Consider the following 143218-nt stretch of genomic DNA (forward strand, 5'->3'; position numbering starts at 1 on the left):
CACCAGCTTTCAGTATCAACATCCTGTATACCTTGTATTAAAATTGATCGTTGCCAACACTTTATGGATATAGAAAAGGAAAGGAGGCTTAAAGTCCAGATAGTCTCATTTAGAGACTTTTGTGAGTTGGGTTTTGTGAGTTTTAATGAGCAAGAGTAAATAAACTTGAGCTTGCATTGAAAATATTCTGCCAAACAAAACAATGGGGCTTCAGCTCTGGCAAAAGCCTGACATTGTGTGTGTTAAACAGCGCAGCTGAAAATTAGACCCATGTGATGACTGAGTGGCCCGATTGCTACAATGTGAGTGTGTATGAGCTGTTAGGCCCATCTTTTCTCTTTATTTTTCAGAGTTCAGGAGTCTATGGCACATGTGCAGATAGATGGTGAAGAACATGCCTCTGTAGGTGAGTTATGAGCACATGGGTCTGTTGAATTAGAGTATGTAAACTTGTTTTCCTCTTGGGAATAACTAGATTTTTTTTTCTAATTTCCTTTGTCCCTCTTCTCAGGAAGGAAAAACCTAGAGGTTCAGTTTGCTTGCACACCACTTGCTCAAGCCAGTTCTCTTTGGACCACTGATGCTAAAGGCGCGGTGAGACTGAGAATAGAAGAAGGATGCCCAGAGGAACCGGTTACCGTTCACCAAATGTTTAAAGCCTCTGTTGAGAAATATGGAAACATGTATGCACTGGCCAGCAAGATGGACAACAAATGGGAAAAGATAACTTTCTCAGAGTATTATCAATTCTGCCGGAGAGCAGCCAAGAGCTTTATGAAGGTATGTTTTTTAAATAAAAACAACACATCGTGTGTAATACATACTAAATTATTTCAACTATTGAGTACAATCAATGGGCAGATTTTTTTTTAAAAGACAAAAATGTGTGCAGCTTGGTCTAGAACGATTCCATGGAGTGGCGATACTAGGATTCAATTCAGCAGAGTGGTTCTTCTCTTCAGTCGGTACCATCATGGCGGGGTGAGAAAGACACAGCATCAACAGCTGACATGAATCAGCATAAACTGTACCCAAATATACAGTGTCTTTGTTATTAATGCTGTTTTTATTATTTCAACTGCTCATTTTGCAATGTTACATCCGTTAACCTTTTTTTCTCCTGTGACTGATGAATATTTTTTATTTAGGGGGATAATGACAGGAATTTATGCAACTAACTCACCAGAAGCTTGCCAGTATGTTGCAAGTGACTCCAAAGCCAACATTATTGTGGTGGAAAACCAGAAGCAATTGGATAAAATCCTGCAGGTACTGTCGCGTATATAATATATAAATGTTTTTCTCCATATCCAGAACATACTGTAAATGTCTCCCTCTTTATACCTTAGATACGAGACAGGCTGCCCCATTTGAAAGCCATAGTGCAGTTCAGTGGAAACCCCCAGCAGAGGATCCCAAACCTTTACTCCGTAAGTCCTCTTGATTAAATTATCAAAGTGTCTTTTGAGCCCAGGCTGTGACGCTCTATGTTGCTGTTTTGGGGTAGTGGGAGGACTTCATGGATCTGGGTCTAGATGTTTCTGAGGATGAGCTGGATGACATCATTGACAGCCAGAGAGCCAACCAATGCTGCATCCTGATCTACACATCCGGCACCACGGGCAAGCCCAAGGGAGTTATGCTCAGTCATGACAATGTAAGTTTACTATTCTTAGTCCGCACTTACTCAGAGTTACAGGAGACTAAACGTCTATCTTTATCTGTGATGTGTATTTAGATCACATGGACGGCCAATCATGCCAGCAGGGTGGGGGAGATGCAGCCAGCTGACACCCAACAGGAGTCACTGGTGAGCTACCTGCCTCTCAGCCACATCGCTGCTCAGATCTATGATATGTGGACGGGCATCCAGTGGGCTGAGCTGGTATACTTTGCACAGCCAGATGCCCTAAAGGTAAATACAATTGCTTAGATCACAGATATAATGGTTGTAGACATAACAAACAAAGAACAGTGCACAATAACCCCTACCACAGACAGCTATACAGCACATCAGACAAAAAGGGGAAATAATTTAATAAGATTAAATAATTATAATACAATAAAGAGACATAATAAAACCTAAATAGACATTGAATGTAAATGTTAATGAATATTCTAGTAAATAAATAGGGAAAATATTAATTAAAGTACCTAGTTACATATAAGATTAGGACTACAGCTATCAAATGAGAGTCTTTCATCTGTAAGACTTTTAGTAAATTAAAGTTAATAGCTCCACTGTGGGTGCAACTACTAGTTTTCCCATATGCATTATTCTCCTTAATCAATCATGCAAACTACATTGTAGCTGTGCAAGAGACAAGCGGAATAATGTGGTCAATATTAAATGTCACTTGATTTTTTTTTAGCTCGGTTTGTCCCTTATTTGTTATAGGGAAGCCTGATAACAACTCTGCGAGAAGTTTGTCCTACATCTCACATGGGTGTCCCACGAGTATGGGAGAAAATGATGGAGAAAATTAAACAGGCAATAAGTGAGTGTGGATATGTGAAAAAGAAACTGGTGACATGGGCAATGTCAGTCAGTCTGGAAGCTAATCAAAAGTGTTCACAAACGTAAGTGCTGATGAAACTTGAATATTTTTGAAGAATTAAACTGAGCCATCAAATGCAGAGATTATTCAATAATATTGACATTTTCTTATGTTTTGTTTTAGGGATGATGACAAACCTTTCCTGTTCACACTGGCCGACAGCCTTGTGCTTCAGAGGCTTAGGACCGAGCTGGGTCTGTCTTGCTGTCAGAAGTTCTTCTCAGGAGCAGCACCGATCAGTAGTGAAACGGTGCAGTTTTTCCTGGGCCTGAACATCAGGTTGTATGAGGCATATGGCATGAGTGAGAGCACAGGACCTCACTTTATGTCAGGTCCCAGAGCTTACAAACTACCAAGGTAATACAAAATCAAGGATCGGAAAAACTGTATGTATGGTTATGTATTTTTAAAATCATATTAACATGTTTTTTTCTCTGACTAAGCTGCGGGAAGGTGGTGCCTGGCTGTAGATACAAAATGGTCGACATAGACTCTGAGGGGACAGGGGAAATTTGCTTTTGGGGACGTAACATTTTCATGGGTTTCCTCAACATGGAAGACCAAACAAGAGAAGCATTGGACGAAGATGGATGGTTGCATTCTGGAGACTTGGGCAAGATCGACGAAGAGGGTTTCTTGTACATCACAGGGAGAATAAAAGGTAGAAAAATCTCAGCAAATAAAGCTATATTAGGAGACTTGCTTGTGATAGGTCACCAGTTCACGTTCTGTACATTTCCCACATCTAAGTGCAAGTTGTTCTGCACAGAACATACGGCTCCATTATCCCTGTTATCCATGTAATGTCAGGGTGCCCTCTCTCTCCATTCAGAGCTGATCATCACAGCTGGAGGGGAGAACATTCCCCCTCTTTCCATAGAGGAAAAAGTGAAAAAGGAGCTACCTATCATCAGCAACGCCATGCTCATTGGGGACAAGAGGAAGTTCTTGACAATGCTTTTAACACTCAAGGTATCTTATTAGATTAGCCATTAGTTATTATCCCGATGATGGTACGCTGTACTGTATTATTGACATTACCACGGTCAGGGTTATTGCAAATACACCAATTACAGACACAAACTAACACTAACTAGCAATTTCCATCTAATGTTCTTCTGGTCAATCTCCTTAGAGAGAGATGTGTAACCCCAGCAATGTATTTCCATGTTCCAGTGTTGTAGCGATACAGAAACCATGGAGCCAATGGAGGAGCTGAGTGGTGAGGCTGTGCAGTTTTGCCGACAGCTGGGTAGCCAAGCAACCACGGTGTCTGACATCATCGAGGGGAAAGACAAAGAAGTGTACCGGACCATTCAAGAAGCGATCAACAGAGTAAACTATACAGCCACCTCTAACGCTCAATGCATACAGAAGTGGGCTATCCTGAGAAAGGACTTCTCTGTTTCTGGAGGAGAGCTGGGTAAATTAAGCAGTACATGGATAGGTTAATAAATAGATTACACTTTCATATTTAAAGCAATTAAATTGTGAGAAGAACTATTGCTCATTATAATTATTTCCTCGTTTCAGGTCCCACAATGAAGCTCCGTCGCCCTGTTGTGTTGAAGATGTACCAGAAGGTCATAGAGAGCCTCTATCAAGAGTAGTGTCACGTTCTAAGAGAAATGACTGTGTAACTGTTAGTATAAAAATCACTTGCATATCTCATTATCCTTTTGGACATGCATGGCATTTAATTATATCTGTCTTGTGTTCAGAATGCATAAATAATACAGGAACAATTGACGTTTCTCTTTTACATTAAAGAAGTTACCAGATAAATAAATAGTGAATAATACTGAGAATTTTAAAAAGTCACACAATTTTTATTCATTTTCTCATAGGCAGAAATATTTCTTTTTGATTTATGTTCGACTCTGGTCTGCAATTAAATCTTTTGATGCCTTTAAATCATAAGTTACTTTCATGACAGGATCTTGTATTTTGTGTAAATACCATTTGGTTTTCAATATTAGATATTTGGTCCATAAAGACTGGTTTGAGTCTGTGTGTGCCTGTGTGTATTTCAACTGTAACTGTATAACAACAGAGTGAAAACTGAATATCTTTATAATATATTAATAAAGTATATTTTTCTTCTTCCACCAGGAATCTTATTACTAGAGTCATCATCATAGCAGTTGAGATAGTCAAGTAATTGCATAACAATAAATAAAAGGTCTGCCAGTTCAGTTGTCATAGTGATATTTATATTTCTTTAAACATTCATGATATTTGCAGCAGTATGACAGAAAATAAAAACTTAGTGCAAAACATCTGTTTCACGTAACAGAAGCCTGATTATATGTAAATTAATAAAAGCTTTAATCCATTTTTTTCACATTAGGAATGCAAAACACATATAGTTGATTGTTTGACAAACATCTTCAGTGTTACTTAAGCGACCATGGACGTTACAAATTGCATCTTTTACGTCAAATAAAAGTGTCAATTACATTTGACAAGTGGCCAAATTAAGCCATTAAATAAACAATATCCACATATACACACAATTACAGTAACTGTTGTTCTTAAGACATTACTTTAGAGCTTGCAAAGTTAACAATAACACAATCAGGATCTTTAACTCCTGAGTGTTTTAAAAATACATAATATGGTTTAAATGTGCACATACACCGTAACATGGTGACATAAAGCGACCCTAATAATCAACCGGTGGTATTTTAAGGATCCTTTTAGTCCAGATCCAGCACTCGTTGACATATTGCTTCTGTGAATTCTGAGCACTTTGAGTTCCCTCCCAAGTCTTTTGTTAGAACCTTGAAGATGGATGAAAAATTCGTAATTAACAATCAAATAAAACCAGAACGGCATGTCTCAATTTCTTTAAAAGTAGATTACCTTTTTGTCTCGAATGATGTCAAAGCAGGCAGCTTCTATCTTTTTGGCGTGGCCATGCAGGCCCATGTGCCGCAGCATCATGACTGCACTGAGCAGCAGGGCGGTGGGGTTGGCCATGTCTTTTCCTGCTATGTCTGGGGCCGTTCCATGAACCTGACGGGAGAAATAAATCAGAAACATTCATTATGTTTGACATTTGTATAAACACCAGTGTGATATGCGTTGATGTGCTTGAATGAACTAATATCGCACTATGAATTTCTACTGTGCAACATGTACTTTTGTGATGGAAGTGAAACTGAAGAAAACAATAAATGAAGAGTCTGACAAATGGAAATTTAAAAAAACCGTACCGACTCAAATATGGCAACACCATTGGCCCCAATGTTCCCGCTAGGAGTCACTCCAAGACCTCCAATCAGTCCAGCACAAAGATCACTGTAATGGTAAACACATACACTTGCCTTTAGATGTATTATTGTACATACTTGGCTCTATGGTTTACTATGTAGAATATTTATTTACCTCAAGATGTCTCCATACAAATTTGGCATTACTAATACATCAAACTGTGTGGGATCCTGTACCATCTATAAGAACAAGTATTACAATGCCACTATTAATTAACGTATAACAAAACATGCTTTATATCCATCTAAAACAGTGTACATATTCAACGTTTGTGACAAAATATATTGGGACTTACATTAAGACACACAGTATCCAAGTACATCTCTGTGAATTTCACATCTTTGTGCTTTTCAGCAGCCTCTCTGCATTTCCGCAGAAACAGCCCATCTGACATGCGCCTATAAAAATGACAAAAAAGGACAATAATTCAATTTAAGGAAATAGATTTTAAAATTACAAATGAGTTGAAGTACTTTGTACTAAATGTAACTTACATAATATTAGCCTTATGAACAGCTGTAACACTGGCCCTCTGATTATTTCTGGCATATTCAAAAGCATACTCTGCGATGCGTTGGCTGGCTTGCTCTGTAATGAGCTTAATGCTCTGTACAACTCCATCAACAATCTGAAAATACACAAATCCAAGAGATTTATGGTAATAATATGTGACAACATAAATAACATTGATTTAATTGCTTAATATCATATGTGGTCTGTGCAAGGGAAAATAAACAAAACGTCAATAGAGAAAAACTGTGAACAATTTAACAGCTGGAAAAGTAATGTTTTGTTCAGGGTCTTACCACATGTTCAATCCCACTGTATTCCCCCTCAGTGTTCTCTCTGATGGTGACCAGGTTCACATCAGTGTAGGGGGTCTTGTAGCCCTCGATGGACACACAGGGGCGGACATTGGCATAAAGGTCAAAGGTTTTCCTGAGCAGCAAGTTCATAGAGGGATGGCCTGCCGCTATTGGTGTCTTCAAAGGACCTGAAGAATAAAAGTAATTCAAAAAAATGTACTGATTCAACTGCTAACACATCTAAAACTCATTTGAATTAAAAACCTTTTACTAACACAAGGTATATATTTATTAAAGTGGTCTTGTAGTAAATAAATATTGATAATTAACAATAATTAACTGACATTTACTTTTTATTTTAGTAATCTAAAGTTTGTTAAGCAGGTTACCTTTTAGGCCAATTTTGTTTCTGTCCATGGATTCTTTGGCATCAGGAGGGATCATCCATTTACCACCAGGTCCTTTAATGGCTGTAACATTTCTCTCCTCCCACTGAATAGGTGCCTAGATTTAAAAAAGGGGTGTACAGCAAAATCACTTAGTATACATTAAGCAGACTTGAATTGCTTTACTGATTGGATCAGATTGGTCTCTTAAGTATCGAGGCTGGAGTAATACAAAAGTTATCTGTTGCAACCTAAACGATAATTTAGCTGGATTATGTTGTTAGTGAAAAATACTGTTTGTGCTGCTCCTCCAGTACTAACTTTAGCTGCTTCAAATATCTTCATGACAGCAGAGGAGATCTCTGGACCAATTCCATCCCCGGGGATTAAAGTGACAGTGTGAATCTGTAGGGCAGAACAAAAAATATCAGAAAATAATAATTATGCACAGTGTAAGACAAGCAATAAGTAACATCACATTTTGTGTGTAGTTCTTCAGAAAAAACACATACCCCACGCACATACGTCCTGGGTTGTGGAGATTCTGTCCTCAAAGCTCCAACCACCCGCGACACCTGACAGGCACAAATAAAACAATTCCCCCCCACGTTTTTTCAATGTTGACAACTTGACAGCATATATAAAGTGTATACACAAAGTGTTTTATTGTGTATTTTCAAAAATAGTAAGAAAAAGCAACATTAAATAAAGTAAATTAGTAGAAACTAGTAAATTGAGCAAATCTTATTGAGAAAACAGAATATACCAGAATGGTGATGACCTGAGAATTAAGAACTTGTGTTTCATAGAATACTTGATAACTGTAAACATGTAATGCACTTTATGACCAAAAGTAAAAATACATCTGTTGTGCCAATCCTTGGTCACTTTAGGATACCGCTTTCAAAAGCACATGAAAGCAGTACAATGAGATTAAACGTACTATTATTTATAGATAGATAAAGCATGATATGGGAGCAATATGCAAAGGCCATTCTGGAAGACGAGACTCAATCCAGTTCACAGCAGTGGACGTCATTAATTGTTAACATGTAAGCTGTGTTGAAAGGGTCATTTTATCATATATCTATTCAGTGTAAATGACTATAAACACAGTTACTTGCCTTTGCCGATGATACACAGCAACACCACAAGAGAGGGAGATGTAGATCACCAGTAGGAAAAGTGAATCAAGAGGTCACCTTTAGCACAACTGACATCTAACAGGCGCTCCGACTAGCAAAACAGTATGCCCATTCCAGATTTGAATAACAGTTTTACTGAGGGAAATTGCTAGCTAGCATTAGCTCTTTTCGAAATACGTTTGCTTAACTTACTTCCTGAGCCTCGATTTGATCCTTGCCATTGATAGACAAACCCCACTGTCTTAGTAGGTTAAAGATCTGTAGATAAGGGACATTACATTGACATTTCGTTTAAATTGAACAATGACCTATAAAATGAATCTTAAAACAATGTATGATAGAATAAAACATGTAGGTTGCTGCTAGCTAAGCTTTCCTTTTCGTTCAATACTACCTAACTAGCCACCTAGCACGACAGAGTCAGGTTGCTATAGTAACTCCAAACAAGTAGCTTTAGCACCTAGCTAGGTGAACTGTCACTGGAATGCCGGAAGTCTTTCACTTTGTGGACGACAGTCCAATAAGCTAACATTAGGTATTTTATAATAATACAATGGCATGCGTTTGCTGCAACGATTAACATATTTCCCCGTACATACCGTTGACCTCCACGCCTTTCCTGCCATCCTTTACTAGCCAAGGTCGACGCAGCAGCCCCAGCAGCAGCTGTGAAGCTAACAACAGAACAAAGCGGATATCCACTCTGAACCAATGTGTTTTTCAAAAATAAACCCTTTAATACATTTAAATTATTTTACATAATTTGTCATTTTAAAAAAAAGTTTTATTATTTCTGGAATAACGTTCAGTTATAGACTATTTTTAATATATAATTTTATGTTTGCAAATTTCAAAAAGAAAAGGTTGCCGTTGCTCTTATTTTGGACATCTTCCGGGGATTGCACTGAGATGTCGATGCATTTGTGTGTAGTGTATGAGTAATACAGCTCAATTAATAAACTAAACTAAATTCAACCCGCTCAAACAATAAATGATATCCCTATCATTAACAGGCTAACGACATATTTTGGTGTGAACCATGGTCGTATAGTGACTTAAATTGCAGCAGACAGTTCAGTAGAAGGCCAGCAGGTGGCGCCAGTGGACTGCAACTGCGAGTCGACCTCACAAATATGCATGTTCTTTGGCTGTGGATGTGCAAGGTAGTGCAGTGGTTCCCAACCTTTTTTCCCAAGATCAAGAGGGGGGGGCGCAACAGCGGTAATTAAAGTTTCAAAGTCGAATCATGCTCCAACTACTGTCACAAACTGGATGAATGTGAAGTATTTTGTTAAAGGAGGATGAAAGCGTAATTAAGGAGCACTATTGGAGTGACTTTGATGGTTATTGGACTCAGGATTAATTCATTTGGATTCCCGCTGTATGCAGGGCCGCCTTAATGCACGGGCTGACCTGGGCTGAAGCCCAGGGGCCTACGGAGATCAGGTGCCTATAGAGAACCGCAGTGACGTGTCCTAAAACCCGGAAGTAAGTTAGCATTTTTAGCACTTCCGGTTCCTTCGTCAAAAAAGCAATGTATTTTCTCCATAGGGTTTTGGAAAATAGCTCGAAATAAGGTCTGTGGTTGACACAAATTTAAGAGATAAATCACGTTTTGTTCTACGACAGTAGATACATCAGCAGTGACCCCACTGGTGATTTGTGAAGAGTTTACGTGTCTGAAAAACGATGGTTGTTACCGAGTGGCTGAATAGGACTACAGAAATGGTCGAGTCCGTTGTACGTCATTACGCCTACACACGTAAACACTCCCGCTAAGTTTGTTTTCCCCTGTGTTCTGCTTGAAAGCAAGTACCTGCCTATCTTTAGTAGCCTATCTGTAGTCTCTTTAGTATCTGTATATCTATATCTTACCATTAGAATCTCTATTTTTGAAATGGTCATTTTTAACACCGTAGTTTTATAAATTATAGAACAATTAATTACCAGTGTTTTCCAATTTTACTCGGCAGTTCGTTTCGTTGGCTAACGTTAGCTAAAGCTAGCGCTACTAGTTAGCTACGCAATGGTTTGTTGCTTTGCTCCGGGTTGCAGCCACAGGTCTTCGCATGAAACGTGCTCGTTCTATCGTTTCCCGGCCAATGTTTTCCAAAGGAGAGTCTGGATTCGTGCCATGAGGTAAGCTGACGTTACATTGTTGTCCATGTCACGGTGAAATGTAAATGATGGGTAGTGTATCGCCGTTTTAGAGATGGCACTGCTGAAAAGACCGCAAAATAAGTAAAGATAATGAATACATCCTATTAAAACCTGTGTGGCTTATATGATAAGTCTAATTAGTACAAGTAGCATAACGTTTCACCGTGTAACTAAAGATTGTAGTCAGGGAAATCAGTTTGACATATTGAACTAATAACAAATCACCTCTGGCTGGCAGAGAACTCTCTGCTCCATAGCTTCTCTTGGACGTAACATCACATGTACATTTTACATTTATATTCAATTTAATATTCCATCCCTAACATACTTTTGTATATATAATAACTTATATTTTGTTTTTCTTGTTATGCTGCTGCAACACAAACATTTCCCCAATTGGGATCAATACAGTAATATCTTAATTAATTAAGAAATATAACTATTATAATTAGTGTAGCAGCTGACACCTATTTTCAATATGGATTAATCTACCTTTATTTCTTTAGTTCAATTTTGATCTATAAAAATGTCAAAATAGTGAAAATGTTCACGAGACAAAGTGCAAGGTTATATCTTTAGATGTTTTGTTTTAGCCTATGTACTGTATGTCTTAATGCTCTTATTTGTGACGATGTGACTTCCATGAAACTAATATTTTATATCTTCCCAACAGACGAGCTGACAGGAAGCCTAACCCCCTAAACGCACCAGGAGCGTCTGCGCCACGTTACGGCTGCGCCGCGGCGGTCGTAAGAATCGCGGCCACTCTAGTCAATGGGTGCTATTCCACCACACGCGCCGCGTTACGGCTCAGACGCGTCCCAGAAGCGGCTCGGCGCAGCGCTTCTCTAAAATTAGGATGAATCCTATTTTTGCCGCGGCGCAGCCGTAAGGTAAGGTCGGACAGGCAGCCCCCCCCCTCGCAGGAAGTGGAAAGGTGAGCATCCGGGCCAGGCCCATCCTGCGTATATACTAATTTAGCAGACCCCCCTCCTTCATCACAACACCTCCACTACGATACGCACAATGGACGACGAGGTGTTCATAATGGAAGTGGAGAAACACACCATTGTATACGATGTAACCAATGCTTTTTACAAGGACAACATCAGAAAGGACAAGGCCTGGTTTTTAGTCGCTGCAGTTTGTGGAGTGGAAGGTAACAACTACATATTAATGTTTTAAAGTTAATTAAGAACTGTGAGGCTGCACACACGACGCTCCGCTTCCGCAACGTTTTGAAACGCGCCTGGTGTGTTAGGTCGCAGGAGGAGGTCGCAGGAAGAGGTCGCAGCGTGGCGCAGCCGCAACGTAACGCGGCGCAGACGCTCCTGGTGCGTTTAGGGGGTAACACTCTAACAACCACAACATTGCAAAGGCGAGTAAATGTAAATTAAAAACGATTCACAATTTCTTAATTTCTTCTTCTTTCTTGCAGTGAGGTGAAGCTGACCTTGCACTTGGTGCCAGTAAGGATGCTCCTCACGCAGGCTGAATGTTTCTCCTTCCTTACTGACACAGAAGCCCTTGACTTGCAATGCTTCACTAATTGTCATTTCCCTGGCTCCGTAGGGACACTTTACCTCCAGCACAGCGGGAGACCCTTCCAGACCATCTGGAGATGCCCCCAACACTCCTGATTGGGAGAGCCACAAACCTGACTCATGGACCTGCATCTGGGTTGCAGTGGTGAATGCCCTGACGCCCTCACATTCATTCATAGTCCCCCACTGTACAGACAAAACACCACCAAGGGTCTGTTGTTGCCCTAGCACCCTGGCACTAAGGGAAGCAGTCACACGCTTTGACCTCAGGACAGCTCCAAAGTTGCTGGCAGTCAACCTTCCTTTCCTGAACAAATGCCAGTTTGGGTTGGTTCGCTGACCAGTGTAGCCAACTGAATTGCCCTCTGTTGCTCCTCAGACAATGCCATGCTTGCCACAATTGCCTCAGGCCCCTGATGCCCAACAGATTTGAGAATTTCAGGAACAGTAAGTGTTTCCAAGCTGTAGTGTTCCTCTTCTGGCTCGGGGGAGAGAAGCCAAGACATTCCTGAGAACCTGCCCCCGAGTCTGTCTCTCAGCCAGTCACAATCTTCGGAGGTGGGCTCTCTTGTCAGCGGGTTGAATGAGTTATTGGTTGGAGGAAATAGCTCCTCCACTGAATGCGTACGTTTAGCTGCCTTTGGCTTCTTCCACTGACAGGGGGTGTCAGTGCAGCTGAAAGTGTGGATGGCAAAGATGGCTAATGCAGCCGCATGACTGCATTTCCATTCTCCACCTGGGCATTCACATTTTGTGGAGAGAATTCCCTCTTCTCCTGTAGATACCTGTGGTGGTGGGATTGTTTTATTATTTAAAATATATTTACATTTGTAATGCCTTCCCAATTATAGCCTACTGTATGTTTATTTCATGGATATTTCTGTGTTTTCTGGTGTGTAAAATGTGTAATCTTGGGGCCTCTTCTCTTTAACATCTACATGCTACCACTGGCTCAGATAATGAAGAACAACAAAATAAGTTACCATAGCTATGCAGATGACACACACATTTACCTAACCATTTCACCAGGAGACTATGCTCCATTTCAAACACTGAGTAAGTGCATTGAACAAATCAATGACTGGATGTGTCAGAACTTTCTCCAATTAAACAAAGATAAAACTGAGGTAATGGTTTTTGGAGCCAAGGTGGAACGTATAAAAGTTAGCGCTGAGCTTCAGTCTGCAATGTTCAAACCAACAGATAAAGCCAGAAATCTAGGTGTAGTCATGGACTCTGACCTGAGTTTCAACAGTCACATTAAAACAGTTACTAAATCAGCCTACTATCACCTAAAGAATATATCTAGGATTAAAAGACTAATGTCACAGCAGGATTTGGAAAAACTTGTCACGTTATCTTCAGTAGACTGGACTACTGCAATGGTGTCTTCACAGGTCTCACTAAAACATCTATTAGGAAGCTGCAGTCCTCACTAACACTAAGAAAGTGGATCACATCACTCCTGTTCTGAAGTCTTTACACTGGCTTCCTGTGTGTCAAAGAATAGATTTCAAAATACTGCTGCTGGTTTATAAAGCCCTGAATGGTTTAGGCCCAAAATACATTTCTGACCTCCTGCTAAATGATGAACCATCCCGATCTCTCAGGTCTTCAGGGACGGGTCAGCTTTCTGTCCCCAGAGTCAGAACTAAACATGGAGAAACAGCGTTCAGTTATTATGCTCCAAACATCTGGAACAAACTCCCAGAAACCTGCAGGTCCGCTGCAACTCTGACTACTTTTAAATCCAGCAAGAAGACTTTTCTTTTTGCCGCTGCTTTTAATTGAACTATTCACATCTTAGACTGCACTGTAACTGCACTGTATTTTTTCTTTTAATGTTTATTTTATTAGCTTTGCTTTTTAATGACTGATTTTAAATGCCATTTCTTAATGTCTTTCATTTTTTGTAAAGCACTTTGAATTGCCATGTGTTGAAAAGTGCTATATAAATAAACTTGCCTTGCCTAATAAAGATTTCATGTGACACATAAAATGGATTTGTTGATGGGAATTAATGTGAATAAATTAACTCTAGGTTAACGGTACTCTTGCTATAACTACTCACCGACACTCTATAAACCTTGTCCCTCATGCTAGCCCTGACAACACCGGTAAGCACACCTTCATCTAGGCTGCACTGTTGTACGTGTCCTGACTTGTAGTGGTTCTCTCCTCTATCTCCATTCTTCTTGTCATCTTTGTAAAACGATATCAGACTGGTAATTGACACAGCCATGACTTCTAGTTAAATTCAGTGTGGCTAAAATGAAAAGCTTTGTTAAAATATGCAAGCACGCGGAAGTCAAAGTCAGCTTTATTGTAAACAAATTCTACATGTGTTATACATCCAGAAATATCGTTTCCCACATTGTGACATGTATACATAAAACAAAACAAAAAGGGCCTAGATAAACGTGGTATACATAAAACAAAACAAAAAGGGCCTAGATAAACGGGGTATACAGTTTAAAATGTTAATATATTTAAAGTGTTCAAAGTGCAGTTTCAGTGCAAGTCAGTTGAAACGATCTTAAGTTGGAGTGACGTTGAAGTCGTGCGACCCTGCTGCTGTACTGGCTTGTAGTTCGTTTATAGCATAACGTTAGCATTTCGCTTTTGGCGACTAGATTTATGATTCAAAAATTATAAAAGTAGGAGAGACATGTGGAGATTATCCGGCTGAACAAAACGTGATCCTTCTCTTAAATGTGTGTCAACCACAGACCTTATTTCGAGCTATTTTCCAAAATCCTATGGAGAAATTGCATTGCGTTTTTAACGAAGGAACCGGAAGAAGTTTACATCCGGGTTTTAGGACGCGTCACTGCGGTTCTCTATAATGAGCCAATAAAAAAGTTTGAAAAAAAAATGTAATTAAAAAAAAAAGTTTTTTATTTCGGATGTTTTTAAAAAACATTTAAATAAACAAAGTCTTGGCTTTCAGAATATGAAACTTTTATTTCCAAAATCACACGATAAATACATTTTTGAAGCTTGTAAAGGGAAGATGACAGCTCTCACTCGCCACTCACTCCTCTTCCCTCCGGCTGACATTATGAATGTAAGGCGTATAGTAATCATAGATAACACGGCAGGGTCCGTTACAGTTTGTTTTCAAATAAACAAAGTCTTGGCTTTCAGAATATTACAATTGTTTTGGCAAATTCAGATGATAAATACAACGTTGAAGCTTGTAACGGCATAATTACAAGCGGAGAACGGAGTAACTTGACGTCACAGCAGGCATAACAACAGCCTGTGTTTCTCGTGAGTGTTTTCCCCGGGAAACAAACACAATACACACATACGCAAAAATACACAAACACACACACTCGCGAGCTTCCCCCAGACCAGTAATCCAAACGAAAATATCTTCCCTCTGTAGTATTTTGATAATTTGCTCCGCTAATCAATCAGATCGATGGATTCCAGAGATTTTTCTCAAACATGATGACTCCGAAACAGTCAGTGGGCACCACTTAACAGCCAATCAGAATGAGAATATGTTTCACATGTGACTTGTTCAAATTGCGAGTGATTGAGTGACAGATGAAGGTTGTTTAGGAGAAACATTTTGAGAAGAAAACGTTTGAGAGTGGCGCTCGGGAAAGGAAATTGTTGAGGGAAAAGGAGTTTCGAGACAAGCAGCTATTACAAAAAATGCCGAAGCTTACAGGTTATTTTAAACCTGTAGGCCAGGATGAGGAGGAAGGACAGATGAGTTCTGTACCGAGCAGTAGCGGTGCCGGCCGTGGGGCCTCGGAGCCAAATAGGCCGTCTGGTTCTGATAGCGATGGAGTAGCGGGAGAAGAAAAACAGACAGGAGGGACATTATCTGTTGGAGGAGATGGAGAGGATGACGAGGACTTGCTACGTGGAGGGGAGCCAACGGCAACCGGACAAATACATGAGGGAGGCCCGATACGTCACTCATCTGGAGGAGAGGACCAGACGCGCGTAAAGCAGAGTGGAGAAGTGCGATCACAGAGCCTGCCGAGGCTATACATGACTTTCATTTGTTGTTTAAATAGGGGGCCTACATCAGCCCCAGGGCCTGATGGCAGGTTAAGGTGGGCCTGGCTGTATGAAGAAATGAAAGGACGGCGCAAGTGGAAACAATTCACAAAGGGATTAAACTGTTTAAAACACATGGTCAAAGTAAACCGGATTTTGCCGATGTGTTTATGTGGATTCAAAAGTCGTAAATAATCTACAAAATTCAAATTAATTAATCAATTATTTTTTAGATTTTATTGTAATGTAGAGACAAGACTTTTAGTGACAATCATGTATTGCGTTACAATTATATGTAAAAAATAAAAAAATGTAAAAAAAAAAAAAAAACTAAATATGATATTTGGCCTCAAATCATCTGAGGCCTGGCGCCCCCCCCCCCCCCCCCCCCAGGTTGGGAACCACTGGTGTATAGTATAGTTTCAGTGGTGCAAAGTAAACAAGTACAAATCAAAGCTCTGAAGAACACGTTTGAAAACATTGTATTTTTCCAGAACTTGTGTGTACACATAATAAACAACAATGTTATAAAACAAATAGAAACAGCTGAAACATCATTCAATCACTTATTGCAAAAGTTCAACTTACAAGGAAAGCAAACAGCATGGGACACATTAACTCCCAACATTATCCAGCAATGCAATATGGATGAAGTTTATAGAAATTGTTAAGCAGCATAGCTCCAGCATAAATGCAGGATACAACATGGTACAAAATGCACACTGTGCAAGTAAAGACATCTTTGAACCAAACTGAGAGTTGTCAGTATAGATAAAGGTTTTCAAACCACTTATGCGTATCGTTGATACTCAATGCATAGGATGAGATAGAATTTCAACAAATGCCTCACAATGCAAATACAAAGCATGTGTCTGATACTGATCAAGCATTTGGATAAAGCTTAGTAATTTGCAAAGCCTACAGTACAGCCATGGTACATCATACAACAAAGACAATGTTCATATAGTCCAACTCAAATAGCATACTGCTTTGGCTGCTTCTTCAGGCTCATAGATCTTTCAGTTTGGGAAATAACGTGAGAGGCTCTGTTGTTCAGGAGTCTGCATTCATGAAGTACATCTGTAGAAAAATAAATGAAGGTCAATTATGATATGGGATAACACACTGTCATTCTTGCACACTTAATGTAAATAATATCCCACTTTTATATTCTGTTAGCTGTAATTTAGCCCTTCAGTATTGTTACATTTGTCAGATAGCTTACATATTTTTTCTTCACAGTCAACATTTATATTTCAGTCTATAGTTCGGTTTATCATCTATTTTGAGATTTTCTTTTCTATTTTCTAGTCTTTTTTTATTTCTAATTATGTACAATACTTGTTTTACATGCTGCTGCAATGAAAACATTTCCCAATGTGGGATTAATAAAGTATATCTTATTAAATGGTGGACTGTAGATCAAAGGAAATGAAAACATTTCTTAAAATTACAAAAAGGCCCAGCACAGAAACTCTTACCGTTGAACTGTTTGTAGGCTTCTTCAATAATGGCATTGTTTGATCTTTTTAACTCCCAGTAATTATCCTCCACCCATGGTTTGCAATCAGTGTGTTCCACAAGCTGTCCATTCTTGTATGAACCAGCTTGAATAGAAAAAAAGAAAAACAGTTCAGTCATATTTTACATGAACAAGAAAACTTAGTCAAGCAAGGAAGAAGACATGACTGCATCCTGAACATGTCATGGATGCCATTCATACATTGTGTACAACTAAACATAGTCTCAGATACAACTCACGATAAAAACACACACTAAATAGCTAATGTACCTTTGATGGTTTCATCAATGTCTTTACATAATTGGTACAGTTCACTGCCACGCCCAACCACTCTTTCCCCTACAATTTAAAAACAGGATAAAAAATGTAACATTAGTCTAAGAGTTAATGTTATGCAGGAGACTAAATGAAAACATGATATATACACATGTACCTTACCATCAAGCACCTTGATGTGGGGGAACATCTCAAGAACTATGTTTCTATATGCTGCGTTCCTGCACACTGTGCAGAGAGAAAGATATTGTGAGTTCACTTCACAAGATGTTCCATTAACCAGATTGTATAAAAGCAAATTCACACAAAATTACCTGGGTTAGTGTAATTGTAAGTGTTGTCTTTAAGACGTATACTTTCTAGCTTTCTCAACAGCTGAAGGCATTGTAGGTTCTCAATGCTGGTAAACAACAAAGAAACAGATGAGAGATGATTTTACAGGACTTATCCAGAATATTGCTCTTAAAAATATTATTGCCGCAAAAATATTTAACATCAATGACATTAAATAGTTCTTATACTATGATATTAACATTGTAATCAATAACATATTGGCATTCTTATTCATTTAGAGTAAACATTTGGTCAATGGTCGTATAGTGATACCTGGATATGATATTACCAGCCAAGTTTAAGTTCTGTAAACCTTCACAATTGCGCAGGGGTTCTGAAAGTACCAAAGCAATAACATGCATTAAGAAATCTATTTATATTCATGGCAGAGACTTCCATGATAAGTGAACAAACATACAGTATGCAAATAAACAATAAATTGCTCCTGACATCTTACCTAAATTGGAAATCCTGTTTGAAGACAAACAGAGTACAGAAAGAAGCCGGAGAGATGCTAGAGGAGCTACATTTGTTATGTTATTTCCAGAGAGGTCCAGTTTCTCTAAATGTAAACATTCTCCAATGCATCCAAGATCAATTATTCCTGTAAGACACACAGTTAGCATTATAAACTATGATGCATTTATGAAGGGGTTAAATAGTAGATGTTAATTACAACTTACCAAGACCTCTCAGTTTGAGAAACAGTATTGACTCCAAATCAAATTCTCCTGTACGCGACTTGAGCAGCCCAGGCGTTATCTTCTCACAGTCTGCATCTGGAAGAATCAGATAAATATGAGTGCAGAAAAACAAACCACGTCTTCTATTTTTACATATGCAACACAATCACAGAGCAAGGATGTGTGAGTCAGGGATGCAAGAGCAGAATGCCGGAAGCACTGTGTCTGCTCTGTACGGTGGACCAATCAAACAACCCATGCAACCCTTCTAAAAAATACTAATTCAGGCAGACCTTGCATTTCATATCTCGCCGCACAATGAGCTTTTCGTCTGGCAGCTCTAGAGGGAAGGGGTCACACACAGACAGATGAGCTGTCCTCTGTGCTGTCTCTTATGGTATTAGCTCGCCCCAGTTGTCTGCATGAATAACAACTGAGGACGTTATATTTGGTTTAATTTCCTTAGGCAGATTTGGTCCCTCCATAAACATGAATACTCTTTCATGAGACTGCATACACGAATGACTTATTCACCTGACAAGAAAGATCAGACTAACCAAAAATAATGATGTTGGGGTCTTTTTTTTCACATTACATCCTTTTAAATTGTCATCACCCCAAGTTGTATTTATACACATTGTAAAAGGAATGCCAGACAGGTTAGTATGACAAGACAACATGATGGGGGAAACAGTCATGGGTGGAATGAGTAGGGCCACCAAACACACATCTTGCATATGTCAACAGCTGCAATAATAAATAGGCTGATGATTTTTAGCGTAGCTTGACACCAGTAAATGTTGTTAGCTTGTGTTAGTAGCCATCTGTTTCTTAGCTGTGAGTCAGCGGATGCGTACTCTCATGAAGATGATTCAGCCGGATGAAAGTGGGTGGGTTATTAAATGAAATTCTAATTGTTTGTTTTTTTCGCCTGATGATGACACACGTAAAATGTTGTGTAATGAACGATACGTTGTTAGCTGGCTCTTAGCTGAAGCCGCAGCCAGCTAGCACAAGCTGCTAGTGGCTAGCGTAGCAACAAGCTATCCATGGCAACTTACCTTGGTCTTTATCTCGCTTAGAGTCCATCATGAGCAACTTTGCAAGATAACTTAACTATCGCAATAAGCGATGATTTTAACCAATGTGGTGGAAAGACAAAGCAGTGGTTGTTTTATGGAAATGTAAAACTGGCATCTGTCCTGGGGTGCAGTCAGGACACGCTCACTGTACTGTCTGCTTTGCTGCAATAATAGGAGGCAGGTGGATTAAAGCCTGCAGTCCAGCATAATGCTGCAGAGCTAGTCTAATGCACTGTGAGAGAGGGGAGATAAGGACGGGGCTGGAATATGTGTTACAGTATTTTTTATGTTGTTTTCCGGGCAACAGGTCTCAGGACTCAATTAAAAGTGTTGTTCTTGTTATAGTATTGCCGAAAAGTATGATCCATAGAGGTTTGTTGCGGTAAGGCTGAGTCAATTCTGAATGAAAAGCCAATTAAGTGGTGATTACATCAATATGATAAATAATAAATGAGCATGCAAAGTATTATCCAATCAGGGATTAAATAACCTACGAAAAGATGCATGTTTGGAAAGTGGGTTAATGGTAAGTATCTAGGGGTCAGAATCAAACTTTCTTGGTGCGGGAGTTTGCACCTGTAGGCACAATTATCCAGAGATGGGAATTACTACGTTTATTTAGGCTGATTAAGTAGCCTACTCATCAGTACAACATAGGCTACAATAAGGCGACTTGCATTCTGAGTAGTTACTTCATGTAACAACTTGATATTACGTAATGTTTCTATTCCATTTCATATCATGTGGAGATGTTATATTTTTACATTATTTATGTGACATCCGAAGTAACCATACTTGGAAGAGTGAAAATCCGAATTGTATTGACAATTAGGTATTTACTTGTTCTGTGGTGCATACACATATAAGAGGGGAAAAAAATACAGAGAAAGAAACACATTAAAGAACATTAATACAAAAATATAAGTAGAAAAATACAATAAAAAAGGATAAAAAAATATAGGCAACATTAGCAAATGTTTAATATGATAACTTTTGATGAGGGACTTGTAAGAAAACAGTTGAACATATTATATATTTGTAAAAATGTAATTAGCCTACATTACAGTTTACTATCGTATTTTGGATATCCTTTTCACCAACATTAAGAAACTCCTGAATCAAGAGAACACAGCCTCTTCGTTACCAGAAGGTTCTAGTTCACGATGAGGTATTTTTTTATTTTTTTTACCTGAGGCTGGGGTCCTATTGGTTTGCCTCCTGTGGACAGCCGGTGTAAGAGAAGCAGATCAGTTTGCAGCTCAACCTCCCATGGCTACGACAAGACTGGACACGGCTTTTGTTCTCTTCATTTTTCACGTTTTTCCTGTTTTTGCTTCATTCTCTATGTACCAGTCATGGCGGACATCTCCAATAAGGACAACAACACCTACAACCTGCTTTAAGAGTTTGCACCGTGGCGGCATCCTGAGCGGAGACTCGGTCTTTGCCGCGGACCCCCTAAATGCCTTTCATTGAGAAAAGGCTTCGGACGTTCAGTGTTGTGAATGTGTACAAGCAACAGATTACCTGATTAAGATGGGTAATAAACAAACGATATTTACTGACGAGCAACTTGATGCCTACCAGGTGAGCTTGCATGTGTGTGTACCTGAAGCATGTTGGAATAGATCATTCATGCCAATATTCAGAATCAGAAAGTCATGTTAAAGCCTAAAATAAGTAATTATAAAGCACTGTGCATACATCATTGTCATGCTTGTAAGTATTAATTGTGAGTGTTTAAAGGCCTAAGTGCATGCATTTTTCCATGATTATTTATTAAAAAATATTGTTATATTTCACTGTTTCTCTTTATTTCCAATAAGTCAAACCTCGCAGTTTAACCCCATGTGTTTTGGATATAATGGGTTTAACAAAAAAAGCCTGAACATTTACATTTGTTATAAATATCAGTTGGTCATAGTCTTCATAGATAATTGATTTGCAATAATCAATTTCCTACTGGTCAGCTTGGACTACTGTTTAAATATTTACAGTTTCGAGGGGACGATAGCAGAAGGTTTTGATTTCATTGAGGATCTTGTGTTTGCTCTGCAACTATCTGAGAAGATCTGGCTCTCTGTTTCCTGTAACAATGATCCAAGTTTTCCTGGGAAGGAGAAACACATCTTTTTGTGCACAGGTTTATCATGTGATTAGGTGTGGACTCAATAATTGATGCCAAGCCGGTGTGACTGTGAAACTCTACTCTAGGAGACAGGTCACTTCTCAAGAGCCTCTCTGGTTACTCCTGCTGCTCCTTAAAAACCTTATTATTATACTGTTACATTATGTTTGACTTAGCTTCTGTCTTGGGCATACATTTTTTCATCCTTTGTTTCTAGGATCGAATGTACGATTATACACCTAATTCAACCTCAATACCTCATTGTGCTCTAATTACATTTTCTATAGGCTTTACTTATAATGTGGTCTATCGTGTTGGAGACTAGTTGGTTTTGATAATTACCTCACATAATGCTTTAAATACATAATTATCATAACCCAAACATCCTAAGTAGTCCTGTTTGCCTTGAGTGGGTAGATTTGTCTCTAGAGATCAGCTGGCTCCGCTCTGCTTCTCCCACTCTGAGCACAGCTCAGACAGAGTGGATACAAGCAGAGATGTAAAGTGAGGTGGCTCCTGCAGGCCTGTTGGATAATGTGTGTGCCAACACGTGCATGTCAGACAACAGCAGATCATGTTGCCCTCGCCACATCGTTCCTATTGCAAGTGGCCGGTGACAACACTCACACATGTCATCAAAAGAGACACTAGACACCTTGACTAGCGTTTACAGTAAAGGTAGTTCACGTGACTCACAGAAGTGTCATTGAGAGGATTTCATAAAATATGTAAATGGTTTTGTCCCATAAACACTTGTCATACAGTCATACATGACGTCATGCTTTTCTTTTGTCATTGCAGGACTGTACGTTCTTTACCCGCAAAGAAATTCTTCGGTAAGACTATTATCAATTCTTCCTCTTGCTTCTGATGGATTGCTCACAGATGTTGTTGTTGGTTGTAAACCACCTGCTGTAGCCACAATATAGCTGACACACAATAATGTTACCACACGAATGTCTTTTATATCACTATGTTCCCTACTTGTTATGTTGTAAACATGAGCAGTGCATGTAATACTCTATATTAAATCACCATACATACTGTCATAACAAGGGAGTGTTTACAAAATATCACGGCTTCAGAGTACATTTGGCTCCTATTGGAGGAATTCAAAGTGTCTCACACGTTATGCCCTGCCAAGTCATCAGAGCAGACTGCTGGCCTCCTGGGGACCGAATGCTGAGACTGGTTTATAGGCAGCTGTGTTGTGTTTGGGAAATGTTCAAACAGGGGAAGATAAATAATAGTAGGTAAACATTTTAGCTCTAACAAGCTGAACTAAAGCCTTAACACATGCACTCCTTCCAATATATACAGTTCATTATGTATAGTTACTGTCGTATTTAGAGTATAACACAATTACATGTGTGCTGTTCGAGTAAGGGCTCATTTGAATGATAAAATTACAATTCAAATGGGAATCAATCAATCGTGTCATTTTATGTGGTGTATGTTACTATTGCTATTGTGAAGTAGAAATATTGCATTTTGGCTTAGAGTTGAAATATAATTGAATGATCATCTTATACAGCCAATGTATTGTCTTTTTACATCTTCCCATCAACAGCCTGCAGCATAACAGATAATGCAGACAAATGTAATTACATGAATTGCACAGAATGTGCACTTATGTCCATGAAGATTGCTTTTATGTGAGATAAGTAAAAATCTTTACATGTTCAGCATCACCTACACCTTTGAAAGCCATGTTGACCTTTTGACTGGTGTTGTTTTCAGTGTCACATTTCTACCTCTTTTGACATGTGCAAACTCAACACTTACAAAAATATCAATCTACTCTTCATGATTACATGAGGTATCATGATTCATTGGGCAGCATCATTTCTCTCTTCCCATCACTCAGCCTGTTGATGACAGGCATAAATTAAACAAATGTCTTGCTTTTATTATTAATGGAATTGGATAATAATGCTCATGTTTCAGTATCTTTTATCAGTGGTTCTAGATGTTGAAAGATAAATAGCTGCTTAAAGAAATTAAATGCTGTTACTCAAGAATGTCTCATTGTAACATTAGAAAAGGATGAAAGTTGCATGGAGGACTGTTGGCTCTGAATTGCCAAATCAGTATATGGGCAGTAAAGTTGTTGTTGTTTTTAAATGACAGTAAGACAATGCAGTCATTTGTGTCCTGTTGTCTCACCTGTTATTGTCTTATAGAATTACACAAACTATCAAGAATTCATAATGGAAACAAATTAACTGGGTTGCTTGATTCTACGTTTTTTCATTTGTAAAGCAGAGGTGATCAAATGAGTATCGTACATCAATAGCCACATTTCTTCAGCAGGGCTCTGTTAAATTATACTTTCTTTTTTTCCCATTCAATTTCACTGCATTTATGCTGCTTTTTCTCCTTTGTTTTCTTATCAATAAGCAGTGTGCATGTACATGTTCCTTTTCAGTGATATTGGCTTGACTTTGACTCTAATTTAGTTTCAGTGGACTGGAAATATAATTGACAATCAGCAGAGGGCGTAATTGGGTCCTCCACTTTATGACCTTCATAAAACACTTCTTGTTTCTGTCTCCAGCTGCAGCGTTACAGAACAGTTACGTAACATAAAAGAAACATCTCTAAAGGTCATAAGGTCCAACAGATTTTACATTTCAGCCTTATGTCATATTTTAGCATTAAAACCAGATTATAAACATTCCAGGTTTTCTTAATCTTGTGTTTTTGGAAATAAAACATAATGTTAATAAGGCAAATTTACAGACCCTTTACCTCTAAAGCACTTTCCATCGTCATGGTACATTAGCACTGCAGGTTTATTCGTTCATTTCTTGTGGAGTACCAATAAAATGTCATCAATTTGACAGGTTTACGCCAGTTTCCCTGCTGATTAATGTCTCTGCTCTGGCATCGCAGGTACACCATGACAAGATTAGTTAAAGGACAGAGTGAAAATGGGGTTGTAGGATAAGCCACTTTCCCAAGATAATTATTTGATCATTCACACCGAACAGGAGAGACAGTGAGAGGTTGGTTATGTCATCTTACTACATGAGTTGTGCTACAAATGTGTGTAAGCCCAAATCATTTCCTGTTGGATAAATAAAGTGTTATCCTATGTTTGGTTTCAGGTGTTTGAAAATGCAAATGCTTGTTTTTTGGTAGTCAATTCTCTTTCGTAAATAACAGCACACCTGAAGCATCAAAAATAAATACAATTATGTTGAAAGTGTTTTTGTTTTCTTTATTCTAGATTGCACAGCAGATATCATGAATTGGCTCCACATCTCGTCCCCATGGACTACACCAACGATCCTGACTGTAAACTGCCTTTAGCCTTAATAGTCAACATGCCAGAATTAAACGTAAATCCTTCTTTACAGTACCTTATTATTGTGTATGTTGAAACGCTTTCCTAAAGGATCTGCCATAATTTGTTTTCCACCAGCAGTGTACATGTGTTTTGTTTAGTTATTTTGGATTGTGCAGTAAGGACAATAAAACAAAAATGGCACCCACAACTTATGTGGGCCAACACCTAATCAATAAACACTCTCCGCCAGAGGACAGAATTGATTTTTAACCATCGGCATCATGGATATGATTGCATTAAACCACATTCTGTGATATCATGAAAGTTAATGTGCCATGAAACGCTCAGCCTCTCCATACTGACGGGCAAATCTTCTCCTATTTGAGGCCCCTGCCATTTGAAAAGAACATTCAGACAGTTTAAGAATGGCATGTTGCATTACCTTGCACCCACCTTTACCTTCACCTTTATCCTGCCCTCAAGTAACACACAATTTTTTATGGAGTTCTTATCCACTGAGATTTTAGCACAGAGACTCATAATGTGTTCTTCCTCTGGGCATAATTGGCTTTTGCCTGTAACTGTCACATGAGTGCACGGCCTGTAAGGATGGAGAAGAGGAGGAGGGAGACCACTCAAGGCAGGATTAATTTATAAGACCAAGACAATACCCAAAGTAAGATGCATATAGGTAATAAATTACTGAGATTCCAAGTCTCTGCTGATGGTCGCCCCTTCAGTTTGAATTTATTACAAGTTGTGTCAGCTAATTGCCTGTGATATCAATTCTTTAATTGCAGCTTGTGGTTGAGCAACCATGAAAACAAATATTGGCTTCACCATAACAGTCAGCTTTTTTCAGTTGAAACCTGTGATCAGCAGAAAACACTTAACCAGTTTATACCTGATCATGTATGAAACCGACAACAGATTGTTAACATGTGAAACATAGTTCTCTTATTATTCTTTAAGATATTGATTTTCCATATACTTCCATGTGTATCAACAGCAGTGGCGGTTCTATACCAATTTGACTGGGGGGCCACTGGGGGGCCAGTTATTTTGTGAGGGGGGCACAATAAATGCAGGACGAAAAAGAGAACTAGACAGTATGAAGTAATTGCGCATAAGAAAACAATGCAATACAGTTATTGGTATTTGTTTCAGTACACTTATTTATTTCAGATAGATCTTATAGTTATTACTGTTAGCTTCAGCTTAAGTTATAGTGCAATGTTTGCACTAACACCATATTTATATAAAAATAAAGGCAATGAACAGTTACATCTCTACTTTACATACGGGTGTCTTGCACAATCTCACATTACAGCAACAAAATCCTGCGGTTTTTGGCAAACCGAGTACCAGAAAATATACATTTAAAACAAACAAAAAAAAACTTTTCATTGTTAGGGGGGGCCACAGGGGAGGTCAGAGGTCAGTGTTAGGGGGCACTGGTCCCCCCTAGAACCGCCCCTGATCAACAGTCCCACTGATGTATGTAAAGGTTGTCATCTCTTCTATCTGTAGGAAAATCCTTTCCGCAACAGGATCGTAGAGTCGTTCTCAGAGGACGGGATGGGGAACCTTAGTTTCAATGAATTTGTGGACATGTTCTCAGTCCTCAGTGAAATGGCTCCTAGGGAACTAAAGGCCATATATGCCTTCAAAATATACGGTAATGACACATTCCAAAAACATTCAATTTAAATTGTTTGTTTACATCCAGAAATCAATGCCATTAATCTCTTTTTCTCACAGATTTCAATGTGGATAATTACCTGTGCAAAGAGGACCTGGTAAAGACTTTGAATAGGCTGACGAAGGAGGAGTTGACTCCTGAAGAGGTGGTGCTGGTGTGCGAGAAAGCCATCGAGGAGGCGGATTTAGACGGAGACAACAAACTCTCCTATGCTGACTTTGAAAACATGATTACCAGGGCTCCAGACTTTTTAAGGTGATTAAATGTACCACACTAAAGAAAAAGCATGTCTTATTTTGAGGATTTTTTCAATATAATGTTTACACCTCATTCTACATTACAAGCTGTAAGCCTTTAAAATCAGGCATTATCCCTCATGCTGCAGTGCTCTGAACTGTTTGTCTTGTCTCTGGTTACTCTGTCTTCAAACCCCAGATGGCTGTTAATCGTGTTCATCGTTTAACTGCCAGTTTATCACTTTAATCCCGAGCCACCACTATGTACATTCATTTATATGCAAATGGACTCACCACTCACTGTCCCCACTGAAATGCTGAACACATCTCTCCCTGATTCCTGTGAGTCAGTTTGTGTGCATGCACTATGAGTAATCCTGTCTCATATTGTCTTCTTTTTTTGTCCAGTACCTTCCATATACGAATCTGAGAGGGCACCGTGGAAGGTCAAAGGTCGGCAGCGTTGTGAACCTCAGGATTTTAGCTGCACCTGTCCTGGCCACAGCACAGTGCCTGTCTCCCACTCCAATGGTCAAAAAAATGTTTGCAATCAGACTTTTCTGGCCTCGGTAAAGTCTGTTTAGCAGGAAAGGATATTACTGGATACATTTGCAAGGACACAGCATTTTTTTTATTGCAAATGAAAATGTATTTTCCTTTTACCAGCTATAAAAGGGCTCGGCAAGGACTGGTCTCTTGTTGGAAGAAACAGACTATTCTTTCCACATTTTAAAGTTAAAATATTATAAATGAAACAAGTCTGTAATGAGCTAGACTTTGTATTAATGCATATTAAGCTCAGTCAAGAATGCATAAAATGCTCATCTACCTATCTTGTACATGAGATACAGAATATATATATAAATTCTTCCCACAATGACACACAACATATTTAGTGTTTATAAGGTTAAGGGCAAAGCTTGAAGTGAATAAAAGCACAGCATTGGCATTAAGGGCATCCAGATATTTTATATGCAATATTTGTACATGCAGTGTGTTGCTTTTAATCATTTGGGGTTGTGTTGTGGAGCTGATCACGACAATCATATCTTACTGTTTTTCAGATACATGAAGGGCTCTGTCGTCTGAACAAATGTTGGTAGCTTTTTCTGCTTCAGCCATTATCACAAGATAACAAATACAGCCATCTTTTGGATATACATGTTACAGTATTTTATGTGACTTCAGGTATTTGTCTTACTTTTAATAAATGTTTTTGTTTCTGTCTTGATTTTCTTGTATGTGAATGCATTTATGAGGTTTAGTCTTGTTACCGAGAAAAGCATGAAATAATACTTAAACACAGGAGCTCTTACTGTTTGTAAACCAAAAACAAACCATTTCAAGTAAAAGGCCTGACCTGCAACTTTGATGAGTTCATTAATATCCCGTCCATATATCCATTTATCTTAACCCACCCACCCATGATGATCAAAGAGCGTGCACGGTAAAGATGAGGAAATGACTGCGCCTCTGCATCGCCCATCATATAAGCCTTAAGAACTTGTTAAGCAGGAAGTGGTCATTAGGAGTGAGCTGTGTCAGCAAGCATGATAACATCCTGCACACATAGTTACATTAAACCAGAAAGCTGCAGGGAATGGTCATGTTGACTGATGATTCCTGTGTCTGTATCATGGGTCTGTATGTGACAATTTTGTAACATGTGGAGTGCCATGTTGTTTCAGTATAGCATGTTTTCAGCTCAGCTTGTAGCAGTGAGTCATACTGTGCAAGTGGATGTTGGGCAGCCATGCAGAACATTGTGTTTTTCCTGCTAAGAATCACGTCTGGGTCGTCTTTACACCTTTGTGCAAAAGCTGCAAAACGTTTTTGTTTTTTTAAACCTAGCATAGACCATCCAAACTCAAGTGTGTTTTGAGGCAATATAATTTCCTGTTAGCAAATGGTAATAACAAATGCAACAAGTCGATTGTTCAGACTTGATCTCATGTATTATATTTATATATACAGTCTATGGTTATAGCAGACAAAAAAATAACATGCATACAGATCAACACCAAAATATGATTGTACTGAATATAGCTACATGGTGGATGGTGTTCTCATGCACACTGACAGCTATGAAACATAGGAAAAAGTTAATATTAAGTGTCTTCATTCGCCTAAAAAGGGGAATACATTGAAGTCAGTTAAACAGTGTGCAGTCATCAGAGCAGCCGGTTAATTCCCCCATTATCTCCAGTTGCTTTTATGAGGGCATTGAATATTCAGGGCAATACAGTGCTGATTGTGTGGCTCCATTAATTACTGGTCTCACAGAGAACATCTGTTTAATTATGATTCCAGCTGAGAAGCTTCTGGTGCAATGTGATACTGGAGCTGTAAAGCAACCGTAACTGTACGCAACTGTTCCTGTAAATAGACAGTGTGTGAAACTCATACATTTCACTCAATGGGATCTTGTCTGTTTTAATTTGATGTGATTTAAGGTTATTCCTTAGGCTGGAGGTCTGACTGCTCAATGCTACTGTGTCATGCACCAATATTTCCTACATTGCTACTGTTTCTTAAGATTGTGGTGTTTTAACCCTACCAATTATTTTATTATATAAGCAGTATAAGAAATGAATTGATTATATATTTTTCCTTTTTTTAAACCCGAGAGAGATTTGTTAACAGATACAAGTCATGTTCATATCAAATGTGTTTATACGGTGTTATCAATCATCACTGTATTGAAAATCTCTCCACCACAGCATCGCAACATTGTACTGTCTGTATGATAGAAATGAGGGTAGCCTATAGGTTTTCCCTTTTTTCATATCTCTTACTGAACCTAGTGCATGTGTCATGTCAGAGTTATTCCCAGGTGCAGAAACCCAATTATTCAAAAATATGGCACTGATCACATCTAGCTTTTGTATTTTTAAGAATATGTCAATGTATAATCGTTATCTTATGGCGCGTTTCCACTGCAGGCCTCGCTCGGTTTGGTTAGGCCTTATTAGGCCCGGCTCACTTTAATGCTGCGCTTCCATTACAGTTTAGGAACTGGGTAGTTACTATAGTAACGCAGTGTAGGCGGAGCCGTGACGTCATCTTCAATGAGAGACCCAGAAAAACAACACAGCCGTTACAAGTACAAACCACAGACTGTCTGTGTCATGGCGAATACAGTCACTGGTTTATTTATGTCTGTATAGGCCGTTGTTGTGAGTGTGGACGGTCAGAGCATATATAACGTTAGCTTAGCCAAGCTCCATTTAGAAAACACGCATTTTAAAAGGGTTTTTCGACTGCCGTCTGTCTGCAGACTTGTCAAAGCATTAATTCATGGTTTTTACTAACCGGTATCAGTATGTTGTTACTTCGGCATCATATTGAAACGTGTATTACAATTAAATCACTGTCAAATATGTTCATCTTGTTGTAGTTGTAGCCCCCTTGCCAGCGATTCTCTCTCTAGTTTAGCATGCTCAGCCCGACTCAGCCTGGTTGTTCCTGGCCCTAGAACCACGATTTTATGGGGCCAGAAAAACTGTGAATTAGGACCCGCTAGCCGTTACTAGGCCAAGTGGAAACGCAACCAAAAACGGGCCCCGCACGTCTCGGCACGCTTAAAGCGAGCTACCCGCTGCAGTGGAAACGCGCCATAAGAGTTTGAAGGAATATGTCCAAATATTGTTTGCCTTCGGAATTGTTTAATATTTTATATTGGGTTAAAATATCCTGGTGCGTTTCCTCACTGGCATTGGAAACTGATCATGAAACACATTCAAGTTGCTGCCGTACACATGTGTTTGTAATCTGCATGCAAATAAAGTTTCCTGTCAGTGAAGTGCAACATTGATGGGAGCAGCCTATAGTCAAAATATGTTTGAAGATCAGTAGGAAACACAGTACACCCTTTTTTCTCTAGGAAAATAATGAGTTTTTCTTTTTGCATGTGTCATTTATTCAAATGTGGTGTAGACAAAAATAAATAGACTACAGTGTTTCTTTAAATAAATAGATTTGAAATACAAATGACAGAAGATGTCATTGATTAAACTATGCACATGAGGGCCTAGGTTGAACTCATTACACATATTCTTTCACAGAGTGAATGTAAGGCAGGACCACTGTAGTGTAGAGAAAGTGGGTGAACATTTCATCAGTAGTTGGCAAGGTAAGCTCTTCACCATTTCTTCTTGACTTCAGGGAACAGCCATTTCCATTTATCATTCTACAGGAGGTAAAACAAAAGTGAATCAATAAATAAATATGAAGAGTAATAATACATTGTCTTTATAGAGTGCTGTTCCCGGTACTGAAAGACACTTTACATGCTAAAATTCATAAAAACAACATTAAAACACCACACTTAAAATATTTAAAATAAAACAATAATTAAAGGTTAAAAGCAGTTCTGAAGAGGTGAGTTTTGATTTGAGATTTCAAAGAAGACAGATTGATGAAATTGGATGAAGTGTTAAAATGGAAGCATTTGGCCCACATTACTAACCTTAAACCCCCGGGTGAGGTGACCATGTTTGGGTCTGACGTCCTCCAGGGGTTCGTAGGTGTTGCTGTTGGGTTCAGGTGCGTCTGTGTCCTTGTGGCCTGGAATTGGCTCATATGTATGAGGGAAGTGGTCTTTATTTGAGACCTCAGCGTACACTGCCCCCCTGTGCTGCTCTGAAGATCCAGTCCCAGAGGAAGCATGGTGTGGGCTGCTAGCTCTGCCAGCCAGGTGATAAACAGCAGCGTCACTCATGTGATCCTGACCGCTGCACGAGTCTGTCCCCTCAGGCAGAGGACTAAAGGAAGTGGCTTGTCTGACGGGCTTAGGGGAAAGTCTGGGTGGCGTGAGGGGGGGTGCACTCAGCCTGTAAGACTGCTCTCCCTCACAGCTGTGGTTCAGGAGCGGTAGAGACCTGCACTTGGTATCCAGCAGGCTGAGCTCAGAGTAAACAGACTCTGGTCCAGAAGGAGAATTGCTCCTGCTCATGTTCTGATCCTGAGTTGTTGATCTCCCAGCTCTCACTTGATTATCTCCAGGGAAATTGCCCTGACAGATGAGTTCGGATCTCGGTATCTCCCTGGGTTTTTGCTTCTTACACTGAGCATACAAAACCTTCTCAGGGTCATTCGACGGACCAATGTCGAGATGTCTGCTCCTCCGAGGCAAAGGAGGGACTTCCTGTTTTACAAAACAAGCCAGGTTCTTAAAGTCAGCTTGGGGGTGTTAATACAAAAACATTTGGTATGGAACGTATACATTATAATAAAACTGTACTCACCTCTTGTGTCCTGGGTGGAAGTGCAGGAAGCTGCTCTGAGTTAATCTTTGGTGTTCGCATGTTCTTTATAGCTCCAACTGGCCTCTCTTTAGGGCTAACCTGGATGGTGTCATACAGCTCTTTGTCAAGTTCCTGCAAGAACAAAACACCAGTTAGATCCTCATTCTCCATCAAATGTGACTTAAAGAAAGTGACTGAGGAGTTTTGTCTTACCTCAAAACATGAAGATGCCAGGGACTCTTCAAAAGGCTGAATGGCGTTCGTCTGGTAGTAATCTATGAGCTCATAGAGCGAGTCGTGCCCTTTAGTGTCGCCAAACACGACAAACTGCCCTGATTCATTTTGGTTTATCACAAAATGTCGACACCGATCCCTGCCTCTGCAACAGGAAATACAAAATAATTAGATAAAAAAACACCAAACAACAACCTTTAGTTTAAAAGGGGACAACAATGTGTTAATGAACACATGTGACCTTTTAAACCCGCATGTCAACTAAATAAGCTTGCTTCAAAACACAATCATTGTACGACTCAGGTTACAGGTTTTCAGAGCAAACCAATACTCACGTATAAGACAGAATGTATCCGATGGCCTTTTTACTGAGACGGATCAGAAAAGAGCCCAGCTCCTTTTCTCTGAGTATTTCCTCTGCCTCCCTGTAGATAGACACAAATAACCTTAAAACACTCCAAAAGTATTTCCCAAAAGCCTAATTTGAGTTTACAGGAACAGTGAGCTAGATTTTGAGTGGGGAAAGGCAGGTCAGGTAATTTCCCGAGGAAATTACATTCCATCAAAGGAAGATCCATTTTGTTTCAGGTATTTTCCGTAAAACTGTCATTTACCAATGCACAGGCTCTGGCAAATGTGTCCCCTTTGATTATGTATGTGTCTATATATGTCTGCTTTGTATCAATTGTCACTGCATCTGATGTAAACTCTGACTCATAGACTGATAGTGCTCATCGTAAAAGATAAAGCTTAAATAAAATAGTTTTTAATAAATATAAACAATAGTTGATATTAAAAGTGCAGCAGGTCATGTTTTACTACACTGTATTGAGTTGTATCGAGTTATATATAGTTACAAAAAACAAATTATTCTAATAATGAGCATTCAAGTTTATTTTCAACCCCGCAAAATCCAAATTACTGAATGAATACTCACTTCCTTGTGATGAAGCCCCGGAACCAGCTGGGGAAGAAGCCGTTTTGGACGATGTTTGGTAACTGAGTGTCTATAAACCACTTTGAGGCCAGTTCCCTGAGTCCTCCTTCAGTCCCTTCAACATCCAGTGCTGGTTCCCTTTGCTCCATCCTCGCCCGCTCCTAAACAAAGCCACACAGAGAGCCGCTGAAGACAACCTGCATTCATTTCCCAAACAGTCAGGGTGTATTTCAACCGTCTAATTTGCTTATTTTCCAGGAGGCGTCAACCAGAGAATAAAGGCAGCTTAATATTCTATTTGTTGCAGGAAATACCACATCATTCATTTGTGTACATTTTTTTAAAAACATACACTATACAACATTTCTTAAATGTTAAATTACAACCTTTTTGGGGGTAGATTAAACCTGCAAATCCATAATGTCAAAAGTCCATTCTCACTAAATAAATGAGGCAATGAGCTCCTCTGCTGTAATGTGATGTTAGGCAAACTTACTTTGCATGTAGATCAATGGAAATAAGTTAGTCATTAAAGCAGTTACGGACCATTCATGGTGATCTGGTAGCAGTACTTACCTTGAAGCGAAAAGTCAGACAGTTCCTGAAGCAGGGAGATTTGATGTGTCTCTGATCCTTTGTCCTTGACTCTGTAAAGTGGCAGATCTTCTCACACCTGGCTTTGGGTTTTCTGTAGAGGATGCAGCAATTTGTTTCAATCCCTAGAAAAAGATGGATGAAGGCTTAATTATGAGTTCAATGTGAAGCAAAGAAACTGTACGGTGATAAATGTGTACATACCTTTCCTGGAGAGTGTGTGGTTTGAACCGGGTGTCATTTCAGCAAACGTTAAAAAGCTCCTCTCAATGTCTGTCAACCGTTTATCTCAAACAGAAGGTCTTCTGAGGGAGTATAACTGTACATGCGAGATATAGACTGATGACATTTACAATTACACACATTTTTCCACCGACTTGGAAAGCGTTTCCGCTTTGCACGGCACAACACAGCTCATACAGCTCATCTGCATGTCACAGACGTCTAAGGCCCCTCTGAACAAAGCAGAAGCTTCATGAAGAGAAATTGAAAGTAAGCTGTGCAGAAACTGCGGTTTCTGTGCACACAAGTGTGTTGGTTTGCAAGAGGATATGTTTTACCCACAGACTGTCTGATTGTGGGAAATAAGGTGCGTCAATAGTTTTCTGACATGGGCTTGCAATGAACTCAGATCAAAGCTCACAAAGCAGGAGCAAATTCAAAAGAGTGGACATGTTTGGGAAAATTCAGAGATGTAAGAGGGCATGGAGAAAACTCTTTTTTTTAACTCATTACTCCCAGGGATGAGACAGTCTTCATGAATCATGTTTCTGTTGGTTTCTGCTCAGTGATGAGCTGTAAGAAGTCCCTGTGGGGGAGAGACAATAACCGAAAATAGTATGTGTCATCGTGAGCGGGATGAGCCGGAGATCTCAGCACTTATTAACAATAACATTTCTCCTGTGCTCTGATCTCAGGAAATATACCGCCATCTTTTCCAGATAATTGAACTTGTCTCTGAAAGTCTGATCAATGTGGTTCTGAATGTCTACTGAGTTTCCTGGTATTTTAATATAATGGAAATGTTTGCCAACATCTGCCCTACATGTGAACTGTTATGTTCCATGTATGATTAAGTATTGCTACAGTACAACGGTGTAGAATTTCAACATCATCACAACAGCGCTGTCTTTGTGAGTCACTATGTGCTCCTTTGGGGGTGTTAAGAGGATTGAGGTCAAATGCTATCACTGTTTCCGTGCTTGTAAAGATTCAATATAACATGCATATCATACCTTAACAGTGATCAGCTTATCTTATCTACATCAGGTTTGAGGTAATATATACAAGGAAGAGCTATCACACCAGACAAAATATATTTATCAGTGTTCTGGGGACATACCTATGAGAGGGATGTGGGCTTTCTAAAGGTCACGAGACAGTTGTTGTTGTTGGTTAAATGTCAATACATCAACACTTTCACCTTTAAATCTGAGTGGAAAACACGCATCCCACAAACAACAACTTCTCAGTGAGCCAAAGTTCAATCTGACAAATATAATAATGTCACTTGCAACAAAACAAAAGTTGCACACTTGTCAAAAGGAACAATTATATACATATATCTAATCACAAGACCAGTCATAGCACGTTCATGTCTAACCATCAATCAACCTGTTTAACCTGGGTGTTCATTTCTGCAGCTCCAAAATGTAACTTGGAGCCCCCAACCAGACACACTCTGTTCTGTTATAGCCCTCTGTTTTATATATGGGTCTCTCTGTGAATAACATATAGTTAAGTGCATGTTAGCATAACAGATTATACATTAAAGGTGATAAAATATATGTAGACAGGAGTGATTTATGGATCAATGTTGCTCCTCCAAAGAACAGGTGTTTAGTTATTTTTGTAAATTGTAATATAGATTAAACTCCCCAAAAGTATATAAATCAAACACATTTTCTTCACATAAAGTTAATGTTATTGTATATTGCATCAGTAAAACGAATAGAATATTATAATAACATTATAAAGACATGACCCATTCTGCTTAACACGTATTTTCTACTTAAGGTATGTTTTACTGATATTTTAATTGCAAAACCTTTATTTGCTATTAAGATTTGCAGTATTTCTGATGTGCAATGCATGCTGTATATAAAAGGCTCTTTGGGGAATACCATAGATTTTTAAAATACAAAGAGTAGAACCCGTTTTCAACAAGTATTTGTATGTCATTAAATAGCTCTAATTTTGAGGAATTTTCAGTACTGTATCTGCAGTTATGGGAATTTTAGTTTGTCAATTTTATAAATGTAATACATCTTTATTTTAACACCAGAAATGTATTGTGTTTTCGTTTACTTCTACTATACAGTAGATTGTTGTAATCTGTAACAGTGAAAGCATCTCAGGTTGCACATCTGGTCCAACAGCACCACCCTGCGTAACTGCTGCCTCATGCACAATCACAACCACGTACCCATTGACACAAAACTACATCTCCCAGGCTCCTCTCTTTAAGGGGCAGGCAGTCATGCGGATAGAAACAGGAGTGGGCATCCGCTTTGCTGCACGAAGAAGAAACTTTGAGGAAAGATGCACGAAGAGGAGGATGGCAACCAAGCAAACTCCTGCAGAGCTTCTCGGATTGTTGTCTCCAGATCTGTGGAAGTGGCCGACAGCGACGCAGCGAAGGAGCAGGCCTCCAAACTATGCGGATACCTGAACAAACTGTCCGGCAAGGGGCCTCTGAGGGGGTACAAGCCGAGATGGTTCGTGTACGATCCGAGGAAATGTTACTTGTATTACTTCAAGACTCCCCAAGATGCCTTGCCGCTCGGGCACATCGAGATTGGCGATGCGAGCTTCAGCTATGATGTGGAGGGAGAAGAGGGCCAGTTTGAGATCCGCACCGCCGGGAAGGAGTTCCTGCTGAAGGTAGAAACTTTTCAGCATGTGTCGCTCTGCTTTGCTGTCATTTGTCACTTCCTTTCTTATTGTGGAAAAAGGCAGAGACACAACCATTCTTACTTAGTGTTATTCCCAGTTTTGATTTAAGTTGGATATTCAAAATACTTCTGCTGACAGTTCTGTGATTTGACAACTTTTAAAGAAAAGCTCGATTCAAAAGAGCCTCTTTTAATATCTACAAGGCTTTCTAACTTTCATACCAAAACTGCAAATATGTTTTGGTATATCTATGTTTCATGTAAATATGTATACTATATATTAATGTTATAAGGTTTATTTTAATTGTATTATTTATTGGTCCTTTTCCTACAATCTACTTTGACTGTGTTTATACACCAAGACAAACTCCTTGTAGGCTATGTGTAAACCTAGTGCAATAAACCTGTTTCTGATTCTCATTCTGAAATAAAATCCAATATGCGTGTATCATGTTTGCCAAACAAGAGCTTAATCAGCACATTACTCAGCTGATTGCACTGTTTGCATGGATAAACTATTTTAGGGTATACATAAGCTCATCTTCCCCCATGACCCCACAGCTTTTGAAAGGGTTCTCTCATGTGATGATGGTGTCTTCTCTGCCATCATGTGACTGTGACAGGTAGCTCTGGGCTCACTCAACCAGCTGCTCGCTAGAGTCTGGAACATGTTCAGCATATGGTGTGAATGGTTAATAATACCAAACAGCTTGCAGTGCCTGAGGCTGGAACTGAGACTGAAACCAGCGCCTGCTCTCATTCACATGACGGATCCAAAGAATAACCTTGTGGTTATTTAACATCTTGCCAACAGTTGAAAATTAGCCTAATACTGGCTCATTTACAGCAATGTGGATTAATGTGCACTGTCCTTTTTAAATAAATAAACAAACAAACCTGCTATTTAAAGTGAACTTAGGCTGTTTCATATGCTTTGTTTAATTCCACAGATGCTCTCCTTTTCCTTGCCATGCTGTATTGATATCAATGTTAAAGATTGTATTGCCTTAGTAGCTTTTATGGCTAACATTTATTTCCCATGTTAGTAAATTGTGTGTATTTGTGTTTTTTTTTTTTTTAAAGGCCCCCAGCAGGCAGGTGATGCATTTCTGGCTCCAGCAGTTACAGCAGAAGCGTTGGGAGTACAGCAACACACGAGTCTCCGGTCAGAGAGACAGCTGGAGCTCCCCGACTATGGCCTACCCCCCCACCGGCCTCGTAGGCAAAGAAGGTAGACACATACATGCACACAAACATACATGTATGTGTATGGAAACTCATTTTCACAGCTTGGTTACCTTGTGATAAGGCTGAAAGTAAACACCTGTATCTGAGAGATTAATATTTACACAAGTCGAGTTATTTTGTCGCCAGGGTAACTACTGAAGGAGCAAGTACAGTTGGAGTGGATATGATAGGAGTGGTTAGTCAAGCATCGATTAAATGAGAAATCAAAGATACAGCTAAAGAAAGGAGTTCACATCTACTTTATCTGGGGTGTGTTTCATTTAAATGCAATGAAAAAAAAATCTCACTGTATGAACTTCAAGGGTTTTCACAAGTAGCTGCCACTGTTATATGATAGAATAAAGACAGCCTAAAAGCATTTACATTATAAACAACAAAGAAGATGTACATAACATATAAATACTCAGTGTAATATAATTTTAACACCATCAATACCAGTATAAGGTGTTGTGGCTATCCAAACAATGTGTGTGCACCACAGTTTTGTTATTCTACTTCCTGGGAAAACACGCTGTAAGCATGACGCTTCTGTGGACTTTTCACATTCTCGACCCTTATGAAGTCAGACATGTTAGTCACATGGTTTGACTGAAAGATAGGTTGAGCATAATATCTTTAAATCAGTGTTTGTTGCTGCACTTTATGGATTTGGCTTATTTTTATTGTTTGGGGTTATACAGCTGTTCTGATCCCATCATTTCTGTCAAAGATTTGACATCATGTTCAAGCAGTCCAGGATATTCTGTAAAAAGAGACTAAAATATGAAATGTTGAAGGAAATAAAAAATCCAGTTCTGAACTGGGACCAAAGTAGTTAATATTATAACATCAGAAAATATATTGTATTTAGGAAATAAGTTATCATAATATCAAAGAATAGCTTCTTACTCTCAGGTCAGTAAAGGCACACTTACAGTTTAATTTGTTTAAACTGCTGTAGCTGAGGGGAAATGAGCTGTAAAAAGCCTCTTCCTTTTCCTGTCATTACATATGCATGACTAATGTTTTTCTTTTTAAATAATAAAAAACAGAACACTAATGTTAACTTTGTGTTTACAACATTTTAAAGGTATTTAGTTAAACATATGTTTATACTTGATTTTGTTTATTTGTATAAAATACATAACATTTAAACATTGTACAGCCCCAAACAAGACAGATTACCTCAAATACCTCAAACAAAACAGAAATAAAATTATAAAGGGCTTATTGGTAGGTCATTTTGGAGAAACCAGCTTGAGTGTGCTAGAATTTGAAAATACACAGCTGGAAAAAATCTGCCACTTCCTTACAGAGCCCCTCCTCCAACACACACGAACGTGCACATGACCAATGAGGGCACAAGATAAGTTTGTGCACAGATGGAAGGCTGAAGGTCATCCAGTTATTTTAGCTGGGCCGACTAAAATGATTGGTCGTGCTTTTTACAGTACTACGGCTTCCACAGATGACATTTTTTTATGTATTTTTTGCCAAAGCACTCAAGATATTTATTGCTATCGGAATGTTAAGAGCATTCCATGGAATATAACAAAAAGTGTATCTCGAGACGGTTTCTCAAACTTACCTACCCCACCTTTAAGAGGACTTCAAATGTTTTATATTTTATACATAAAATTGACACCCTGGGTTCTTTTTTGTCTTAGAAGTTCTTGACCTTTTGGCAGGGAGCTGTGATGAAATGTTTCCTGTGCAAGAGAAATTTGGGAAATTAGTAATCTCCTTAACTGGAATTTTCTCTCACAGAGGATATTAAATATTTTATGTTGCTCTTTTTGCACGGCTACTAGTGAAAGATCAAAATGCCTAAACTTCTCTTCACACTATAAACAAGATGCAGGAATATCTGGTAAAATAGTAAAAGGATAAGGCGCATCAAAACAACCGATGCTTTAAATGCGGGACTAATTTGACCATATTAATAAAGCAGGCACAGCTTTAGAGAGGCTGGCAGGATTCGTTTTTCTTTTTTTGAAGATGTCAGCTGAAATGTTTAATCAGTACACAATGAGTTTGAACAAAGTCCTACTTAATTGCAGTGTCACAACAGCTACAGTATGTAGTTCCCACTTTGAACAACATTTCTGTGGAGTTGGTTCGCCTTTATAAAATGTTCCCTTACTTAACCAACTCATTTCATACAAAGAGGAAACTTTACTTTTAGGCTTCTTGGCTCAGAAATGCTACATACTGTATTTCCTCATGGTTAGAGAAACCACATACAGCCACCCTGTTGTAAATGGCATTCTGGGTAACTCTAAATGTTGCCTCACCTCGTTACCATTCAGTGTCATGATAATATAATTTCCTCAACGAATGGATGATAAAGCAGCGGTCCTGATAAACAGTTCTCGTGATATGAGTAATGCGTTATTATAATCATGTTCTTAAAATGAATTTTAATGTAATTTCAGATGCGCTCGTCTTTGAGAAGCTAAGTGAAAGCATGGAGAAGGTCCGCCACGACTTTTCAATGGAGACAGAAACAGATGGTGGAGGGATGGTGGGCATCCAGTCAGCTCGGGGGGGGGCTTCTGCCGGGTCGACAAACCCCCTCAACTTCTCCATCAGAAACTTCGGTACAGAACTCAGGTACGGCCGAACAATGATTATGATATCGTACCCATAAGTTTTTGTTTTGAGTTCCTGTCAAACTGGCACAACCAGTTTTATCTGCTATGTGCCCTGCCGTACAACACGTCCATTCAAATGAAGCAAAACACTGAAATGCTCAAAATGTGACATGGTTTGGAATTTGCTTTGTATCTCTGATAAGAAGAGAGTTGCACATGATTCATTGAGCATTCATTCTTATAGCATCTATTTTTATGATGATATCTCTTGTTTTGAAATACATTGACTTTTATCAACTTATGATCAGGGCAGAAATGTCTTACAACAAGACACTTTGCTGTAACACCTCTTATATGTATGAGGTGAGAGAAAGGCTTGAAGTTCATGCTGCTGCACACAAATAATCGTGTGGTTGCAGTGGTCTCACATTTAAAAGTGTGAAAACCTCAGTCTCTACAGCTTATAGGCCCTTTTTATATTTGTGATAAAGAATGCCTTCCATTTATGTTTGTTTTTAAGAAAGCCCTATGTGTAAATTATACTTTCCTTTCAAGTGAAAGCTGGACATCTCTACCTGTATTGTGTTGCATTGTGTACAGCTACAGTTCTGTTGCCAATGCCTGTGGGAAAAGTGTAAAGACCTCAACAAAGGCCTTTTGTGCTAATGTTACCATTTACAAACTAGCAGCACAAGTTTGCCCTTGATCCCTGTGGATTTGAAAATCTTCTACATAGTAGCAGACTCTTAATGTCCAGCAGCACGACGGCCCCACAGTCATGGTCTTACTCATCCTTACTTCTGGTTTCTGTTCTCTCAGGAACTCCATGTCTTATCTGCGGCCGGGCAGAGGAGGTGAGAGCAGACGCAGTATGTTTTACACCAACAGCAACAACAGTGCGGAGGAGTGGGAGCTCGTGGACACTCCAGCCAAGGACTTCGCCGAACAGAAACATCCTCCAGACACTCACAGAAGTACGTCCACTCCCTGCTTCCTCTGGACATACTCAGTTACATCCCCCAGAGAAAAAAAACTGTCTTTTATTGCTCCACTCATTTGCTCAATACTCTGACAAAGAGACAAACAATGCCTTATTCCCAAGAGATTCTGTCTGCTCAACACAAGTCACTAATTTAATTACGTATTTATCTCTCCTCTCTCAGATTCCTTTGGATCAGCGTTTACATTCGACTTTGTGCGCAACTCAGCGCGACCCAGGAAGCCTTTGCTCAGAGACAAGATGGGCTCTGGGAGGTTCGGGCGCTCCGCAGAGACGCGCAGTGCAGAGAACGCAGAGGTGGAGTGTAACGGCAGCAAACCTTTGGAGATGCAGCTTCGCCTCCAGAGCCAGCAGGAAGAGCTGAGCCGCATGCAGCAGGATCACGCCAAACTCAGAGAGGAGCTGGCCAGTCAGAAGGTACAACTATCCTGTTATTTCACATATGTTGATCACATGAAAACATTCTGGGGTAGAGTCTACAGAAAGAGTATGGGGAAATGGTTACAAATATTTAGATTGTGATTCACTAAAAGACATGTTTCTGGTTAGTAGTATTCACTTTAATGTTTAGAGCTTCATTCAGAGGGTCTTGTTAGGTTTCTGAACCGTTGATTCAGGATGTTAGTCATCATACCAATGGTTTTGTTTACTGTAATACATACACATTAATGTAGAAAAACTGTTAAGGCTGAATTGACTTAATGTGTGTATTATCTTAGGATGTATACCAGGTTGACCCAAGTGGTTTTGCTTACACTTTAGTTTATTCAGCACACGCATGGTGTCTGACGGAGCAGTTTGGTGTAATCCTGATGCTCTCACTAATACAGGAAGACAGCAAATGATTAGTCATGCTTTAGAGCAGGGGTGGGGAACCTTTTTCCTCTCAAGGGCCATTTCAATTTTTTCAACATCCTCCGAGGGCCGTACAAATGATTGACCTCATGCACGTGCACGGTGTGGCATGACCACCAAAACAGAAAGATATAGACACAAGATGTGTGCAAATGTATTTAGTTTCCTATCCATGTGAACATGATTTAAGTGGGGGGGGGACCTAACCTCCTCTAGGGGGGTTCGGGGGGTATGCTCCCCCGGGAAGATTTTTTTTTAAATGTTAAAGTTAAAAGCATCAATCTGGTGCACTTTGAGAGCAACATTAGGAGCTCTATGGATACATCTCTCAACACCCATATGAAACAGAACTCAACAGATTTACTTTTTCTTTATGGACATTTTACAAATCACTCCCCTTTCAAACTGTATTCTTGTTTATTAATAACAACTTTTTTTTACTGTTATATAGTATTTTATACCCGTTTACTTTATTATCTTATTTTTTTATAATAATGATCATATAAAGATGTGCCTTTACCTCACTGGTTGGAGAAAAAGCTTCTTATATTCGTTAGCATAGCTAGCTAACCAGATGCTAATAACAACAAAGTTATTGACTGTATGATCAGTATGACAGTCATGAACAGATCGCCACTGGGCTTTCAACCAAAGACACAGCCACGCAAAAACTGCGGCATGTGTACAGCTCCTTATGGGTAGGCTACTGCAATTTTTGGAAGTGCCGGAGCAGTGTCCTGGTGCTGCTCTCCGTCAGCACTACACGTTAGGCTCGTGTTGTGTTCAAGGACCCTGATCTTGGCCAGGAAAAACAGGCACTCGCTTGTTTAATCTTTTTGCGGTCTAGATTTCTTTCATTTTTTTATTTTTTGCGTGTGTTTATAAATTACCTCGAGGGCCGTACTAAATGGTCTCGCGGGCCGTATACGGCCCGGGGGCCGGAGGTTCCCCACCCCTGCTTTAGAGAGAACTGAGGAAACTGCAGTTCTTTCAACAACAATCACATTTGGGACGTTCCTTCCCATTGCTCTTTGTTCTTGTTTCAGTGTTTTAAATTAGCAAACTGGTCTCAATTGCTACAACATTAACCAGATACATATGTAATGTGTGAGTATATGCTTCCCTGTGATATGGCTCACTGGCATCAAACGTTTGAGAAAAGTTCATGGAGGAAGTGATTCAGTTGGTTGAATCTGCGTTAGTGTTATTGGATATGTTCAGTCATTCCTGGTTCTGCTTAGCTCGTATGGACTAAAGCAGACAGTAATAATATTGATTTATGGCCTTCAGGTAATGTTGTAACATTGCAAAGAAAGAAATGTTTCCACCTATTCTTCTTTGTATGTGGTGCTCACAGGGTTGGGTTGTAACGGGATACATGTAACGGCGTTACGTAATCAGAATACAAAAATCAAGTAGCTGTATTCAGCTCGCGTTACATTTGAAAAACGAGTAATCTGATTACAGTTACTTTCGTAAACCTGAAGTGAATACATTTTGGATTACTTATTGGAATTATTGGTGGAAAGATTTACTCTCAACTATTCAAGTAACTTTACAGCCGAATCATCACAGCCCACAAAACCACCGCAGATGGACCAAAAAAGCGTTTGAAAAAAAATCGCGGGTCCGCTCGCTCAGTGAAACAATAACAACGAAACATGGAGGAACAAAAGTCTGCGTTTAAATCGCGTGTTTGTATATATAGGTGTGTGTGGTTAAAACACATCAGCCTGCGGTCGCTCTTTAGTCTTTAGCCTTACTAATGATTATTTCTGAAGGTATACACAGTGAAGGCGGTGCGCGAAAGGCACTGTGCGGCTCACTCGTCTTCTCAGAGGCGGAGTTAACCCTCCCGCTGCCTCCTGGCGCTGCAGAGATGTCATGAAGTGAAGGAGGTTTTCCTTCTAAAAAACAGCTGTGGGCAGCAAATACTGTGAGTGTCACGGACATGAATTCATAGATCAAGGCAGATTGGTGCACACACTCTCCTGTTTTGCCAATCCGGTGCTTAAACTATAGCTCTACACCCCTGGCCGAAATGTCCTTAAAATGAAGTCCGAGTTCGACATTTTAATTAATGTCCTGCCAACACTGGCAGGACAGAAGGCGACACGCCCGTTCTAAGCCGTGTCCCTCACTCCTCACATCCCAAGCTGCATCCCCAAAAAGTGTATTATGTTGTTACATCGTTTCAGATGTGATGTTTCAGTTGTGCTCTTGATAAGCCATTAAAACAGTAAAAACACTTTCAGTTTCCTTTTGCTTTTTGTGTCTCCTGTTCACCAAAACATACCGTCTGTGAAGGAAAAAGAAAGTAATCCAAAAGTAATCTAAAAGTAATCTGATTACGTTACTTTTTTAAGACGCGTAACTGTAACTGTATTCGGATTACTTTCAGAGCCATGTAATCAGTAATCAGTAACTGGTTACATTTACAAAGTAACCCTCCCAACCCTGGGTGCTCATGAGAACAATGGCATTCTTCTTGACAGAAATTATGTTGGGCTTTTCTCATTTCATTAATTGTCATTGCTCTGTCTGGACAGTTTTTTTTACCTTGCCATCCACAATGTTAGGAAACGCTTGGCAATGAAAACTGTTTGTGTTTGTCACAGTTACTTTATCTACTAATGTGTAACCATGACATGCAAGTGGGTGTGTATGCTTGAGTGTACTGTAGGTCACACACACTTGTGCAATTATGTGAGCCAAGTATCTGCACTTTCGCCACAGTATACCCCTAATAATATACACACTAAACTTCTGTTATTTAGTCTCATGCTCTGTCATTACATGCAGCTGGTTATCTGTGCATTGTTTGGCTGTTGTGCTGCTTAGATGGCCTGTGTCAAACAGTGTGAACTAGCAGGGCTTCTTTCAGCAAATTATTTGGTAGAGAGGGGAAAACACACTCCCTGAAGCATTCAAATTACTTTGCAAAAACAGCAACAATAAAATGAAAATTGGGACTATGTTTTTACCATGAAGTATAAGATAATTGTGATTGTTATATAATAGATAATTATAAAAAGGTTCTTTCTTTTTTAATGACGTTGTGTGGTCTTCATTTTAGCTGAGATAGCCAAACTCTCCCTGAACATATATGTAGTTAAATAGTTTATTGTTAATAATAAAAAATGGGCTATTGTTACTTCTACGATATATGTTATGACAGAAAACAATAAATTCATTTTGGAAGCGACACTCGTTTGGTTATATAGTTATGCTTCTGGACCAAGCAGTGTAAAGTGTAAGAAATTATGAGAAGGAATAAAAATGATGTCCAAAGTAATTATGCGCTGCAGTTATTCAAGTAAAATTCCAGCTAAGAGAATATGCAACTGTCCCACATGTAAGGCATAATATTGACCCTTTAAATGTTGTGTTGACAAATAAAATCCCCTTTCGCCGACAGGAGCTGGTGAGGCTCCTGCAGCAGACCCTGAGGACCTTGCAGTGCGACAGGCAGCCGGTTCACCGTCCAGCCCCGGCTCCAGATCCATCCGCAGCTTCAGACCAGATGCAGGGTCCGGCCGTAAACCAGGAAGGGGTCGCCCAGGCGGAGGCCCTGCTTCAGGAGAAAGACGGACAGATCCAGGCCCTGTGTGGCCACATGGAGCGCCTCGCCTTAGAGAAGGAGAGTCTGCAACAAGAGCTGAAGGGCCTGAAGATAAAGGTGGGGGAGATAAACGACCAGCTGGGGATGCTGATGGAGACCATCCAGGCCAAAGATGAAGTCATCATCAAACTGTCGCAGGAGGGCTCCGAGCAGAGCGGCAACCCAGACAACGGTTCACCCCCTCCCTACAAAGATCAGCAGGAGGTAGACATCCTCAAGGTACAGAAAGAAACACAAGGAACGAGATTTAAAGCAAATAGAATGTAGACAGATCATGTGAACTGAAAGAGTATAGGACTATATCAATTATATTAGGTTATAGAATGAACTTCTTAAACTGTAGACATTTTAAAGCTGTTTTCTCATGGTTTGATTATGCTCTAGTTAATGTTTTACTCTGCGTAACCCAATACATGTTTCTCCAATTTCAGGACAGTCTTCAAGGCTACAAAACCCAGAACAAGTTCCTGAACAAAGAGATCCTGGAGCTGACCGTGTTACGCAGGAGTGCAGAGAGCAGAGAAAATACCTTAGAAGCAAAGGTATATCTTGTGTTTGTTCGTAATGGTGTAACTCTGTTAATAGAAACGGGAAGTCTGAGTAGCTAGCAGGGGAAGTCCTGCATTGGCCCCCTTAACCTCAACATTCCAAGTAGAAGCAATGAATAATGCATCATGATCTTGCCTGCCGTCAGTTATGATAACAAAGATGCTGATTATATTTCTCTGTTATCTCTGCTGCAGTATACGTCCCTGGAGGCCAAGCTGTGTCAGGTGGAGAGTAAGTATCTGGTGCTGCTTCAAGAAGTGAAGAACCCGGTGTGTTCGTCTTCGGAGCAGAGCCCAGCCCGAGAGGTCATCTCCAGATTACTGGAGGACGCGCTGCAGGTAGAGAGCTCCGACCAGCAGGACCACCTCATCTTCAAACCAAATACTGTCAGGTATGGCCAAAAAGCCTTTATGAATGGATGTTACGATAGATGTTTTTTTTCCCCACACTTAAAAGTATGTTTCATTTCTCTATAATGTTCTGATTTTAACTGATTTATATAAGTGTCTAAGTTGTAAGAGCAAGTTAAAACTATTTTACAGAATTTAAAATACACATTTCAGTTAATTTATACATGTTTTGCAAACAACTACTATCCCATTGTAGTTAAAATGTATCCAGAGTATCACTAAAATATACAACATATAAAAGACAAACCCATTGCAGGAGAGTAGACCTAATAATATAATGTCTTCATCAGATCTGTTTTCATTTTCCCTTTACTGGAAAAACTAGCTCTGCTAATTAGTATTGTGTTTGCTATTGCTGTTGCTCTGCAAGCTCAGGCATGTTCTCGCCAAAATGTATAATTAGAAATTCAGGCAATCTCTACAGTAACTGATGTAGCATTGAAGGCAGGTTAAGCAAATGTGGGTCCCTTTAAAAGTGTAAATACATTTTATAGTGAATTTAGCATCACTGATTGATGATGATCTCCCCCATGTTCTCTCTTCCCTGATCTAATATCAGTGAGTATGACACGTTCGGCTTCAAAACCGTCCCTGAGGAGGAGGAAGAGGAGGAGCAGCTGGATGCGAAGGTGAGAGCTCTGGAGCTGAAGTCTCTCTCCATGACGGATCAGGAGGTGTCCGTCGGGGTGAAGTGGGAGAACTATCTGTCCAGCATCATGAACAGAGATATGGTGCGCTCCCCTGAGCTCAAGGCCCTGTTTCGGAGCGGCGTTCCCCATGAGCACCGCTCCAAGGTGTGGCGCTGGTGCGTTGCCTTCCATGTCAAGAAGTTTAGGGACCACCTGCCGGCAGACTACTATGAGACCCTACTGAACGTGGCCCGGGACAAGCCCAACCCGGCCTCCAAGCAGATCGAGCTGGACTTACTGCGCACTTTGCCCAACAACAAGCACTATTCCTCCCCGAGTGCCGGCGGGATCCAGAAACTCAGGAACGTCCTGATGGCTTTCTCCTGGAGGAATCCGGATATCGGCTACTGCCAGGGACTCAACAGGTACAAGACGGACTCTACCATCTCTCCTTCTCTTCTTTTATGCCCTTTAACCACTTATATTCATTGTATGTCATTTCTTCAGGCTGGCAGCTATTGCCCTGCTCTATCTGGACCAAGAGGACGCCTTCTGGTGCCTTATAGCCATTGTGGAGGTCTTCATGCCAAGAGACTATTACACAAAGACTCTGCTTGGCTCACAGGTAAACAAGCTCAAAGGTGCAAGCATTGGGACACATAGAGACATGTTTCTGCCTCATTAACCAGAGTGTACAGGTTTCACTGCTGTCAGTTTGGTCGTATTCATGTGACTTATAATAGATTGTAGAATAATGCAGCAGTAGTGATCTGCACTGTTTGATTCCTTTCTCTCTTCTGGATTTGACCCCATGGTTAATCCTATTGTAAAACAAAAGTTATCTGTTCATGATGAAGAATTAACTAATGTTTGTTGGTTCGATCTGTGCAGGTTGACCAGCGTGTGTTCAAGGATCTGATGTGTGAGAAGCTCCCCCGGCTTCATGTCCACTTCGAGCTGTACAAGGTAGACTTCTCCCTCATCACCTTCAACTGGTTCCTGGTGGTGTTTGTGGACAGTGTGGTGAGCGACATCCTCTTCAAGATCTGGGATGCCTTTCTCTACGAAGGTCCAAAGGTGAGAGGCAGACGAGACCGTAAAGCTTTGATCCTCCGAGCTCACATAACCTGATTTCTGTCTGGACATGCTGGCAGAGCTCTGAAGGAAGCTACAAAATTAGATAAGGAGAGCATCAAAAAAAGAGCTGTAGCATTTCAGTTGGCTGAATTTTTAAATGGGCCTTCTTCTACAGATGGTATGTAGGATTAGTTTTCTGCTTGTTCAAGTGCCAGTTGTTTGGTTCAACCCACTGTTTTCCAACCTTATGTAACCAGCAGCTCATAGTGAAGAACCCACATGTGTTTGCACCAAACCCTTCACAACCCTCTATAAGAGCTTTTAAGCCTGTTTTAACTTTTCTTTTTTGCAAGCAAATTGTTTGCTAACAATTTTGTCACTGTTTATCTCTGTTTCGGGCAGTGGAATTTGTTATTCATTTATCCAGCAGAAGCATAGCAACATTGCATTCATTTGGAATTGTGTTTGTGACTAAAACAAATATTCACTTTTCTTTTTAGTGTCGGTTTTGTTGTCCTCCATATTCTGCAGGGAATATCTGGCATTTTAGCCTCTTATGGCAACACTGTGTTTACCAGTTGATCTGAAGACTTTGGTTGTCTGCTTTTTTTGTGTGGTTCAGCTGGTGGACACAAAGTCTGTTGAGCTTTTTCATGAAAATATCAGTCAGGGGTGAAGGTGAACTAAAACAGTATAGTTGAACTTGTGAGCCAACAAACCAAAACACTGAGTTAAAGAAAGCTCTAAAACTAAAGCTATTCAGTAGAGCTGAGAGGAACTGCAAAGTTTTGTAATAATTCTGTGTGTTCATCACTTTGGGCAAACACTTTAACACACAAGTCATGTGATACCATATGAATATATATATATATATATATATATATATATATATATATATATATATATATATATATATATATATATATAGATCAGTGCTTCTCAAAGTGTGGTCCACTGGTGGTCCGTGAGCACCCCCTAGTGGCCTGTGAGTATATTGGTAACATTTCACATTTTTAATAAATTAATTAATTTAAGTTTTCCGCACTCTCGCAATGGAGCGAGCTTAAGTTTCACTTTCGATTGCATGATATAGCCCATGATAAATACCTTCATCACACATGTGGCCACTTGTTTGTACCATTTTCAGGCGATTTGTAAAAAACTATGTGTTTATGGATATGTGTGGAGTTAGGTGGTCCGCGAGTGTTTTTTTATTGGTTAAGTGGTCCTTGGTATGAAAAAGTTTGAGAAACACTGATATAGATTAAAGCCACTTTATTAATGTAGATCAGAGGTGCCAAATACGTCGATCGCAAGGGTAGTGTGGGTAGATTTTAAAGTTAGCCTATCATCCATCCTTACTATGGCATTTGCCACTTGATTGACGTACAGGTAAGCCAGTCTGAGTAGTATTGTGCCATTCGGGTTCATGCAGTTATGAGGGGGCCTCACCTCCTCATCTGAAGCGCAAATGCGGCGCACTGTTATACGCTTAAGCGGCACAATTAGTGTAAGCGCGCCACAGTTTATCTGCCGTTTAGTCCACTAGCATGTATCCCCTGCCCCCTGCCCCCCTCCCCCCGCTCAAGACACAGATTGGGCAGGGGCGGCCCTGTAGGTAGATCATTTGGGCGTGGTCATTTTAAAAGTAGCTCCCAAGCTGAAAAAGTGTGGGCACCCCTGATGTAGATCCTATGCACTGCTCTGTGGTCAGATTCACAATTTTGTTCAGGTGTTAACTTGATGAATGAAACACTTTTTTTTCATAACAAGACTGTTTGTTCAGACATTCCTCTAAAATAAAAAAAAATTGCCTCTAGTCTTTTAAAGTGTCCTCACATGTCAGAGGCATGATGTGATATGTTTCATTATCGTACGGTCATGCATGGATAGTCATGAAATAGATTTCATGGCTTTTTTCTCCACAGATCATGTTTCGCTGCGCCCTCGCTCTCTTCAAGTACAAAGAGGAAGAGTTTTTGAAGCTAGAGGATTCCACAGCTATCTTCAAATATCTCAGATACTTCACACGCACAATCCTGGATTCAAGGTACAGCGTCCGCAATGGCTTATCATATCTTCATGCTCTGTGGCCGGTTTACAAACAAGCATCTTATCTACAGTCTAATATGAGTTGTAACTTGAAACATATTAAACAGGACAGCATGCAGAATAAAAGCAAGCCATCCCAGACTGATATCCTTGTTTTGTTTTTTCAGGAAGCTGATGAACATCGCTTTTGGGGACATGAACCCGTTCCCCATGCGGTCGATCCAGAACCGCCGCTCCTTCCACCTGGAGAAGGTCCGTCTGGAGCTGACGGAGCTGGAGGCCATCAGACAGACCTTCCTCCGGGAGAGAGAGACTACTCAGGACAGGCGGAGCTTCGTCAGCGACGATGAGGAGGATAACTGAGGTTAAGCCTGCTGCTGAAGTATGAAGCGATCATGTCCAGAAGTCCCTGATGTGTCGCAGTTGAAAAGGGATGTTTCCTAAAGGATTGTTTGAGTTGTTTTCCGAGACAGAATAATCAACTTTTATACATTTTGATTGCAACTGCATCAAAAGGCCAAAACATTACAAGCCGTATGGGCTTCCTATCAGTATTCCTGCCATTTATAAAAACTAAAACTTTATTATTGTATGCTTTATCATGTCTCTTCCACTTTCAATGCCAAACTTTACTTTTTCTGTCTGAATCAGTATTTCTTTTTTCAACTTGGCTGTGGTCTTAGGCAATTCTGTGCCTGTTGAAGGATTGATTGTATTGTAATTTTTCTTTTGTTTTACTTTTTGCTGTCTCTGCCCCAATTCCTTTCACACATATCTTCAGATTGTTTACCTTAATCATTCTTTTTATATTTTCCCAATGCCACTCAACAACACACTTTTGTGTTTTATCCCTGTCTATCAAATGCACTTAAATCACTTATGCTGAAATTCAAAATGCGCTGAAAAGTCTCAGAGCCTTATGATCACAAAGTCGTTCCACATCCTGCACATCACTCCAGCCTCACCGATGTTCGTATTACACAAGAATACACACAAAGGTGTTTTCAAGAATCCCATTTATTAATTTTTAGTAAAACAGCAACATTACGAGGAAGAATTTTCCCCATTTTATTATCTCAGGATTCAGATTAAATAACTTCCAAATTGTGAGATTATTTTTGTTATATCATTTTAAACTTAAATTCCACTTAATTCCCAAAGACATGTCTGACAAACTAATACTTGTTTACATCTAAATGTGCGCTTAAACTTTGTAAAAAAAAGTAACAGGCAATGGATTTGGTTAGCAGAATAATTGAAAATAGCATTGACTTAAAAATACCATGTCAGTGAATCTATAGAAATTACCGGTCTGACCATTTTATTTTACGTATTCTAAGATATGTGAATTTAGACTAATTTTCCATGACTTGTTTTAGTAATTTCTTAATTTTTCTAAACATAAATTGGGTTTGTTAGGTGTTTAAAGCGTTAAATATCCCCTTATTTTGCCAGATAAACATGCATAATGCTGTTATTTCTCCTCTGATGTATTTGCATCTCTTGTCCACAGTGTGGCAGTATAACATTGTGTCTCGTCTGTGTTTACAGTTGTTCACAGGTACCCTCCACACAGTATGATGTATACAGTTTATTATACTGTACTGATAAAATGGCTGTGTAGTCCATCTGTCGGTATGATTGTATGTGAAAAATTTAAATATGATTTGTAATCTATGAGGGAAGTGTTTCAGGATATTTCAAGACGTGTGTAGCAACATCTTTCTTCCACATCCAGGTACTTACAAAAGACAGTTGACTATAGCACTGTGACCGTCTTCTCTTTTCAACACAGTCTCACGGCATTTCGTGTTATAGTCACGAAATTAATCTATTGATTCGTGTTCACCAACACGATTTCCCCATTTTTTTCGTGTCACACAGAACGATTTTAAAAGCAATGTAAAATAACAAATTAGAAGGAAAAACAGATAAAAAAAATACAGATATCAGTATTCTGACACAGAACGATTTTAGAAGCAATGTATTGGTAGTATGTTTCGTGCCTGCACCAAATGATAACAAATTAGAAGGAAAAAGAGATGACAAAAAATACAGATTTCAGTATTCTGAGGCTCTGAGCCCCATTTATTTTCCTCGCGGATGGCAAAAAAACTCAGGCATTATACAATTCAAAATAAAAGGGATGGTTAGGCTTAGGGTAAGATATTGAGTAAGAAAAATGTGTTTATGAACCACACAGCTTCTGGTATTCCAAGACCCGACCGGACAAAAAGACGTGGCGCAGGCACAAAACATACTACCAATAGAAATACATTGCTTTTAAAATCGTTCTGTGTGACACGAAAAAAATGCGAAAATCGTGTTGGTGAACACGAATCAATAGATTAAATTAATTTCGTGACTATAACACGAAATGGCGTGAGACTGGGTTGCTCTTTTACGACGTTGGGGAAAACGGATCTACAGTAGGCCTACTTGCTTAGAAAGAAACCATGTTTATATTTGGTAAATCCACAGTGGAAAACTGTTGTTTGAATGGGAATCTTCAAGACAGGGAGACATGTAATTACTTAGCCGCTTCTCTTGTATGCTGATATATTGTTTACAGTTACTGTTCTTTTTTATGTTACTTTTAAGCTGTTTACAGATTGTTCCTTGCTGTACGTTATATAATTGACTTCCAGATCAGCTACAGCATCATGTTACTTCTCTGTTAGACCACCTGAACTTGTTAACCGTTGTTATAATTGTAGTCGTTTATAATGAGGGATACAGGAATGTTGGATGACCTGTCGAAGCAGAGATGGATTTTGTATTTCTCCATGAGAGCAGGGCTCTCTAGAGATTTGACTTTGATTGGTTTGAGATAAAAGGTTTTCTGGGCCCCATTCATTTTGTCATACAGTACTTTTGCCCATATTTTAAAACATATCTGTTCTACGGCTGGTTCACATTTATCTTTTGTTTTCATATGGAATAAGCTACATTTATTGTATCACCCTTTCTTTCTTTTCTCTGTTGCCTTCTTTCCCAGCAATGTATTGCACAGGTATTATAAGTTGACTTCAGAATTATATGGGGTACTTCACTTCTTTATATGTAAACCTCTATGGTATATTGTTAATTGTTAATCTGTTAATCAATTAATCATAAAAACTGCAAAGCTTTTATGTTACAGCATTAAGTATACGCCACTGTATGTAATTTGTAAGACACATTCAATAAACAATGGCTGACTGAGTGTGAGTTGTTTATAAGTAAATAAGTAAAAAGAAACAGCTTGCTTTGGTAATCCTCAGTTCCTAAAATGCTTGTTCAAAATAAACAGCAAACATGTTGGTCATCTGTATTGATAGCCTGCCTCTCATGCATGCTGTTTCATAATGGGCCATCAGGGGGAGGGACTTCTGAAGACACAAAAGCCTTATGGAGCTGCCATAAGTGACAGAAAACAACAGAGGAACGTTGTGTGCCTGAACTGCAGCCATGAGGACAGACAACCGACTGTAAAGAACCGATGCAAGTTTATCATCAGCTCTGCGTCCAAAATAAGTTACAACATAAGGTCAGTTTGTGGAGCCACTTCATGTGTGACATAAAACGTATCAGAAAGTCTAGTATTTCAGTTTTCTTCTTTACATTTGTGTACCAAAGGGGTTTCTCTATTGTTTTTTACTGGATAACTATTCTGTTTTTAAACTAATTCAGAGCAGTAACATTGTTAATAGTTCTAAAGCATGTGTTGCTGCCAATGTCAGCCTTTTTGCCAGACTAAGGGTTTCATAACAGGAGCACATTTCACATATCCTGCCCTAATTACCCAAAATGCTCTTTCCTTTAATTAGTAATCCTGTTGTAATCATTTGACTGTTCCTGCTACTGTTAAACTTCCCAATTTGGCACTGTTTAATGAGTTGTGCCTGCAAGTTTCTAAACTTTCTAATAAACAGTATTTAGACAAATTAAAGACGGATTAAGTGCATATTTTTAGATTGTGTTTGCTGTTGATTTAAAAACCCTCCTTTGCTGTTGTTAAAGCTTTCTCAACATGCAGTGAAAGTAGGTACACCTCTGCGATGGAATGCTATACAGCAAGCTGGAACTTGTAAACATATTCATCTCTTCTGTCAGAAATCACCAGGAACTCCTCTTTCTATCCGCAGGGTTGGACTTGCTGATTAGGAGAAGAAGACTTCTGAATAGAAGGGCTCCAGTGGTGCTCATCAAGGAGGTAATCACACCAATGAAGACGCCTGGCATGGCGGTATTCAAGCAACAGAATGTGGACGATTTATATGAAATTGGGGAAGAACTAGGAAGGTAAGTGTGTTTCAAAGCTGTACATTATGAAATGTTGATTTCAACTCCTTAGAAAATGATCCTCCTCATGTTTGTATGACTAAGAGTGACTCAACTCTCCACTGCATGCCTCTATCGTACCACAGCAGTGATCCTCGTGTGGATGTAGGTCTGCAAACAGTTGGCTTGTTTAAGCATGAAATGGGGAGTGTTGAAGTAGGTTGAAGTTTACAGCGAGAGATAAAGTTTCAAAAGTAAATACACTCTAGGAAAACAAGCTCTGTGTGGGCACGATAATATGTTCTAACCAGGAAAGAGAGTCTAATTTCATTAACTGGTGATTGTTGGGGTATCAATTTCTTAATGTTGATTGGATGAGTGATAATCAAACGTGACATTGAAAACACTTTGTCCCAAGGGGAAATAGATTAAAGGAAGTCTGCAGGGTGCAGTTCGTGTTGAGGAAGCTACAAATCTACTCTTCACGTTAAGGACAGCTTTGGCATGTGCTAACAGACCAAGAAGGTGTGAAAGAAAAGGGTCTGACCTCTCACCGTTGACTAATAGTGAAAATATACTTAATGTCCCGGTGTTTGCTCGCCATTTACTGCAGAGCTACTCTGACACACCCTGACAGGGGAAATTAAGACCTGGTGTTGAAATGTGACTCCAGCTGCATTTAAACCTCTGTACAGAAGAGTCAGAGTGTGTGTGTCAAGCAATCTCTCTCCTCATTTTGCTTCACAGATATCTGCCTCATGAAATAATTAAATGCATCTGCAAATTGAAAGATGTATTGTTATGAGGATAATAATTCAATTTGCTTAAATGACAATGGAATGTCGGAATCTATGTATTAACATTTGTGAGCTTAATGTGTTATCGTCTTTGTTTTGAAATCCTTATTAATGAGTAAGAATATTATTCTCAAACATTGGGTGCCCTTTTGATTTATTAAAGAGGCAACAGTAGCTCTTATTAATAGATTTTAAGAAATGAAAGATTACTGAATTATTTTTCAAGAGTAGAACTCTAAACAAAAGTATATCAAAAGTCCTTTCTAAAGCGTATATAGGTAAAGGATTGATAAAGGGTGTTACTGGAGAGTAAATCTGCTGTATGAAAGGCGTGTAAATGTGTTGTTTAAAGACTGATAATACCACTGTGGTTGGAAACATGTTACTTGATAAGAATACCCTGCTGGGGGCTGAGCTCTGTCTGTGCTCAGCATCTCCGTCATGGGAAATGTATGTGGTTAAAAGCCGCAGATTCCTGCGACTGAAAACAGAAATGCCTTTTCAGTCACAGAAAGTTTCAGAGAACTTTAAAACCAATTCGGCAGCTGGGTTTCTTAGCTTGCAGTTCTTCTGAATTGTTGTGACAACTTTGTAGTGTTTTTGTAGGATGAAGCCCACCCCGCCTACAGTCTGCCAAAGCCTCATGAGCTCTCCAATGCACGCCACAATGGAAATATTACTCAATCCTCCTCTCAAGAGGGTGGGGAATTTGATAGGGGGGGGCAAAAACTGATCTGTGTTGAGTATTTAAGATGTTCTGAACCCTATGGAACTGCTGAGCCATTAGCTGCAGGAAAGTTGATTAATCATGCTGCAACCCTATTGACAGATTGTAATGTCAAAGGCCCCACACAGTTGTACTCAATGTTCCTTTCCACTACTGACTATAGTTTTTCTGTAGAACAACCCTTTGCTCGGGACGTTAGGCATTTACTTTCCTGTCTTACCATCTGAGTGATGACACAGACTTATGATGACGTACAGCAGGAAGTGTTTCAGTGTTAACCCACAGCTGTCCTTTCCTCCCACAATACTGCTGAGACTAGTGAACTGTTACACAAGTGACAGTAGAGCAGATGGAGAACTTTGTGAGCTGTACCTGTCAACAACAGGTTCATTCTTGTCCATGTTTTTTCAGAACACCGGAGTACTTTTATACCTTTATTATATTATTGTTAGTCATCATCAAGCTACAGCAATAATTCACAGGATGCATCATTAGACAGGAAGTGCCATTGTCTTTGCATAGTAAAAGGATTGTAAACTTCCTCCTAATTTCTTAATCCGTGAATACTGCACTTTCATCATAATGGACTTTCTGTTTCAGCCCTGCTGGTCATGGCTCTAGCAACAGCAATATATGCAGTGGGTCCACTGCTTTGGTCTAGCCTGAATTAACTTGACACTTTTAGATTGCAAATACACTAATGCACAGACATTTATCACACATAGAGGATGCTAACTTTGGTGATCCTCTGACTTTTCCTCTAGCATCACCATCCAACCCAGTCTCACGGCATTTCGTGTTATAGTCACGAAATGTAATCTATTGATTCGTGTTCACCAACACGATTTCCACATTTCTTTCGTGTCACACAGAACGATTTTAAAAGCAATGTAAATAATAACAAATAAGAAGGAAAAAAACGTGAAAAAATACAGATTTCAGTAGTCTGACACAGCGATTTATTTCTATTGGTAGTATGTTTCGTGCCTGCACCAAATCATAACAAATCAGTATTCTGAGGCTCTGAGCCCCATTTATTTTCCTCACGGACGGCAAAAAAAGTCCGACATTATACAATTAAAAATAAAAACAATAATCGTGGCTTGATATTGAGTAAGAAAATGTTGTTATGAACCACACAGCTTCCTGTCTTCCAAGACCCGACCGGACAAAAAGACATGGTGCAGGGTTGGGAAGTACCACTGTCCCTAACTACATCTGCACAGAGCTGCTGTCTGTAGTCTGTTGTTATTGTATTACACAAATCCAACTGAATGCAGGAACACCGAAAAGGTCACATCACGCCTCTTAATATGTAATGTATTTTACACTCTTTTTCTGTGTACTGCTGTATCTTTAATTTCTAGAAATACTCGCTGAATGCATGGAAAAGGGAAATGAATTAGAGAAATGTTTTCAGTTAGCAGAAGTTTGTTGTCTTTGGACAGGATTGAGAGAGGGCGGCGATTCCACTTAAGGCCGCAGCCCTCACAGGCGTGAGATGTGTTGATGTGAAAAGAGTTGACAGTCACAAGACAGGTGCTGCCGATGAACACATGGTGCTAAAATGTCACCAAAGGGATCTACTGTACATGATGTGTCTAGAGAGGGTACAGGCATGCATTTACAAGGAGGGAATAAGAATGAGTGTAGTCAGCTGTAAGGAACAGACATTCTTGCTGTTGAGTGGGTGAAAAATGTGTTTATTCAGTGCAGCCTGACGCAGGGAACTCCACGTTGACCTCTTCGACATTCCCGGAGTTCCCCCTTTGACAGAGGTCACCGTGTTACTGTCAGCAGACACTCACACAGCCAGATGTATTGTTGACATTGGACAACATCAAAACAAGAGGGAATCTAGACTAGAGTATCCTGAACATGTTATGGTCATAATTGTGATATATTTCATGATAATAGGGTTTTCAACACTCGATAAAACTATATTTAATGCAATGATGAGTCATATTCTGAGCTGCTTCTTTGTCACATTGAAGATCACAGATGGTTAGGGACTGGGCTCGGTCAATTATATATCTGGCTGTCTTTGTAACACCACCCCAGAGGTTCAGTTGAGAAATGTGTTTAAGTATTGGGCCGGCGCCACTTGTCCAAGCATTCCTCCAACCTTGGCTGTGGATACTGACCTTCAGCTGTTGGAAGTGGAAACTCAGCGGGGAGACGGTGCTTTCAGCCCCACCGGCCGGCTTAGAGCTAAGACAGACAGCACGCCTGGCCCGCTGTGGAATACCACTCCCAGCATCCCCGCTTTTCCCAGTGTTACTCTGCACCTCGTAGCAACACTTCAGTAAAGCCCCTTGCATGGGGCCACAACAAACACCACGAGAGGTCATTCTGTCCAAATCAAGGACACTGCTGCTGCCACGTGACAGGCCATCCTTTCAGTGTGTTTGTTTATGCAAGTGGAATTCATTGAGCGAGTTCCCCTTCTCCTCAGGTCACACATTATCGTAGTCGTTTCAGTGTTCAGGGATGTCTCAGGGGTAGAAATGTCCTGTGAATAGAACAGATAGACAGAGTATTTCAGATTCCTGCCCTGTCCTGTCCTGCCATGTTTTTCCTTTGTGGAGTGTGTGTCTCTTTGAAGACCTTTTTAACAATTTACACCCCCAACTATCTCCTGCATTCTCTGTTAGGTCATGTTCCCACTGATATCTGATCCTGACAGGGGTTTTTGTTGCCCTGATATGAACTAAAAAGCTTAATAATAACTCCCAGAGGCTTTGTGGTTACATAAACCTCTCAGAAACCTAGAAGCTATATACTGAGGCATTTAAGACACCTGGGCAATTTAATGCAATCCAATACAAGTGCCCTTCAACTAATACTACTGTGTGTTTGAGACACTTACAGTTAAGTTTTCTTCTTAGATTGTTGAAGAATTGTTGATTCAGATGTTTGAGGCCGCAGCATAATATTTGATGTTCTCATGTTGTCCCTCCAGTGTATGTGGTTAAAGTACATCTCAGTAGGTGTTGTTTTAACCTCTTAAGCCCTGAGCCTGTTTTTCAGGTTTCAGGCTCGAAAATACCACTAACACAACAAAGACTATATCTTCACCTCTAAAAGGGGTAAATTAATAATCGTTTCTCTCAAAGCAAGGTTACATCTGTGAGTTGGATGTAGAAGTGTCAGAATCAATATAGATGTTTTTATTTTAAAGTAAATTCAGATGGAACATAGTAAACACATGTAAAATCTAATGTCCGCCTAAAAAAAAACATTACTTATAGTGAATACCACCCTTGAATGATGGGTTAGTAGACTAAAAGCTTTAGGAATCCAAACTATAACATATACTAAGTACCCTGTATCAAGATTGATGCAAAACAAGTGAAATTTGACCTTTTTAGAGAAGTTTAGAAAAATAAAGTCCAGGCGGACTCACCTCTGGGTAATTTGGGAACCATCAGTTCCATTTAAACTTTTTCACTGTAAAAATCATTTTATTACTTTGAATTATCACTATAGGTATTCATTCCATCCAAATACAACTGTTGTGAAAAAAAACAAAACAAAAAAACATACTCTGTTATCCTCTTAGGCCCCACGGACCCGAAATCGCGTCATTTGCAGGAAACAACGTCTAAGGAACCTTAATATTTAATGAACTATGAATATTTTATATCCATATAACGGGAAAAAACTAACTTAACTGATCTTTTTCATTTTTTTTTTTTTTTAAAACGCACAATGCTAACAGTGAGCCTCTGAATTAGCACCGAGCGAAAAATGCTAACCTATTACTGCACCGAAAATCACTCCTAGCTCCCTTATTACTTATCCTAGCTGCACATTCAACACATTGTTTATGATAGTAAAGACACAGAATCTAAGGGTGCCCACCTCAACACTGAAAGATACAAACTCGCGAGGTTATCAACAAAAACGTACATCAAAACAAATGGCGCTAGCTACTAACATGCGCTAGGCCAGAGGTGCCCAGTACGTCGACCACGGTCGACCGGTGAACCGCGGGGGCAATGCTGGAAGATCGCGAGTCATTCATAAAATAAAAAAATCCAGCCCCGTTAAAATAGACAAAACAGGTTTTGATCCCTCCTCCCTTGGCCTCCCTGCCACTTAATTCAGGAGTTTACTTGATTGACAGAAAAAGCGACCTATCGCTTGCCAGTCTGTTAACCCAGAATGCAAAGCGATACAAAATCAGTCAAGTGCCGGGAAAACTGAAATTAAGTTAAAGAGACAAACAAGAGACAAACAACAAAATGAGTGCGGGACCGAGCAAAAAGCTAAAGACCACTTCCACCCAGAATGGGAGGAAGAATATTTTTTTGTGATGTCACATTCAAAGGTTATTTGCCTTATTTGTAAAGAAAGCGTCGCTCTGCCAAAGAAAGGTAACGTGGAGAGGCATTATCGGAGTGTTCACAAGGCATATGAAAGCGACTTCCCTCCGAGTAGCGAGTTTAGAAAGAGAAAGGACATTATTAATACAAAAACATTATCTTGCAGTCTTAGTGTCGCCAACTCGTTTCTAACATGCAAAAAGACAAACAAATGCGCCTATGGTGTATTTTCGACCTTTCCAATCCAAACGAGATCTCTCTCTCCCGTCTGTGTGCGAGGGGGCGGGGCAGTTTACACACGCGGCTGCTACATGCAGCAACACACGGAGGAGATGGCGGAGAGAAGCGTTCCAAGGTGTGGTTAAATGTTACCCGTCTTGAGGTGGACAATGCTCCTTGCCAAGAGTGTTTAGCATGTAAGGGCGGTAACACGAGCAATTTGTCTAAACATTTAGCAAAAGTGCTCCACATTCAGACGGAGGAATGCACCGGGTTCGACTGTCTTTCTAGTAGCTCTGTAGCCCCGTCCACGAGTAACGTTTCCACGTCAGGTGTTATGTATGCTAGCAGCAACACACGGAGTTAACTCAATTATACAAACATGGGTTAATGATTAGAGGTAACTTGAGTTATTTATTCTGTTAAAGTTTCAGCTATTCTGTTTACAATTCTGTCATCAGATTATTTAATACGATTTGTTAAAACATTGTCGTTTCTTTTGATGTGAAATATTATTTATTTTATTTAAATAAAAAGCAATGTTAATTTTGTTCACAATTTGTTTAGTTAATTTAATAATATATGTATTTTTGAATCAAGTATTCATTTTTATTGTCCTCATTGTTAGTTTCCACATGCCTAAAACAACCTCAAGCTAAATCTAAAACTAAAAGTTGATGGCTAAATAAGAGCGTTTGAGAAATTGTGCAAGGCATACAGTCATAGTCCGAATAGTCGATTAATCGTTTCATTAATCGATTATTAAATGAGTCGTTTGTTGCAGCCCTATTGTAGTTATCCCATGTATAAATAAAACGTGTTTTTCAGCAACCCTTGCAATTTGGGATTTTATTTTCGGTTGGTAGACCTCGGTGAGCTGGTAATTTCAAAAGTAGCTCACCAGCCAAAAAAGTGTGGGCACCCCTGCGCTAGGCTAACATGGCTTACCTTCCTCTTTGTCTGGTCTAAACTGGTCTTCAATGGCATTAAAACGATAAAAAACGATGATGTAGTTAATCCATAGGTTAATATCCAATGTGGCTGTGTCCCCTTTGAAATGTTCTGATAATCTATAAGCAATAAAACTGCAATTCCGTTATCTGCTGTCCGCTCTGTGCTCCGTGCGCTCTGGGTCCTGCAATTCCTGCTTCCTTCGTAGTAAACAATAAGTAAAGTCTGCTGCGTAATGTACTTACGCTGGCTGGCATTCTTTATACTTTACGCAGGACCATATCTCTGGAACCCATTGGTCGATTTGGGTGATTTACACCTTTTTCTTAACCATTACATCCAATAGAATCGATGGGCAGTTCCCATATCCATGTAAACATTACCATTGCGGACGTAATAGAGAAGCAAACGAAGCATATCTGAAAGTACAAGCCTGGACGGCAAAACTTTATACCCAGTATATTGCCATAAATATGATGATGGATTATCAGTAAAAAAATTCTACGTGACACAAAGACATTGGATTAACATTGAGCGGCGTTTTTATTCCGTTGAACACAACTTTTGATCACAAATCAAAAAAAGTAAGACGTAATTATTGTAATATTTTTGAAACCGGATGTTGTTTACTTTCTCTTTTCTGGCTGATAGCTCCAGGAATTCGGGGTCGTACAGTGATGACAATACATGTGTGGAATCTGTGGAGTCTCAGCTTTAATCGGATATCTTGTTTGTGCAGTTACGATAAGTAATAAGGGCATTTCTACCGTGAGTGCTGTGCAAAAGTCCGTTAGCATTACTTAGCATTTTTTCGCTCCATGCTAATTCAAAGGCTTGGTATTACTCTTGTGTTTCTTTTAGCTAAAAATGGTTCACATTGTCAGTTAGCTGATTTTCTTACCGTTAAAAGGGTGTGGAACATTAATAGTTTCATAAATGTTAAGAAGCCCTGAGACATAGTCTCGTAAAAAAACGGTGGGAGGGGTCCACTGGGGGGACCCTCGGGTTTAAGAGGTTTAAAGCGATGCAACGTTTCACTGCAGAGGACAGGGTGTGCCTCAACAAGAGAAAACTGCATCAACTGCCCAGCAATAATGCGGTTAAAGAAAGTTCCTTGTGTATTTAATCGATGTTTTTGTTTATTGTTGGGACGGAGCTGTCTCTTTGTTAGTATGGTTGGAGCACAGTTTTTATTCATAAGGGCTGAAACAAATGTCAGTTTTTTACAATTGAAGTCTCTGTCTTGATTCAATTCAAAGATTCAAAGCCTTTATTGTCATATGCACAGTATGCATACATGCACAGTATATAGAGATGGCAATGAAGGTCTTAAGTCACAAGCTCCTCTAACAATGTAACATAATATAGATAAGACATAAAACAATAAAACACATTTTAGGATTAGATTTAAAAAAGTGCAAGAAGAAACAGAGTAGTAGTAGAGTAGATAATAAATGATGTCGCAACCATAAATGAATGGATTAGTATTAAACTCAATAGTTTTTTTCCTTAATAAATCAACTGAATAATGAATTTAACTTTTGCGTCATTGTGCAAACTTTTGTTTTTAAATGACATTCACAAATATGGATTGAATCAGGATATATATTTAGATGAAATTATAATGGAAATAATAACATCCATCTTTTTATTTTTATTTTACATTTTGACTTATAGACTTCTTATTATCTGCAATATGCTGGATTGACGAATTAAATAATTAACAATTTAGTACATTTAAAATAAAAAGATGCACAGAATTCTATTGTTGATTAAAACATGTTAATGTCAACATTAATAAAAGATGCTTTAAAGCTTCAGCCCCAGTATCTGTTTGTGTTTTGGACAGCCTTCACCCAGCAGCTCCAGCAGGCTTTGCCCTTCTCCCCAGCAGCAGCGGAGATGTGGCAGGTGGAGAAGAGCCTATTCTTAGCGCACTAGACACCGTGATGATAGTGGACACAGACTGGACAGCCTCTCACAGCCACCCTGGAATCTCAGTGTGGACAGTTATGTCCAAAACATATGCCTGCCAGTAATTATCTGTGTCCTCTCTCTGTGTGTTATTTCACAGTGTCTACAAATACTTGTATGTTGCATCAAATAATTTCCACGGTTTTACAGTAAATTCTTCTTTCTACAGGCGTTAATAGGTTTTATCCAATCACGAATGAATGCAAAGTGGACTGAATGTTCCTCTTGTGTCTCATCTTCCAAACTCAGAAACTTTTTGCCAGCTCTGCCTCTTCACTCGCCCTCATGTTATTCTGCAGGATCAGTGACTGAGAGGCTTGTTTTCAGAGTCTGAATCTACAGAGAGCGCAGGTCAGCCCACAGCAGCAGGAGTGGCCGCAAGCTGAGATTACTGCTGGTCTGATAATACAGCCATGGAGACTCAACACATGTATTTAACTGGGCGACAGCGCTGGTAGATGTTTTGACACTTCTCAGTGGGTCAATTAAAAGTGAACTGACTGTGTGGTTATGTCAGAGGAGGGTGATAATAAAGTTTAAGAAGTTTACTTCAGTCACCATCCCCGTCGTTAGGCTGGGGCAACATTAGTCTACAGGATTTAAATAAATGTACTAGGTGCTTCAATCACAAGTCCACAGGCTGAAGAGTGAAAAGTGAAACAATTATCTGCTAAGAGACGGTCTCAAAGCCACACCTCTGTTGTGAAATATTCAGGGTTTTGGGGATTTTTTCTGAGGACTAATTCTCGAGATGAAGAATAGCTTGAAATTTGGCAGGCAGGTTGGTTGAGTGGGAGGACAGCAGCTCTGTACGCACTGCAAGCCTATCTGATTGTTCTCTGTCTGGCCAGGAAACAGGAAGTGATGAACTATACCTCAATATTTCCTCAGGTTTGACATACGTCTTCCTCCCTGACATCTGTCTTCACCCCGAGTTATATCCTGTTGTTAATTGTTAAGAATGTCATTATAAATTGTTTTCTCTCTTGAAATACGATACCTTTTTAATATAAACACATTACGTTATTAGCATTTCATAATGTTAGTTCCTTTTTTCTTCTTTTGTGTCTACAGTGGGCAGTTTGCAGTTGTCAAACGCTGCATAGAGAAGAGCACAGGCGTCGAATATGCAGCCAAGTTCATCAAGAAGCGTCAGAGTCGGGCCAGCAGACGTGGCGTTAAAAGAGAGGAGATTGAGAGGGAAGTGGACATCCTGCAGCAGCTCCAGCACAACAACATCGTATCTCTACATGACGTGTATGAGAACCGCACAGATGTGGTGCTCATCCTCGGACTGTAAGTCAGCAATCCATCACAATGCCTGTTAGAAATAGAGCGTTAAAACATGAAAACACGTGCCAATATCACGTGTGCCAAAGAACTGAATGTCTCTCTCAGAGTGGCTTGTGTTGAAAAGAGGCCTCAGAGGGCGCCGCTTGGGTCCAGCGAGTGCTGGGAACATGGAGCTTTCAATTAGCGCTAAAAGAAAGCTCTGTCCAATCAAAGCAGAGGGAACAGACCGACAGTTCCTGTTATGCCCCTTTCACACCAACGCGTTTTCAGCTCCGGCTCGGAGCTGAAAAATAAATATGCCTCTTCCTTCAGACTTTCTTACAGAGTCCCTCCTCCAACACACACGAACGCGCACATGACCAATGAGGGCACGAGATAAGCTTGTGCACAGATGGAAGGCTGACAGGCAGTTAGGCCCTCCAGTTATTTTAGCCGGGCCGGCTAAAATGATTGGTCGTGCTTTTTACAGCGCTACGGCTTCCAGGGATTAATTTTTGTATGTATTTATTGTCAAATCATTTAATATATTCATTGCTATCGGGACGTTAAGAGCATTCCATGGAATATAACAAAAAGTGTTTTCTGAAATAAATTACATACCCCATTGAATTATGACTGAAGATCGTCAGCTGTCTTCCTCTCCCTAGTTGTTCCTCGATACGTAAAGGCTGCACCACTGTTGACAACTATAGTTCGCTCATCGAGCCGGGGGTCAGGTTATTCGCCTCCCAGAAAAGGCGCTCGCGCGGGACCGTAGCAGGATGTGACGCATATTTTAGTTGACCTAATTAAAACCGTTTTGTTTTTTATTTATGTGTCACAGTATCACCTCAAAATACAAGATACGAAACATTTTCAACCATGCAACAAAATATAAATAGTCCTACAAATAATTTTATTGTATTTCCTTCTTATTTTTGTCTAAGCTCAAGGGAGCCAGAGCAGAGGGCTTAAAGGGCCGCGGGTTGCCGACCCCTGACTTAACCAATAAAAAAACACTCGCGGACCACCTATCTCCACAAGTATCCAAAAACACATCGTTTTTCTAGACAGATTACAAATCGCCTGAAAATGGTACAAACAGGTGGCAACATGTGTGACGAAGGTGTTGCGCTGGGCTATATCATGCAATCGAAAGTTAAACTTAACCTCGCTCCATTGCGGAGATATTCCCGCGAGAGTGCGGAAAACTTAAATTAAGTTATTTATTTAAAATGTGAAATGTTACCAATATACTCACGGACCATTAGGGGGCGCTCACGGACCACCAGTGGTCCGCGGACCACACTTTGAGAAGCACTGGTCTAGAGGCAAGAGCTTCGGAGCTAAGAGGTGGCGTCGCTTACGTCGAGGCGTGCAGGAAACTAAACCCACCTCCCCTGAACATGGGTCGACTGTCATGCCTGCCTACAAGCAGTAGTGCTTATAAACACACTTTATAAAGTCAGGCAACACTAACCAGGCTTCGTGTGATTCTGTTTATTTGTACCTTACTTTGACCATCCGTTCACTGTTATCGATCATTGTGGAGAGAGGCAGACGTTTTGTTTTGTATTATAGCAGCTATCGGATGGAATCAATACATGGGCTGCACAGGTTGTCGTGTCCGACTATCACAAGTAGAATCATAATAAAAATACGCCAGTAAAATGTGCCTGTAGAAAACGGTTTATGCCACAATAGGATAGCAAGTAGTCAGTTTAGCTTCGGTTGCTATGCTAACATCACCCATTTTATACCAGAGAAACTTTCATAACAGCTTTGTGATGCCAAACAGCGTCAATTCAGACTGACACACATTCACTTAAGGGGAACTGGGGATATGTATCAGCTGCTTGTGTGAGTCGGACAGTGAATACTTTAGAGCGGCCGCTGCAGTGTGAGCTAACCGGGAGCTAACGGGAGAATAAACTCCCATGGAAGAGCAGCCAGCACTGCAGCGGTCGGTAAATGCCGCAGAAACACATTAATAAACAATGAACCACGGCACTCTGGAGAAAAGTATAAGGTTGGAGAAGTCGTTATTTAATTTAATCTGGCTTCGTGTGATTAAAAGCAACACGATCATCGACCCGACGCAGTTCCCCGTTGTTGTGAGCGCCGTAACGCCGTTGGGGAGCAAATCAGCGATGTAAACGGTGACGTCATGACGCAGCAGCGGCAGCACCAGTCGGGCTCTGGGCGGTGTGAACAGAGCGGGAGCAGAAAAGGGAAACCGGAGCTGAACCAGAAAAGCTCTAGCTCGGAGCTAGAAAGGGAAAAGCGCTGGTGTGAAAGCCGCATTAGATGCAGGAGAAGACACTGTGTGACATTCAGTCTATTCGTGTGTTCATATAAAAGGCCATGTTTATTGGCTGCCAGCTATTTAAAGGCCGTTCTATACCACGTTGCACCACCTTTTTCAAGTATTTTATAATGCAAAGTAATATAGGTCACAGCTATGGCAAGTTTATTATTACAAACAATTATCTAAAACATCCTGAACCAGCGCTTCCAAAACCAGAGTCCTTGCTCCAGATGATCTGAGCCCACTAGATGTGTGTGTGTGTGTGTGTGTGTGTGTGTGTGTGTGTGTGTGTGTGTGTGTGTGTGTGTGTGTGTGTGTGTGTGTGTGTGTGTGTGTGTGTGTGTGTGTGTGTGTGTGTGTGTGTGTGTGTGTGTGTGTGTGTGTGTGTGTGTGTGTGTGTGTGTGTGTGTGTGTGTGTGTGTGTGTGTGTGTGTGTGTGTGTGTGTGTGTGTGTGTGTGTGTGTGTGTGTGTGTGTGTGTGTGTGTGTGTGTGTGTGTGTGTTTCACAGGGTGTCTGGAGGAGAGCTGTTTGATTTTTTGGCTCAGAAGGAATCTCTCAGTGAAGAGGAGGCCACTCAGTTTATCAAACAGATCCTAGATGGAGTCCAGTACCTCCACTCCAAGAGGATTGTGCATTTTGATCTAAAGGTACAACCTGCTCCTCATCTTGTGTAAATACATGTATATTAAAGTATGTCTTATTATGATGATATCCTTTACCTCCACCTCTACTGCACTGTATACGAACAATGTCAAAGATGGCAGGTGTTTAATGTAGCTTTGTGACGGAAGAGTCTCGCTATTTCGAATCGCACATCCTTCCTGTTCTCTGTGGCTGAAGTCCAGACTCTCAGATAAAGACACCACAGGGTTATCTCCTCACTTTCAGAGAGCACTGTCACGCACACTGCTGATAGTCACTGTCCTGTTTTCCAGCAGCTAAAGCTCCTCATCACTTTAAATTATTTTAGTCTGGCAATTAAGGAAAAAGAACACAAAGTGAAAGGCTTAATTCCAACCAGCCAGAGGCCATGAACTATTAGTCCACAATGAACGATCTCTGCACTCATTTATGCTTAGCCTTTTCCGTGAAATCAGGTTAACCAGTTTAGGAAATGGTTGAAACCGTCTCTCCAGTCAGTGTGGACTTTATAAGCTTGTAACTTTTATATTAATTTAGAGGAACCTACCTACGTACAACACGTGTGTATGTGCTGAACCTTTTCCCAGCTTTGTGTTAGTTGGGATCTGTAACTTCCTGTAGTTGTCCCGACCAATAACAGTCATAATAGCATTAACTCTGTAAAGTGATTTGTTTTCACTATTACTTTTAGAGGGATTGAATAAAAAACATAACTTATCTTATTTAGCTAAGCTTACATTTCGAGGTGCAAAATATGTAGTTATTTCTTGACTGAGCCAAACCAGCTGCATGGGGAAGCTTCCTGTTTTGTGTACAAACATGAATGTGATATCAATCTTCTCTTTGCTATCTCTCGACAAGAAAGTGATTAACCAGCTTTTCCAAGATGTGGTTTAATATTTGTATCCCTCACGCTTACAAGAAAGAGTGTAACCATTTCAATTTCTTTTTTAATGCTTACACAAAAGTTCGTTTACCCAGGTAACTTGTTTAAATGTTTATGAATCGCCAAACCTTGGTGTCAGTAGAAATCTGCTGACAAATTGTCCTGTGTTTTTCTTTGTTTTCACTTTAGCCTGAAAACATAATGCTGCTGGACAGGAACCTTCGTCTACCTCGCATCAAAATTATAGACTTTGGACTGGCACACAAAATAGAAGCAGGGGCGGATTTCAAAAACATTTTTGGAACCCCTGAATTTGTTGGTAAGTGTTTCAATATGCGATGTGTTTACAATGAAGGACATTTTAAGAGGAGGCTTGGTGTTGGCCTAGCGCTGTTTGTGAAGCAGAGTGTGTCTATTTTCAGCTCCAGAGATAGTCAACTATGAGCAACTGGGATTGGAGGCAGACATGTGGTACGTGCTTTTAATTACCTCTGACTGCTGCCATCCATACACGCTGCACTGCATAACTTTAGATTAACATTGTGCTGTTTGTTCACAGGAGCATCGGAGTCATCACATATATACTGTAAGTTGGTATGATTTGTGATTGGAAATCTGATTGTACATAAAGAAACTTTGAGGATGGTCTAAGTGAGTGTGTGTATGTTTTTCCAGTTTGAGCGGTGCGTCTCCTTTTCTCGGTGACACGAAGCAGGAAACGCTGGGAAACATCTCGGCGATGGACTACGAGTTTGACGACGAGCTGTTCAGCAATACAAGCGAGCTGGCCAAGAGCTTCATCAGTCAGCTCCTGGTGAAGGACACGAGGTAAATAACTCATTAACAACTTCAGGCCTAAGGTGAGGTCAGACAACTCCATATAAAGCCCAGTATTGGAGGACTCTCTGTGCAAATAGTGTGCACATAATATGCAAACCTGATCCAACTGAATGAAATGCCACAGAAATCTAAAGCAAGGATATCATTCAGCTTATTTCTTTATACAATAGGATATTTGAACAACAGGCAGTTAACTGCAAAGTAAATAATAATTAAAAGGATGTTGTGTCGTTCCTTGCACAGTGTGATCTTCTTGCTTAACATGTTTTCCTATTCCCTTTATTAAAGTGTGTATATTCAGTCTGCTTTGCGTGTCGTGGAGTTGTTTTGGTGTATTTACTGAGAGCCATTTTCCTTCTATCATCGCTTCAGAAAACGGATGACCATACAAGAGGCCCTCAACCATCACTGGATTAAGGTATGCGCTTGATTTATGCGATTATAGCATGTTTTTGTTTTCTCAATAACTAACTCCTGCTACATGCTAAAACAACACTTAACAGTTGATGTCAAAGGTAACACCAGTGTACAGGTTTGTTTCTCATTGAAAAGGAAAATCCATCTTGTAAATGTGCATGCTTAGAAAGTTCATGCACTAACTTTATTTACTTTATATCTAGCTTGTTGAAAATATACGTGTCACTGTATATTGTTTCCATCGCTGTACCACACCCTCTCCCTGAATATATAAGTACTTAAACTTTGTAAAAGCATCAATAATACGATGAAATACAAAAAAGTACATAAGTATTAGTAGTAAAACATACTTAAATAAAAAAATATACACATTAGATACTTTTATATATATAAAGGTAAAAAGTAGTTTTTATGCAGATGTCAGAATAATATATACTTCTTATTATTATTATTATTAGTTGTATTATTATACTTTGTTCTCCACTGGTTGGTCTTAATGTATTTGTTGTTTATATTTTGTTTAGTTAATCTACATCTGCAAATTAATTAAGTGGAGTAAAAAATACAATATTAATATATGTAAATACTAGTAGCAGTAAAGGGAAATAGTCAATTTAAGTACAAATACATCAACATTTTACTTACTGTGGTAAGTTTCTCTCCACCTCTACACACTTTTCCAGTCTGACATTTTGTCTAGAAATTCAAGCGATTGAACTAAATCATCAAGGTGTCACTACTTGTGGTATTTAACGGCATGGACATTTAACAACCTCTGTAATGTTGAAGACGTCTACTCCAACATTAGCTGCAGAGATGCATGTGAATGGTGTTTGCTCCGGAGTCTTCATCCTGTTTGGATTCAAGCATGAAGCCAGGAAACACAACATCCTGTACAGGAATGTCTGTTGTGTTTTTGTGGCACTCTTACCTGCCATGGCTTTCGCTGTAGGGTCACACACTAACCCTGCAGCGCCACATCTGCTGGGATATTCATCGCTGTGTGTGTTTTCAAGATGCAACAATGAGACCTCTCACTCAGTGTCCCCCCCTTCACCCTTCTGTCTGAAGTCCTGCGACTACATGGAAGAGGAAAGCACTGTCCCTGAGGCTGAGAAGAAAGTGGAGCAGCTGAAGACTGAGCGGCTAAAGGAGTACACCATCCAGTCCCATTTCAGTATGCCCCAGAACAACACGTACGCCAACTTTGAGCGTTTTGCACATGTGGTAGAGGACCTCAGTCTGATGGAGACAAGGCTGTCGGAGGTGTCAGAAGCACGGCACACTCTGCAGGGCGATGTAGAAGCACTCCTGTCCATTTACAACGACAAGGAGGCCTGGTACAAGGAGGAGAGCGAGACTGCGAGGAAGCAGCTGTCTCAAGTCCACTCTGAGTTCCGTAAAGTGGAGGCAACCAGGAGGCTGCTGCAGGAGGACGTGAAGATTATCGATGCCAGTCTGGAGAGCATCAGTGGGAAGTACAGCCACAGGGAGAGTCAGCTGGACGCTCTGAGGCAGGAGCTGAACTCTGAGCTGCAGTGGCTGCAGGAGGTGATGAGCTCTCTGCATCCTGAAGGAGCCAAGGGCAGCATCCTCAGCAGCAGCAGCATGAACACGGATGTGAGGCAGGGGCTGCTCCACCAGTCCTGCAGGAGGCAGCTGCATCCTGAGGACAAACAGACACTCACAGAGTCTGGCTAACTAACTCTTATTGACCTTAAAGATCTTTTGAAAATGTTCAACACGTTTTTTTAGCTGCACAAACGTTCAAATGTATATGTGAATGTTGTCTTTAAATTTTCTTTCTTTATATATTTTTTATTTTCTTGATTGAACTCTGTAAACGATTCTTTTTTTAAATATCTGAGAGTAGGACGATTTAAAAAGGAAATATGCTGTTTTTCATTTTTGTTTGTTAGATGTAAAGATGGATGGTACTTTTGTATCTGTTCAGTGACTTTCAAGGTACAGGCAGAAGATGATAATCTTTGCTGCATTCAAATACTGAAGACAGTGGGAAACGGCTAGCCTTGCTCTAAATAAAAATATATAATCTTAAATTAGCATAATTTTGGCACAATTGTTGTAAAATGTAAGTGATACTTACTGATGATGATGCTCTTATTTGATTGAGCAGGTTTGATGTCATACATATTAGTCATGAAAGTGTTTACTGTGCAAGGGCCAGAGGAGGACACACATCCATTTGCTATTGAATGTATCAAAAGGGATTTATTTTTTAATTGATTTATTTTTTTATTATTTTTCCAATTATAGGAATGTGTATTGATTTGTATATTGTCCATTTCACAAAGGTTATATATTTGTAAAGTTACATGTATTATTGTATTAATTAGTTTTTCTTAACGATTGTTTTAACAGATGTAATGTGCACTTTTACTAATAATTGAATTGAATTTATTTATTTATTTAAACTTTTGTACTTCTTTCTTGGAGATGTTTTGTTAGATGACAGGAAATACAACATATATGATAAGACAACATGTGTTTCACAATGTGTCACCTCTTTATCAGTGTCAACAGATGTACATGACTGACACTTTTTGGACTTTGATGTGCACACTGACATTTTTCAATGTTGTCTAAAAAAAGGAAATAAATTATCACCATTTTATCTGTATCACATTCTTGTGATTTGTGATCTTAGATTTCAGTATATTACCTGTGGTACCTTAGATTATAGTGATACATTTTGTCATTTGACATTAACATGTAAGATACTACCTCTGTTATTTTATTCCTCACTGTGTCTCTGCAGCCGAAGGATACCAGGCAGGCCATGGTGAAGAGGTTGTCTGTGGTCAACTTGCAGAACTTTAAGAGACAGTATGCCAGACGCAGGTGGAAGGTAAGTAAACAGCTAGAAAATGTCCTTAAAGCAGTTCATGATGTCACTTCATAATGTCACTTCATAATGTTTCAAGACTAATTATCTTTGTTTTCATCTGTTCAACAGCTGTCATTCAGAATTGTGGCTCTGTGCAACCACTTAACAAGGATCATGAAGAAAGGCAACAAGCTGCCTGAGCAGGACGGGGTAAGGACTCACAGTATTAAAGCTTAAAGCTCTGGCTCAGTCAAGAAATGTCATTTTTGTATTAGCTTCCTGCCTGAGAGTCTTCTTCTTATCGTGTCCACAAGGCAGTCAGTTACAGGGCTTGCTTAGATGTGGTTCAGCCACAGCTGAACACATTGCTGTCCCTTCTCATTAAACTCTGCCAGGTCCAATATTGTGCAGGGTTGCTCCAGCAGGGGGCATATCAGGAGATGTTGCATGGTTTGTGGTTCAATGCCGCAGTCACACACAACGTCCCCGTCATTTAGGTATCCCCATTTGGCGAGAGTGGCTTTTGCACGTCCAACACCAGATCTTATTCTGTTTAGGCATTTCCACACTGCGTAGTTGGTGTCTGCTCCAGGGGGCAGTGCCTCGCTCGCCTTTAGCTCCATTATTGTTGCTGATGGGAGGTTATTAAGTCTTTCTTCCCACCGAGTGACTCTTTCACTGCTTATGCTCGGTGTTCCGAGGGGTGGGACGCTCTTCAGGAAACTTTTCCTGGATTTAAGGCGGCTTTTGGCTGGCACAAGGCCAAAGAGAGGATGTCTTTGGTCAGTAGACTGTTGTTGGCGCTCTTTCTTGCTTGCTGCATTTCGTCGTATCTCTGGTGGGGCTATGCCTGCCAGGATGTACAGACGGTCTGTAGGTGTTGATTTCAGGCAGCCTGTGATAATGCGGCAGCTAGCATTGAGGGCGGGATCCAGCTACTTGGCATGGGCAGCTCGTTCCCATACTGGACAGGCATACTCGGCAGCTGAGTAGCAGAGGGCTAGTGTGGTTGACTTCAGAGTCTGTGGGTTTGCACCCCAGGTCGTGCCGGTGAGCTTGCGGATGATGTTATTCCTCACACTCACTTTGCACTTAGTCTTCTCAGTGTGGGTCTTAAAAGAGAGGCATCTGTCCAGGGTTACCCCTAGGTAGACTGGGTGCTCATAGTGTTCAAGGGAGGTTCCTGACCAGCTGACCTTCAGTTGGCGCTTGGCTTCACGGTTTCTCAGGTGGAAGGCACACACCTGTGTCTTAGATGGGTTTGCACGTAGGTGGTTCTCTTCATAGTAAGGTGTTAGCTCTGCCAGAGCGTTAGAAAGTCTGTCTTCCACAGTTTTGAAATCAGTGGCTTGTGCACCTATGCCAAGATCGTCTGCATAGATGAAGCGGCGGGTGTCTACACTTTTTGGCTGGTCGTTGGTGTAGATGTTAAAGAGAAGTGGTGCAAGCACACTTCCCTCTGGGAGGCCATTCCTGAGTCTTCGCCACCTGCTTTTCTTTCCTCCTAGCTCAACGAAGAAGTGCCTATTTTGAAGCATGCTTTCAATCAGCTCTGTCAAGCGGGTGTCTCTTGTGGTCTCCAGGATCTTACTGAGGAGATGTCTATGGTTGACTGTGTCATAGGCAGCTGAGAGGTCGACAAACACCGCACCAGTTACCATCCCTTCCTCATATCCGTCTTCGATATACTGGGTGAGGTTCAGTACTTGGCTAGTTGTCGACTTGCCAGGGCGAAAACCTGCTTGTTCAAGGATGAGGTGTTCGTCAACAAAGGCACCAATTCTGTTGAGGATCAGACATTCAAAGAGTTTGTAGGTGTGGCTCAAAAGTGAGATTGGTCTGAAGTTCTTGGGAGCGGATGGTTCTTTCCCAGGTTTCAGCAGTGCTATAATGTGGGCTTTCTTCCAGATGTTAGGAAGCTTGTGTGTTGTTAAGCACTCATTGTAGAGCTGTAGGAATCACGTCTTTGCCTTGTGTCCGAAGTGCTTGATCTGTTCCGTTGCGATAGTATCCAGTCCAATTGCCTTTCCTGGTTTGAGGATAGAGATTCCCCCTTCCAGCTCTTCCATAGTGAGCTGTCTTGTAAAAGCAGGGTCCTCAATGTATTTCTTATGGTTCAGCTTGGTCTTTTTCCCTCTCTTTCTACTCTTTCCATTTTCGAGCAATTGGTTGACAACCTGGTTGGCCGTGACTTTTGGGTGCTGAGGAGCTGCTTTAGGGTCACCTCGTAGCTTGTGAATAAGTGCCCATGCTTTCTTGCTGTTTTTTTAAATGTCTGTGGACTCTATAAGAGCATTCCAGGTCTTGCTCCGCTCTTGGGCAATGCTTTCCATCACCTTCTCGTCTTGGGTAGTTGTTTCATCTGAGAAGGGATCTGCTTCAAACATGCTGACGTAGTTTTCATAGAGTCCTGCACAGTCCTTTGAAAGTCCCGGTATATATTCAACTCTACATCCTCGTGGGATATGTTTCCGAGCAGTTTTCAGCACCAGTTAGCAAATTGGTCGTAGTTCTTGCTAACTGGTATTATGTTTGTGATCTTTTCTTCCAGCTCGTTGGTGAAACCTTTCCAGTCTGCTTTCTTGTAATTGAAGCTCCTTTTAAAGAGCACGATGGTTGGGACTACAGCCGCATTGATTAGGATCCCAATAGGGCAGTGTTGGCTTGATGGAATAGGGTCCAGCACCGTCTTTTTACACAGTCCAGCGATGTTACTTGTGACCATGGTGAGATCTGGGTTGTAGCCACGTTTCCAGCGAGCACTGAAAAACGAGTGTGGTAGCTTGGGGTCATGGATCAGACTTAGTTGGTTAGTATCCATCCAGTCCTCTACTGCTTCTCCATCCTTGTTCATTTCAGGGTAGCCCCACTGGGTACTGTGGCTGTTGAAGTCACCAATAACGATCTGTGGTTTGCCGTGTATTCTGGGGATTGGCTGGGAAAATACAAAGTCGACAGGTGGTGGTTTGTAGACAGATGTTACTACAACACTGCTTAGCTCAACAGATAGGTCTTCGATATTATGGCCATCTGACATATCTGTATCTTCTATAGCTGAGCCTGTTTTTACAAAAATAGCACTGCCGTACTGCCGGTGAGGTCGCTCAATGGCCAGGACCATTCCTGGTATGGTGGGGCGATTGTTTTCACTCCCTCTGTGCGTCTCTTGCAAGCAGAGGACGTCACAGTGTTGCTTGCTGCATAGGTCAGCTAAGATGGTTTGTTTTGCAGAGGAGAACCCTTCAATGTTCACATATATGACTGTCAATGCCGGTCTTGAGGGGGTCCCTCGTTTACGGCATCGTCCTTTGTGTCTATCTCCAGGCATGATGTTTTCTCTTGGTGTTCTGTGGCTTACTTACAGCTTTCAGCGTAGCTTGTGCAGCGTAGCTTGTGCAGACTAGCTTGCGGCTAGCGTAGCTTGTGGCTTGTGGCTGTTTTGTAGCTTGTAACTATTGCTTGTAGTGGTGATAGGATTAGCAGTATCTAGTCGATCTAGTTGATCTTGTCGATCTTGTCGATCTCGTCAATACTCCCCTCCCCTCATCTAACGCCGGAGAGTTAGATGAGGAGATTGAAACAACTCCCACGTCTGCACAGTTTATGAAGCTACAGCCAGCAACTACACTGAACAAAAATATACGCAACACTTTTGTTTTTGCTCCCATTTTTCATGAGATGAACTCAAAGATCTAAAACATTTTCTATATACACAAAATAACCATTTCTCTCAAATATTGTTCACAAATCTGAAAAAATCTGTGATCGTGAGCACTTCTCCTTTGCCGAGATAATCCATCCCACCTCACAGGTGTGGCATATCAAGATGCTGATTAGACAGCATGATTATTGCACAGGTGTGCCTTAGAATGGCCACAATAAAAAGCCACTCTTAAACGTGCATTTTTGTTTTATTTGGGGGGTCCGAAAACCAGTCAGTATCTGGTGTGAGGGGTAGGGTTAGGGTTAGGGTAATGTTGTGAATCGAGTGGCCTGTGTTCGTCGTCCATAACATACGCCTGCCCATACCATAACCCCACCACCACCATGGGCCACCTGTTAAGTCCCAAGGTCCCCCTCGGCGGGTCCTTTTTTTGTTTTCAATCAATCAATCAATCAATCAATGTTTATTTATATAGCCCAATATCACAAATGTTACATTTGTCTCAGTGGTCTTCACAGTGTGTACAGAATATCAGTATGACAATACGACACCCTCTGTCCTTAGACCCTCACATCGTACAAGGAAAAACTTCCAAAGAAAACCCAGTTTAAAGGGAAAAATGGGAGAAACCTCAGGGAGAGCAACAGAGGAGGGATCCCTCTCCCAGGACGGACAGACGTGCAATAGATGCCGTGTGTAAATTCAAAAGATAATACATTTGCAACATAGGTAGTCCAAATGTTTGGAAATGCATGTGTGTATAATAGGAAGATGAATCCACGAGGATATCCATCCAGGACCTATGATCTGAGCCACGACTCAAGATCCAGCGCTCGCGATCCAGGACACAGGACCGCAGGATCATCCATGACTCCGGATCCCAGCGTATATAGACACCAAAAAGAAAGACATTTGGGGAAGCTGGGTTAATCGGAACACTGTGTCTCAGGGGATCTTAATATTTAAGAACCTATTAATGTGTTATACCAGATTAACGGGAATAATCTCAGCTAACTGACGATACAAACCATTTTTACCAAAACAAAACACAAGTCTCATAAGAAGCATCTAAATGACCCCTGAGCGAAAAATGCTAACGCACTTTGGCACAGAACTCAAGATAAAAGATACCCTTATTACTTATAGCTGCACATACAAGATATCCGATTAAAGCTGAGGTTCCACAGATTATTTAGGTATATATATCATCACTGAGTGATCCGAACTCGCGACAGGGGAAGCAAACACAGACATCACAACACGTACCTTTACGGAGCTTTTACAGGAGATCGTCTCACCGTAGCTGTCAATCTGATCAAAAGACTGAATCGGGTAATCCATAGGTTGATAATGTTTCTGTGTAATATTTTTTTTAATTTATAATCCATAATTCAATTTTTATGTAAAAATCGGAGAATAAAAGTTAGCTGCTAATGGTAGCCACCAGAGTTATCGCAGCTTCCGGTCTTGGCTATGCGGCAGTCTCACCAGTGGCGGCTGGTGGAAAATATTTTTGGTGGGGCTGTTGATATAGTGAGTAAAAAAAATTGTTTTGGGAGAAATGACCCCTTAAATTAGGACTTCTGGTGATGTAATGGCGCGTTTACACTGCAGCGCGGAACTCGCTTTAATGCTGCGTTCAGACCGGACGCGATGCGAATATTCTAAACGCTCCTATCGCATCGCTCTAGTCGCTCGAGTTTCACCGCGGCTGCCAGCTGTATTTACTCGCATCATTCAAACAAGACGCGCTGGCTCGGGAGCTACAACTACAACAAAATGAACATATTTTACCGTGATTAAATTGTAATACACGTTTCTAAAAGATGCCGACGTAACAACATACTGATACCGGTTAGTAAAAACCATGAATTAATGCTTTGACAAGTCTGCAGACAGACGGCAGGCGAAAAACCTTTTAGAATGCTTGTTTTCCTAATGGAGATTGGGTCGACCAGGCTAAGCTAACGTTGTATATGCTCACTCCACACTCATAACAACGGCCTACAGACATAAATAAACCAGCGACTGTATTCGCCATGACACAGACAGTGCCGAGCCGTGCAGGGGCCCGTTTTTGGTTGGGTTTCCACTTGGCCTAGTACCGGCTAGCGAGTCCTAATTCACAGTTTTTCTGGCCCCATAAAATCGTGGTTCTAGGGCCAGGAACAACCAGGCTGAGTCGGGCTGAGCATGCTAAACTAGAGAGAGAATCGCTGGCAAGGGGGCTACAACTACAACAAGATGAACATATTTTACCGTGATTTAATTGTAATATATACGTTTCAAAATGATGCCGAATTAACAACATACCAGTTAGTAAAAACCATGAATTAATGCTTTGACAAGTCTGCAGACAGACGGCAGGCGAAAAACCCTTTTTAAAATGCGTGTTTTATAAATGGAGCTTGGCTAAGCTAACGTTATATGCTCCGACCGTCCACACTAACAACAACGGCCTATACAGACATAAATAAACCAGCGACTGTATTCTCCATGACACAGACAGTCTGTGGTTTGGACTTTTGTCTAGTTTCTGAACAGATCGTATCTGTCCCCGGCTGTTTGAAGAGCAAGCATGGGAAACAAAAGACAGCATTTACCTGTTTGCATCCAGCTAGCCATGCCTTTCTGGTGTACCAGCTACGTGAGAAGCCTTGTTGATACGTTTTGTCTTTTTCACGAGCTTGCTGCGATATATACAAATCGGGTTGGTCCGGTCCAAGGTCTTTAAGTATCAATTTATCTCCCAAACTTCTCCTTTCGAAAGGATTGGAGAGTAGCTCTTGCACGGAATTGGGTGCGGACCGAGGTCCGGCGACTCCACCTGCACACGAAGCCATTCTCATCCAACTACTGCGTCACCTTGGTCACTCACGAGTCTAAAAAACAACTCACGTCAACGCACGTAAGCAACGTGGGCGCCGACGTGAGCGCCAACGTGAGCGCCGATGTGAGCGCCAACGTGAGCGCCAACGTGAGCGCCAACGTGACCAAAATATTTGACGGCGCTGATTGGCTGAAATTATGTTTCGGCGGCACAGTTTACTATTGAGACTTTTGCAACATGCTGGTTGCTGCTGTTTGGCTCGGGGGCTCCTTGCACGGCGCCCGGTAATGATAAACTAATGCCATGGGCAAGGCCAGGCAGGAAACATGTGACTTATCAGTAACTTTAGACATCGTAACACAATTTTAAATGAGATTTTATTGTAGATTATACATTTTACTTTACTGACCCCAGAAGTGGATTTTTTTTGCTAAATCTCTCTAAAAAGGTCAAATTTCATCAATCTTGATACAGGGTACTTATTATATGTTGTAGTTTGGATTCCTAAAGCTTTTAGTCTACTATCCCATCATTCAAGGGTGGTTTTCACTATAAGTAATTATTTTTTTTTGGACGGACACAATAATATACATTTTTTTTTTACTGTGTTCAATCTGAATTTACTTTCAAAGAAAAATATCTATATTGATTCTGACACTTCTACATCCAACTCACAGGTGTAACCTTGCTTTGAGAAAAAAGATTATTCATTTAACACTTTTAGAAGGGAAGATATGGTCATTTGTTCTGGGAATGTCATTTTTGAGCCTGAGACCTGAAAAACAGGCTCGGGGCTTAAGAAGTAAAGGTCCATCTTATCTTATCATCTTTGCAGTATTGATGTGCGCAGCATTTGCAACGCAGGGAAATTAGTTTTAAGTTGGATATTCAGTCCGGTTTCTTCCTCAGTTTCACATAATCTGGAGTGAATGTCTGTTGAATATCCAACTCTAACTGTACCTTGTTGATATTTGCTGGTGTTTTGCAGCAAGTAGTTTAGATAACAGATTTTGTTTTAAAAACAATTATTTAATTGTTACATTTTTTGAGCTCATAAAACTGTGATAACCTGTCCCCACACATCCATTTTACTGCTGTTTCTCAACCTCAATATGTTGATTGTTTCAGAGGGATTGTGATAGTGACCAAGAGGAAGACATCCCGAAGAGGAGACCGAGGGGCAGAAAGAGAAGCAGCACTTCCTGAGAGCAACAAGGGCATCATTTGACATGTTCCTGTTGCAAAACAGTTCATCTGCAACTTTTTGAAACACACTGTGCAGCTGCAACTTGTCATAAGAATAATTATACATTATTTGTTTGAGTTGTATTGATCCAGACAACTTGCTTGTCTTAGTGAAACACAAAACCAGCATATCATGTGTGTTGATATCAATACATTTCTAAATTCAAGCTATCTTTTTTTGTCCTTGTTGACAGGACCTAAGATGCCAATGTTAGCACGTCCTCAAGAATGTAGGCAGCTTCCTCTCATAACTGTGGTCTTAAAAGTCTCTCAGCTGTTGTCTAACATCCGAGTATTGACAGACTTAGATACTTTTATTTTTGTTGTGCGGTCTGCATGTGTGGATGTAAAATAATGTGTGCAAAGCACTGACAGAAAAACAATATGGTAAACAAATGTTTACATGTTGTGCTTAACATACAGCAATGTCTCTGTTAAGACTCTGTTTTTATTAACATTTTAATTTGCAATATCACAATGTGCCTGTACACAGTGTTATCTGTTTACTGTATTGAATATAGATTATTTTAAATTACTGTCAAATACTTGTCACCAATGGGGCATATTAACATAAAAAAAACATTTTACTGTTGTTTTTTTAAAACCATTCTTAGGCCCTGATGTATTTATCTTGTAAATATACATACAAATCGGAAGTTAATGTCTTAATTTCACTGTTATTTGAACTTCAGCTCAGTAAAAGAAGCAACAATGTATTAAACAGGTCCTTTTTAGTTAACTTGTATGTACTGTATGTATTGTAAATTCTAATTTTGTTAATAAATTAATGAATATGACTTTTTGTGAGTTCAATAAAGTGAAAAGGAAAAAACGATGTCTCCATCAACATCGTAGTCATTCCTTCGGGAGCTATTTGGGGTTGAATATATTGCCAAAGATCACTGAGGTTGACTGCAGGAGCTTGGGGTTCGAACCATTGACCCTCTGATTTGTAGACGCCCATTTAGCCCCATATCCACAGTCACCCCCCTATTGTTGTGACAATTCAACAGTATTAAATGAAAATGTCCCTTCCTTTGAATATCTTCCAGGTCATTTGATCAATTGACTCTAAATCAATGGAGCATTGTATCACTACACTGGATAAGTAGGACACCACTCTTATATTTAAATGACTAAATTACTTTCTATTTGATATGATTGTTATTGTAAAATAATCTGCAGTTTTAGAACTTCCTACGAGACATGTCGTGCCCCGAGCCAATGTTCCTGTTGAACCAAAATAAGATAAAACACAAATACCACCTGCACTTTGTATAAAACATTATCTCAACATCAATGAGCACTAATTGTGATAGTGAATTTTCCCCTGGGCACTGATCCATTATTCTGCCTCACAAGAGAAATATTGTTTGAGCCCAGTTGGGCTGAACGAGATTGGAGGGATAATTTGACCTGAACTAAATACACTTTTGGCAGAGACACGATGTAGGCCAGTTACAGACTTATGCTAAGAAATTGGGTCTGAAATATGAGAGTCCTCCAGTATCAGAATAAGAACACAAGCCAGTGTTGCAAATTAAGTATAAGGGGTTTAAAGATATATTTATACTGCCGCTAAATAAAGTTGGGGGACTTACCAAAGACACATAACAAAGAGAATGTTATTAATAAAACAAAGGAGGCTTTAGTGTGGGTAAAGCTCCAAAACCACAGAATCTTGCATTTCCCATAATTCAGCCAATAATTTCAATTCATTTGACCATCCCTTCCTAATAAACACCCACATCTTTCTCATTCTTAACTCCCTGACCCCAGTTTAATATGTAGTCTTCCAGCTGAAGCAGACTCAACCCTGTTGACATCATCAGGCATATTTTCCAGACTTTTTTTATTTCGTTTATGCTCTTTAAAACAACTGTTTTCCCCAGACTGAGTAGACCTCGTCGCTATGAGAAAGTAAACTGAATTTGTGTATACAATTGATATTAATGCTTAAATCTATATGAACATGTATTTTTGTGTTTTCAGCTTATAATGTATGTAAATGCACATACACAGACAGCACACGTAATACACTCAATCCACAGCTTTATCCTGGATTGGGAAAAGTCTGACTGCACCTACTGTTTCCATACTAAATATTTGACTATGTACTAGCATTCCTTCAATTAATATGTTAGTATATTGTGAAATATTTAACAGGATTTTCTTTATTTCTGTTAAATTGAACAATAAAAGTGTTGAAAGGTCTGTCTGTCAACAAGTATACACTACTGACTTCTACATCTCAAGTCCTTCACAGAGCATACAGGGACTCTCCAATTATATAGCAATGTGTTTCTGTTTAATGACAACCTGTGAGTTACTGGCATAGGATGAGATAACAGAAAACATTTAAAGCACACCCTGGTCACTCGTCCGTATGAAGCGTCTGTAAATATTTCAGCCATGTCTCACTGAAATATGACCTGAGTCCTTTGTAGCTTTGTCATTGATGGAGAGTGAAATGACATGGCTTCCAGGCAGCCGTACAGTCTGGTCTGAAGCATCTCATGTATCAGAGTCACAGCTGGTATGTTAGGATAAATGATGTGGTGGACCAGCGACAGGGTCCGGGATCAAGGGATTCCTGGAGATTTACTATTGGGAGGATGTGATGGATGGGTCGCTCTCAAAGACAAATAAGGACTGCTGTCCAAAATCATATGCTGCATATCGGTAACACAAAACCATGTCCTTCATCGAAAGAGATACAGATGTCTAGAGGCAGTTCTTGACTCAGTGACGTGTCAGGAGGCCAGGCTGCAATTTGTAATGTGGTTTGCATTAAGCAGGCATAATCCAATAAATCTCCTCAGATCAGTTAGATGGTACTGTAAATTACATGCAGGTGAATCTGTGTGACATGGTGACTCTTGTTATCATATCATTGACACTAAAAAAATGTCAGGCACACGCATAAGCCAAATGTTTACTTTTTAGAAAACACGTTGCTGTTATGGTAGTATTGGGTTTCTGCTGAAAGTGAATCTGTATAATCCCACCCTGTCGAGACTTTGAGATCATTGCATTAACTGGTGACACGTAATCTATTTGTTTAAGATTCAAACTTTGTTCAGAGAAGTAGCTTTCCAGTGATATTACGTTTTTCTTTCACAATGGTGCCACCTAGTGAGCAGAACAGCCATGTGTGATATGAGCAACAGTAGAAGTGAAAATACTGATTTGTTACAGGAAAATAATTCAGATACAAATTATTAATAATGCGAAAATTAAAGCTACAGTATGCAAATACACATCATTATTACACATTCATTGAAGAGCGGTTTGTATTGAGGAGAAGAAAAATAGCATTGATAAAGTAGGCCGATAATGGAGACATATATATTTTTTAAAACTCATTTCAGCATTCAAGTGATAAATTGTAAGCCTTTAACATGCATTTTTAGTATGTTCATGTGAAAAAACTAAAAAGAGTAGCATAAATGTATCCTTAGTATATATACATTTATAAGTGAAAGAATGGTGAAGCTTAGCTTTCTTCTGGTACATTTGGTTCTGAGTGGACAAGTTCTATATTTGCAATTAACTATGTCACCTGTACAGTATAGTGTATCTTATTTCCTGCGAGCATCTGATGCTCAGTGAACAGAGTCACGGTGGAGGCTGCGTAACTCTGGAAACAGACCTGAGGACATTAATCATGAATGTCAGCCTCTCACTTTATCTGTGTGATCATTAGGCCATACTTTAACATGAAGATCACTCTCTGGAAATGAGCTCCAGGAGGCTGCTTCCATTATTCATACATACAAGAGCTCTGTCTGCCCTCTATTCTTGGAAATGGGACTTAATGAGGGGCGGCCATATTTAGGCTCTGTGCTCTTAATATGTCATCGTGTTACATGTCTTTGTTATAAATCTCAACCCTCACGTGATTCATCCTTTAATCCGCTACCCAACACCTGCATGATTAGACCCTAGAGAGGTGACAGTTGTTGCTCATTTGGAGGCAGACTGTACTTGTAAAGGAGAAGCCTTACATTTCATTGGTTGACCTTTCTATCAAAGTTGTGTTTTGCGGGCATAAAAAAAAACTGGGGATTTAATGCTCAAAAGTGAGCGACTGATTCATGCTACAGACCTTTACTTCCTCAGGCTTATATATTTTTTCAAGGCAATATTATTATTCCTAGTTAATATGAATACTGCATGATCCATGTTATCACAAATTTGTGAAATCATTAAATCAAAGTGTGTTTCTATCTTTTACACAAGCTATCTCCAGTAAACGTCACTGCCGTCGTGTGCCCCGTCCCCGTCAGTGATCCTGCAGCCGGTGTCCAACCCCTGAGAGTCACCGAACTCACCCCTCCTGCCCCCCCCCATTGTTCTTTAAAAACAAGTTTGCATCTTTCAGTAACATCAAAAGCTCACAAGAGTTCAGTTCAGGCTCGATGTTGCCTCGCTCACCTAATAGGTCTCGGAGGCCTGCATGTTGAAAAGCGGAAAACATAAATAAACCGGAAGAAATGCAGATAGTGTGAAAGTCAAAGGAAATGTAAAATCAGTAACAGTTTAACACATTGTGAAGACACACAGTGAATTTGATCACTTGTTTTTAAATCCCTTTCACTGTGTATTGTTGAATGGCTTTCAGATATGATGAATCATGACATTCATTCACGTATAGGTTAAATGTTCTAAACTGCTCTTGCGTGTTCTGTGGAGCATTTTTCATTTCTTTAAGAGTCTCCCCTACAACTAATTGTGTATGACAAAACCTTCACATAATGGTAAACCTTTTGAAAAGTCTTTCACTTCACTCTGCATGTACTGTTCATCATTAGCTGTTGTGAATAAACCTGCATCTGAAAAATATTTAAAAATCAATGCTGCTGCTAAAACACATTCAAGATGGCGATGTTGCTCTTTGAACATTGTTCTTCCTTTAAAAAGAGCTGAGGATAACCTATTGGCGACAGCGAAATCGATGGTAATGCTATGCTATGAAGAGGAGAGGCCACTGTTTTCTGTTTCTGTGATCAATCTGCTGTAGACATTCGGCTCCAGAGAGTACTGTCACTGCAATGTCAGAAAGAAAACATCAGTCCACCTTGAACCACTATGATGTATCCACATCAATGTACTGTGGAATGAAACATATATTATAAATTATAGGATACAACAATACATTTGTTTTGTCACATAATGACAAACCAGCCCTCCCCAGTGTGTATGCACAGTCCTCAGAGTTTTTATGGAATATCCCCAGGGAAAAGCAGCTGCTGCGGCATCATCATCTGTGTAACCTGCTCCTGTTATAATTGAGCAGGGGATATTTTGGGTTCACGTGTCTCTAATTAAAGGTGTTCAGTCTTCTGACAGATGAGACAATTATCTCTGTAGGGTGTGAATGAATCACAGTTCATAATATCATAATGAGTCCAGTCCTTGCTCTGCAGGAAGGATATATTGGTGTGTGACTGAATGTTCTGAAACATCTCCCTAAAACACCCAAAGCTCTTACGGCCGTGAAGAAACCAGAGTTTTATTTGGTTTTTATGGACTCAGAAAAGAGATGTAATGTCTCTGATCAAGTGGCCTTAATTTCACGTCCAAAAAAACAAGTTATGATCATATTTATACCTAAATGCTAACTAAAATACCTGACATTTGAGACTTTGGAGTTAATAACAAAGCGTCTGATCCTTGTCTGAGTGTGAATGATAGCAGATTGCAATTTTCCAGAAGCTAACAAGTGTTTTTTTAGCATTAAATCATGTGATATTTAGAGGAACCTAGTCGTGACTGCTTTTGAAAATTGCAAGATTAAAGCCTGCAGCCTATTAACACAAACCGTATCTTACGTCTAAAGTTTTTCTTGATTTAATTTAACAGCTTGAGGAAGTTTACAGAACTTGTTGATGTAATTAGATCTTTTTATAGCATGGAAGGTTTCTTATTTATGCAATTTGTTATTTATATTTTTTAAACGCATCAACAGATGGGGAAGTGACTTCACATCTGTTTCTACACTTAAGAAACGAACTCCATGATTTGGTACATATAAATAACTGCAGCGAAGTGAAGCGTCGCCACCTTGGCTCTGATTCATCAGCACGCCGCCTTGTAATTTCACACTCAGCTGGAGCTCAAATCAGGGCCAATTTAAAATGAAAGGGGAGCTGGAGAGAATTAAGCTGTATTTATTATTCCTTCGAGCTTTTTGCAACTGAAACCATGGACCTGTCCTCCCCCCCTCAATTTTTTCTCTCCCTCTCGCCTTTGTATGCTTTCAACAAAAGGCTCCCATATCTGCTCCACCAGGAATAATTAGTCTTTGTAGTTTTGCCCACACATTGCCTGGACAAAAAAACTCTGATATCAATCAATTCTGTAAAGCATAACCTCTGTGAACCTCTAAAATGGAAAGCAACATGAAGGCTTGTCTGTGATTGTATAGGTCTATAGTTATCATTTTGGTGATGATTGAGATGATGAATGTCTAGTTTGTTATGAATAATGGGATATTCTGGCACTTGCTGAATTTGTCTTCTTTTTTTTTTCAGAATCAGGCTTTACAATTAAAGTATTTAAAACACACACAGATGTATTAAAGGTCACCTATTAGGCAAAATCCACTTGTTCCTGTCTTTTATACATAAACGTGTGTCCCCTCTGTGTAAAGAGATTCTGAAAGTTTTAGTAAAAAATATTTGCTCACTTTTTGGCATGTGTAACCATTAGCCAATAACCAACAAAGGTACCCCCCCGCCCCCCCTATCAGTAAAATACAGAGAATCAGCACTTTTGAAACAGGGCTGAAACAGAGGGGTTTATGGGATGCTACAATAGGCGCATTCACACCAGAGTACTTTTCCCAGTATCTCTGAAACAATGCAGTCTGGGTAATCGACCCCTCTACTGAAATTTGATTTTTTTTTTTCAATTTTCGGCGCCCCCCATTGATTGATGCGCCCTCAGCATTTGCTTATACTGCCTATGCCAAGGACCGGACCTGACTGTACCTCCTGCCAATCTTTGAATCTGGAAAAACAGACCCGTGACTGAACAGCGTAATTTAAAGAAAGACGGTAAAAAAGGTAGGCCATTTTTTATTTCCTTAAATTTCTAACTGATTGTTTTCCAGGCAGCATGCTCATACTGAAGGGAATACAGTGGGTTTGGCATTAGGAAGCTGACTGAAACTAAACCCAGTGCTTTCAATAAGAAGTTTGTGTTTTTTTTTATATAAGTGTATTTTCCAATTCGGAGAGGAAAAGAAGGAACTGCTTTCATGGCATTCTTTGTTAACCACAGTGCAAATACACAACGGAGGATACATCTAAAGTGAATTTGAGAAACAAAGAGTGAGCGTGCCATGCTTATCTTTTCCCTATAGATGGCAGTATTTGGTTTTAGATTTGGTGAAGTCGTTTTTTATTTTATTCTTGTTGGCAGAAATACTCTGTCTATTGCCAGTGTGGTTAAAGTTTCTCAGAAGCTCCAGACAGAAAATTATATGTCTTAGATCACAAAGAACTGAGCAGTAGTCTTAATCTCCACATTTTCTGCAGCAGGCGGCTCATTGTCTTTTCCTGTAACGTGCATTCCTGTAATTCTTCAGGTTTGTTTTTACTGTTAGTATTACATATGTCTATTATTGCCTCTGTAATTATCATTCTGTGAGTTGTGAATGTCTCATTGTCTGGGTTGTACAAGTAGGTCACAGTTTTAATTCTGCGGGCTGGTTTGCCAACAGGCATGTGAAAGTGCATGTATGGAAAACATTAAATACCACTCTCACATTCTGGGAAGTGTGAAGTGATACTGAACTGGAACATTTCTCTGCACGTTATGTTAGAGCTAATGTACTGAAAATGTCATATCGCCTTATAAACCGTAAATCTTATTATTCCTTTGGGAAGTAAGCTCTCTTTGAGTGTTCCCCGTCTACTCACCCAATAATTGGTCTAACGGTGACATAAATCAGATCTATGAGACTTACAAATTCCTTTTGCTGACAGTTGTGCGGCGTTTTACCCTCTGCCTTTTTGTGTTACTGCAAAGTGCTGCTGAATATTTCACTCAACATAAAAGTGAAAAAGCTGAGTGGAACATTAAAACTAATAAGACAAGTTTAATGTGGAACATGTGCCTATTAGGGCTAAACCCTTGAGCTGTTGCTGATTCTCTGCACATAGGATAACTTCTAACAGCCTAGATAAAAGAAAAATTCACAATAAAACAACCCAAGCCTTTTTGCATCAAACAAATAGAACCACGTTTATTTTGAAAGTATAAAATGTCACACTATAAAGGCCACTTTTCAGGGTAAATCGACAACCTTTCCGTAAGATTTACACAGAGAAATACCTTGTCCCTCTCTGCTGGTCTAACATACTGTCCAGTTCTGTGGCAAAATAAAATAATTGTTCTACTCCACCACAGAAAGTCGTTGGCAGGATCTGAATAATTTACTCGTTACAGGAAATGGCAGGAGAGTGAGAATTCCTGATTTGTACATCCCACCAAGGAGCAGTTACTCTGAACGATCTTCTCTTTTTATCAAACCGGCTTACAGGCACAGCTTGACGTTACAGGCACTGTTTGCCTTCTACTGGGAGACTCGAAAAAGAAATCTGCAGTTGACATTCTTTACAATGGCACCAGTCAGGCCCATGATTGCATCCCCATGGAGAGAGCATCCTCTGTTTGTACAAGCAGAACGACTCGTACTGCAGATCTCGCGGTGCGTGTCAGAGGCCGTTTGGCTCTCTGCAGATCTGCTGAGGTGTTCAGACTTTGAGCGTAGCGTTCGCATTCCTACTCACTAACTGTGACGTGGTGCCCACTGAGGTAGAATAGTTGTACCAAAATACTTATTTATAAAGTATACAAATGAGTAACAGTCACATCAATAAACTTAAGAGTGGAGTAATTGGGTCTGGGGGGGGTTGAGAAAAAAAACATCACATATATGCCACTTTTTTTCCCATACAACAATATGTAGACCACCGTCATGTCTGGATATCTGAAAAATCCCTTCAAGCTCAAACTACTCCTGCAATTATTTCCCTTTCAGGCATAATGGCGGTTTCACAGATACTCTGCATTATTGCATCTACAGGTCAGTGGGAACGGTTCAGTTGTGGAATCAGGGGCTCTGGAGATCTCGCGCATGTGAAATCTATCCTCTCCACTCTCATACACGCTATTCAAAAGTGGAAAACAAACAAACAAAGTAAGTCAACAAAGGGGGAAACTAAAGCAGACACCTGTCATGTCAGAGAGGGCACATTTCCATACAGAGAGTACAACATGTCCGTCAATGCTCCTTCCACATTACAGTGGACGTCCCTTTTGGAGGCTCCCGTCTCCCCTGAAGGCTGGAATGGGTTGGCGAGCTGACCGGCTCCCGGCATGGTGGGCAAGGCTAGGCTGGGTCTGTGCGGTGCTACCAGCCGGACCCCCAGCCGTCTGTGTGGACTAGGACCAGCTGCTGTCTGTCAAACCGCCCTTCCCCTTGCAGATGATGCTTTCTGTCGATTTGAGGAGCCTCTCTAGACAGGGTGCGTTAATTTTGCTCGGCGGAGGGCCTCTGGGCATCGAGTCTCTCTTGGCGTGGCTGTCCGTGCTGGAGGACACGGCGTTGTCCTGCGTTAGGTCTTTGGGGGGCAGCGGGAGCCCGGGGCCGCCCTGGGCCTGCTCTGCTGCGGGGGAGCAGATGGGCGAGGGGTGGAGCCACTTCAGGTTACTGGCAGAGTGAGCTCCAGGAGGGGTGAGTTCGGTGACTCTCAGGGGTTTGACACCGGCTGCAGGATCACTGACGGGGACGGGGCACACGACTGCAGTGACGCTTACTGGAGATAGCTTGTGTAAAAGATAGAAACACACTTTGATTTAATGATTTGCTTGTTTAATATTAAGTGTCCATTAATCAACAAGAATACTATAAATGAGCCTAAAATTGCCCCTGAATTGTCCCTGGGGATTTGAAATAGTATGCATGATTGCACGATGTATTAATTGAATAAGACAGAATTATTTTGACTTCTTGAAGGGGCACAAACAATGACACATATTTATTATAACCTTATTAAAAGGCTAAAATGTTAGCAAACAGATGCCTAATTCAGAAGACAAAGCTATAAAAACACTCATTTGAAAATGTGTTTTTGTTTGAGCTGACTTCTCCACACTGTTTATAAATTATTTTGCTAATTGCTAGCATAATCTGACTGATGTTGCCGTGGCAAACAGCATGAGCCGTTTCAAAATGCCAAACAGCTTTGATGAGGTGACTGAAATAAAATTAGAGTACATTAAAACCATGTTTATGGGAGGGTGTGTCAGGATTAGCCACAGAAACTAATTAAAAGCAAAGGAATGTTCCAGATTATTCTGACCTTTCTTATCCCCTTAAGAACACCTCCCCCAAAAATTACCTTTTCTCCTCTGTCATTGTTCTTAGCCAACATGAGACAGTGGTAATACATCAGTAAAAATAGCTGCTAATCCCCCCCCAGTCCCAGACCTGTGATTAAATAATAATAGATATTGTATCCCTCTTTCACTGAATCGTCACCATTCTTGGCAGCAGGCCTCCTCCACCAAAGAGATGTTACATAACAGTTCTGCTTTCGTAAGGCTTTACCTTCGGTTTCTTGGTAGGAACGGCTTCCTCTGTCCGGGGATCAGCAAGTTGATCCTTGAGTTTTACATCCGGGAACCAGCTCTTCAGCATTTCCTCCATTTTAAGAATGATATTAATGTATTTCTCTCTGAAAAAATGAAGGAAAGAGAGAAACAGAAAGAGAGGGATACATTTAGTAAAGCTATCATTCATACAATCATCTTTTCCGTTAAATCTTATTACACAATCAAACTCACACAGGAAACAAGCAATCTCGAACAGCACACTAACACTTCACTCACTTAGCAAAGCCTGTACTCCATGTGTGTGAAAGGGGGATTGTCTTAAGCACATTTCTCACATGTTTCGAGCTCACACGTGGCCTGATGTATAATAGTTCCGCTCGCCTCTAAATATAAAACCCCAAAGCCACATCGGTCTCCAACAGCGTCACTGTGAAAATAAACTAATCATGGTGACGCAGTTTGCTTGTGAGGTGTGTAGCAGGGGGCAGCGCCCCATTAACTCCCACCCGTGAAAACCAGATGGTGGGTAGGGATTAGCCCGTGTTATATGATCAGGACCTTCCCGCTATACTCCGTTCAGCGCATGTTAAATTCATGTGAAAGATTATCTGCAACAGTGACTGCTAAAAAAGTCACTTTGATCCTATCAACCATTGTGTTGCTGCAGGGGCTGCCAGCTGGCAATACAGAGCAGGCACAGGGAGCAATGAGGGGGGGGGGGGGTTTAGTCCACCTTCCAGCCTCTGTCTCGGCTGTCTGTGGGGAGGCTGCCACACCCACTCTTTGTCTCCCATATGAGGGCAGCAGCTGGTGGGTGAGGGCTCCAATTAGGCTGTGCAAGACTCAGCAGCACTTAATCTTATATCAGTCTACCATTTCATCTTATATCAGTGTACCATGGTGCTTTGCCCTACATACAGGTACCAGAAGTGCTGCTTAAAATTCAGAGGAGGTGAGAGGCTACACGAAGCAGCTTCAGACTGTCAGAGCCGTGTGATATTGTGAATATGATCATAACGAGCTATTCTTCTATACAATTTTGTTTTGTATTCATACTGATTGTTTTATTGTTTGGTTACAATCAACCTTAGATGAATTGACAACAATTCAGATAATTGATATTTACCGGTTCCAGCTTCTGATCTGAATGTAAGCTAAATCCCTTTCTTTTTTTATGTTGGCAAACAAGGCAAGCAATTTGAAAACGTCAAATTGGGAATTTCATTACTTACTATTACCGCTATTTTGTGATTTAACACTAACAGGAAACCTCCAAACAATTAAACATGATTGTATTTCAGGGACAAAGACTTTCTCCTTTGAAGTGGTGATATCATACCCCATTATACCATCTGGCCAGTGGAGCGCTAATCAAGCAGACACAAGTGTGCTGCTCACAGTGGAGCGTGATGCATTTTTAACAAGATGCCCTGCTAAAGCGAGACCCAGCCTTCTCTGCAGTAAATGTAGTCTGAGTGTGTGGGGGAAGCGGCTACTCACAGGGCAACCTGCTGTGAGCCATGTGTCACAGACATGTTGTCCACCACTCTGACCCAAGACAGCAAGCACCCTGTGTGAGGTCGAGCGTATTGTAGTCGTGATTCTGATCCGAGTTCAGTGAAGGTAACATACTTGCACAGGCAACACAGATTGGATGAAGCACACATCACCCAGTATGTGTTTGTAGCTACATAAACACAAACTGAATACCATTGTCTGTATGTGGGTCACACTGAGGACACTTACCCCATGCAGGGGTTCTGCAGGACTCCCATGATCCTCTGAATCCTGTCCATGGCCACGCTCTCCTGGAAACTGCTGAGTCCTGGAAAAGAATAAAGTCGTACCATGAGCCACATGAACTGTGCCGACAGCAGGCCTGAGTCTGTGCAGCAGATGGATTGTGTGAAATGTGTGTGTGGAGGAACAGACTCCCTGCCTCTGTGGCCAGGAAGTGTTGGGTCACACAAGGTTTGACAAAGTTCCCACATGAAGCAGTTTTCAGAGGCTGTTTGGACATGGCACTATCTTCCAGAAATCTTTATAATGCTTATCAGGAGACTCGCAAACAGCAGCTGCTTTAATGGAGACTGTGGTACAGTATGTTCTCGCTCCTCTGTGCCAACAGCTAATTTACAAGGAGGGCCAAACCGTGATACTGCCATCAACTGGCATAGCAATACGATTTAGATGTGCTATTATTAAAGAGGGAAATTTTTTTGTAAAGTTGCTAAGAAACGTTATGCATTATCAGCTCCCTTATAAAAGACAGACACATGCACACACAGGAAATTGTTGTGGTTTCTTGATAGCCATACAACAATACATGTTTCAATCATCTTGATTTTAAATATCAGGGACACATTTTCCAGAAAAAGAGTGGGATGTCGTCTATCCGGACTATTGTTAATGTTTTGGATTTCTCTGAGACAGACAAAAGACATACACAGAGACTCAACTAAGGAATGGTTGAATTAAACAGTGTGATACTACTGGGAACAACACAAATAGTAAAAGATGATAAATGAGGGACTTACGTTCTCTGTATCTCCCTGAACGAAGGCCATTCAAGATAGATGACAGTGGGTGAATGTAGCATTGTAGCTCCATGCACTGAAAACAAAAATAGAGTACTTTATAGGTGATATCAAACCACAAATGGCTGTTCAGATTAGTATAAAAGTTGCAGAAAATGATTTAGATAACCCCCAAACTCCGCCTACTGTTCTGCTGATTGAAGTTTGATTTGGGGGGGGGGGGGGTTTACTGGAAATGTGATGCATGACACACTGACTGTAAAACCAGCAGGGGAGACGACCTAGGTGATAGGGCACGCTCTAGTGTTGCTGACACTGTTAAACACCTCCTGTGCAAAACAGATAAGAGTTAGAGGTGCTCACCTTTCTGTGGAAAATGTGGTTCTTCTCTGACACATTGGAAAGTGGCTTGCACTCCTCCTCTGAGCTGTGAGGTCTCTTCAGTGCTTGCTGAGTGTTTTTGCCATTTGTTTTGTCTCCTTGTTGTGTTTTACACAGTCCAATGGTGCTGTCTTGTGTCTCCGTGCAGCCTGAGGGAAACCTCCGGCTGGAGGCTTCTGTGACCTCGCTCCAGTTACGGTCGCCCTCCTTCACCTCGCTGCTGTCAGACGGGCCCAGGTGTGGCGGGCTGCGGGGGGATGAAGGACCCTCTGTGTGGTTGTGCTTTCCGGTGCAGTCAGACTCCTGTTCGCTGTCGTTGTCCTCATTGTCACTAGCCAGCCAGTCAATGGAGTTGTCCGAATCTGTAGCAGACATCCTCGGCTGCAGGTTCTAAGTCGCACTGACCATCACTGACCTGACAGACAGAAAGAAAGTCACGGTTACTCTAATGCAGGGGTCTCTAACACGTTGATCGCGAGCTACCGGTAGCTCGCAAGCCCTCAATAAGTAGCTCGCCAAGCAAATCCAAAATGTAAAAAATACACACAAAAAAAGGGAATGTAATTAAAAGATTCTACCCTATGCATAAACGAAACCTCAATCATAGCGAACTCTATCTACTTACTACAACTCTATATCTATCCAACACCCCTCCTCCCCCCCACAATGAATATCGACCAATCACGTTCTTGCAAAAGTTTAATAGGGGAGTGATTAGTAAAATATGCATGATTAAAAATAAACTAACTAGGTAACATAAGATAAGAATAAACCAGTTTAAATTATTTGTTATTGGTTGTGATCATATTCTAAAGATGTTTGGATTATTGAAAAGTATACAGCTCCCTTTCATATGAGTGTTGAGAGCTGTGTCCATACATTCATTTTGTGCTCAAAGTGCACCAAATTGATGCATTTAACATTAACATTTAAAAAAAAACATTTCCCGGGGGTGCATGCCCCCGGAACCCCCTAGAGGGTGTGAGGTCCACCCCCAAATAAAGCAGGTTAAAATAATTAAATTGCAGACATGTTCTTTTAGTAAACACTGAAAATGGGTCCCACAGACCCAAACAGCACACAAAGGTTAAAGGTAAGCATATAATAATGTTAAAATGTGCTAAATACACTGCTCCCACACAGCGGAGCACTGTGAGCAGATGGTGGCAGAGAGACCACAGTTGTTCAAACCACAATGACCTGTTTATTTTACAGATGCAACACCTGAGCCAGTAAGCACAGACTAGCCACCTTTCATAGCAAACACCAACAATCCCAAATTATCCGGCTAATACCCCCAGACACTCAAATATTTCCACTCTTAAAATGTGTTCTATTATGAACTCTACATCATGGTAAGAACAAAGACATTACATCTACATTTTACAATCGATAGCCTGAGTGTGTTTTCCTTCATTCAGCTGCTACCACCAAAATCATTCATAAACATTGTTAGCTTGTTTACTCAAAGGGGGCAGGGGTCTGCCACCATGACGACCAGCGTCTCAGACAGACCTCCCATCAACACTAGTGACACCACTGTGGGGGGAAAATATTTTAGAAAATGAGAGCCTGGCACTGTTTGTTCACAACATGAAGAATGCCTGGGGAATAGGAACTCTTCAGACCAAATGCTCGTCACGGATGTTTCATTTCTTTGTGGGATCTTTGGATCTTCCCAACGTGTTTCCTCAGTGATTAGAGGAAGTGAGAACAGCATTTTCAGCAAAGGGATTATTTTCGGTGTTTTGAGTGCTTAACGCCTGGCATGTCTCCTGCCTCCTGTGAAATCTGAGGGAAGGGGAGTTAATTGCTCCCTTGGTCTTTGTCACAGGACGACCACCTTCTGATCTTATTGTTACGGAGAAGGGTGGAGCACAGATTGACTGATTTGACAAGCTCCAACAGAATGTACGCAGAGAGGCACAACAAAGTTTCTGTCTGAAGGTTAAAGTAATGCTTCGGGGAGACCACAGCTGACACATTTTTGTTAGAAAACAACGATTAGGAACCAGATTAGCAAACATTAGAGGGAAGAGCTGTAATGAAATGCGGAGTTCATTTCTACTTGGATTCAAGCAATAGTCATACTCAGTATGCTCAGCATTACATATATCTGATACTGTTTTATTATGAAATCCAAGGGTAAAATATGTATTACTAAATGTACACACAGTACTCTATATTTATTTATTTATATACTTGATTGTCTCCTCCATGATTTCCTGTTTGTGTTTTTATCATGTTCTGTTGCCAATTAGCGGTTTCTTTTTTTTAACAAATTGTACAGTGTTCTTGGGTTTCATGAAAGGCTCCTAAAAATAAAATGTATTATTATTATATTGGTTATATATTTACAACTATATCTTGATAAATGTGTATCTAAAAATTATCATTCAAGTTAAACATCCATCATCAAAAATATGTATATCGTATTACATATCTCATTATATCATTCATCCTTAAATACAAGTCTATTCTCAGTCGCACGTTTGTGTCTGCTATAAAAAGACTGCAGCACCAACTTCTTGGCAAATGCACATTATATAACACTCCGTATTATTTATGAAAATGATAGCATTTGTCAGATTTAATTGTTTTAAAACCACATTCACATACCACACTTGTTCCATTAGTCACTTTGAGTACACCACGCAGGCCTTCAATCTTTCAAATATAAATTCTGACTCTTTACTGATCACATCTACTTAACCATGTGGTTTAAAAAACACACATTTCTTAATACAATTCACTTATAGCAGATATCCTTTACTATATCCATGTATCCATCTACCTGTGTAGAAAGTTCACATGAATAGAGATGCCCACTACTTCACATGCATGACATTCTTATTTAGAAAACAGAAATGAACATGAAATGCATTAGGAATATTTCCCTCATTCAAAGATTACACATTATTATCTCTTTTTAGTGAAAAGCGAAAGATCCGATCTGTGAGCCTAAATGCAGGTTTCAAATCAGTTAGGTAACATACACAATAGACTTCCTCATCAGGCATGGCAAATTTGGCAACAGGCACTGTTATAATAAATTATATTTAACCAGGAACGCACATGAGAAAAATCATCATTGTCACGCCTTTATCTGCCATCCTATCTTTCTATACAAATAAATAGCTACCCGTTTGCATTTCTGCGCCAAATTCCTGTGGCCAATTCCTAAATAAATGCCTGACCTCCACAAAGACAGGTGATCAGTGATGTGTTCAGGGAGGTGAGGAGCAGAGAGGGTGCGTACCTTCCCAGGATGGAGCAACTGTTCCGTTGTTCAGCGGTAAATCCAGCAGCAGTGTGGGGCAGAGAGCAGCTGATGTGTCGGACGTGCGGTGTGTGAGAGTGTGTGAGGACACGGTGCAGCCAGCTATCGGCCCGTGTTGCTTCTCCCAAGGCAACGTGTCTGGGAGGGCGGGATTAACGGGGACCGGCTCTCTCATTTGCTCCTCAAACTCCACCGACCGACAAATCAGCGTCGGCTCCCGGAGAAGCCGCGGAGCGATAGGTTAGGTCGGTTTACATATGCAAATTCGATGGAAATGACACAAACACGTGGACACGCGGATCGGTTTCATTTCGGCAGCTGGGCGAAAAGTCAACCCAGGGCTAGTTTGGGTCACTCTGCAGGCATTCTTCATCGTTATATCATCCGGGTGATTATGACTGACTTGTGGCATGTCTGTGACCCGAGCAGCGTGGTAAAGGCACAGTCAGCAGATTCAGGGAGAACAGTGATGGTTCATGAGAGAGCAGACTATTTTATTGGACCTGAAAGTCAGGTTGCCGAGTCTAGAAAGTGTTATTTTTAAGTCTAAGTCATATTTGCAGTGGAGGACGTTTTTACATCATTTAGACTACTTTAGTTATATTAGCATTGCTAAATACTTAATACATTTAAAAAAAAAAGTATAACAATCAAAAATACTCCTTAGTCTACTATGTGTTTAATTATCACCACTTTATATTCCTTTTGGTAGTTTCCACTATATTAAATTGTCATGATTGATCAATTAAATACCTTTATTTTGTGCGCCTTAAATATTAATCTAAAACAAGCTTTAGTATAGCTTTAAGGTGAAACATATTGGTGTAATAAAAGGATACAATGAAAATCCTCGATAAAGCAGACCTTTAGGTATCTAATACTTTTTATTAAATATGGCACTTCATCCCTTTTAACAGTCAGTGTGACTGATTAATTGATACATTCCTAAAAATTGAGATTCAATTGTCATTGTTATAAATTAACAGTCTTAATAGCTCAAACCTTTAACACCTGAAAAGTTTATAATTGTATTTGTACAAAAGTATCAGTAATTGATTAAGTAAAAAAATCAGACTCCGTTTTTTTTTTATCTGCAAATGTTTTCTTTGTGGGACACAGTCTGGGTGTGACTCATAGGACCTCTGTTTGTCTGAGGGGGGGAGGGGAGATCAGGAGCCCTCTGCCAGATGAGCATCCTGATCCTGGAGCCAGCCGTGAGTCACGAACCCTCAGCAAACGTGATCCCGACCTGCATTTGGGAGACAGCCACACACAGAAAGCATAACCTGCCCCCTCTCCTCGTCCCCCTCAATTCACCACAAGGGCGAGCAGAATTTAAGCAATCTGCAGAGTGAGCACAGGTCACGTTTGAAAAAGCACTGTGAGATGTTTGCAGAGCCAAAATCGCTGCCCAGACTATTATAACAACTGTGTGCAAAGGTATCTGAAATAAAAATCAGGAGTTTTTGGGCTGTCTTTCTTCAATGAGCCTTCTCTATTGTAATTTTAACAGCATTTTGCATTCAGGTGAACAAAGAAGAGTGTATGTGGCGACTACTACGTGAGGCGCATGCAGGTCAGGCACAGCGTCCTGAGTCTGGGTTTACTTCTTTGCTGCTGTGCCTAAAATCACACCCTGCTGTGTAGAATACTCCACAGACACCATAGCACCAATAGAGTGTAAGGGCGACATGCCTGCTGACACAGTGAGCCACTCATGATGAATATTAATTGTCGCGTAAGCTGCATCTATTACACATCCCATAAACAGTCTCCTGTCCTGCTGTGCTCCCCAGAACCAGATCCTCCCGCGACCCCAGACTCTGTGGCGCTACGAGTCTGCTGAACTCTCATTTCCTTTTTTTGTCTTCAAAGCTCCCATGACACTGCGGAGTACATCTCTTCCACTTCAAAGCACAGGAAAAAGACATTACATCTTTTTTTAGGGGGTTGAAAGAGATGTTTCATGCACATCTATGCTGTGCTTTAAACTATAGAGACACAGTAGAAAAGCAATGTTTGCATTTATACAACGGATTACACCAGCTATTCAAATGTCTTTTGTCCAACGTGTTAAAGAGCAGATTGTTCTGAATGTTTCAGTAAATCATCTTTGTCATCTCTGGGAACATTTATGTATTTACAATAATCCGGCTCCATTCAGTTGCCCTGCAATTTGTCATCCACATAAAGAACAACAGCAGCAATTTGCAATCTCCTCACAAAGGAAACTCTTATTTGTGCATTCTCCTCTCAGGATCCGGGGATGAGTCACTCAACACAAACTGGCGCTGTGATTTTCAATTTGTCAGAGAGGCTGGCTGATTCTGTATTCCACAGACTGGATGTCTCCCGCTCTCATTCATAAAAAATGAAAGCCAAATCAATGCCCCACGCCCATTTTATTACAGGGCATACACTGAACATCTGTCCTCACCCTTTTGGAAAACGCAGCATGTGTGCGTGGGTTACCATCAGTGCCACGCCTCACCCTATGGACCGAGAACGTTTTGAAGCCCGTTTTTTTCCCCAACACTTTACAGTATTGCGAAATCTGTTTCTCATCTACAGACGGGCTGGCTGGTTCAATTCAATAGGTAGCAATTAAAAACATTAAGTGGAGTGTGGAGAGCCTGCTGATAGCCTCAGTTGACTCTCTGTGCTGTACAGCAAGACAACTTGTCCTTACCTGTAGGCTGCATGTGGATACGGGTGTGAGAGTGTTTGGGTACTGCTGGCAGGGGGACAGGCTAGTGAGCATCTTGTCTTACTAACAGCTGTCCCCTGCAATGAGCTGTTCATATGACTCAGCTTGTTAGATCCAGGCTTAAGGCCATGTTCTCTTTTTCTACCCAAATCTGGACCTGGATACTGATGTCCGTGTGTGTATGTGTCTGCTAGCTTCAACGTGCAGCACATCTCTCAATTTGCTACACCAATCAGCGTGCTTTCAACGGCATTGTTCACATTTAACTGCTCACCACTAATAGCTGGAGCGTTACCCAGGCACGGGGTTGTGTTTGAGCTCAGAGGGAGGAGAAAACCGGCTGGTATGTTCATTACTGTGTGAGCGACAAGTGAAGCCGCTGCAGGGAAGGCCAACAAAACATTTCAAACATGACGAAAAACATCTAAAAGACACATGGACTGCATGAACACAATTGATGGTGGGATGTAATATTATGTTTTTTTCAGTGATTCATAGCTTTGACAGGATTACATCATTCTCCCTGTAAAGTTTAAGGCCTCGGAGCAGCTGCTTTGAGTCACCTCTTTTGATACATAAATTGAGCATGTCTGCCCTTTCAATGCATTATTATTGCAATCGAGTTGAAACAGAAACTTTCTAGCTTGAATGCCAGACTACATTTCTTTTAGCCCACTCTAAAAACCCTTATTTTCAAAATGATCACTACATATGTTACACATAACAGTAAGTCATGATGGACTGAATTTTACAGTCGAAGCAAGTGAGCTTCTTACATAATTTGGACAAAGCTCCCCTGAGTCCGGACTCTGTAACTCCTGTTAATCTCGGTTAGAAAACGTGTCGTCCACTTCTCTCCAGTGCAGCTCACTCCTCCAGATATGTCATCATGTTACAGTAAATGCTAGTTCAGCCCAGTTAACCCCACCCACACAGCAGAAATGTGACTGCACGTAGTCTGGGCACGCTGCAGCAGTGTGAGGGGGGGATGCACCAGTTGTGTGTGGCAAGGAACAGCCAATAGCATTTAGAGTTTGTGTGAGAGGTTATGCAGTCAGAGGAAAAGCGATACTGGGCACATTTTTGTGGCTTTAGAGGGCTGGACTTCCGGCGCCGCATCATGTACCCTCCCTCTCCCTTTGTGGCTTCTTCCCGGTCCGACTCCACTCAGTCACATGCTCTTCACTCTTTTTCGCACACAGTTCACATGCAGGCAGTTGAGAAAGTCTGGCAGCTAATCACTGTCAAATCTTGTGTGTGTGTGTGTGTGTGTGTGTGTGTGTGTGTGTGTGTGTGTGTGTGTGTGTGTGTGTGTGTGTGTGTGTGTGTGTGTGTGTGTGTGTGTGTGTGTGTGTGTGTGTGTGTGTGTGTGTGTGTGTGTGTGTGTGTGTGTGTGTGTGTGTGTGTGTGTGTGTGTCTTTAGACTCTAATGTCTGAACGGCTGCCAGAGCAGCTCAAGCGACAGTGGGATGTCTATCTGCAGGGCTGAACCATGCTGAACGTTACATGTGACTGGGGTATATTTTAACTGGGTTATGTAAGTGCTCCAGCCTGCGCTCTCCACACACAGACTAGGGCTACACATGATGCAGAGCACCGTGAGCTCAATACAAGCATTTCCTTCGCACACCGACTCATTCCTTCACTTGGATAGAACTTGGGGCCAGTGCACAATTCACAGAAACTGGCTTTTGGTCTTTGTTTCCACTTCAAAAAGGTCTATTAAGATAGACTACTCTCTCTCAATTGATTTCAGATGATGTAACCTTTTGAGCTAGTAGCAGTATCTAATCTTAATGTGAAGGTTAGGGTTACATAAGCGGGTTTATAAAACACATTGCTCCCCTCTGACTTGTCTCCCATTGTTGGATTCATCTGAGGGTTGTGATCACGTGGTGTGACATAATCAGATAATTGGCTATCATTACGTGTAGACACGGGACAGATACTTCTCCGTAGGTTGACCATTACTTCAGCCTCCCTGTGGAGAGCTATTGGGAGGGCTGACAACAGGCGATCCTCCAAATCTATGTCCAATGTGGAGCTACCCACGCTCCCTCTGCTAGCATTTTTATGGGATCATTACGTGGGCGTTTTAGTGAGAGATCCTATCTAGAAGTGACGCAATATGGGCAGATCATTTCTTTGTAGGCAGCCATTCAACCTCACTTGGAGAGGAGCTGATGATCATAGCGCTTTCATAGCAGAGTTTTGACCCGAAACTTCATCACAGGCCTGCTCAGACTGCTTCACAGATGTGTACTTTCAGGGGTTTAAAGAGATGTTTAAATGATAAAAGAAAACACTACAATTATTGCAAACATCAAATGCAATACATTTTGTTCTATCTTGTTATTCGACCTAAGTTACTTCATTTGATGAAACAAACTTGGCTGCATGCCTCTTGAACCTAAATAATGGAACGCTTTAAGCTCGGTTGCGAACTTTGTGTATTTTGTCACCATGTGTTTTGGCTTGTCATGCTGTTTTTGAAATAAGTGAAAAGTCTCTTCTCCAATTCATAGGAATAAGCATGAAAAACACAAACACAGACACACAGCAAAGGAGAGATGAAAGGCAGAAATAAAATGAGTAGACTAATATTGTTAGAGCCATTTTCCTTTTGTTATTATTGTCTGAATGTTAGGCTTGATAATAATATAAATTAGATGAAACTCTTAATTATCAGGTATTTTTGTGAGTCTATGGTTTAAAATGTATTAATATAAGGCTCACTCATTTGTTATGATATGTGCGTCAGTATCACGTGCATGGGTATATGCCTATATATGGTAGGTTGATAGGACACAGCTGATGGTGATGAGACGGGGAAGCGGAAAAGTCTTTTGACCGTGTTCTTTATGTTCTTTTTGAGACTGGTAACTTTATTAAACGGTGAAGCGAAGAAATGTGTCCTCCTGTTTGTATGTCATCTGGACCATTGAATAAAGCTTATCTAATTCAACAACGATCTCCGTTAAATAAAGAGACAAACACATGTTAATAACGTTTAAAACAAAAAGTACACATCCATTATTCACAAGAATTGTAAGAGTAAAGGACAGCAGTGAAAATGGCTCTCATGAGGCAAAGCATTCTCCCATTACCATCAGTGTACAATTCAAATATATCTATAAAGTACATTGCACGGTCGTATTTTTAAAATGAAATTTGCAGAATAAACTGTACTGAAGCATAGAGTCTGTCATTCAAAATAAAACAAGCACCTGCACATTATATTGTTAATCATCAGTGAAGCCAATGATGTTTTAAGTTATGTCGACTGTCAATACTAATGTTTGTCAGCGCTGTGAGCTCACGAGGAGCACGGTGAGTTTATCCAGGAGGCAGAATTTAAGAGTGCCTTTTAGCTTGAGATGCCTCATAGTCACACCTCACTGCTGTAGCAGAGCAGCAGACATGCATGAGTCACCCATTCAGAGTTACTTTACAGTCGGTTAAGAGTCAGTCCTCAGAAATGTCCATCCAGAACTGATTTTTAATAGCAGGTTGTGTGTGGCTAGCACGTGTCCCGGGCCAACACATCCTCACTCCCAGGTCGGCCTATATTGACGTTATGTCAAGTCCCCTGCCGGCTTTTTCCAACGCAAGGGGGGGGGCCTTAGCGTCCATTTTCAACGCAAGGGGGGGGGGGCTTAGCGTCCATTTTCAACGCAAGGGGGGGGGCCTTAGCGTCCATTTTCAGCTTTCCGGGATGTCCATGTGCTTCTATGGACGCTCATGGAAGCACGGCATTCGTTTGTGTCGACTGCCCTTAAAGGCAATGTGAGCGTCCATCATTGGATAGCGGAGAATTGTACACCCGGAAGTAAATATTCCCCTTACTGACGATTGATTTTACAGTGATATCTGCACTACTCATCGACTAAAAAACACCAGATTATCCTTGTTAATTACACAACATTGATTGGTTTAAATTGTGTGCAATGCTTTTGTATTTTTCCCCTTCGATTCGGAGAAACAAATCTTTTTTCGGAGTAAAGGGTGGCAGAAGACACTACACTACCCAGAATCCCCAGCTATCACTTCTCCCTGCAGAAAAAGAAAACATGGCCGAACTTCGTTTTATTCTGGGTGTAAAATGTCTATTTTAAAGTTAGTTTGGCCATTAAAATGCGTTTTGATGTCATTTGATGCGAGAAATATGAGTTGTTATTTCAGATTATGTGTGCAGTGGATGTACATGATCTTTAGTTTGCTAGTTATTACGAAGATTACTTCAGGAAATTGCGTCCAACGTTTTCATTGTTACCAAGGTGGTTGCTAGGGACGCTGCTATCGATATTATTTATGTTATGTTGTGTAACTGTTTAATGGTGTTATCTGTATTGCTACCCCCTTCCCCGTCAATGTATAGTGTTGGTCCACAGCGCAAACATATTAGTTTAACAAAATCCGCATCTAAAGATACGTTATTTCCCCTTGTGCAATTCCAGTCTCACATCTCACAGCACATCGTCATTAACAAATACCGGAAACAGACCGAAAACATTTAAAAAAAATAAAATAATACCTTATTCCGAGTGTGCTTGCTTTTCTCTTTGAAAGTCATCACATAACGGCATTGTAGTACACGGTTCGGCTGGATTAAATATTACATATCTGCCGTAGTTCTGTATTTATAGCCCTGATGAGAAGACAAACATGAGGAACTGAAAACGTGACGTGGATCATAAATATATCAGCCATTAAACAACATCTTACATTTCTTTTCACACAATACGTCTCCTTGCCGTATCAACACTAATTCGGCTCACTTTTATATTTGATCCAATTGGTAGATAGGCTGTATTTACACCATAAAGGTGCACAGATTATATAAAGAGACACCTGGTGGTTAAAGCATGTTATTGAATTTCATTATTTTTATTATTAGATATTAATAGGATCCCTATAAAGTATATTCATTACTCGTTATTCTCTACTAATAGTTAATTAAAGACTGTATATAATGACTATTTTGCACATCCCGTTCAAGATTTCAAGAAGTTCTAAGGTTTATTGACATATCATATAGGCCTAACACAACTATGGTGTAGTTCTGCATTGAATGAAAAACTTGGGTCGCAGGTTCCTCAACAGTGCATTACAAGACATCTATCAATATGTGTGCATACCTCCAGCAATGTTAACTATGTTGAAGCACTTATTTTAACTGATATTATACATAATGTATTATACTCTTATGATGTATGCAGATATTTCATCTCCGGCCTTGTCAGGTATTGAACAATCAATAAATAAAGAACACAGAATTGTTAAATATAAAACACAGAATTTGTGTGATTATACTAAATGATTTTCAAATAAACACCAATGCATATTTAACTGTTACACATGCTGATGTAACGCAAATGTTCCAACTTGGGATCAATAAAGTATATCTTATCTTAAGCTGATCGATGGCTACTGCCATATTTGCAAAATGTGCCTCTGAACCTTGACAAGTGCATGTTTCAGGCTTATCAATTAATGTAATGTAATGTAATGTTATCAATTAACAACAGGAGGGGTCACAAACATAAGTCCAGCTGTTAAATAAAGCTCTTCTGACCTTAGCTGGCGTGTGGGTATATATATTAATACTGCCCATTATGGGCACCAGCAATTTTCACCCATTTATTAATTATATGTTTTAAATGTGAGTGTTTCCTGTCCCCTAAACCTCCAGGGATGTACACAGTTTAATACTGGCAACTTCTTATTATGGGAAATACGAAAACGTCTTTTAAAACTACAACTCCCAGTAGAGACGTGCCATAGAGAACATGTTGCGAAACAGAATAGCCAGCATGTGTAGTTCTGGGGACGGGGTGGGGGAGGGGGGGGACGCGGTGGACCCGTTCAAATCCAGTTTTGAACAGTCTGCCGTGGTTCCATCCCATTTCAAGTGCTGTTCGAGGCTCGGTAACCCTCGGAGCACACTCTCCAATCACAGAGCTTGAGGACTATCACGGGGTTTGTCAAACAGAGCACATGGTGTCCAAACGATAGCTGGGGATTCTGGGTAGTGTAGTGTCTTCATTGCCTTTAAGGGCAGTTGACACAAACGAATGCCGTGCTTCCATGCGCGTCCATAGAAGCACATGGACATCCCGGAAAGCTGAAAATGGACGCTAAGGGCCCCCCCCTTGCGTTGAAAATGGACGCTAAGGCCCCCCCCCTTGCGTTGAAAATGGACGCTAAGGCCACCCCCCTTGCGTTGGAAAAAGCCGGCAGGGGACTTGACATAACGTCAACATAGGCCGACCTGGGAGTGAGGATGTGTTGTCCGGGCCCTGCCCCAGGTGTGAGGTGTCTGCTCTCTTCACCAATAGGAACAGCAAAACTCAACTGTGGGCTTTATGCTTTTTTATTCCTGCTGCTGCAGCAGTCATACACTTGCATAACATTTTGAGGCCCACATTAGGCTCTTTTGTTTAAATATCAACCTTTTCAAGGGAAAAAATACCTGGCATCTCTCCAGCCTTCTTCAGAGCTGAGATTCAACAAGTCCCACAGAGAGGAGTCTACTGCTTCTCCTCCATCACATCCTCTGAAACAGGAACACCACGAGGGCACTCTGACAACCACAGGACACCCACTCCTGCTCTGAAACATGTGCCGAAATGACGCCGCACATTACCGTAAAGCCATACAGCAGAGTAGCATGCCCACTGAGTATACAGAGATGAAGTTATTATCCTCTGGAGACCAAGACAAAAGCCTTGGGGGGGATTAGATAAGGTAAGGGGGAGGACAGGTGTCAATGTGTGCAGAAATGACATGTGGAAGGAGCCAAGAGGGTCTGCGTAACTGCTGCTGTGTCCAGAGACCACCCCTCCCTTTGCAGCTCTGAGCTTATTCTGGCAAACACGTGACACACACACACACACACACACACACACACACACACACACACACACACACACACACACACACACACAAGAAAACACACAATCATAGGCTACGTTCTATCACTCTGCATACACAACTAATCCTGTCTCTGCCCCCTCACTGACCTTTTAGCATTTAAGCCTTTTAACACATTATTCCTACAGTCACCCCCACCACACACACACTCTCCCTCCCTGTCTCTAGTCATTCCATCATGCCCATAAGACACGTGTGTAAACATCCTTCCTCCATGTGATCTCTAGCATGGTGACGTCATACAGTAGAGCGTCCTCCTCTTTAAGTTCTTACATAGATACATAGGGATTTGCAAATGCAGCATGCACAGGAATGCATGATTTACAGCCTTTGTTGCCACAGACCTGTTTGGCTACATTTTGTACAGCTGTTATTTGATATGACGCTTTTGAAGAGAACGAACATGTCCATAGCCGCGGCCTTTTTTCTGTTGGTGCTTTAGGAGCAAGTCTAGTCAAGGAGAAAAGAGTGCCAGATGACCCAGACAGCCATTTCTGCTGCCACTTGCATCGTAGCAAATAATAAGAAGACATTTTTATGTCAGATTTGTTTAGACCTGTGACTCAATAATGAGGGTTTGAAACATCTGGGGACCGGCAACCCAGTCTCACGGCATTTCGTGTTCACCAACACGATTTTTAATCTATTGATTCGTGTTCACCAACACGATTTGTCCCTTTTTTTCGTGTTGCACAGCACGATTTTAAAAGCAATGTATTTCTACTGCCTGCAGCACGTCTTTTTCTCCGGTCGGGTCGTGGGAGACCGGAAGCTGTGTGGTTCATAAAAACATGTTCTTACTCAATATCAAGCCACAATTATTGCTTTTATTTTAAATCGTATAATTTCGGACTTTTGTTGCCGTCTGTGAGGAAAATAAATGGGGCTTAGACAATAAATGGGGCTCAGAGCCTCAGAATACGGAAATCTGTATTTTTAAATATTTTTTTCCTTCTAATTCGTTATTCTTTTCAAAATAACACACTGTTATTTACTCACCAATAACACACAATTATCCTTGCTTTTATTTATTGGTTTAATTCCATAATCTCGGGCATTTTTGGTGTCCGTCAGGAACTGAATTTCAAAATAAAAATAACCGGAAACAGACGTAGGCCTATAAGGGACATTTCAATCAATCAATCAATCAATCAATCAATGTTTATTTATATAGCCCAATATCACAAATGTTACATTTGTCTCAGTGGTCTTCACAGTGTGTACAGAATATCAGTATGACAATACGACACCCTCTGTCCTTAGACCCTCACATCGTACAAGGAAAAACTTCCAAAGAAAACCCAGTTTAAAGGGAAAAATGGGAGAAACCTCAGGGAGAGCAACAGAGGAGGGATCCCTCTCCCAGGACGGACAGACGTGCAATAGATGCCGTGTGTAAATTGAAAAGATAATACATTTGCAACATAGGTAGTCCAAATGTTTGGAAATGCATGTGTGTATAATAGGAAGATGAATCCACGAGGATATCCATCCAGGACCTATGATCCAGGACCACAGCCACGACTCAAGATCCAGCGCTCGCGATCCAGGACACAGGACCGCAGGATCATCCATGACTCCGGATCCCAGCGTATATAGACACCAAAAAGAAAGACATTTGGGGAAGCTGGGTTAATCGGAACATGAGAGTACACAGGTACAGACAGAGAGAAGGAAGAAGTAAGATGTCCCCCGACAAACTAAGCCTATATCAGCAAAACTAGGGGCTGAATCTAATCAGCCCTAACTATAAGCTTTATCAAAAAGGAAGGTCTTAAGCGCACTCTTAAAAACGGATAGGGTGTCTGCCGCCCGAACACAAACTGGAAGCTGATTCCACAAATGTGGAGCTTGATAAGAAAAGGCTCTGGCTCCCATTGTACTTTTAAAGATTCTAGGAACAACCAACAACCCTGCATTCTTGGAACGCAATGCCCTAGTAGGACAGTAGGGTATAATGAGTTCTTTAAGGTAAGATGGCGCCTGCCCATTAAGGGCTTTGTAGGCGAGAAGAAGAATTTTAAATTCTATCCTGTGTTCTATAGGGAGCCAGTGTAAGGCAGCCAGAACAGGAGTAATGTGGTCCCTTTTCCTAACTCTGGTTAGTACACGAGCCGCAGCATTTTGAATCAGCTGAAGCGACTTGATTGACTTCTTGGTACTCCCTGATAATAAAGAGTTACAATAATCCAGCCTAGAAGTAACAAATGCATGGACTAGTTTCTCTGCATCGTTTTGAGGCAAGATATGCCTGATTTTTGCAATGTTACGTAGATGGAAGTAGGCGGTCCTTGAAATTGATTTTATGTGGGCGTTAAAGGATAAATCCTGATCAAATATAACACCAAGATTCCTTACAGTCTCACAGGAGGCCAAATTAATGCCATCCATAGTTAGTATGTCTTTAGATAATTTGTTTCGTAGATTCTTCGGGCCAAGTACAATAACTTCAGTTTTGGTCGTGTTTAACATCAAAAAGTTTAAGGTCATCCACGTTTTTAAGTCCTTAAGGCAGTCTTGAATTTTATTTAGATGATTAATTTCATCAGGCTTGATTGATAAATATAGTTGAGTATCATCCGCATAACAATGAAAGTTTACAGAATGATTCCTTATAATATTGCCTAACGGAAGCATATATAATGTGAACAAAATAGGTCCGAGCACTGAGCCCTGTGGCACTCCATGGCTAACTTTGGTTTGCGTGGAAGATTCATCGTTAACACGTACAAACTGAGAGCGTTCAGATAGATAGGACCTAAACCAGCCTAAAGCAGTTCCCTGTATGCCAACTAAGTGCTCTAGTCTTTGCAATAGGATATCATGGTCGATAGTATCAAATGCAGCACTAAGATCGAGCAAAACAAGAATAGAGACAAGTCCCTTGTCTGAGGCTATTAGAATATCATTTGTGACTTTGACCAGAGCTGTCTCTGTGCTATGATGTGTTCTAAAGCCAGACTGAAAATCTTCAAATAAATCATTGTTTTTTAAGTAATCACACAACTGTTTTGCGACCGCTTTCTCAAGAATTTTTGAGAGGAACGGAAGATTAGAAATAGGTCTATAGTTGGCTAAAACCTCTGGATCGAGGTTGTGCTTTTTAAGAAGCGGTTTTATCACTGCTACTTTGAATGATTGTGGAACATAGCCTGATAATAAAGACATATTCATAATATTTAATAAAGAAGTGCTAATTAATGGAAAAACTTCCTTCAACAGCTTAGTTGGAATTGGGTCTAACATGCACGTTGATGGTTTAGAAGAGAGAATCATTGAATGTAATTGTTCAAGGTTTATGGCTGAAAAGCATTCTAGTTTACTATCTAGTGTAATATTAGAACTTACGATTCCGGGAGCTGTTGATAACACTATACTGGTCGAAGGCAAGAGGTCATTAATTTTGTTTCTAAGAGTAACAATTTTATCGTTAAAAAAGCACATAAAATCATTACTACCGAGTGCTATGGGAATAGAAGGCTCAATCGAGCTGTGGCTCTCTGTCAGCCTGGCTACAGTGCTGAAAAGAAATCTTGCATTATTCTTATTCTCATCTATTAATGAAGAGTAGTAGGCTGCTCTCGCTTTACGCAGTGCTTTCTTATATTCATTGAGAGTAATATGCCAAATTAAACGAGATTCTTCAAGTTTAGTGGAACGCCATATCCTTTCAAGTTGTCTAGACTTTTGCTTTATTTTGCGGGTTTCGGCATTATGCCATGGAGCTAATCTATGTTGTTTTATTTTCTTCTTTTTCAAAGGAGCAACAGAGTCTAATTTTATTCGCAGCGCATCTATAGCACTATCAACAACATGATCAATTTGGGGTGGTGTACATTTTGTATAAGTTTCCTCCCCTACATGCAGACATGCTATCGAGTTAAGTATTGGTGGAATCTCTTCCTTAAATGTGGCTATAGCACTAACAGATAGGTTTCTGCTGCAAGAGCTTTTGACTAATGCTTTGTAGTCTAGTAACAGTACTTCAAAAGTTACTAAGAAATGGTCGGATAAAGCAGGATTATGCGGACTAATAGTTGCTCAATTTCAATACCATAAGTCAGAACAAGGTCGAGAGTGTGATTATAACAGTGGGTTGGTTTATTTACACTCTGACAGAAACCAACAGAATCTAATATAGAGTTAAATGCAACAGTAAGGCTATTTTTATCATCGTCAACATGAATATTAAAGTCACCTACGATAATTACTTTGTCTGTTTTAAGAACCAAAGTTGATAAAAACTCAGAGAATTCTGATAAGAATTCTGAATAAGGACCTGGTGCACGGTACACTGTAACAAATAAGATTGGCTGCAAAGTTTTCCAGGTCGGATGCGTAAGACTAAAAACGAGGCTTTCAAAAGAGGTATAATTACATTTTGGTTTAGTATTGATAAGTAAACTTGAGTCAAAGATTGCTGCAACTCCACCTCCTTGGCCTGTGCCTCGAGCAATATGAGTGTTGACATGGCTGGGTGGAGTGGCCTCATTTATGCTGACATATTCTTCATGTCTCAACCAAGTTTCAGTGAGACAGCATATATCAATATTATAATCTGATATTAAATCATTTACCAATATTGCTTTAGATGCTAGAGATCTTATGTTTAAGAGACCACATTTAATCTTCCTGTTTTGTTGCACTGTAGTAGTTGTTACATTTACTGTTATTAGGTTATTATGTATGACACCTCTATTAGGTTTTACCTTAAATTGTCCTTGGGCAGACACACACACCGCTAATATTGGGTATTTTATTGGGTTCGGGATTCCTATGGGTGACTGCCTAGGAGAGAGCGCAGAGAAGCGTGTAAGACTGCGACTCTGCCTCCTGGTCTCAACTCCAGTTTGTCATGGATTACGTCCATTTCGAGCATCATTGCGATTGTCAACATTTCTGAGTTTAGGATGGCCGAAGACACTACACTACCCATAATCCCCAGCTATCGTTTAGGACTACAGTCCCCGTAAGGTTACGCAGAGCGTCAAACAGCTGAACATGCTGGCTATTGTGTTTCGCAAAATGTTCTATGGGACGTCTCTACTGAACGTTTTCGTTTTTCCCACAATTAGAAGTTGCCAGTATTAAACACATTGGTGTTATCAAATGTAAAACATATAATTAATAAATGGGTGAAAATCGCTTGTGTCCATAATGCGCAGCATTAATATATACCCACATGACAGCTCATTGTTACTTTGTAATTCTACTCCACGATAATTCAGAGGTTAACCGGGTATTTTTACTCCACTGCATTTATTTGAGTTACTTTGCAGATTCTGATTAATTATGTGAAATATAAACAACCCTTAAATCAGACTTTAGTTACACGTGACCTGAGTAAAATTCAGGTAAGGTGATTGTCAAGTGCCAACAATCAGGAGAGATATTTGATAGTTGGTGCTTGAGAAGACTAAACATGTATCTGCAATTGACATGAATGGAAACGAGTAATAAAGTATATTCATTACTCGTTATTCTCTACTAATAGTTAATTAAAGACTGTATATTATGGCTATTTTGCACATCCCTTTCAAGATTTTCAAAGGTTTATTGACATATCATATACAACACAACTACGGTGTAGTTATGCAATGAATGACACACTTGGGTCACAGGTTCCTCAACAGTGCATTACAAGACATCTATCAATATGTGTGTACCTCCACCATTAAACATATTCATATTCTGCACATTTCTTATTCTATCTACATACATAAGAGTATAATTCATATGTATAATATCAGTTAAAATAAGTGCTTCAACATAGTTAACATTGCAGGAAAGCAATATATTAGACGTTAAGTACTTTGTCAGGCTTAATATTTATCTGTAGATAGATACCCCCAAAGTTTTTTTCTTATTTAAAAGAAGACCTTAATCTGTTATTTAATGTTTAAATAAAGGTTAATTCGTTTTTTTGTTTTGCACCTCCTCCTATTAATATCTTTGTACATCCTGCACTAAACTGTTTTATTGTAGAGATCACTTATAGTATCTTCTTGATTTTTTATATTCTATATTTCTATCACAGACCTTCTACTTTCCCCCAATGAAAGTATGAACCAGGCTTGGAATTTCGTCATTTTAGGGGCAAGGCCATTTGGCCTTCCCGTTCACATTTTTTTTAAGGGCACAAAGGCCACATGACAGGGCACAAAGGCCACATGACACGGCACAAAGGCTGTTTGGTTAAATTACGCTGGTCAATCAACATGACTGAAAAGTGTAGCACTAACGTCAACACCAGTCGTTCTACAAACGGCTGAATAGCAATAGTGTTTCTTAAACGTATACGTTAAGTTCCGCCATAAACCACATAAGACAGTCAGGGGTAGACAGTAAGGGTAAAATTGTATTGTCACTGGCCCCACCATAGTAACCACTGACCCGGAGCATTCGTCCACCAAAAAAAAATCGACTAATAATGAAGAAAATTAACACATTTGTTGCAATAATTTATGCACTAACTACATTACTACTTGTACTACAACATTTTAATCATCAGTTCTTCCTCAATTGTTCATATTTTGTTTATTAAAATAATGATATTGTGGTCATTGTTAAAAATGTCTGCTATTATTATGAGTATTATTATTTGTATAATGCACTTTCTGCCTTCCTGTTTAGGAGTTAGACATGTAATGGCTATGTAATTGATTTGATTAGAACCTTCATTATCCTAAACTGCTGGGACATTTCGCCAATACCTTTATATTGTCTACTCTTCACTTACTTGTCAGCATAGGTCGGCATTGATGTACAGAGCCGACAGAAGACCTTGTTTATACTGGCATCATATTGAGAGGTGCAGTGACGCGTCCTGAAACCAGGAAGTAAGCTGCTGGTTCCCTCCACAAAAAGCAATGGAATTTCTCCACAGGGTTTTGGAAAATAGCTGGAAATAAAGTCTGTAGAAAACAAACCTGTTTGATAAATGCACGTTTTGTTCAGCCGGATAATCTCCACATGTCTACCCTACTTTTATAATTTTCGAATCATAAATCTAATCGATAGATTATAAAAAGGGGTATAGGACGCGGCACTGCAGCCACTCCTTTAACTCCTCCGGTGACTTTCTTTTATTTGAAGATTGTTTTTTGCACGGCGCTTTGCCGGTTACCGCTCGTATTAAAAACATTTTGGCGAATGGTTAGGTGGCGCTATAGTCTGTAGTGAAGAAGGAGCGCCCTCCCGCTCACGGGAGCCTGCTCCCGCTGTGCTCCGCAGCAAACAGCTGCGGAGCACATCGCGAGCAGCAAACAGCTGTTTGCTTTTCCCCCCAACAACGACAACCGACTCACGAAACGCTATGTTGTAGCGTTGATAAACGAAACAATTTAACTAAATTGCTAGTCAAAATACCAATACCACAGGACATTTTTTTTTACTTTTGACAGGGGCACAAAGGCCACTTTGGCCGTGAATTGCATTTCTTTTAACAGGGCATCACGGCCAAAGTGCGGGGCAACGACGGCCATGGCCGTCGTGGCCGTCGTGGCCGTCGTGAAATTCCCACCCTGGTATGAACTCTTCATATTTTTATTCAAATATTCAAATAATATTTGATGAAAAAAATATTAAGAGTACATTATTGTTACTTTGTTATATTATAACACATAAAAACAATAATTCAATAACGTGCTTTAACCACTAGGCAGTGCACACAAGGTACACACAGCCATAATAACTTTGTATTATTAGTGTAGGACACGTTTTATTCATGTTTTCACATAATTTTACAGCATATTGCTATACTATTTCAGACTCAGTATTTACATTCTTACATTCAAAGAAAATCAGTAATATCTTTAAAAACTACGGTCCTTTTATATCAGCTGTGCACCGTTATGGTGTAAATATAACCTATCTGTGAATTAGATCAAATGTAAAAGTGTTGATACTGCAAGGAGACGTATTGTGTGAAGAGAAATTGAAGATGTTGTTTAATTGTTGAATATATTTATGATCCACGTCAAGTATTCAGTTTCGGCGGCATTTTCTCAGTTTTTCCAAAGGTCTTCTCATCAGGGCTCTATAAATAAAGAACTACGGCAGATCTGTAATATACAATGCAGCGGAACCGTGTATTACAATGCCGTTATGTGATGACTTTCAAAGAGAAAAGCAAGAACACTCGGAATTAAGTATTATTTTATTATTTTAAAATGTTTTCCGGATTTCATATCATATAAACACCAAATCCCAGCATGCATTGCGGCTAAAACATCCAATAAGCGATCTTAAAACCATAGCTGAGGATCTTGGGTAATCGCTCGAAATGCCTACGTCTGTTTCCGGTTATTTTTATTTTGAAATTCAGTTCCTGACGGATGCCAAAAAAGCCCGAGATTATGGAATTAAACCAATAAATAAAAGCAAGGATAATTGAGTGTTATTGGTGAGTAAATAACAGTGTGTTATTTTGAAAAGAATAACAAATTAGAAGGAAAAAAAGATTTAAAAAATACAGATTTCAGTATCCTGAGGCTCTGAGCCCCATTTATTTTCCTCACAAACGGCAACAAAAGTCCGAAATTATACGATTTCAAATAAAAGCAATAACTGTGGCTTGATATTGAGTAAGAACATGTTTTTATGAACCACACAGCTTCCGGTCTTCCTCGACCCGACCGGAGAAAAAGACGTGCTGCAGGCAGTAGAAATACATTGCTTTTAAAATCGTGTTGGTGAACACGAATCAATAGATTAAAAATCGTGTTGGTGAACACGAAATGCCGTGAGACTGGGTTGGGACCGGAGCATTTAAGTGTTGAAAAAGACCAAACTATATACTATAAGGATAGCAAAGAAAATCAAAGCAAATTTAAATTGCAATAAAATAAGTTATTGCTCATTGGAATCACTCCCACCTTCATTAACAGAAACTATGATTGTGTATGTTACAGTATTCATATCAGCAGGGAATGATTTGAGACAGAGCTCAAGATTCACGGGAGAGTGCATTTACGTAGTTACGTTGTGCCTCTCGGCGTATACTTTGACTTTCTCTCTCTTTGGAGAGTGCTAGTATGTTGGATGCGTTGGACTTTTTCACTGGTGTCCCTCTTCACCAGTATCCCAAGTCCCCTCTTCATAATTTGGGTCTTCATAATTTACACCCTATTCTAAAGGCCCTGACACACCAACCCGATTTTGGGAGTCAGAGGCCGTCAGAGGCTGTCGGGCATTCGCGGCGCCGTAGTCAGGTTGGTGTGTCCCGCACCGTCGACCGTGACACGCCTTATTTGGACTGCAGTCGGACCAAATAATCACTCTGATTGGCTGTTCAGCTAGCAAATCAGTGCATGAGAAGCGAAGCGGAAGTGAGGGACGTAAACAAACGATTTAAGAAGGCACACACAGACTGCTATTCATTGTCATCTCATCATGGCGATCTGGAATGATGCAAACGAAGACCTGCTCATCACCTTGATCCAGGAGAGGCCAGCTCTGTATGATATTACGGAGAAAAGATACTCTTCTTCTTCTCTGTCTTCCGGTTGTTGCCTCTTTTGAATGACGAATACACACTACCGCCGCCTGCTGGTAAGGAGAGTTATTGCCACTCACGCACTGAAGTCGGTGCGGTGTGTTCCCGTGCGACACATGGCCAAAACGCAGGAGAACACGGCCAGGCAACAGCCGACTTCAGCTTTGGCTAGTCCTCTGGTGACTGCTTGGTGTGTCAGGGCCTTAAGGGGAAGCATGATGGTGCCTTTTCTTTTCAATTTCTGGCTTTGTGTTTCTTCACCTCTTACTCGTTTAATATTTAGGAGAGTGCATTTACGTAGTCATGTTCTGCCTCTCTTCCTGGCTATTCTTTTCATACCCTTGTTTCTCTGAGAAGAAATACTATTCTAAAAAGGAGCTGACTCATGGTGTCTCTTCACTTGTACACTTGAGGAGTCAGAGTTCATATGGTGAGCGATATGCGCCGGCCTGTGCCTTTACCTTCGACTTCTAATAGAACTGCTCGGGTCTTGATAGATTGAGTGGGGAAGTTCATGAGATCTTTCTAGAGGGTTATCAAGAATAACTTGTATCCAATGACCTTTTCCCTCTCTGGCTGTGTCTCAATTCAGGGGTTGTATCCTTAGAAGGGTGCATTCGTAGACCGCTTACGTCACTTCCGCCGAAAGAAGGCTGTCCCAAATCAAAAACAAGACGAGACTCCTCCGAATGCGGCCCACGAATGCAGCCTACTTTTCCCCAATTTGAAGGATACATCTGATGTACACTCCGCGGCCTATCATATCCCAGGGTGCAATGCGCGCAGGGAACAGGGAGTTGTTTTCAAATGAAATGGCTTCCGGTCTCCCCAGCAGAGTGGATTTAAAAGCAGCAGCAGCATGCGGAGGAATCACTAATAAATGTGAGTATTGGGTTTTAACTTACTTTAAATTAACTAACGTCACACACGTCAAACCCAAGGGGCATTACAACGTACATTTTCGTTAAATAATACGGATAAATATGTGACGCTAACTAGCTAGCTGGACGTAGGCTACTGCACTGTTGTTTACATTTATTTTTTAACTCAATTCAGAAGTTTATTAAAGTCATACAGAGATCTTGGCTCTGTTATAGATAAGTTATACTTTATATTACATAAATAGACCAAAGTGAAAACATTTAGACCGGTATAGCCTACAGTACGGTGGGATTTATAAAATTTATAAAATGTGTCGTTTTTCTCATACTGATATTCTGAACAATCTGTGTTGTTGTATTTGCTGTAAAGTGTCTCTACTGTAGCTTAGGCTATTTTTATTATATGTACAGCACTTTGGCTCGACCAAAAATCGTTTATAAATGTGCTCTATAAATAAAACTTGATTTGATTTGATTCACCCAAATTGAATGCAGCAATGATTAATTTAATTAATAAAAACCTGTGCTTTTCCTATCATGATGTTTCCTGATACTTCATTAACACTGGCTCCACGTGTAAGGCATGACAATGTGATGTGCGCCACGATTAATGTCAATAATTACACCTCTGGTTTTCCTGTTATAAGTTACGCATCTTATTTTCTAAAATATCTGATTACAAAATAAATGATCAACATTTAAATCTCATATTAATCAGCAACATTAAATGGAATCAAAGAAAGATCAATACATGCAACATATAAAAATGTTTTTTTGTAATCATGTGAATGACCATACTCCTGTCATACTTGCCTTAATTATAATGTCAATATTTGAGCAGATGTTAGATGGTAAATTCAAACCTTACTGTACACCTGGCACATGACACTTGAAACAGTACTACATACTAAAGGTATGGACTTTGGAAACATTTGAGATAAGTGAAAGTAAAATTGAGGTATTGCATATTTCATACAACAATGTTTTAAATGTCAAAGTGAATACAAATCGAAAACTAATGCTCCTTTCTGTGGACACTAACCTGGCCGGTGAACTGGGGGTATAAAAAAACTGGAAAATTCCAGTTTTGTATTGGGAGAGGAGCAGTGGCGAGTGTTTACTCCTCCATCTCTCGAGACACCAACTAGGTCAAGCGCAAATGAATCTGCCAACAGCCTATAGAGTGGTGGTGACAGGGGGAGATTTGGGGGGGTTCTGTTCACTTTCTGTGGGCACGAAACTCAGTTTTTCCTAATTTTAGCTCTAGCCTCCCCACACGGACTATTAACTTTCCACGGAGGTCTGAGTTCACGCAGCTTTCATTGGACCTCAGCGTAGCGGGATCCTGGTTAAACAGTTTAATGGTGGTCACACAGCTAATTATGTGTTGCCACAAACTAAGCCAGTCAAGGACACTCAACATTAAAACCATTTATCCTGCACTCAATCTACCTTTGCTTTAAGCCCTAAGACTTTTTGTCTCTAAAGCATACTACTGCTAAACTACTTTTGCTTATGATTGTTTTTTTCTTTGTTGGCTTGCATACCCCCAAGTTAAGCCCATCCTCTCTGGTATTTTCATAACGTCAGTAAAACATGACCATATAACTGTGGGTAATTTTCCAGATGAAGTTTTACAACATCCTCTGAGAGATAAATCTCTGTCTGCAATCGGGAAAATGTCTCCTTAATACCATGAAATAGCAAAACACATTTATTTGCAAAGCAGGCAGCAGTATGTAATATCAGCCTAGCAAGCAGAGGAAATCATATAGTTATGTAAGGAGGATATGATGTAATAGAAACAACATAAAAGGTAGGCCTACCTCTCAGACACATGTTCATGACGGTAAAGAGGCGTGACAAAGAGGAAATAACCCCAAAGCATAGCTCAGCACGTTGACTGTGACATCTGATCCTCGGGAGGACAGGTTTCAGCCAAATGTTTTAGACTAATTTGCGGGTCTGCTGTTTCACAAGGTCAGAGGGTTCAGAGTGTCACAGATGGCTCAGCCCAAGAGCCAAGGAGCTGGTATTTCTCTCAATAGGTCAACGGGTTTGTGTACATTTGTTTGAGTACGTGCAAAATAGGCTATGTGTGTGGACCCATGTGCATTAGTGTGTTTGTTTTGGCTTCCCAATTGTTTTAAGAGCAACTAATTAGTGGTTTAGTGTGTATATTTGAATGGAAATAAGTGTTGCTATTTGACAAAATTATTTATTTTGAAGGCATGTGGTTTAAATATTGATGTCAAGTAATACATTTAGAGACGACTGAGAACGTATTTTCAATACTAAAAAGGAATGCAAGAAGGACAGAAATCTCCATTTGTATCAAAAATAAAATCTGAGCTGTATCCTAACAACTTCTCTCTTACAGCTGATACAGAACCACTTAAAGTAAAAAGTGTAACACACAGTGACTTGTCATTGTCCTTGGCCTCAGTCGATCTTTATGTTCTTCTGTTGTGTTATGAAAACATAACCTCTGGTCGGAGCTGCGTATAACGACTTACATTTCCTCCGCTGCTGAGACTTCACATAAAAGGACTCACTGTGCATTGTATGTTTGTCCGTTTTATTCTACTGTTCACTTAAGAGTCAATTCCTGTAATGTGATTAAGATGAGATAAATTCAGATATTGTCAAGCAGCTGCTAGAATCATCATATTTAATTTTACTGACAATTTCCTGGTATGTATTTTACGACGGAGTATTAGGGCCACACTTAGAGAAAAAAACGAAAAAAAAGAATAAAGTCGTAATAATACGAGAATAAAGTCATAATTACGAGATTAAAGTCGTAGTTTCATAAGTGACTTGAGAAGGAGACAACAGCAGCGTCCTGCAATAAAATGAGGAATGCATCTTGTGAAGCGGTACTTTAGTTTAGGTTTCTCAAATAACTAAATACTTGATCTTTTGGCACATCAGCATCACATTATCATAAGTATTAGAACTTTGAAAAGGTTGTGCAAGAAACTATGTCTATTATTTCGAAGAAAGAACCAAACGGACTTGGAGGAGATTGTCTTCTTTCTGCAGGAGGAAATGGCTGGTTCTGGCCGACTACAAGGCTATCGTTGGTTACATCTACGAGCTGTTCAAAGGGGATTTGTTGTTTCACAAGAAACGATAAGACTTATAATCAAGGCTTTGGATCCAGAAGGAGTCGAACGATAGCCTTGTAGTGGAATCGGAATGAGCTCCCCATTGAAATCAGGACAGCAGAAAGCTTACACATCTTCCGGCGCAGACTGAAAACTCATCTCTTTCGGCTCCACTTCGAGCGATAGAATTACTAACAAATAATTGCTATCAAAGCACTTACTAATAAAGGACTGGCTTATCTAAAGCAGTTGAGTAGCACTTGAAATGTTTTAGCTCTATGAAACCTGATGTACTTATATGATTCTGTTTTCTTCAAGTTTGTATCTTGTTGGTCGAACGCACTTATTGTAAGTCGCTTTGGATAAAAGCGTCAGCTAAATGTAATGTAATGTAGTCGGCCAGAACCAGCCATTTCTTCCTGCAGAAAGGAGACAATCTCCTCCAAGTCCGCTTCTCAAGTCACTTGTGAAATACGACTTTAATCTCGTAATTATTACTTTATTCTCGTAACATTACGACTTTATTCTCGTAATGTTACGACTTTATTCTCGTAACTATGTCTTTATTCTCGTAATATTACGACTTTATTCTCGTAACTATGATTTTATTCTCGTAATATTACGACTTTATTCTCGTATTATTACGACTTTATTCTCGAAATCTCTGTTTGTTTTTTTCTAAGTGTGGCCCTAATACTCCGTCGTAGTATTTAGAGCCAGTGGCAACTAGAGATGGGTGAGAGATCCAGACTCATCATGCACAAGTCAACAGCAGACTCAGATTCGCAAATCCTGACTCACTGTGCAAAACATAGCAGACTCGTGCGGACTCAGAGCCGTAACCGTATAACAGATCCAGAGATCCAGACTCATCATGCACGAGTCAACAGCAGACTCAGATTCGCAAATCCTGACTGACTGAATCAAGGGAACTTCCTTCACTGTGAAAAACATAGCAGACTCGTGCAGACTCGGAGCCGTAACCGTGCAGATCCAGAGATCCAGACTCAGATTTGGTGAGCAGACTGAATGAGTGGATTACTCTCGGTTTCGGACTCGTCATGGTTTTCAGACTCAGTGAGTGTCAGCTCTGTTTGTGATAACACATAGCCTACTGTGCACAGATCATTTGACGACTTCACCCAGTCAAGTTTAAGAAGCCAAATACTGCAATAAACAAGCATTAAGACACAAACGTTGTTAGATCATGTTTCTGTAGCGGAGGTTAATGTAATATGTTTGTGAAATGCAAATCTGAAGTGACAAATTCAAAATTCAAAATACACAAACAGTGGACTGCCGCCCTCACTAGTGGCTCTAACATTTGAATGTATTTTAAGTTGGAGACTATATGCGTAAAGTCCGTAAAAGGATCCGGATTTGCCATCTGGCAATCCTCATGCCAAAACATAAAGCCTACGCAGAAGTGCCAAAAATGCAGTTCCTAGAATGGCAATTTGAGGCTGGCTCCAAAAGCAAGTTAATCCCCAGCTGAAATAAACAAGTTTACAGCATGGTACAAGAAACAAATTTGGTCTTTGTAGCCAATTTTCAGCATTTATGCATTTATGCATTCATCACTCAGTTGAGAGGAGCATTTTAATAAAACGCACCCGTTTTATTTATATTAAAAGGTCCCGTGTCATGCTTTTCCGGTTATTACCCGTCCCCTTGTGTGTTATGAAGGTTTTTATGCATGTAAACGGTCTGCAAAGTCACAAACCCTCAAAGTACACCCTGTAGCGAGTAAAACTCTAACACAGAAAATACCTGTCTATGCTGCCCCAGAACGCCTCGTTGGAGATTTCTCTTTTTCTTCCCGAGTACAGGATTGGTGCAAATGGACCAATCCGTGGAGCCGTTACATTACGTTCCTCACACACTCAATCTTTTCTCAGCTCCGCCGATTTCTCCTCCCTGAGACGGCGGGACGCGGCGAGGCTGTGAGTCGGTGTGTGAGCACCAGTCTATGGTGAGCACACACACAAACTCCCAGCCAGGCTGCGGGTGTGTTCGGGCTGAGTTTCGCTGTGTCTCGCTGTCTCGCAGACGGCCACTGGGCTCATAGGGAGGGAGGGGCAGGAGCTCCAACAAGCCGTTTAGGACAGAGAGTGAATACACATACTATACCGAGATGCTGTATGAGAAACAATGATGTGATTTTGGAAAATTGCACAATATAAACCTATTTTAGTATACCTCAACAATGGAATTATGATCAGTAGAAATGGTCATGACATGGGACCTTTAAGGCTTTAAATCCTGCATAGATTAGGGCGTAGTCACTTCTAGTGAGTGACAAATTGGGTTTTGTTAAAGGTTAGCTGCTAGCACTCTGATGCATTACCCCGGCCCGCCTCAGCTCCACCTCTCTTCACATTTTAGGATTTTTTAAGGAATGGTCTGTCGTTACTGCCAAGATGGCGATGTCAGGGCCCCATGCCATTGAGTTTCGCACGTCTGTTCAGAAACCTATACAGTAGGTGAAGTCAGGGAGACGACGTCCATACTTATACAGGGTATGATGTAGGAATGGGTTAAAGTTTTAAGGAAATATGCTTTTTTGCTTTTAAAGATGAGAACAATGATAGAACTCCCATGCACGGTAAACACGTGTACCTACCAACAGCAACCGCTTAGCTTAGCATAAAGACTGGAAACAGAATGAAACAGCTAGCCTGGTTTTCTCCAAAAGTAACAAAAACTGACTCCAACTATTGATCGGACTCGAGTTGCCAGGCAACCAGGAACAACTAGTTACTGCTCAGTGCCAAGTAACAGTCAAGCAGATAACAGCAACGCAAAGTGACAAATTAACACTTTAACACTTTTCTTGTTCACATGTATTGTGTTTATACAAATTAAGCAGACAAGATATAACTTGTTAACCAGTGAGCTTTAGAGCTTCTGGTAGACAGCTCCTGTTACCTTTGAACAAGGCCAGGCAGATACAACAGACAGAGCATCTGTTTGCTTATATAAGGTAATCCAAAGTAATGTCACAACAAATAAGAACATGGTATCAATCTTCTCACATGTGTTGCATGCTCCCCCTCCCTCTATTTCTACTTCCTTTTCCATACTTCTTGTCAATCACTTTCAGAAATAGGAAAATCCAAAATAAAACATTTTACTAAAAAAGAAGAATTCCTACTGGATAGACTGACTCAGCTAATTACTCTGTACCAGTGACGACTAAAAAACATCCATTAGTGAGAGACTAAATACACAGTTGCACGTTGTTGGTTGTTAATCAATCTGTGGACTCAACACAAACTCAAACTGTCAGCTGGACTTGACAGTTGTTTATTGAACTTAGTGCCTTAAAATCTACTCAGTAAGTAATAAGGTAGAAACAACTCTGGTATGTTGACACTAAATGTCAAATGTGCAAATTCAGTCAAACCACAAGGAAAGTTTACTAGTATTAGTTTACAGTAATATTTCACGCATGTTAGTTATTTTTCCATTGTGTCACTGGTAAGCAGTAATTGAAATACAATAGGGTGCTGCTGAATTGGCAGCATAAGTAAGTGACTTGTCTTTCACTTAAGTTGTATTGACAGGAAACATCTCGTAGTTATTCTTAAAGCGCCTGGCCTAACACAACCTTTGGCTTTGCCTTTTGAAGAGAATGTAACAAGACACACACTGTAGGGAAATGTGAGGTCTAAGCCTGACCTGACATGCCAGAGAACGCTCACCGCGAGCCAGCTAAAATTTCACAGCTGAGCCAAATATCATGCAGGAAATCATGAGAATGAGGTCAGAGGTCCCCGGGTTCACTAGGACACGCGTCCTGTTGCTCTGCTGTATCGTGACCATGACCAGTATGGAAAGAAACATTCACTCAAGTTAACTTAAACTGAGGTATGTTTGCTTTTCTTCCATCTTATACTACTTTTTACTTCCACTCTGCTAAATTTCACAGGGAATTATTTATTGCTTTATTCCACTATAACCAGCTTGAGTTTTTAGAATGATTATTTTTGCATATTATTGTCATACAAATACATGTGACCAGCATTTAAAATACAATCAATGTTCATCTCCAAAATCTCCCTCTTGTCAATTAATTTTAGAGTGGGATTTAGTCAATAAAGTTGTATATTCTTCTAAAAACTGGAAGAAAATATGCCATTGTGGTAAGAAAAGTTTTGCCTGTTTTCAACACCGATCAACTTGATCAAATTATCTTTCACATAACTAGAAGAACTGACAGGTACTTCACCCTGTTTTATTCTCTCTTGATCCAATATGCATACAATGGTTACCAGAAGTGTTTTCAGAACTTGATAACCTATATTTATAAAGAGTGAATACGATTTAAAGGTTCCATGTCATGCTTTTCCAGTTATTAACCGTCCCGCTTTTTATGCATGTAAACGGTCTGCAGATTCACAAACCCTCAAAGTACACCCTGAAGCGAGTAAAACTCTAAGACAGAAAATTCCTGTCTATGCTGCTCAGAACGTCTTGTTGAGATTTTTATTTTTTCATTGTTTTCTTCTTATAGTGTAGTAAGTACAGTGACGTATTGGGTATAGTGACCTAACTTCCTCACACACACACACACTCAATCTTTTCTCAGCTGCAGCTCCGCGGATTTCTCAGCCTGAGATGGCGAGACGCGGCCTGGGCTCGTTCTGAGCACACACGCAGACTCACAGCCAGGCTGCAGGTGTGTGTGTGTGTGTGTGTGTGTGTGTGTGTGTGTGTGTGTGTGTGTGTGTGTGTGTGTGTGTGTGTGTGTGTGTGTGTGTGTGTGTGTGTGTGTGTGTGTGTGTGTGTGTGTGTGTGTGTGTGTGTGTGTGTGTGTGTGTGTGTGCTCGGGCTGGGTTCAGGCTGGGTTTTTGCTGTGTCTCGCTGTCTCGCAGATCCCCCGCAGCAAGCCAGCTCACACTGTCCGCTCCAGCAGCGAGCCCCGCAACGTCCCGCCAACACGGCACCCAGACCCCACGCAGCATTCTCATCTGTTTGTCATTGCTGGTCTCATTTTCTGGTTGCTAACGCCATTGTAACACATAATCACTGATGTTCCGCTGTAACGGTGCTGGACTCATCAGAACAGAGTGGGCGAGCTGACCAATCAGAGCACACTGCTCGGGAAGGGGGGGCAGGAGCTCAAACAAGCTGTTTAGGACAGAGAGTGAATACACATACTATACAGAGATTCTGTATGAGAAACCAATGTGAGTTTGGAAAATTGCACAATGTAAATCTATTAGTATACCTTAACAATGGAATTATGATCAGTAGAAATGGCCATGACATGGGCCCTTTAAGTTTGTGCAGGTTTAGAGGCACAACCATCTGAAAAGGTATTTTATATTAGCTCTACCTCAACTAGATGAGACAGCAAGAATGCTGCAGTGCTGACATATGAATGCATCCCTGAGAATAATTCTATAATCCAAACGTAGAAGTAATACGTACAATAATAAGTGAGCTATTGTATACGACAATTTGGCATTGTGACTTTAGTACCCTTACTCACCAAAGGATCTACTTTCTCTACTAAAGAAAACTAGAACAATGATGGCTGAGCAGGGCTAAACCAAAGCTTGTTAGACCAATAAAGATTTAGTTCACATGGCGGTTTAGAAGTCTTGACGTTAATTATGTTGGACAGGCAGGTTGATAACATAATGACGCTTCAATCACATTCTTTTGGACAGGATGATTCACAGCTTCTTCTACTAGTGCCATGCACGTGTATGCATTAAAGTGTTGCGTCTTCATTCTGCCATGCAATAAGGCAGGTGTAGGTAATTGACCATTTTCACATAACAATGAGCACACATGTTCACCGCTGACCTCTAAAAGAACATATAATAGAAAGGGAACGTTAGTGGCCGATTAGTCCGATACCACTGCATTCCTCAAGGTTAGAAATCCATTACTGAGATTCTTATCCTTTCTTTCCATGTTCGAGCGCTGACAATAAAAGTGTAATTGCAATATGAACCCAAGTTGAAAGCCTGTCATTATAAGTAGCACGCTTGTGTGCCCATGCTGTGACTCACAAGCGTACTTCATTCAGCCTCCCACTCCTATCTGCACATGTCATCTGCTGCTATGTCCTTCATCCATGCTCACGTCAGAGGAGGCTGGCTGTCCTCCTACATCCCCTGCAGAGTGCAACCAGTTGGATAGGAAGCCTGGTCCAAGTAAGCAACCTCTTTGCAGAGAGCTGTGATCGACAGCAGACACTGAGGGGCCTTAACACTGCCTGTCTAATTACCAGGCCTCATGGGGGACGAGCAAAACAGCACACGGTGTACGATATCAGCTCAGTGTGCTCTTTCATATCCTGCTCTGCGTTTGATTGTGTCCTTGCCTGAAGCCCAGCCAAGAAGCATCATCAGAGTCTTCGCCGTCTGCCCCTTCAGTGTTGTTACTCCCTCACATGCGCTCTGGCCGGCGCTCAGCAGGCTTTGTGGATGCTCTGACAGACGGAGACAGAAATAGCTCCACAAATAGACCCATCCTCTGGCTCACAGGGGAGCAGTAGCCCCACTTTTGTGTGCTCTGCCTCAGATTTCGCATGTGCCTCGGGTCAAAACAAGTTAGCGAAGAACCACAGGGAAATCAAATTTGGAATTATTAGATCATGGGTGTATCGAGGGAGGAAGAGAAATGTGTGCATAAATACATGTTGTTGTGAAAATAGGTTGATTGCTGGAGTTTTTTTGGAGTCTGTCAATAACTCAATCTGGAACATTTAAATTTCAAATGACAATAAAAAATTAGGAAGCTTTATTCCCCTCGCATCACATTTAGTAAAAAGAAATTCCAACAACCTGTGGTTCTGTTTTAATCTAAAGCATAATACATTGAGACAAACTAGCTCTGAATATATTTAATGAGAAAATCAAAGCAGCCATTTATCTCTGAATGCCATTAGAGTGGTATCAGATTACTGATCTGAAGGCGTCCCTTTTTAGACATGTTACATGCTTTCTGGGTGAGAGGACGGAAGTGGCACTAACATCTCAAGTGGAAACTGAGTCTGCACAAGGCCAGTGTAATGTAGAATAATACATTTATCTGTATTGAGGTTTCTTATTTCACTAGTTAACCAACAAATATTTAAAATGGACGGAGTGTATATTCGGTATATACTAACTCACGATCTCATACCGGTTTCACAGCATGGATAAGTGTGAGGTGAGAGACGTCAACGAATGATTCAAAGCTCCATCTGTGATGCGGCTCCTGCGTCTTTTTCTGGTCGTCATATTGTGACAGACACAGACATCGTCTCTTCCCTGGACCTCCATGTCCTTGAGCCAGCCTTCCTTAAACAATGCTGCTTTGCATCATCTGTTGTCCCCTCCATCTCCTCCTCTGCCGCGTGAGTGACCCTTCTCTTTTCAACACCTTGCATTATTTTAGTAGGTTTGTGCAGAGAAATAACAAAATCTAAGCTCTCAGGTTCTGAATCCAGCATTGAAAAGACCTGAATCTGCTGTGTTGCCAGACATTTTGAAATATAAATATAATTATGTCCATCTTGGTTTGGATTCATCTTATCTAGAATGATAAATGTCTATATATATATATATATATATAACTTGATAAATAATTAATAACTGAGGCCTCAAGCTACATATCTTCGAATAACTGCGGCAGGAAATATAGAAAATTAGGAATCCTAAATCAAGATAGGGGCTTCAAACCTCTGAAACGTTATCAAAATAGTCCATCTACAGACTTCATCCCAATGACAGATAGCACATGGTGTTAAAGCACACCGATCCAACAAGCTAAATGTCCTTTAAAATAAGCCTCAAGGGGCAGGATTTCTAAATCATATCTGAGAGGAAATTTGATTTATGTAATTTATTCATCCACATTTCATGTTCCTGAAAGAGCATCCAAGCATCTCCCGGATATAAAAAAAAATAATCAAGCTGCACTACGCTGTAATATTAAAAAATAGATACAAAAATCAATCTGGTTGGAGAAAGTATTACAACGATTTCTTTTCTAAAATAATAATACTTAATCACAAGGCAGAGTTCTGCAAATAAATCTTACTTAAGAGCCCTTGCTATATTATATAATATCCTTTATATTACACTCGACAGAGACCTTGTAAGAGTTATCTAATCAACTAAAGATATGTGCTCGTCGCCCACATGAATATTCACACGTGGTAAGGAGGTAGAAAGTGAAGAATTTAGAACATGTTTCATAAAAAAGGAGATAACACATGCTTCCACTGTCTAGACCGAATTACTCATCCTCACTGTAGAGTTTTACTGCCTACAGCCCAGGCTCTGGCTCAAACGCTCGGGTTGTAAAAAGTAGCACATACTGATTAGTTGCTTCAACCCAATGACTCTGCATCTGTTATCACACTGAGGCTCAGGACGTCCTCCTCCATTATTGAGATGGGGTACAGTAAAGCCTCTCCCTCTACTAAAAAGTACTCTAAAAACACAAATCCTTCCTCTTTTCCTTCTGAAGTCTCTACACCCTCCCTCCTCCCATCCATGGGTGAGTAATCAGTGGGTGGATACTTGAAATGTCTCCCATGGATGACCTTATAAGGATGTCAGGATGTCAAGTTTCAGGGCTCAAATGACTACCCTGTTCACGTTTACCTCCATAGCTTCAGTGCCCCTCTATCTGTTACGGCCAGCATCCCGTCTTTATCAGCTCAGATGTCACTCTGGGGGATAGGCCCGTGCTACCGGCTCCACAAAGGCCTTCTGGCAGCATGAATCCTTAAGATAAGATGCTGGATTCATATGTTATGTCAGTGGTGGAGGAAGTACCTACATCTTTAATACTACATTGTTAAAAGTACTATGTAGGAAAAGTCCTGCATTCAAAATCTTACTTAGAGAGAAGTAAAAACCTATCCTATTTAAAATATACTTAAAGTACCAAAAGTAAAAGTACTCCTATTTCAGATATTAAATGAATGGATTACAATTATTGATGTTAATGTGTTTATCCCAGCTGTTAAAGGCAGAGCTCATTTTAATTATGTTATATACTGCTGCTGGATATATTAACCTATAACTGTATATATCAATAGTTTTTTCAATAATTAAAGTGTATTAGCTAATAATCTAAAAGGTTACTAGTAACTAAAGGCTGTCAGATAAATGTAGTGGAGTAAAAAGTACAGTATTGGCTTCTAAAATGTAGTGGAGTAGAAGTATAAAGTAGCATAAGCTCTGAGAATATTCAGGTACAGTACAAGTACCCTTAAATTGTACTTAAGTCCTGTACTTGAGTAAATGTACTCAAGTACAGGACTGTTTCACCATATATGGTGAATATGGTGAATCTGCTCTGCTGATGGCAGGCTATATTGTAGTCGTTTGTGACATAATATCATGGACTCTCTGTTGCTCTACCATCTCCAATCCAACCAATTAAAATGTAAGCCATCTTTTAAAAGTTGTGCTATGAAATAGTTAAAACCTTACAGTAAAAAACGGGCCTTTTAAGGCTTTTTAGTTTCAAAAACTTTAATACATCTGCTTTTTGAGTACTCCTTATATCCGGTTCCAACAACTGTGTTTGTTTAAACCATAGACTGTATACATATTTATATATTTAAACCACATCCACCACAAGTTAGGCCCGAGTAATAAGAGTTGTGCAGTTAGAAAGAAGTGAGTTTACCAGACACCTGCAGGCTGCTCCTCGTCTCAGCTTGGTGCTATCTACATTAGCCGCTATTAGCACACACAGTGTTGCATTTTGGGTAATGCAATTTTATAAATGGCTACAGAGAAAAACAAAAAAATATGAAATGCTACTGTCAGTAGCATACATCCGTGACTGTCACCTACTTAAACCCGTTTGTTTGTGTGTGAATGGAGGTTCTTCCAAACTAAATTAAAAAAAGACATTGTTAGCATCACAGGCTCTCATGCATCTCTCCACATGAAGCCACTTGTAGTGATTAGAGCAGATGATAATGATTAGACAGCTAGAGAGCGTTTCACATTTAATCAGTTCCTTAGAATTAACATTTTCCTCATTTTGAATACAGTAGAAAAGAGATAACAGAATGAAATCTTGTTGTCTTTTTTGTTAGTTCAGATGCATCCAGCCACACACAAGTGAAGGCCTAAACCAGTATGCAGAGCTACTGCTGTATTATTTAAAATGCACATTCGGTCAGAAGATAATCTGAAGTAGAGCAATCATTTTGTTATTACATTTCTCAGAGGAAGTAGCCTGCACTGGTGTGTATGCACATTTACACAAGTAGTAATGTGCAATTTTGAGATTCCTATTTATGTATGCCTTGTTTATTCTACTTTAAGCATCTACTTCACTATGCTATATCTCGCTGACAGCTATTTTACTGTTCACTCTACTCTTTATTTAACCTCTAAATTGTCATTGTAAATAAAGATTCTACAGCTAAATACATTATGAGTTTAGCAAATTATGATCATCAAACATGTTTTTCAGAGACTTAACCCTGTCTTGTTGGCAATATAAATATGGAAAGTACATCAGCAAACGAGTAGATGCAAAGTTTACACAAACATACGCTCTCAGTGTTATAATACAAAACAAAAAAGAGAAAATTGGCAGTGTCACCTGTTGCAAACTCCCCTTAGGCAATGCGTTTTTTTCTTTCTCTGGGATTTCATATGAAGCAGCTCATAAAGAAGAACTGTTTTATCTGGCTTCAACCAGGAAACTTTTGGCACAATATTCCCCTTAAGCACTTTTAAAACATGAACTGTCTAGCAGACTTTTCTCATAAAAGAATTATATAATTGTAAAGTGTGGTCTGTTTGAAGACATAGTTTGTCCCAACCCCCCACGACCCAGTCTGTTTCACCTGAGGCAGTGTTTCCAAAACAAGTTTGAGCCCCTATACAATCCATAGTTTAGACAGAAGCATGTGGGCGTTCAGGATTTATATTACACCAGCTCACTCATGAAATAATCTTTGGTTATCAAAAAAGTACCAACCATGGACAAAGTGAAATAAAAGTGACCAACAGAACAGATAGAGGAAGCAATGTATCTGAATTTGCTAGTGGAGATAAAAAAACAAAACGGATCTGAATAGCAGATAGATTGAGTTAATGGTGAAACATAAAGTCTTACAAACAGAAAACGGTTGATTATCATCGTATAAAAGGACAATATCAACATTGTGGCCACTCCTCTCAGGCACAAACTGTCCTTTTGTTCATTACTTTCCCATGGATTCCATTTTGAGTGAAGGCTGGACTTGGATACTTTATTCACAATTCAGACCAACAGAAGGAGCTGCATAAATAAGGAGTCACGATGTTACTCACATCAGTATTGCTAAGGAACTAAAAGGCTGCAGCTGCCTCAAACTGAAGAACTTGCTCTGCAAAAGGCAGTGCTTTTTAGGACATGCATCTGGGCAACAGGTCTTTCAAGATCGGCTTTTCATTTAATTGCCTCTACTGGAGATTAGTTATGCTTTGATACAGTTGTGCCGTTACATGTCTGCGTCCTGTATGCAGCCGGATGTGCGCCTCAGGACTCCTGCCACCTGGAACCCATAAATCTTAACAATCACTTAAGGCATATCTCTAGTGAACAATGCAGAATTTGATGTTTGGACTCTAAAGAGCAGTGGCGAGCCGTCAGGGCCCTCTAGGTCCTCTGTGAGGGCCTAAGATATTCCAAAAAATAATATTTGAAAACATTAAAAAAAAAACATTTTTTTTAAAATATTTTTTTAATATGTTTTTGTTGTTAAATTTTTCATTAGTTTTACCAAAATAACTTGATTTAATTGTATTTAAAATAATATTTCATAAATAAATAAATCCTTCGAATCTGCCTGTTCAGTTTCTGTTGGAATGTGAAGGGTTAAATGCCGTCTCTGCAAATTATGTGAAGACGGGAGAGCTTGTTGGTCCCTCTCTACATTCACAGAGGGCCAGCTACAGTAACTCAACGAGAGAGTAATGTCAAATGACAGTACAATTGACCAATCATATCTTCCCTCTAAATGGGCGGGCTTTATTTTCGCAGACTTTATGACAAGTTCCGCCCGCTGTGAGGTTTATACAAGTGGTGCAGTGACGCGTCCTAAAACCCGGAAGTAAGCTGCGCTCGGGTTCCCTCGACAGAAAAGCAATGAGATTTCTCCATAGGATTTTGGAAAATAGCTTGAAATAAGGTCTGTGGAAAACGAACCTGTTAGATAAATGCACGCTTTGTTCAGCCGGATAATATCCACATGTCTACACTCTTAAAGGAATGGTATGCTCATGACACTCATTTAAAAAAAATTATCATCCGATAAAACAGACCAGTCTCTGCCAGTCTCTCTCTTTTTTTTTTTTAATCCGATGACATTATCAGTGATTTTAAACTGATTATATACCGAAATAACATCAACACTGTGGGCGCCGCCATTTCCCGGACGTGACGTAATCCATGCGTTTGGTTTTCGAAGACACGTTGATCTCCATGTTATTTACTGTAGTTTCTCTCTTCAAATATGCCTCACTGTATCGCGAAATATTGCCATAATTCGGATAGGAACAATCCACGGAATGCTCGGTTCCATCTGTTGCCAAAAGGTAAGCATAAGAAGTACATTCAGAGGCAGTGGCTAACGAAATGTGGCCGGCCCGAACCGAGAGATTTACAGGCTCATGTATGCAGCGAACATTTCACATTTCCGGACGACTACTCTGAGAGTATGATCAAACATAACATGGGATTTAAAGAACAACCATTACTCAATGGAGATGCAGTACCATCGGTCTTTCTGGTGTCATCACCGACCAGGACACCAGTTCGGCCAGTAGAGAAATCGCCCTCTGCAAGTGTGAAGCGACGGAGGAGCAGAAGTAGTGCTCGGAGTAAGAATAAGGTACACTGTAAGCCCCGATAAGTTGAATCTACTTAAAAAAATAGAGGAAAGTGGTTGCCTTTAAAAATTTAAGTAAAGCATTATGAAAACTTGAGTAAATTAAACTTAAATTAATCAAGGACTTTAATTGTTATTTGAAGTACAATGCACTTCATGTCAAGTTGATTTTACTTACATTTTTAAGTCAACCACTTTCTATTTTTTTAAGTAACGCATTAAGAAAACTTGAGTGAATTTAACTTAAGTTATTCAAGGACTGGAATTGTTATTTGAAGTACAATGCACTTCATGTGAAGTTGATTTTACTTACAATATTGTGTAATATCAATTGCTTTGCCCAATTATATAACTTAGAATTTTTAGTTGAAAGTGGTTACATTACGTATTTATATTTTTATTCCGTCAACTACAAAAAAGAAAAAGACACAAGTTTTACCTTTTATTAAAACTTGGATACAATGAAATTGAGCATCCTATAAAAACTGTAGCAAAAATATTGTACCATACATTTTCACATTAAACCATAGCAATCTCTCTCTATATATATATATATAAACAGATATATATCGCTCTGAAAAAATTAAGAGACCTCTTTAAAATGATAACTTTCTCTCGTTTTACTGTTTGTAAAAACTGGATTAACATTTGTGTTTTATTCTATAAATTAATGACTGACAACATTTATCCCAAACTCCAAATATTCTTATTTAGAGCATTTATTTACAAAAAATACCAAATGTTCAAAGAAACCAAAAAAGATGGAGTGTTTTCAGACCTCGAATAGTGCAAAGAAAACAATTTAAAATTCATTTTTCAACAACACAATACTATTGTTTTAACATGGGAAGAGATCAGGAATCAATAATTGGTGGAATAACCCAGATTTTCAATCACAGCTTTCATGCGCCTTGGCTGCTCTGCAACATCTTTCACATTGCTGTTGGGTCACTTATTAAGCCACTCCTGGCACAAACAAATCAAGCAGCTTGGCTTTGTGTGCCAGGAGAGACATAAAGTCTTTCAGCAACAATGTGACAGACTGGTGGCGAGCAACCAAGACGCATTGAAAGCGGTTATTGAAACATCTGGGTTATTCCATCAAATATTGATTCCTGAGCTCTTCCCAAATTAAAACATTAGTATTGTGTCGTTTAATAATGAAGAACTTGTTTTCTTTGCATTATTTGAGGTTTGAAAACACAGAATTTTCTCTGTTATTCTGACCAGAAAAGTATTTTCTGCAAATAAATGCTCTAAATGACTTCTTTGTTTGGAGTTTGGGAGAGATGTTGTCAGTAGTTTATAGAATAAAACACAAATGGAAATGCCAACAAAAGGTCAAACAGTGCAAACATGCAACAACAAAATGCAATATTGAAGTAGCCAACTTTTCAGAACCCCGTAAGCTGATTTTTGGGTGCCAGCTCAACCTTACCAAGCTTCAACATCACCTGCTGAACAAAGTGGAAAGTGTTTTTCATGCACTTTGGGTACTCCAATTGCAGGGCATAAATGAGTCCGAACAGGACACAGAAGGCCTGAGGCAGGTTAGCCGGTCCATCCATCACCACATTCCCCTCCAAGACGATTGCCACACTGGATGGGTTGAGCTGCAGATTTTCTCCGACACAGAGGATTCCCAGTGGAGTTTGACTGTACACCTCCTTATCAGCCGCATCCTAACAGAGAAATAAAGAGATTGACATATAATTCTACATCGTCCACCAAAAAGTAGCTTCCACTGTTTATAATGAAAAGCATCATACAACATAAAAACCAAAAGTAATAAATAAAAGGACAATCTGGGCCTTAAATTGGCCTTACGTGGAACTGTACATTTCAAGTACTAGTTGCAAATTGTGCACCAAATATGGTTTTGTATGTAGCTTGGCTGCCATGAATTTGTGAACATTTGATGCAGACAATCTTCATTATTTACCTACAACACATTAGGTGTTAGGCTCATTTATTATGAAGGACACACACAGACACTCCCTTGATCTTTACCCTTTGTAGTGTGTGCACAAAACTATTCCAGAACATTATAAAACGCCGGAGGAAGGACTAAACAGACACATAACCTCACATTACAGTGTATAGTGCAGAACTAAAATTATCTACCAGCAAAATGGCCAAAATATATGTATTTTTTGGATTTACTGTATTTTATGAACAGTGACTGTTAATTGTTTGGATTTGCTTTGTGTTTATATCTGTTCCGTCATTTATATGGATGTTTCATCATCTATATATATTTCGAAGCCAAATCCATTTGGATGTGTGATTCTTGTGTTTCAATTGCTATAATTTCCTCGAAGGCTTTGATTAACATAAGACAAAGATTACAAAAAATAACATTAATGAAAAAATGTATGTATGTAGTGTATTTTTTCTTACATAAATTACATTTGTATGGACACTTACATTGTTAAATGTTATATAGCAAAGAGTATTTAAAAAACCGAATCATATTTCATTTATATTGTTGGTGAATTAGTTAGACAATATATATATATATATATATATATATATATATAAAGAATTGTGTAAATTACATTTAGTTCCGTATTTTATTTAAACCCTGAATAATGTCCCGGGTCAGTTTGACCCGAACATTACCAAAGGGTTCAAAATGTGAACATAACACAAGGGTTAAAGTAACTTACGGTGCAGGTCTTGAAGAAGGCAGAAGGCTCATCTCATCCCCCAAGATGATTGGCAGTCCCCGAACACAAAGGCATCTGATGTCTGTTGGCTCAGTGGTCTGGAATATAGTGGAGATAACAAAGAATGGTCATACATTCTACAAACTCTACACAATGACTGTATTTCAAATATAGTTGAAAGTAAAGGAGAGGACAAAAGGAAATGACATGATGGGAGAGAATAGAAAAGGGAGAGAACATAACTTCTTCTTGACCAAAGAATAGAATAGGAAACAAAACAAGAGAGCAAAGCAAAATGAACAAGGGAAAAGAGGAAACAATGACACATGAAGAGATGCAATTAAATTGACAGGACAAGAGCAGCAAATGAGAGAAAAGAAGAGATGAGAAGGAAGTCAAAGGGACAGAAGAGGAACAAGGAGAGAGGAAAGAGATTGGGTAGATAGATGTTAAGTAAACCCACTTTTGTCTGACTTAAAAGCTCAGACAGAAATTGGCCAGTTCTTCAGTTCTTCTTCTTCTTCCTAAAGAGGTCCATCAGGCTCGGAGAGAAACGGTCAAGTGCATCGAAGAAGTTGTCCTTGAGATTTTTCCCCACCACTCTGTTGAACTCGCAATAAACCTGAAACACAAAAGAGAACAAACCATGTAAAACTGTCAAATAAAATCATCCTTGGTGAAACAAATAAGTGCATTTCTTATTTAGACAGCTTTTGCGTGCTTCACCATCTGATTTTTCAAGATGCCTCTGTGCACTTCTCACAGTAATATCTTAATAAAATCAGATATGTAAGTAGGTATGAGGATATAACTACATTTTATGAACATTACATTTAGAACACAAAAGGACAAACAAACCTGGGGAGGTTTCAGCCTGGAACCGAGATGACAAAAATGCAACAAGAATTGTCAAAATCGGTTAATATATGGATGAGTGGGGGGGGAACGGTTGGACACAGGCCGTGGGGGGACACCCGAGACCGGGCTATGTCCCCGTTAGAAGGAACCGGGTGAAATAGCCAAAAAAAGAAAAATTAATAAAACCGGGGAAAATAGGGGGAAAAGTGACAAAAAGTGTCCGAAAATAGGCACTCGTGAGGCGGGCATAGTCCCCGTTACATTCCTCCATGGTTTGAGCGAAAAATGGCTACGTCAACTATTATGAGAACCAGGATGGGGGGTTCAAAAGGCCTGCCCAAGGCCGACCCAAAGTGCATGGTGAGCGGACTCATCACCTCCGTGAGAGTGGAGGTGTCCTGAGAGTGGAGCCTGCAGGCAGACCCCTCTCAGGCTGACAGGCAGGTAGGCCATACAGCTATTTTAGCCGGCCGGCTAAAATGATTGGTCGTGCTTTTTACAGCGCTACGACTTCCACAGATTTACATTTTGTATGTATTTATTGTCAAAGCATTTCATATATGCATTGCTATCGGGATGTTAAGAGCATTCCATGGAATATAACAATAAGTGTTTCTGAAATAAATTACATACCCCACCTTTAAGGGACGTTAATCAACAACATCTGATAACGTAATGTGGTGCTAATGTTAGCTAAATGGAGTCTCACCTGATGTAGTAGCACAAAGCAGCCGTCCAAGCGCCACCCTCCTCTCCCTCTGATGGAAGCCTGAGACAGCCTGTGGTGGCAGGGTTCTAGCGGCGTTCAATGTGGGGTGGTGTCCGATTCACACGACTAAAAGAAAGGTGACAAAAACAGCAACTAGGTGAAAAATAAATCTACGTCTTTCAGTGAACACGAACAAGTGAAAAAAGTACAGCACTGTCTGTTTAAAACTATCGGAACCTCGTAGCCTACTATCGCTCAGTAAAAGTTAACAAAAGCGAGGGAAACACACATTGCCTGACTGCAGTAGCGTAGAAGTGCTGCAGTTAAGTGATGTAAATCAAATGAAAACTTAATGTGGTCGCTATTAAGATCTAGATCCCTCCGCGGGCTACATGATCACACTGCGGGGATTCCCCCCCCCCCTAATGACAACCTAGCAGCATATTATACCGCTTATTACACGGCTACATACTAACAAAACAAACAAATGATTCATAATATCTATTTTAAAATGATTTAATTGACTTAAAAATGATCGTAATAATTCCGCCAAAATAAAAAGTCCGTTCCACGGCGCACCATCGAATGGAACTTTAATTCAGAAAATAAACGGCAGCATTATTCGAATTTACCTGTAACTGTCAAAGTCTGTTAACATTTTATTTTCCTCTAACAAGTACTTAAACAATGCGAGAGAAGCCCACACCGTGTTCCCGCCAGTTGATACTTCCTGTGGCTGTGTTACACCCAAAAGTACGAGAATTCAACCAAGCCCTGTTAGCTAAATCACTCACCAGATTCAGTAGATAAGGCAGCCGTGCAGCGTCCTTCCTTTGGAAGCGTAGACAGCGCGGTGAAAGGGTGCAAGTCCGGCGTTCAAAGTGGGGTTGCGTCCGACTGAGAAATTGCGAGCTGGAAACGTGGCTGCGGCACATCCAGATCCTTCTCTTTCCCATAATGCATTGCGAACATGACTAAAACTTCATAATGTGAAGTTACTTAACTTAAAATTATTGACACATTGCTTAACTAATACATGTAAGTATGATATGCTTACATTTGGTAGTCAGCAAGTAGAATAAGCTTACATTTGATAGTAATGCAATGAAACTTAAATAATGTCAGTAATTTGTAATTCATTATTTAATTAGATATGAACTCCGGGCTAACAGTGTATGTTATAGCGCATTTCCATTGCAGCGGCTCGCCCCGTTTTAACGTCCAGGCCAGGACAGTTTTTGGTGGCCTTTCCATATAGCGTAGTACCGGCTAGTGTGTATTTTACCCCAGTTTTTTCCGGCCCCATAAAATCGTGATTCTATGGCCAGGGACAACGAAGCTGAGTATGCTAAACTAGAGAGGGAATCGCTAGCAAGGGTGGTACTACATGCATACATATAGTATCTTATATCATCTTCCCATTATACACACATGCATTTCCAAACATTTGGACTACCTATGTTGCAAATGTATTAGCTTTTCAATTTACAACCGGCATCTATTGCACATCTGTACGTCCTGGGAGAGGGATCCCTCCTCTGTTGCTCTCCCTGAGGTTTCTCCCATGTTCCCTTTAAACTGTGGGTTTTCTTCGGAAGTTTTTCCTTGTACGATGTGAGGGTCTTAGGACAGAGGGTGTCGTATTGTCATACTGATATGTATGGCTGAATTCCCCCATCCAATCTCTTCACATTGGTCAAAACTTGTTCCTCTGCTGACGAGTCCGAACTGAAATACTCCACCATATTTCCGTGTGTTGACAAAGTGAACGCATGGATGACGTCACGACCATCACGTGACTACTGAAAATGGCAAACATGGCGGCGGCCAGACGGAATATACAGGTCTTGATAAAAAGAGCTATAAAATCATTATTTACCGGGGAATATCGCTGATTTCTTCAGGGTATGGTTTACACATAACGTTTCACTAAATACTGAAGTTTTGATTAATTATCTAATGAGTGGACCATTCCTTTAAAAATGCTGGGTTATTTCTATAAACACATTGCTGGGTTGATTTGGCTGGGTCATAATTATGGGTTATTTGGGTACTGTAAACACACTGGTGGGTTGTTCATGCTGGGTCAAAGGGGTTATTAGGGCTTCAATTGCAGTTGAACACCTGCCTGGGTTACTTTTAACCCAGAGGTTGCTTTATTCATTTTCCCACTTCTGAATCATTCTGGAACCATCTTTTTGTCATTTCTCACAAGACAAGGTATGTAACCTATATTTTATCACTATATTTTACCTATATTTATATAATTATACAATTCTGTAACTTATTGAATCACTAGTAAGTGATTTTGAAAAACCACTACAACCACAACAGTGATTTTTCAAAACCACTAATCAGCCAGTGATTTCACAGAATCACCAGTGTTCTTGCACACTGTAAGACCGAACATTACAAGCTTCTGAAAGCAAATTGATTGTTTTAACTCAAACATTTAAAAAAGTTAATTCACCGCTAATTTTCTGATGACTATGAACTGATTTATTATTGTGTACAGTGTTCAACCACTTTGGGACATATTGGTAATAGTACTCAAACATTTTTAATGAATCTGTCTGACGCTGGTCTGACGTCATCACGTATGTGCTCCGCCCCCGACGTGCCGAGACGTAGATCCTTCACCACATGCTTCACCAGAGTCCGCCCCATTAACTCTTCGCCTCTGTTGAAGTAGCTTAAACTTTTAAGAATACTTTGCCCACCGTGCTCTCACTGCCGGAATCGTGATCCTTGTTAGGCCGCACTACTCTGGTGAGTTACGTCTTGCCTTTGCACAGTATTTAAATGATGTGTTATTCATTTCTGCATATAATGCACTTTGTGTCGCATGGTGTGTTAGTTTCACACAATCATGAGGGATTTCTTTCCTGCAGCACCGGTGTTCAATACAAAATAATTTCTAGTGTTCCCCATATTTTTTTGTATGTGTAGTAGGGAGAGATTATACTGTAAATACATATTCAGTTGCCAGTTTATTAGGTACAACTAGCTAATAGTAACAGTCTAATACAGTGATAAAATGAATCCTACCCTTATGAAGGTTATAAATGTTTTTTTGTTGAAAGCATTTATGTCAACTGATTGCTTATTTTGGAGGCTGACGTTTCTGGTGCTGTAACATTATGTTGTGCAATGCTAATAGGCGTTTCCTTAAACCCACGTTATGCACCAAACATACGGTTATTTGATGTGATGTGTCGCTGATGTATTTTTCAGAAAACACATTTCTGAGAGAGGCAATTTGGGTAACGTTTATCTGTTCTTGTCATCAGGTGGAGCAGCCTGATGATCCAGACACAGAGGACATCGCGGTCCCACTTCTCATGATCGGTGCAAGGTCAACAGACACCACGCTCTTCTGCCCAGAGAGGATCGCTGTTGTCATTGAGGGTAACGGAGTTATCCAACTCCCCACACTGGCTGCCGCATTCATCCTGCTTTTTGCCCTGACCTTTGCCCTGCATCTGAGCTACCCAAAAGACTTGGTCAACACTTTCGACTTCACCCAGAAAGTGTTGATGGGCCTGGATGAGGGGAACTTGAAGCCCAGGGTGTTGAGCCTGAAAAAGCTTTAGGCAGTTTAATCCTCCCAACAAAGTTGCACTTTAACAATCACACACACACACACACACACACACACACACACACACACACACACACACACACACACACACACACACACACACACACACACACACACACACACACACACACACACACACACACACACACACACACACACACACACACACACACACACACACACACACACACACACACACACACACACACACACACACACACACACACACACACACACACACACACACACACACACACACACACACACACACACACACAAACTGTTCTCCCCTGTTTACATCCTGCTGCTTTACATCTGTGTTCTGTTGTGTTCATTGACAGATTTGTTACGGTTCAGCTTCAAGTTGAAGGACTGTTCGTAGATGTTGTTTTATACTTTTATATGTATTGGGTCTTTATGGTCCATGTGTTAAATTAATACGCAGAACTGTTCCTGAAAATTGTGTTCACTCATAAGTGATGGTTAAAATACACACAGATATTTCTCAAGTCCCTAGCACTGTTTTTAAGGTGTTTTTTTAATTTATTTAAGAGTTAAATATATTGAATTTGTATTGTGCTAAAGTGCAGTGTTCTTTTGTAGTGGAAATGGAATGTTGGCGATTTGCCAAAACTGTTCAAATTATCAATAAATGCATTTTTATATATATACGGTGTGTTTGGAGATAATTCATTATACATTATTATTATATTCTATTTAGCCCAACAATATAGTTAATTTCAATCACTAGCTTGGGTCAAATAAACAACCCAATGTATGGTTTATATTAATTTAACCCAGTGATGTAGTTAATTTCAATCACTAGCTTGGGTCAAATGAACAACCCAATGTATGGTTTATATTTATTTAACCCAGTGATGTAGTTAATTTCAATCACTAGCTTGGGTCAAATGAACAACCCAATGTATGGTTTATATTTATTTAACCCAGTGATGTAGTTAATTTCAATCACTAGCTTGGGTCAAATAAACAACCCCGCACATGGGTTAAAATGATCCAGCCCACCGTATGGGTTAAGACAACCCAGCGCGTGTTCTGTCCTATAGTGACTCAGCAGCTGGGTTATGATTGGGTTATTTTTTAACCCAGTAGTTTTAAGAGTGTACCCTACTTTTATTATTTTGTAATCATAAATCTAATCGATCGATTTATGATCGATAAATCGATAGATTTATAATTAGCATAAGTTTCTTCATGATGGCTCACTTCAGTGATAGTGATGACGTCGTTGCGAAATTATTAACCGAGTCATTTTCAAGATTGAGTTAC

The 143218-nt window shown here is 40.2% G+C and overlaps 8 protein-coding genes and 1 long non-coding RNA gene across 15 annotated transcripts in view; 4 read left to right on the plus strand and 5 right to left on the minus strand.

Annotated features, from left to right (window-relative positions):
* Window positions 1-4645, plus strand: part of acsbg1 (acyl-CoA synthetase bubblegum family member 1) — a 5131-nt gene extending 486 nt beyond the window's left edge. Inside the window, exons 2-14 of one of the 2 annotated variants that reach the window (XM_034085492.2) lie at window positions 351-406; window positions 512-780; window positions 893-981; window positions 1149-1269; window positions 1350-1430; window positions 1508-1657; window positions 1739-1915; window positions 2399-2580; window positions 2682-2915; window positions 3002-3219; window positions 3391-3530; window positions 3735-3981; window positions 4092-4645. In XM_034085492.2, coding sequence (XP_033941383.1) covers window positions 351-406; window positions 512-780; window positions 893-981; window positions 1149-1269; window positions 1350-1430; window positions 1508-1657; window positions 1739-1915; window positions 2399-2580; window positions 2682-2915; window positions 3002-3219; window positions 3391-3530; window positions 3735-3981; window positions 4092-4168 — 2041 coding nt within the window. In that variant the 3' untranslated portion in view covers window positions 4169-4645. The remainder of the gene's footprint in view (window positions 1-350; window positions 407-511; window positions 781-892; window positions 982-1148; window positions 1270-1349; window positions 1431-1507; window positions 1658-1738; window positions 1916-2398; window positions 2581-2681; window positions 2916-3001; window positions 3220-3390; window positions 3531-3734; window positions 3982-4091) is intronic. The other variant, XM_034085493.2, reaches the window with a different exon arrangement.
* Window positions 4646-4749: 104 nt separating this feature from the next.
* idh3a (isocitrate dehydrogenase (NAD(+)) 3 catalytic subunit alpha) lies at window positions 4750-8860 on the minus strand. 2 transcript variants are annotated; one of them, XM_034085494.1, is made up of 12 exons: window positions 8771-8860; window positions 8364-8429; window positions 7539-7601; window positions 7348-7431; window positions 7030-7144; window positions 6641-6828; window positions 6329-6462; window positions 6130-6232; window positions 5949-6013; window positions 5777-5861; window positions 5424-5576; window positions 4750-5341 (listed from the first exon to the last, which is right to left on the minus strand). In XM_034085494.1, the coding sequence occupies exons 1-12, from the start codon at window positions 8795-8797 to the stop codon at window positions 5258-5260; spliced, it is 1167 nt and encodes a 388-aa protein (XP_033941385.1). In that variant the 5' UTR covers window positions 8798-8860; the 3' UTR covers window positions 4750-5257. The 2 variants fall into 2 exon arrangements, with proteins under 2 accessions (XP_033941385.1, XP_071059616.1); XM_071203515.1 differs by lacking the exon at window positions 8364-8429 and having other exon boundaries at window positions 8771-8838.
* A 7430-nt stretch (window positions 8861-16290) lies between these two features.
* lrrc61 (leucine rich repeat containing 61) lies at window positions 16291-19980 on the minus strand. Its single transcript, XM_034084354.2, has 9 exons — window positions 19771-19980; window positions 18710-18805; window positions 18484-18630; window positions 18300-18360; window positions 18008-18093; window positions 17856-17921; window positions 17688-17756; window positions 17377-17502; window positions 16291-16975 (listed from the first exon to the last, which is right to left on the minus strand). Exons 1-9 carry the CDS (start codon window positions 19799-19801, stop codon window positions 16869-16871), a joined length of 789 nt encoding a protein of 262 aa, XP_033940245.1. The 5' UTR covers window positions 19802-19980; the 3' UTR covers window positions 16291-16868.
* Window positions 18818-28380, plus strand: cib2 (calcium and integrin binding family member 2). Of its 3 annotated transcripts, XM_034084356.2 has the most exons (7): window positions 18818-19599; window positions 21145-21378; window positions 22721-22755; window positions 25152-25263; window positions 26742-26889; window positions 26973-27168; window positions 27558-28380. In XM_034084356.2, the coding sequence occupies exons 2-7, from the start codon at window positions 21328-21330 to the stop codon at window positions 27577-27579; spliced, it is 564 nt and encodes a 187-aa protein (XP_033940247.1). In that variant the 5' UTR covers window positions 18818-19599; window positions 21145-21327; the 3' UTR covers window positions 27580-28380. The 3 variants fall into 3 exon arrangements, with proteins under 3 accessions (XP_033940247.1, XP_033940249.1, XP_033940248.1); XM_034084358.2 differs by lacking the exon at window positions 21145-21378; XM_034084357.2 differs by lacking the exon at window positions 21145-21378 and having other exon boundaries at window positions 19546-19595.
* A 2709-nt stretch (window positions 28381-31089) lies between these two features.
* On the minus strand, window positions 31090-34539 carry LOC117448556 (SH2 domain-containing protein 7-like). 2 transcript variants are annotated; one of them, XM_034085871.2, is made up of 8 exons: window positions 34365-34539; window positions 34143-34285; window positions 33567-33727; window positions 32965-33054; window positions 32609-32774; window positions 32396-32527; window positions 31618-32295; window positions 31090-31338 (listed from the first exon to the last, which is right to left on the minus strand). In XM_034085871.2, exons 1-8 carry the CDS (start codon window positions 34399-34401, stop codon window positions 31291-31293), a joined length of 1455 nt encoding a protein of 484 aa, XP_033941762.1. In that variant the 5' UTR covers window positions 34402-34539; the 3' UTR covers window positions 31090-31290. The 2 variants fall into 2 exon arrangements, with proteins under 2 accessions (XP_033941762.1, XP_033941763.1); XM_034085872.1 differs by having other exon boundaries at window positions 34143-34254; window positions 34365-34420.
* Window positions 34540-36642: 2103 nt separating this feature from the next.
* On the plus strand, window positions 36643-54273 carry tbc1d2b (TBC1 domain family, member 2B). The gene is made up of 13 exons (XM_034085445.2): window positions 36643-37043; window positions 38138-38285; window positions 40717-40894; window positions 41695-41849; window positions 42039-42292; window positions 46149-46571; window positions 46784-46894; window positions 47096-47292; window positions 47871-48365; window positions 48448-48565; window positions 48832-49017; window positions 50946-51067; window positions 51237-54273. Exons 1-13 carry the CDS (start codon window positions 36702-36704, stop codon window positions 51430-51432), a joined length of 2925 nt encoding a protein of 974 aa, XP_033941336.1. The 5' UTR covers window positions 36643-36701; the 3' UTR covers window positions 51433-54273.
* Window positions 54274-54459: 186 nt separating this feature from the next.
* Window positions 54460-82078, plus strand: dapk2b (death-associated protein kinase 2b). Of its 2 annotated transcripts, XM_034085184.1 has the most exons (12): window positions 54461-54598; window positions 55197-55353; window positions 65403-65624; window positions 68418-68556; window positions 69627-69756; window positions 69860-69908; window positions 69997-70023; window positions 70113-70265; window positions 70650-70695; window positions 73474-73563; window positions 73672-73752; window positions 81165-82078. In XM_034085184.1, exons 2-12 carry the CDS (start codon window positions 55277-55279, stop codon window positions 81240-81242), a joined length of 1092 nt encoding a protein of 363 aa, XP_033941075.1. In that variant the 5' UTR covers window positions 54461-54598; window positions 55197-55276; the 3' UTR covers window positions 81243-82078. The 2 variants fall into 2 exon arrangements, with proteins under 2 accessions (XP_033941074.1, XP_033941075.1); XM_034085183.2 differs by lacking the exons at window positions 73474-73563; window positions 73672-73752; window positions 81165-82078 and adding an exon at window positions 71766-73048 and having other exon boundaries at window positions 54460-54598.
* Window positions 82079-90363: 8285 nt separating this feature from the next.
* Window positions 90364-98231, minus strand: LOC117448168 (circadian-associated transcriptional repressor). Its single transcript, XM_034085329.2, has 6 exons — window positions 98088-98231; window positions 94811-95243; window positions 94448-94523; window positions 93657-93735; window positions 91906-92032; window positions 90364-91121 (listed from the first exon to the last, which is right to left on the minus strand). The coding sequence occupies exons 2-6, from the start codon at window positions 95201-95203 to the stop codon at window positions 90738-90740; spliced, it is 1059 nt and encodes a 352-aa protein (XP_033941220.1). The 5' UTR covers window positions 95204-95243; window positions 98088-98231; the 3' UTR covers window positions 90364-90737.
* Window positions 98232-134520: 36289 nt separating this feature from the next.
* Window positions 134521-139476, minus strand: LOC117448394 (uncharacterized). The gene is made up of 5 exons (XR_004552329.2): window positions 139122-139476; window positions 138328-138453; window positions 137224-137382; window positions 136761-136858; window positions 134521-135773 (listed from the first exon to the last, which is right to left on the minus strand). It is a non-coding gene; the product is annotated as an uncharacterized lncRNA (long non-coding RNA).
* Window positions 139477-143218: the final 3742 nt, after the last annotated feature.

The sequence above is a fragment of the Pseudochaenichthys georgianus genome, chromosome 6, assembly GCF_902827115.2.
Source record: "Pseudochaenichthys georgianus chromosome 6, fPseGeo1.2, whole genome shotgun sequence".
NCBI lineage: Eukaryota > Metazoa > Chordata > Actinopteri > Perciformes > Channichthyidae > Pseudochaenichthys > Pseudochaenichthys georgianus.

Bases quoted from the DNA above. Each gene is read 5' to 3' on its own strand.
- idh3a (XM_034085494.1), bottom strand. From the start codon at position 8,797: ATGGCAGGAAAGGCGTGGAGGTCAACG. The intron at 7,602-8,363 runs GTAAGTTAAGCA...TGTGCCTGTCAG, and splicing joins ATCAAATCGAGGCTCAGGAA to GTGTCGCGGGTGGTTGGAGC. The intron at 5,862-5,948 runs GTAAATAAATAT...TTACCATTACAG, and splicing joins TTGTATGGAGACATCTTGAG to TGATCTTTGTGCTGGACTGA.
- lrrc61 (XM_034084354.2), bottom strand. From the start codon at position 19,801: ATGATGGACTCTAAGCGAGATAAAGACCAAG. The intron at 18,631-18,709 runs GTAAGTTGTAAT...TGTGTCTTACAG, and splicing joins TCTCAAACTGAGAGGTCTTG to GAATAATTGATCTTGGATGC. The intron at 18,361-18,483 runs GTAAGATGTCAG...TGGTACTTTCAG, and splicing joins AAACAGGATTTCCAATTTAG to AACCCCTGCGCAATTGTGAA.
- cib2 (XM_034084356.2), top strand. From the start codon at position 21,328: ATGGGTAATAAACAAACGATATTTACTGACGAGCAACTTGATGCCTAC. The intron at 21,379-22,720 runs GTGAGCTTGCAT...TTGTCATTGCAG, and splicing joins AGCAACTTGATGCCTACCAG to GACTGTACGTTCTTTACCCG. The intron at 27,169-27,557 runs GTGATTAAATGT...TTTTTTGTCCAG, and splicing joins AGGGCTCCAGACTTTTTAAG to TACCTTCCATATACGAATCT.
- LOC117448556 (XM_034085871.2), bottom strand. From the start codon at position 34,401: ATGACACCCGGTTCAAACCACACACTCTCCAGGAAAG. The intron at 33,055-33,566 runs GTGAGTATTCAT...GTCTATCTACAG, and splicing joins CGGGGCTTCATCACAAGGAA to GGAGGCAGAGGAAATACTCA. The intron at 32,775-32,964 runs GTGAGTATTGGT...TTCCTGTTGCAG, and splicing joins GGATACATTCTGTCTTATAC to AGGCAGGGATCGGTGTCGAC.
- tbc1d2b (XM_034085445.2), top strand. From the start codon at position 36,702: ATGCACGAAGAGGAGGATGGCAACCAAGCAAACTCCTGCAGAGCTTCT. The intron at 47,293-47,870 runs GTATGGCCAAAA...ATCTAATATCAG, and splicing joins TTCAAACCAAATACTGTCAG to TGAGTATGACACGTTCGGCT. The intron at 48,366-48,447 runs GTACAAGACGGA...TCATTTCTTCAG, and splicing joins TACTGCCAGGGACTCAACAG to GCTGGCAGCTATTGCCCTGC.
- dapk2b (XM_034085183.2), top strand. From the start codon at position 55,277: ATGAAGACGCCTGGCATGGCGGTATTCAAGCAACAGAATGTGGACGAT. The intron at 55,354-65,402 runs GTAAGTGTGTTT...TTGTGTCTACAG, and splicing joins ATTGGGGAAGAACTAGGAAG to TGGGCAGTTTGCAGTTGTCA. The intron at 70,266-70,649 runs GTAAATAACTCA...TCATCGCTTCAG, and splicing joins CTCCTGGTGAAGGACACGAG to AAAACGGATGACCATACAAG.
- LOC117448168 (XM_034085329.2), bottom strand. From the start codon at position 95,203: ATGTCTGCTACAGATTCGGACAACTCCATTGACTGGCTGGCTAGTGAC. The intron at 94,524-94,810 runs GTGAGCACCTCT...TTTTGTTTTCAG, and splicing joins ACCACATTTTCCACAGAAAG to TGCATGGAGCTACAATGCTA. The intron at 91,122-91,905 runs GTAAAGCCTTAC...CTTTTACACAAG, and splicing joins TTCCTACCAAGAAACCGAAG to CTATCTCCAGTAAGCGTCAC.